Source organism: Theobroma cacao, chromosome 1 (genome assembly GCF_053813885.1).
Source record: "Theobroma cacao isolate CCN51 chromosome 1, ASM5381388v1, whole genome shotgun sequence".
In the NCBI taxonomy this organism is placed as follows: domain Eukaryota; kingdom Viridiplantae; phylum Streptophyta; class Magnoliopsida; order Malvales; family Malvaceae; genus Theobroma; species Theobroma cacao.
In genome coordinates, this window is record NC_142639.1 from 8,992,984 (window position 1) to 9,100,111 (window position 107,128).

The 107,128-nt window shown below is 34.6% G+C and overlaps 5 protein-coding genes and 1 long non-coding RNA gene across 11 annotated transcripts; 3 read left to right on the top strand and 3 right to left on the bottom strand.

Annotated features, from left to right (window-relative positions):
* Positions 1–4,100: 4,100 nt before the first annotated feature.
* Positions 4,101–7,623, top strand: LSH10 (LIGHT-DEPENDENT SHORT HYPOCOTYLS-like protein (DUF640)). Of its 2 annotated transcripts, none has more exons than XM_088802907.1 (2): positions 4,101–4,812; positions 7,304–7,623. In XM_088802907.1, the coding sequence occupies exon 1, from the start codon at positions 4,111–4,113 to the stop codon at positions 4,777–4,779; it is 669 nt and encodes a 222-aa protein (XP_088659033.1). In that variant the 5' UTR covers positions 4,101–4,110; the 3' UTR covers positions 4,780–4,812; positions 7,304–7,623. The 2 variants fall into 2 exon arrangements, with proteins under 2 accessions (XP_088659033.1, XP_007048693.2); XM_007048631.3 differs by having other exon boundaries at positions 4,106–4,812; positions 7,314–7,623.
* A 24,381-nt stretch (positions 7,624–32,004) lies between these two features.
* PYR4 (pyrimidin 4) lies at positions 32,005–37,725 on the bottom strand. Its single transcript, XM_007048633.3, has 7 exons — positions 37,206–37,725; positions 34,902–35,083; positions 34,507–34,643; positions 33,910–34,075; positions 33,655–33,771; positions 33,238–33,398; positions 32,005–32,417 (listed from the first exon to the last, which is right to left on the bottom strand). The coding sequence occupies exons 1-7, from the start codon at positions 37,286–37,288 to the stop codon at positions 32,223–32,225; spliced, it is 1,041 nt and encodes a 346-aa protein (XP_007048695.2). The 5' UTR covers positions 37,289–37,725; the 3' UTR covers positions 32,005–32,222.
* Positions 37,726–41,977: 4,252 nt separating this feature from the next.
* Positions 41,978–44,523, top strand: MAX2 (RNI-like superfamily protein). The gene has a single exon (XM_007048634.3). The coding sequence runs from the start codon at positions 42,246–42,248 to the stop codon at positions 44,379–44,381; it is 2,136 nt and encodes a 711-aa protein (XP_007048696.3). The 5' UTR covers positions 41,978–42,245; the 3' UTR covers positions 44,382–44,523.
* Positions 44,524–44,727: 204 nt separating this feature from the next.
* Positions 44,728–65,034, bottom strand: LOC18612056 (serine/threonine-protein kinase EDR1-like). Of its 5 annotated transcripts, none has more exons than XR_001928578.2 (17): positions 64,633–65,034; positions 63,317–63,715; positions 58,815–59,018; positions 57,799–57,987; positions 57,346–57,608; positions 57,058–57,177; positions 56,839–56,928; positions 52,670–52,765; positions 51,998–52,090; positions 49,793–49,910; positions 48,467–48,767; positions 46,956–47,079; positions 46,827–46,846; positions 46,426–46,582; positions 45,244–45,554; positions 45,038–45,110; positions 44,728–44,925 (listed from the first exon to the last, which is right to left on the bottom strand). XR_001928578.2 is itself a non-coding variant. In XM_007048635.3 (17 exons), the coding sequence occupies exons 2-17, from the start codon at positions 63,563–63,565 to the stop codon at positions 44,843–44,845; spliced, it is 2,463 nt and encodes an 820-aa protein (XP_007048697.2). In that variant the 5' UTR covers positions 63,566–63,715; positions 64,633–65,029; the 3' UTR covers positions 44,728–44,842. The 5 variants fall into 5 exon arrangements, 4 of the variants coding, with proteins under 4 accessions (XP_007048697.2, XP_007048698.2, XP_017979405.1 ...); XM_007048635.3 differs by having other exon boundaries at positions 45,266–45,554; positions 51,998–52,084; positions 64,633–65,029; XM_007048636.3 differs by having other exon boundaries at positions 45,266–45,554; positions 64,633–65,029.
* A 7,581-nt stretch (positions 65,035–72,615) lies between these two features.
* On the top strand, positions 72,616–76,883 carry LOC18612057 (arginine N-methyltransferase, putative (DUF688)). The gene is given in 6 exon segments (XM_007048640.3): positions 72,616–72,771; positions 72,925–73,011; positions 74,125–75,175; positions 75,296–76,393; positions 76,395–76,408; positions 76,509–76,883. Coding segments are annotated over 4 exon segments (2,307 nt in total). The 5' UTR covers positions 72,616–72,771; positions 72,925–73,011; positions 74,125–74,146; the 3' UTR covers positions 76,675–76,883.
* A 646-nt stretch (positions 76,884–77,529) lies between these two features.
* Positions 77,530–79,063, bottom strand: LOC148764512 (uncharacterized). The gene is made up of 2 exons (XR_016028665.1): positions 78,809–79,063; positions 77,530–78,681 (listed from the first exon to the last, which is right to left on the bottom strand). It is a non-coding gene; the product is annotated as an uncharacterized LOC148764512 (long non-coding RNA).
* Positions 79,064–107,128: the final 28,065 nt, after the last annotated feature.

The window sequence follows — 107,128 nt, forward strand, 5'->3', positions numbered from 1 at the left end:
CAAGGATCCTCCTAGGAGTAGTGCATTAATCCTATTAAGCAATGTTATGGGAATTTCATTCCCACATACTATATTGATGTAATTATTCTATTTTTATTTCTTTCTAAAAAAAAGGATAATTTCCTCAACCTTTATATTAAAACTATTGTTTTTACAATATTATAGAAGTTACTACAAATAGTTTTTCTTATAAATATGAAATTCTTATTTTTTATGCTCAATGAATATGAAATTTCTTACTTGTATTAGTTCACGTTTAAAAGGGATAGCGATTGAGGTTATTTTGTTTCACTGGTAAAGAAGGGATGCTCAAATCTCTAGATCTCATATTCAAGTCTAAACATTAGTAGGATTAGTCAACTTTATGCTGAATTTTTCCCTATATGCTAATTTATTTGTTTGGGTTTTTGTCATTATTTATTTTTTAATTAAGATAGGTATAATGCTTGGCAAAAACCTCTAAACTATTTAAAAAAATTCAAACAAGTTCTTATTCTTCTATTATGTTCAATAAAGTTTATGTGCTTTTATTTTGGGTCAAATAGACCCTTATCACTAACAGTTGACTAATTGTTAGTAGTCAAAATATCACTTATCATTTTATATTCATGTGATGCTGACATAGAGAGTGAAAATGTCACCAAACCCATCAACATATCACATCATCATCCATTTTAATATGTGTTGTTGATTTTATCACGCAAGTGTACATATCATAACAAATAATATAATAGTAAGTAAAGTGTCGACTCTCATAGAGAATTGTACTAACTTTTGCTAAATACTAAAATTAGTACAACCTAATTTTATTCCAACAATCGAATTAAAGTAATCAATTAAAAGCAAAACTAAAACTAAATAATAACTACATTAAATCTAAAAGCTAATTGACAAAACTTTACTTAGAAAAATCCAATTAATAAAAACCTAAGATTATTATATCCCTCAACACTTTATCTGAATCCTCTTTTTCTCTCGAAACTTACTTCAATGGATTGAATTGTTAACATAGAGTCTCAATTTATTTATAAGTCTCTATCGAGATTTATAAAAATATCTCTTTCAGTTAGTTTACTATATGTCTATCTAAATTGAATTGATAAAAATATCTAAGTGAATTTGAACACATCTTATTCCATTCATAGCCTAATCTAATAAGTTGTAATTAAATATCCAAATCAAATTAATTAGTGTCGAGCAATTTAAAACATTAAACACAAAATTGGAATAAACAACTCATATTCCATTGGTAATAAACAAAAGAGAGATAAAATATTCAAAATTACATATTGAGTTCAATCATAATCTTAGAAAAAGTAAATTAGTTCATAATATCTACTAAAAACATCATCTAAATAAAATTAACCATTAATCAAAGTCAAAAAAAGTGGGAGAAGAATAAAAGTATAGAGAGAAATAAAGAATTTAAGCTTTCAAATCTCTAATCTTCTTTGATTTCCCTTATTTTCTTGCTTTCATTGATGGCTTCTCTCTAGAAAAGTTGCTTTGAATACCTCAATTGAAACATCTGAAAAAAGCCCTTTAAATACTTCTCAAAAGCCCTAATTTTCAAAAAATCGTAAAAGTAGAATTTTTTAATAACGACACGACACCATGGCTGGCGTTGCCTTACTCTCAGCTACAATATAGGGCTTAAATTCTTCTAGGGCACCACAACGCCGTGCTCCCTGGTCCTTATATGGCAGCTTGGGAATCAAAGGCGACACAGCCTCTTTCTTTCCAAGGCTGCAGCCTTCATTTTCTCATGCTGCCTTGTGCAGAAACTACAGCAATTCAGTCTCTTCCAACGTAATTTTCACCTTAATCTGATCTAAATTAAATGAAGTAGTAAACATAAAAGTTGTAGTCCTGTCTCTTTACTTTCCAATGGCTTAAGAATAATGTCAGTTGGACTTATGAAGTGAGAGTTATGCTCAAAATACTACAACATAAATAAATGAAGCTATCACCATACTTGTACGGATTATCACTAAATAAAGTCTTTTTATCAAATTTCTTACAAAAGCAATAAAATAGGTCAGCAATAACTAAACTTAAAATAATTTAAAGCAATTTAATATTAAATTAAACTAAAATAACTTAAACTAAATTGACTCAACATGATTTAAATTAAATTAAGAAAATTGACTAAAACTAGCAAAATCCGCACCTAACACTCAAAAACTTAGCTATTTTAATATCCAAAATGTGACAAAATAACTTTATGTAATAGAATTATCAATATGTTAATATGTCATATTATCGTCATATGATATAAAATGATAAATGATATTTCGATTAATAATAATTAATCGACTATTAATAATAAAGATTTATTTAACTTAAAATAAAAATATAAACGCTCGTTTAATTGAACCTAATAAAAGATTAAAGTTATGTAAATTTTTGGAATAATTTAAGAATTTTTTCAAGTATTATATTATTAAAATATCGTAATATCAAAAAAAAAAACTGGCTATAATTCGAGTAGTGCTTGGGCAAGTAGAAATTAGTTAGAATATGCAACAGCTTCCAAGGAAAGCAAAAGTTTTTGTTTACCGAATTCAATTCGACATCTGGAGCCCATATTTAATCTAGAGAAATGGAGAAAATCAGAAAATTCATAGATTCAGGAAAATTGTATATGGAGTAGAAGAGGCCACAAGCCATTAGCGTACTCTTAAATGTACACGCGTAGGACCCATAGAGACTGGTCGGCTGTCATCTCCCATCAAAATGACTTGTACCTCGGGTTTCCTCACTTCCAAATCATTACAAGATAGAATTATTTGTTATGACCAAAATCAACCGCATTAGGTTTAATGCCAAAATATAATCACATGCCAACCCAATCTTTCTTAGTTTTTATAGATACAGGCCAAAGGACTACTCTTTCTTTATAATTTTTAATATATTTTAAGAAATAAGAACAAGTATACTCGGTCCAGTGAGTAAATTTTTTGTGCTAATTTACCCCCTGACGCTAATATTTAGTAATATTAGAAGTACAATATGTTCACAAGATGCTTTTTAAAAAAAAAAAAAACTGCGTACACATTACGTTTACTTTTCCTATTTTACAACCACAATTTTGAAATAAAAAAAAATAAACTCAATTACTTTTTTAGCGAAAAGATACCTAGACTTATTACTAAACCAAATATATTTAACAATTCAGATATTGTACAAAATATCCATGAAGTTAACTAAGTATTTAAAAGAGGACGCTCAAAACCCATATCTCTCATCTTATACTGCAGAGGAATTGCATGTTAATAACGTCCTGTCAGTCCCAACGGAAGAGAGAAAAAACAATAATGTATATATTTATGCATTTAGGCTATATTAAGGGACCATTGAATGTGGTAGATGGTGATTATGTTCCCAGAAAGCTAACAAAGCTTTGGTTCTAGCTAGAACCGGATTATATCCTGGGATCGGTATATGTTTTTGTATTTTATGTATTCTTCCAGGGTTTTCTATGCACATAACAAAAATATATATTCCCGTTGCCTTTGAAAATGACAACCAAAACAGCAACAACAAATCTGAATAGTAGATCTCATTCACATCTAATTGCCCACTTAATGAGTCAAATATGAAAGCTAAAACGAGTTTGATGAGTCAAATTGCAACTCATATAAGTAAAACACCAAAAAATTAAAAAGATAAATAGAACTGTTTTCAAATACTGATAACACTCAATTTATAAATAACTAAATGAAAGTTAATTTGGGGCGTTGATTTATTACAAAGAGTTGTAGTTTTTTTTTTTTTAGAATTAGAAAAAGAAGATTAGAATTTTACTTTTTAAATAGAAAAATTATGTACCAATCAATAAATCAAATGTTCAGATACTATAGAGAGTTATAACTTGTTTGCAGTAATTATAGAAAAATCACCAGAGAGGGCTTGTGGGGATTGGGGTTTAATGGTAATTCGGCTTCAATTAAATGATAACGCTTATGTTGACAAAGAACATACAATTATTGTGTGGATTTATAGGAAAAATGTATAGCTAATTTGTAGTACTATTATTAAGTAGTAGAATATACAAATGAAAGATGAAGAAAAAGAGGAATAGAAAGCAACTTCTTATGGCCCAATGGCATGTCTCGCTTGGCCCTTGATGTGAACTTCATGTTCCTCCACTCCCTCCCTTCTCCTATTCCTTTCACCTCCACCTTCAACCCCCCTAATTTATTGCCTTATTTAGCAAAAGAAAGTTTAATCTGCATCGATCAAAACGAGATGTCGAGCGAAAGAGGGAAGGATGTAGCAGAAGGATCATCAAGGATTCCCGGTGATCATCAGCAACAACCTGCAACACCTAGCCGTTATGAGTCACAAAAGAGAAGGGACTGGAATACTTTTGGGCAGTACTTGAAGAACCAGAGGCCCCCAGTTCCTCTTTCACAGTGCAATTGCAACCATGTGCTAGACTTCCTTCGATATCTGGATCAGTTTGGCAAGACCAAGGTTCACCTGCAGGGATGCATGTTCTACGGACAACCCGAGCCGCCTGCTCCTTGCACTTGCCCGCTCAGGCAAGCTTGGGGCAGCCTTGATGCTCTTATCGGGAGGCTCAGAGCTGCCTACGAAGAGAATGGAGGGTCACCTGAGACCAATCCTTTCGCTAGCGGCGCTATTCGAGTTTATCTCAGAGAGGTCAGGGAGTGTCAAGCCAAGGCAAGGGGGATCCCTTATAAGAAGAAAAAGAAGAAGCCGAATCAAGGCAAGGGAACTGATGAATCCAGCTCCACCATGCAGTTCTCTTAGATTCATTTGGCTTCTTCTGGCGTACTATTTATGGTAATTTATCAATCTACCCGCTTCTGAATATGCTTTCATATGTACAATTTCACTTTAAAATGCTAGATCTAGCAGTGCTATTATTCTCAATTTCATGAGATCAATAACTTTATGTAGTTTCTGAATTAAACGACTTGTTTTTAAGTGATTTTTGTTTACATTTAAATTAGTTACTCTTATAGTACTCTAGTAAATGACATTAAGCTGTCTGTAGCTACTGACATACAAAGACAAACCAATAACTTCTTAACTCATTTTCTGGTATACCAAATGCAAATTAATTAATCCTCAATATCGTAAACCATTTTCCTTTGGCTTCCACTGAAATTTAGAACCTTCATATCTGAAAACAAGAACCCTAATTTTCATTTTGACACGCACACACTTGTATATAAACATTGGGTTGATGGAAGTCTCTGAGTGATGTTACTGATGGACTGAGTAGCTTTTACTACTAGGTATCTTGTACTCTTTGGAGACATTTAGTGAGATGGTGACAATGTAGTAACTCTATAAAGTAGATAGAAACAACAGAGCTGCTTGTATTATGGGGAAGATTTCTCTCTCTCTCTCTCTCTCACACACACACACACACACATACTCAGACCCAGACAGACAACAAACTAAAATTATGCAAATAATTAGACACTGTATAAATAGTTGCTAAATTTAATATTTGATACTTCATGATAACTTTTCCTTGATTTAGCTCTTTTAAGATTCTGCAGATTTTGTGCCCCCATGAATGGTCAAGTGAGATATCATACTCTTTTTCATGTTTACAAATATATAATATATAATATACAAATGATTAAAAGCAAACGACTAATCAATGTTTAAGGTTTCTTAACAAATCAACTTAGTTAATAGTTTAGTGTTTATCCATGCTTTTTGTGTAGCTTTTGCTCAATTCAATTAACATAATTAATGCGAATCTTTACGATGAGGGCGAAAACTAATGCCTAATTAATTAATTAACAATTCTTTCGTTTAACGTTAACAATGACAACAATTTTACTAATGCCCCACTGATTTTGCTTTTCTTTAGTGCAGACGATCTTTGCAAGGCTAGTTTTGAGATTTTGCATCTGCATTTGTAGTTGCCCTTTGTACCTTCAATAGATTGCATGTTGTCCAATATCAGATTTTGTGGGACAGTAAGTTTATTCCATTTGCAATATATACTTTAGTTTTCAGATTAAAGATTTGGTTCGAGGTAAAGTTTTGTTGGGTTCATCAAATGGCTGAGCTTTAGGCATCAAAAGAATACATTTTTTTTCTTTAAAACTTTGTATTTTTTTAAGTTTCTATTTTACGCTTAAAAGTTCACGTGTTCTTGTCTCTCTTGTTCATCATCTTCTCTCCATCGATTCTATATAGTATAGTATAGCTCTTCCTTTAGTAATTATTATTTGAAATGTTGGCTAAGGCGATGTATATGGAGAAACATTCTTGGAATGAAGGTAGGGTTCTTTCTTTTCTTTTTCTAGACCAACTTATGTAGAAAGTATGCCAAATTTCTTCTACATTTTCATATAAGAAAAATGTAATTTTGCCTTTTGTCGACCATTTCTATACATAAAATTGCATGACCAACAAGACATTAGAGAAAAATACTTAGAAAAGGTGCAAAACTATCAAAATTCAACCAAGTAGATTAAAATTCCTCAGAGTCAATAACATTAGGGTCATTAGGAGTTCCACAGCCTCGCCTTTTTTTCAACTTGGATATTTCAGTTTACTTTTCGACTAGGACAATTTACATCAATGTTTCTCGTTTAAGGTCCCTATATATGTACCAAAGAGATCGAGTCACTATATGTTTCCTCCTAGCTTTATCAAGCACCAATGAATTTGTGTTATTATGTTATCATTTGAATTTGTAGACAACCTCATTTGCCATCTTTCTTGGAATCACGTACGGTTGGTTTTAAAAAGTTTAAACATTCCTTTCAGGACTTTTAATTAGGACATATCAATGTATGGCATTCATGAGCTTTTACATGTCAGTTCTCATTTATGAACATAATTAAGCCTTTCTTAGATATATTGGTTAGTTACAAAAAATTAAGGAAAAGAAATATCTTTCATCCCTTTTACCCACTCTACTCAAATATTAAGATCTGAATCTAAAACCTCTATCTTTGTTTAGGAGGAAGATACTATTAGGCTAGTCACTTAAATAAACCTAGGCCTTCAACATGCACATAGTAATTGCAATTTTGGAAGTACTGCTTTGATAGAAGGCAAATCCTACTTGTTAATTTGTTTCTTTGGTTTGTTGCTGCACGTATACCTACAACTTAGCATTTTGGTGTTTTGACATTATTGCGATTTTATTTTCATTTTACATACATACACATGTAAGATACGTGTATGTACATGTGTACATATATACACACACGCACGTATAAATGCTTCATGAAAAAAAAAGAGAGATTTGCTATATATCCAGATAAAGCTGTGCAGACATGTTGAACTGATGATGTAGTTTCATGCAGGATTACATGACAAAAGAATCAAATGGAAGGGGATTGTTAAAAGATAAAATCAATTGAAGATTCAGCTCAGTTTGGGGTTTTCAGCATTTTGTACTTGCCAATAGCTATAATTAAAGGGAGTTGGGTGTACATAACTCTCTTCGCGTGCTGGTTAAGAGTCTCCATTTTGTTTGTGTTATGGTTATTTTTGTAAGCTCTTAGTAGATGATCACCAACTCTTTACATGAATATGTCCATTTTATGCCTAAACTTCCTATTCCAAATATTCATAATAATGATCATATCATAATATATATTCTCTGTCCCTTAATATGCACACCTAATTGACATCCATCTGTCGTTATTAGCTTCCGTTAATTTCCTGTACGTTAAACCCTATTGTCCATTCCCATATTCCATGTTATTAATTCAGAATGGTATACGCTCTGGGCTTTCGATTAATGTTGGCTTGCTTTGCCATTAAACTTCTAAGAGCACCCAACAGCGAATGCCTCTCCACCACTTTCAAATGGAATATATATTGCATTTGAGACCAAAAATGATGAGAAAGCATGGCTTCATTCGGTGAGCATACATACTACTTTCAAAGAAAAACAATCGAAAAATGAAGGGCCTGCTTAGATCGGTCATGCAATATTAATATATCTTAGGGTTTATTACTTCGTATCTTACGAAAGGGTGTCTCTTTTTTTGTCCTTAAGTCGAATTTATAGAAGGCTTTTCTGTCGGTTTTTTAGTACTTTCATCCTTTTTTTTATTTATAATTTCACTAAACATCAATAAATACAAACATATTTCATGTAATATATAATATTTTTTTTTTGAAAAGCAAAATGAGAAGTTTCATTACTTGAAAGAATGTAATATATAATATATAATTGTGTCATACAAACAATTACGTAAATGTTAACAACATATCTTAAACTAATGCAAATTTCTTTTACCATTGACAGTTTATAGTAAATTCATTTATAAATAATTCTTCTACAAATATTTATTATCAATTTCTATAAATTTGAATTTTTTTCGATTTTAATTCTTATATAGTATCTTTTTAACTACTCATCCCAAGTACTTTTCAAGAAAAAAAAAAAAAACAACTCATCCTAAGCACCTTGTGAACTAAGCTTTGTCCCAGCTTCCTATATTTGAAAATTCTTTATTTTTGAGTACTTAAAAATATTTGTATGTATGGTTAATAACTGAATTATATTATGCATATTTATTTTGATTGAACTAAGGTATTAGATACTCCAAATTTTGGATACATTAATTTATGAAGTATGTTGCATGTTGATAATTGTTGAGGGAATAATGGGATATCTCTAGTGAAAGAGGAGGATGTCCTCGATAAACGAGCGCTGTTAAAATAAGATTAATTATTGGAACAAATTTTTTATTTGAAAAACCGTGACTAATTCATTACCAAACCAGTGGTCAACAAATCAAGTCATGGACCATCACTTCTTTCCCCGCCCCACCACCACCCCCCCCGCCCCCGGGCCCCATGGGAGCAGTGGCTTCTTTCCATGGAAAAGAGAAGTATCACCTATGAAAAGACATGAGGATGAAAAGAAGAGAAATAAAGACCTTATCACTTCATACACAGAATATAGCTAGAGCTACTACTGTACTACCTTTGTGTGTTGCCTGCATTAATACCTTTATCATGGTAATTTTTTTTGTAATGCAAATCCCATGAATGAAATCAATACAGATGCCTTTGAAATAAAAAAAGAACATAGCCAGTTTTCATGCTTCTAACAAGACTCGATGGGTAAAAACAGATGGAATCGACACCAATTAAATGGTGATCTGGTCATTAATTTTTTAACAGTATAGGAAAAGACAAGACTAAAGTAGCTTTGGCTGAAAAAGCAAATCACAAGAAATTAAGCATTGCTCCGTATCATAGTGAGTGCTAGTATACGTAGGTAGAAAATTTGCAATGGTCCTTCAAGTATTTAATTAATGAACTTTGGGTTGCTACTTAGGGGTTGGGAATTATTATTTCCAAAGCAGTAGCTTTTCTTCTATAAGAAAGGTATTGGAAGATGGGGATTTGGCATATTTAGAGACTGCTATTACCGGTTTATATGTGTTCCTTCGAGGGGGAGCATGCTTAAAAACTCTTTTCTTAATATTGCAGAAACCAAAGTGAAACTGACCTCTTAACAGCTGCCAATGGTTATAAAAATTTAGCCTCTTTCTAATTGAAGCCAAAAGTTTGTCTTTTTCTTCGAGCTTCGAGCCCTTTGGATGGATAGCATTGAATTAAAGGAACAAACCCTTACCCTTTCCTAAATCTAACTTCCTAAATTAAACCTACTTTTGTTAATTACAGGGCCCCATTAACTTGGCTAGTCCATGAAAATAATCAAAACTCAATTAGAATTTATCGTTGTTTTAATATAATATATGTACTAGAAGGAAAAAGAAACTCCTACATAAGATGAAGAATCTAGGAGGAAATGGTATGACTGCATATCATTACATTCAATGAATCCCTGTACTGAGGATTGAACCTTTTGTCTTCGCACATAAATCTCGTCACTTTCATTGGATTAATCAATAAATTTAGTATCCTTAATAACGCGGCAAACTTGACTTATAGGCGCCTAGTGACTTACCCTTTGCATGCGGAGAAGGCCTAGACCCTTTGATAATTGATCTGAAGCCACTATTTCCCTGTTTAAGTTCACGAGTTTGAATGATCCATTCTTCATCTACTAACTGTTTTTCAACAATTTTATGCATTTTTTTTTAATTTTTTACTTTGATGGTTTTGGCTTCTTTAGGCTAATTAAGGGGGGAAAATAACTTAGGGATTTATCTGGTGTTAATTACAATTAAAATTTAGGATATCTTTTATAAGGCTTAAATATGAAAAAAAAACTCTTGAACTATTTCACTTTCTTTTTTTATATTCAAAATACATGTTTTCTTTTATTTTGTACTCACACAAGCCCTTAACTCTATTAAAATCATTGATTATATCAATTGATTTTTTAATCCACATTACATATAACGTGGCTTGATAACGTGACAACATGAGAGTTGGTTGCAGTTGTTGAATTGTTAACAATTGATGAGAGAGGAAGATCAAGGTGCTCGGAACATGAGCAAAAGTGCTTGGAACCATAATGAAGGTGGCCGGAGGTGGCTCGAGAGCCTTCACTCAATGTTTAGAGACAACTTGAGCAAAAGGCTTTCATGGACAACCATTAAGGGAGCATTCGAGGAATATGGAAGAGTGGTTGATGCCTATATTCCTCAAAGGGTTGCTGAAGACAAGTCCAAGGGAGTAAACTTTCCTTTTGTTCATTATTGCAACAAAAACAAAATGGAACAAGCACTCAAGTGAGGGGTCACCAATCGATTGATGGGAGAGTTGTGGTGCGAAAGGTTCAACCGTGGAGAAAGCCGATGGTGGCAAAGGCGAAAAGTGTAACAAACAGAGGTGAAAAGGTTCTTAGAACTAAAAAATATAGAGTTGACGAAATGACGTTTAAAAATGTTGTCACAGGTGGGAAAAAAGACACTAGCAAGACTTTGGGGGGGGTCGATCAAGCCAAGTACAAAAGAGAAGTAAAATAAAATAGTAAAGTGAAATTATGGCAATATCTCGAAACAAACAGCAGGACAGAAACCTTCAGGTCAACTTGATTTTAGGAATGCAACAGTGAGCACCAACATTCCTGATGAGGCAATGGACTAGGTTAAGTTTAGCACAATAGGAAAACTATGTAGAAAACTAGATTACGGGCTAGTGCAAGATAGGTTGATGAAAGAGGGTTTCTCTGTCCAAGTAAGGGACGTGGAAGGACTCGCAATGTTGGTGACCTTTGAAACGTATGATGAAATGGTTGTAATTCTGGAGAATTACTAGAACACTTTTGAGAAATGGTTTGAATCACTCATACTAGTCGATATATCAAGAACAGAAAGTGAAGTGATGATTTAGATTAAGCTTGAAGAGGTCCCAATCAAGCTCTAGCATCCCAATACTTTTAAAGCAGTGATAAACTATTAGGGTGAGCTAGTAAGGGTGGACAGAACTACCTTTAAAAGAGAAAGGTTGGACAGAGCTTTGTTGTTGGTGAAAGTCAATAGTAGGTTTACTATTCCATCAAGCGTAATGCTTAAGGCGAAATGGAGAATTCATAATGTTTACGTGAGCATCGCTAGGGATGAACTTAATGATAACTTAAAGGTTTACTCAATTGACAAAGAGGTCCAACTAGAGGGTAATTATGGTAAGGTTATTTCAGAAGTCCAACAAGAGTTCATTAGAAAAGCTCCAATCATGGAGGTTGACCAATTAACCATAATAAACGAGTTAATTGACGTTGAGATACAAGATTGTACAATATTAGGAAGAGAGCTAGCGAATTTCAAATTAAAGTCATTCTGTAGAAAAGAATGTTCTACCAAGTCAAGGGACAAAAGGTGAGATTTGAGGAATAAAGAAGTAGAATCTCAGAGCTTAAAAAAGGAACCAAGCATTGAAAAGGTGGATAAAGGTTAAAAAAAAAAGAGTATAAGGAAGGAAATATTGGAAGAAAGGAAGTGATAAGCGATGTGAAAATGAAAAGAAAGGCCAGTACTCAAAAAAGATGGTCATGGGTTGGGGCAATAATCGAATTGGAGTATAGGCTATGGCCCACAAAGAAATTTTATGTTGTTGAAGAAAATTCGAACTAATGGGTGACAAATTCAAACTCAATCTTAAAAGAAAAGTGCCCCAAAAGATTATTCTATTAATGGAAGCCAAATGGGAGGCTTAATGTTTAATTGCTTTAGTAGGCCTATGGGTATTGTTAGGCCGAATGGTAAGATAGAGCTAGGGGTCATGGATCAAAACTTGGGGGAAGAATTAGCCAGGCAACTAATGGACCAAAGCAACAATGGTTTTAAAAATTCACTTCACAGCTTGCTCCGTTCATCAAGTCAGAATATGAGAGAACCACAGCACTAAAGTGAGCAGGGAAATGAGCTTGATAATTTGGGCAAAAAGTTTGATTTGTCTAATGGCGTTATGAAGGGTGGCAGTGCTAAGTTGGCAAGTCAACCAATGCTAGATCTGCAGGCAATATGAATATGGAGTTAACATGCTCTATAGAAGGAAACAGGAAGGGCCACCCAAGCGAAGAGTTGAACTTGGAACTAAGTTCAAATAATGAAAGGTGGATCAAAATAACCGTGCGACGAAGCAAAAAAGCGAGAAACTATTTCAAACATTTCTCTTCAGATTTGTTAAAAGAATAAAAAGGGGTCAAGTGAGGGTGGTAGTAGTTATGAGAAAAATAAAGCTAATGGAAAAACTAGAACAACCTCACCAAAATCAAGCAAATCTAGCAGAAAAAAAAAAGAAAGGTTAGAGAAAAAACAGATGAGGAAATAAGAGCTGTTGATGTGGAGGAAGAAGTTCATATTGATAAGTCCATTTCAAACTCCAATATTCGAAGCAGAAATCTAGCAACAAGAAGTGAGGCAGAAAAAATTTAGGATCTAATGAAAAAATTAGGCTTAGCTTTTAAAAAGGATAAAGCATCAGTCATCCAAAGACTAGTGAAACTAAACAAGGCAGATAGAGGGAAAGGCGCGTACCACCTCCAGATACAGCTTAGAAAAGTAAGACGTGCTTTTTAGCTACTTTTTTCTTGTTAAGCTGTTTCACGAATCTTATGAAATTGATTACGTGGAACATTAAAGGGCTAGGGTAGAGAGTAAAGAAAAGAGTTGTAAGGCAGTTGGTGTTGAGAAAAAAACCCGATAAGTTGTTCCTACAAGAAACAAATTAGAGATAGTTGAAGATAAAGTGGTTAGGTCAATTTGGGAGAGTAATCCATATCAGCACAAAATGGTAGTCTCATAGGGTGCATCAGAAGGGTTATTAGCAATGTGGAGTGATGAATTTTTTTATATCTAATAGAGCATTGAGTTCATACTGCTTGTAGGAGTAGTGAAGAAATAGAACTTTAGATGCGGGATAGGCAATATCTATGCTCCGAACATGGATAGTGAGAGACATAGACTTCGGGAGGAAATTCAGGGAATAATAAGCTCTATAAGTGGATCATGGTGTATATGGGGCAATTTCAATGTCATCATTAGTAGGGAGGAGATAGTAGGTAAAAGTTAAAATGGTCATACCATTGACCAGTTTAAGAGATGAATTGAGGTTATGGAGCTAATTGACTTACCGATGAATGAAGGTGAATTCACTTATAGAAATTTTAAGGAAAATGAAACGTTTAGTAGGCTTGATATATTTTCAGTAAGTAAGGGGATTTTGAATGGGTTCGATGAACTTGTGCAAAAAAGATTACCGTCTTCATTGTTAGATCATAATCCGATAACCCTAAGGGAAATAGGAATGGACTGAGGACTGAAACCCTTTAGGTTTTTTAACCATTAGCTTGACGAGCATACCTTTGGGCATATGTTTAAGAGAGCTTAGGAGGAAGCAGAGAGTGATAAAGGTAAATAGTGAGATATTTCGGGGAGATTAAAGGAAATCAAACCAATGTTTAAGGAGTGGCAACAAAAAGAGTTAAGTGATGAGCAAAAGAAGGTGGTGGAAATTGAAAAAATCATTCAAGATGCAAAAGAAGAAATAGTACGGGGAGATAGGCCTCAAGAGTGGAGGGATATTGTGAGGACCAAGAAAGGTGAATTATGAAAACTCCATAAAGATGAGGAAAGATAATAGCATCAGAAGTCAAGGGTCAAATGGTATATTAAAAAAGATATAAACACTATGTTTTTTTCACTCAGTTGCATCATCGAGAAAGAGGTCTAACTTCATTCCATGTCTCAAAATAGAGAATCAAATTATAAAAGAGCCAAAACAGTTAAAGGATAGTATTGCCAACCTTTTTGAGATGATTTATAGAGAAGACCATGTAGCTAAGGTTAAAAAGTTGGGTGACACATTTAAGGTCTTGGAGAGGAATAAAGCATGCAAGTTGGAGAAGGAGTTTACTAAGGAATAAATGTGGTTGCCATTGACTCATGTGATGGGAATAAAGCTCCGAGGCCTGACGGGTTTAACTTGAATTTTTTAAAAGTCAAAGGTAAGTGATTAAAAAAAAGTTAATGAGCTTTATAGGAAAATTTTTTGAGATTGGGAACATTGATGGATATGCTAATGCCACGTTCATCACCCTTATACCCAAATACAATACCCGAAGAGCATCAAGGATTACCGATCAATAAGTCTAGTAGGAAGCATCAAAGGAAAATAATTAGTGGATTGTGCTCTTATAGCAAATGAAGTGGTGGATGTCATGAGGAAAAATAAAGAATGAGGCTATTTTTTAAGATTGATTTTGAATAAGCTTATAATACAGTCAATCGAGACTTTTTTTATTTTATATTAGGAAAGATGAGGTTTGAAGAGAGATAGAGAGGTTAAATTAGAGTGTGCATCTTTATAACTAGAATTTCAGTTCTAGTGAACGAAGTTCCTACTAGGCAGTTTATGATAAGGAAAGAACTAAAACAAGGGTGCCCACTCTCCCCTTTTCTTTTCAATTGTGTAGCCGAAGCGTCGAATGTTCTTATGAGTGAGGCGATTAAATCAAGAGAATGCAAAGGAATTGATATTGGAAATATCTCTCACCTGTAATTTATGGATGATACAATGATTAAGTGCACGCTATAATGGAATTTGATTAGGAATGTGAAGTAGATCTTGAGGAACTTCAAATTAATCTCAGGTTTATGGATTTTGTGTTAGGAAAGATAGGGTTTGAGGAGCAATAGAGAGGTTGGATTAGAGAGTGCATCTTTATGACTAGAATTTCAATTCCAATGAATGGGGTTCCTACTAGGTAGTTTATAATAAGGAGGGGACTAAAGCAAGGATGCCCGCTCTCCCCTTTTCTTTTCAACTATGCAGCTGAAGCGTTTAGTGTTCTTATGAGTGAGGAGGTTAAATCAAGATAATGCATCGAAATTGATATTGGAAATATCTTCCACTTGTAATTTATGGATGATAAAATGATTATGTGCATGCCAAAATGGAAGTTGATTATGAATGTGAAGTAGATTTTGAGGAGCTTCCAATTAATCTCAAGTTTGTGCATTAATTTCCAAAAGAATAGTCTTTTTGGAGTGGGTGTTGAGGATAGGTTGGTAGAGGAATGAGAGAGTAAGATTGGATGTAAAAGGGAGAGATTCTCCTTGAAATACTTAAGCCATTCCATAAGGGTCAAAACTAACTCGAAGGAGATGTGGAGACTGATGGTGAAAAAATTTAAAAGTAGACTAGCCGGATGAAAAGGTAGGCTACTGTCTTTGGGGGGGTCATGTTACACTTATTAAACCGATCCTTACTAGTCTACTAATTTTTTTCATGTCCTTATTTAGAATGCCGATAGGGGTAAGTCAAGAGTTGGAGTATATCCTAAGGAGATTTCTTTAGTGTGGGACATTGAAAACTGGGAGGATTTATTTTGTGGATTAAGGATCAATTTGAACTTATAAGGAATTTAGTGGACTTAGATAGACTGATCTTCAGACAAAAATATGAGATTACTTAATAAATGGATATGAAGATATGAGAATGAGCGGAATAGCTTGTGGAAGCCGGCATTGGCAGACAAAGAAGAGAGTGATCCTCATGGGCTAATCCCAAATCTAGAAAAATTGAATAAGCAATCCTTCATTTGAAATAATATTATTAAACCTATTAGAAAATAAGAAAAGGGTAGCTTGATCATTCGGGAGGGGTTGAGCTTCATTTTAGGTATAGGGGAATGGTCAGATTTGTGGAATAAAGAGTGGATTGAAGGGTATATTTTATGACAGACATTTCTAAGGATTTACTCACTCGCCATTAACAAGAGTGGGAAAATAAAGGCGTTCGATTAGTGGGTGGAAGGGGAATGGAGGTGTAAAGTGGAATTGAAAAGAAATCTATTTGGGTAGGAAGAGGAACAATGGGAGCAACTACTTACGATCATTAATCAAAATCTTGTGGCGAAAAGGTATGAAGATACAGTTGTATGGAAGTGAAGGTCGAGTGGAGAATACTCAGTGAGTTGGTATTGTCGATTTATGGCTAAAAAGAAAAGAGTTCGGAATGAACATTAAAGGAAGGTTTGGTTAAGGATTGCCCAGATGATAGTTGAAATTTTTCACTTGAAAATTCTTAGAGGTAGGGTGACAGTTAAAGTTAAGTTAGTTAAGAGAAGCTTACTTAGAGCAGACTCTACAATGTGTGTCCTTTGTAAGGTTGGTGAGAAAACAGTTGACCATCTATTTTTTTGGATTGGTTGAAAGTTGGAAAGTTTGGTCGCGGTGGACCAATTTGTGGGGCATTAAATGGGTGGCACATTATATAATTATAAACTTCTTCCTTGACTGGAATAAACTAGTCCTAAGGAGAGACAAGAGAGTATGGCACATGGCCTTTTATGCTATCACTTGGTCTATCTGGCTAATGAGGAATGAGGTAACGTTCCGTGGTAAGATATGGGATATTGACCAATGTCTTAATTTAGTTAGAGTACAGGGTAGAATGGTGGGCAAAGGCAAAGTGCCTAAGAGATTTCTATCAATTAAACGATACTATTAGGTATCTTAAATTTAAACTGCTTATTATTAAAGTAGCCAAGACAGGGAGGAATGTGGAGTGGGAACCACCCAACAAGGGATGGCTTAAATACAATGTAGATGAAGCAGCTAGGGGGAGCCTAGGTCAAGCTACCATAGGAAGAGTATTAAGAGATAAGGCAAGAGCCGTGAAACTATTGTTCTCAAAACCTGTGGGAGTCACTGAAGCCAATGTAGCTAAAGTGTTGGCAATTAAGGAAGCCTTCAAATTGTTTCAAGCTTCAAAATGAGTAGGGAGTCACTACCTTAATTGAGAACGATTCAAAGAATGCTATCAATTAGGTCCAACATCTTGAGAAAGGCCCATAATGGATAAAGAGAGAGATTCTAGGCTTTGATGGTATCAAGAATAAAACAAGGGAGTGGCAAGTTAGAAAGGTTTCTAGGGAAGCTAACGGGTTGGTAGATGAGTTTGCTAAGTCGAGGGTTTAGAGATAAAGAGATCTCATTGTAGTCTAGGACTAGTCAACGGAGGAGAATTTTTTATAAAAAAAAGGGGACATGTGGGCTTCGATAGGGATTTTTGATCTTGTATTTCCAGATCGTTATGATTTATTTTCCCTATGCTCCTTTTACATGAAGGTGATGTTTTGATGGCTTTATTAAATGCGTGCAGGTGTCTTCGGAGTTTTATTTTTGATTTTTTGTTATTTATTCATCCATCGATCAAGTCACGATGGCTAGTGAGCTACCAAGATTTTAATATTAAAAAAAAGAGGAAAAAAAAGAAGAAGAAACAAGCAAAAGTGAAGAAAAAGAAACAATCAATAAGAAAAAAAATAGAAAATGGAAAGAAAAGAAAAATAAAAAAAATGACAAGGAATTGTAAGAATGAAGCATGGTATTAATGCCATAATATTCTTGCTTGATTAGTGATTTGCTTGCCTCAATTGGGGGGGTACGGGGCTATGATAAGACTTTGAGGGAGGAATTGTGATCATGCACTCGCTTTTAATTCCTCAATATGCATGTGACACTAGAGGGAGTTTTGGGTGGGTAGCGAGTGGCTAGAAAATTACCTTTCCTCTCGTCTCCTTGTGTGTTGGTCACAAACTCATTATTAACCACTTGATTTCTACTTTGAGGCTCTTCCACAGAGGTTGGTTTTTTTACTTTTTCTTTTTCATAGGAGGATAGAGAAAGAGACAAGAGGGAGGGGTAGGTTAAGTTGTATTTAGATTCTCATTAATTGGGCTTTGTATGGATTTTGAGAGTGGACTATTGAAAGCTGATGAGAGATGCTTTTTGTAGATAGTTATTACCATATGATCTTGATGGCATGGCTTGACCTTGGAGCTCTTGTTTTCGACTCCACTTCATGCATGCTTGTGGCTCATTGGTCCTTAGGAACCATCACAGGGGTTCTGTTTTTGTTCTCAAGGGGCGGTAGGGATATTGATGGGCAGGGGTCTTTGGATGTTATCTAGGGGGTGTGGTTGTTTGTTTTTGCTTTGGGGGCTATTCTTCTCTTTCTGTAGAAAGGGGATAAAAAAGGTTGGGGGGGAAAAGTAGTCGCTGGATTGCAGTGCATGGGGGAGAGGAAAGATGGGAAGTGTCCAACAAGTGTGCCTGAATGGTGAGAAGAGCTAGGGGGTGTTCCACTGGTTGGTTTTCAATGAGGATTTTGGTGGCTTACCTGTTGTTTCAATTATCTTCCTTTTTGTTATGGAGTTGGATGCATTTCTTTGATCTCCTTGATGTTTGGACTCTACTTTTAGCTCAAGAATTGCTATAGGGAGTTGCTGCATTGGTTTGGTGCGGTTGCTTCCATGCTAGTTTGTTGCTAGATCATGTTGTCAAAGAGGCTCAGCGCTTGTCGCTTATGTTATGTGGTGTCGACTAATCGTGGCAGCTCCATTTGATTAACACCTATTTTGAATTTTTTTTTCATCATTAGGATTTGCATGCTTCTCATAAACCAAGGTTGGTCCTCTCTTTTTGTTTGAGGCATTCCTTTTTGTGCACTACTTTGCTAATTTTTTGTATAGGGGCAAACAGTCCTTTTCTTTTTTAGTAAACCAAGGTAGGAGTACGACTCTTGGTCTTTACTGCCAATGACTTTTGCACAGTCTCTTTTGTAAGTGTACAGATTTCCAATGCCCAGACCATTTTAATGTGTCATGAAAAGTCTATTATAATAAGCAAAAGACTTATAATAACATATAGATCACTGAAACTAATAAAATCATCTTTAAAAAAAAACGTGGCAACATGATAATTAATATGATTTTTTTGTATAAAATAAAATAATTTAAATTTTTTTTTAATATTTAAGCCTATGTATATTAACCTTAATTTACAATGTAAATTCAAAGGCCCAAATATCCTAAAGCATTTTTCTCTCATATGAAGTTTGGACACGGGTCCTTATCATGTCCTTTCTCTCATTACACCAAACCCCCTCCCTTACTTGCTTTTCGGATTTCGTTCTTTTTCTTTGACCATATTATCAATTATCAAGAATCGCACTAATTATCTTGCTTTATCATCATCATTCATCAAGTTGCAGCTTTGTAATTTGCACCATCCTTGAGATGACGTCTAGAATCATGTGCATGACAATGTCCCTTGCTGAATGATAACTAGACAAATAAAGCTGACAAGTCTATTCGGTTTCTTTGATAATCAACAATTGTGATGGTTGAATAGGGTCTTTGTTTGTTTTCAGTTACCTTCATATATTCAATGCCAAGAAGTAAAGTTTACGGGCTCATAAACATTACAGAAACTTACAATTAGGTTGTCATTTTTTACTTTATTTTGCTTGGCTTTCATTTTTCCAAGGCATCTAGCAATAATAATTATTAAAACACTCAACATCTAAATATTTAATTTAATGATCATTGTGCGTATATTTCTTTTAAAAATATTGAAAAGTTGAAATCTTTCGTGTAAAAAAATATATTTGATAAAAACTTATATAATTGAATACTAAATTTTAAAGATCACAATCAATCGCAACAATGAAGAAATTAAGTCAAAAAGATCAAGTCACGACGAATTAAATAAATATTTTGGTGGGTATATTATTTAAATGTAAATTATGTAGATGTCATTTGTATATATTTAAATTGTACGTTTGGAATAATAAAACTTGTTTTATGCGACTGGGGTTTTTGTCAAACCACTGTAGGACACGATGTTCAATTATTCTTTTAGTTTGAAATTTATCCACCATTTGTTCTGCATTTGATTGAGGATCATTTTTTATATGCATATGCTCATATGAGGTGATACAGGAAATATAAAATTCGTAGAGATTCCAATTTTAGTGAAATAATTAAATCTCTCTAATTATTGAAATTGACTCTACCATTTCAAGAGTTTAATGAGAGTTTCTTCCTTGGACTAGGAAAGGATTAAAGCCAATTTTGGAGATTGGTAAAACGATTGCATTCAATCAAATAATGAAATGAAATTAAATTCTCGTATGATATAATTTATTTCAAAATGAAATTGCATGTTCAAAATTATTTATCATCCAGCAAAATTTTGTCTTGATATAATATCATTTTAGAGTTTTGATTGATATTAACAAATTTAAAAAGTATATAAATTCGATTTATTTGAATTATTATTATATAGAGATTAAAATACAAAAACTAAAAACATAATTTAGTCTTTCTAAAATAATGTCACGAAGCTGAAGAAATTTTTTATAATTTTATGTCTTCCTCTGCCATGATTGCCCTAATCTAAGATGGTCAAAGATTTCAAGTTACCACAATATTAAAGCTGCGCAAATCATTTAGTTAGATTCTCAGTTAGGCCCTTTGAAATGAGAGAATTTTTCTGCTCAAATTCTCCCTAGAAAAATTATTCTTTCTATTCTACCATTGCCCCTGAGAATTTTTTAGGCCTTTCATTTTTTGGGCCAATCAAGTTAGATTTGGGCCTTTGAGAATTTTTGGGCACATAATTGGAATAAAATGATGTTGTATATTTTGTGTATTTTTTGGGCCCCAACAAATTCTCAAAGGCCCACCTTAATTTGTTTATAAATTGGAGTTGTTAAATTGTGTATTTCTATACTATCATTATTTTGTGTAAATTAATAATTATATATGTTTTATTATTACTACTACTATTTATTATAGTATTTTTTAATTTAAATTTATTATTTTGTTATTATAATATTGTTCTACTAATAATTATTATTTTTGTAAATATTCAAAAAACAAAAGTGACCCATGGGTCAAAGCAGGTCACCTTGTTCTAGTAAATATAAAACTATAATAAATATGGATTCAGTCCAACGAAAAAAGAATATGGATTCTTCACTTTTAAAAAGGATTTGAAATCCACACTATGTTAAACGGACATGTCGCAGTCGCATTTGAAAGAGGGTATGACGTGGCTTTTTAAATGAGAGCAGGTGCTTAAGCTTAAGTGGAGTGGCAAAGGAAAAGGAAAAATATTAGCCATAGGCAGTAGCAAACCTTCGCGTCTCCGTTGACTCCAATAGCCATCAGATCCACTCATTCTGGCTGCAACACTCTCCCATCAACATTGAAATTGGAGCTTCAAGCCACCACTGAAATAATCAAGTAATTTATTCATTTAGTAGGATTTGCCGTAATCCGCATGCATAGATACCAACTTGTAGATGACCTGTTTGAGAAATTGTCCTCAAGAATGTTACTCTCAAATAATCATTTTATCCAATACAATGCACTACACCAATAATCGTTAGGATTCGGTGCATGTTTCCCTTATGCTATGGCTTCTACTTGAACAGACACATTTAAGAGAGGAAGACTCTAGGTTGCCTGAACCTTTTAGAATGATAAATACAGTGGTTCTGCCTAGCAAAGTATGTACTTTCTTTGTTATCCACTTCCATCCTTTCTTTCTTCTCACATTACTTTTCTTTTTTTTCGTAAAATTAAAAAAATAGGAAAACATCTTTGCTCTGAATGTTTTTGCAATATGATGCTACAGCTATTTTGGGTTTTTGAGAGCAAAGGAGCTTGAGCAGATTCTTTTGTACTGCTCTGTTTACTGCTTTAATCAAGTTTACTGATCATTGATAAAATCAACAAAGTAATGATAGAACCAGTAGAAGAATGAAGGAAAGGTCAAGAGACAATTGAGGGAAAAATGATTTCTCATTACTGAATTAGTTAATACAAGGGGTATTTATACAAGCAACTAACTAACATTGAAGATAACTAACAACTAACCTTTAACTAATTACATCAACATGGTAAAAGTAACTAGAAAAATAATAAAATAGTAAAAACACACTCTAAGCCTATAATAAAATTACAAGTGTCCTACTTCTTCCAAGACTTTACAGATGAATAATCTTCTGATACTATGTTTTTCAGTTACGGTTAGTAGCTCAACCTTCTTTAAGTAACAGCTATAGCTTCCAATACTCCCCCTCAAGATGAATTGTGTATGTTATGCACATTCATCTTGTTAAGGAGTCTCTGGAAAACTTTTGGTTGCAAAGCCTTTGTGAGTATACTTGTAACCTGTAATGTTGTCAAGACATGAATAGGGCTAATCAATCTAGATTTTACCTTATCACGAATGAAATAAACATCCATCTCAATATGCTTTGTTCGCTCATGTAAAATTGGATTTTTACATAAATGAATAGCTGATTAGCTGTCTGTATAGAGCATTATGGATGTAGAATGTTCAATGCCAAAATCTGAGAGTAAATATTTCATCCACATTACTTCACAACAAGTTACAGCCATAGAATGATACTCTGCTTCTGCAAAACTCCTAGCAACAACTGATTGCTTTTTAGACTTCCAGCTTACCAGTGACTCACCAATAAAAATGCAAAATCCTATTATTGATCTTCGTGTATTTGGACAACCAGCCCAATCACTATCTGAATATGCAATCAGTTGTAAATCTGATTTTAAGTTCAAAAGAATTCCTTGTCTTGGTGAATGTTTTAAGTACTTTAATATTCTATAGGCTACCATGAGATGAATATGCCTTGGTTTATCCATAAACTGAGAAAGTGTTTGAACAGTATAAGAGATATCTGGCCTTATGAAGGTTAAGTACAATAGCTTCTCAATGAGTTGTCGATAAACAGTAGCATTTGTTAACTTTTCTTCATTAGTTGCCTTTTCTAGTTTATGATTATATTCTATAGGTGTTGACACTAGCTTTGCACCCAGAAAATCATGCTCATCCAACATATTTAAAACATATTTCCTTTGATAAATGAAATCCCTTCTGCTGATCTAGCCACTTCCAATCCTAGGAAATATTTTACTTCTCCAAGGTCCTTCAATTTGAAGTGAGAACTCGGGTATTCTTTAACATTGTTTGCTAATTGAGAAGAGCTAGTGCCAGTGACTATGTCATCAACATAAACAAGAAGGGCTATGAATTCACCATTTTTTGTTTTCATGGTAAACAATGAATAATCTGATAAAGACTGTTTAAAACCATATTGTATCAAGGCTACTGTAAACTTTACATTCCACTATCTTGAAGCTTATTTTAAACCATACAAAGACCTATGTAGTCTGCGCACAAGCTTTGTATCAGGTGGATACTCCCCCTAGAATTGATAACCCTATGGTAAGGACATGTACACGTCTTCATCAAGATCACCATTGAGAAAAGAATTATTGATATATAACTGAGTTAAACACCATCCTTTAGCAGTTGCTAAGGCTAGAAAAACTCTGACAGTAGATTACCTTGCAACAGGACTAAATGTCTCCTGATAATCAAAACCCTCAACTCGACTATAACCTTTGGCAACCAAGTGAGCTTTGAACCTTTCCATAGGACCATCTACTTTCATTTTAGTCTTATAAACCCATTTATGGCCAATGGCATGAGAATTAGTAGGTAAAGGAACTGTGCTCCATGTGCCACTATTCTCTAGAGCTACTAGTTCAACAACCATAGCCTCTCTCCAATAAGCATGTTTAATAGCTTGATGAATAGTACTAGGTTCATGAATATGTGACAATGAGGTAGTAAAAGCTTTATGTGCAAGAGATAAATGAGTAGCAGATAAGAAATGAGTAATTGGATGTGAAATGACAGAATTAGAAGAGCTAGAAATATCAACATCATAAGCTTCAAGATATTTAGATAGTTTTCTATGTTTGTCACTTCTCCTAGGTGGAATAGATGTAACAGGAATGGAATATTGTCAGGAAGGCTTGAATCAAAAAAGTCAACTACAGGGTCAACATTATGCTAGAAACAGACTATTCATTAGAATTTAGAACAAAATCAGTTGAATTGGATGTTCCTGAGCTATCTGAGGAATTAAAAGATTGAAGTGAAGGTGTGGAAACAAATGCAGTTGTAGAGGATGGAAATGAAGTAGGTACAACATAAAAAAAAATCAAAATCTATGTCATGCACATGTTATATTTGATAAAATGCATGATCATAGGAATTGGTACCAAATGATTGAAATGGAAACACATGTTCATGGAAAACGACATTCTTAGATATTCGAACCTTGTTGGTAAGAAGATCATAAACCTTATAACCTTTGACACCATTAGGATAGCCTAAAAATATACATTTACTAGCCCTTGGATCAAATTTCTTTCTATGTTGACTAAAGTAGAAACAAAACATAAGCTGCCAAAAACTCTACGACGAGCATAAGGAGGTTTCCTATAAAGATGCTTATATGCAGTAAAATTATTGAGAATTCTACTTGGCATTCTATTAATAATATGGATGGCAGTAAGAATAGCATGTCCCCAAAAATGAAAGGGAACACGAGATTGATGTATTAAAGCTCTAACTACTACTAAAATATGCTGATACTTCTTTTCAACCCTACCATTTTTTTAAAGAGTCTCAACACAAGTTAGATGATGAACAATACCTATCCTAGCATAGAATTCAATAAGATCAAACTCTTTACCATTGCCTGTCCTTAAAACTTTGATACAAGTATTAAACTAAGTTTTGACAGAAGTTAAAAATGATGGTTGAAAGATTTGACTTACATTTAATCAAAAACACCCATGCAAAACGTGTAAAATCACCCACAAGAGTAAGAAAATACCTTTGATTAGAAATAGTAGGTATCTTATAAGGACCCCATATATCAGCATGTACAATTTCAAAAGGATTAACAATATCTTGTACATAAATAGGAAATGGAATTTTTCTTTGTTTAGCCCTAAGACAAACTTCATAAATCAAGTTTTTTGAAATTTGAACTTCTAAACAGTGCTCATGAATTACATTTATTTTTTCTGAAGGTGCAAGACCTAATCTAAAATGCCACCAATCAAAGTTGGGAGGCGTAACTATGCTACTAAAAACTGAAGACATATTGACAGAATCAATGATTTTATTGAAACTATATTTGGACAGATCTTGCTCATCTTCATTAAGTTGCATGAAGTATAAGCCTGCAATGATTGTAGCTACCTCAGTCACCGTACATGAATTCAGATCCTAAACAACACATATTTCATCAGTAAACCAGACACAATTTGTCTTTGAACTAGTAAGTTTACTCACAAAAAGGAGATTAAACTCAAAGCTAGGAACACATAAGACATTATTCAAGATAAGAGATGAAGTAAGTTTGACAATCTTAATATGAGAAACTAAAGCTCTAGCCTTATTTGGAAGTTGCACAAAACAATTAAACACAGGTTTAGCAAAAACAAAATTGTTCATAAAATAAGAAATATGATCTGTTGCCCCCATATCAACTATCCAAGAATTATGTTTAATCATGAAAGTATTCATATTTCGATATTTGGATAGAAAGTTATTAGAATTACTGAAACAAGTGAGACCAGAAATGATACTTGCAAATGCAGAATTAACTAGAAATGTTTGCTTTGTTGAGTAGTAGTAGGATTTTCCTTACCATCATCAATGTTAATATCATTCTCATTTAAGAGACTCATCAACTTATTAACTTGCTACTTAATGAGTGACATTTGGAACATGGTACTATTTCCAAAAACCTCATCATCCTGTGCAGGCTGTTTCCCCTCCATGACAGATTGTTTACCCTCAATGAGTGAAACATTATTCACCGACTTGTCTCTCATGTATGCATTCTTCCCTTTATGGAACTTGAAATCATTAGAAAAACCTATCAACCTATAACATTTTTCCTTTGAGTGGCCTTTCTTATTACAATGAGAACAAATGACATCTTTCTGGAATCTCTTTTTGTCATCTGTTACAACTGCCATAGCAAAAGAATCTAACATTGGTTGACCTCAAGTACATATGTTATTTGAAAAAGGTTAAGCTACTGACTATAATCGAAGAACAAAATATCAGAAGACTATTCATTTGTAAAGTCTAGGAAGAAGCAGGACACGTGTAATTTTATTTTAAGCTTAGAGTGTGTTTTTACTATCTTACTATTTTACTAGTTCCTTTTACCATGCTAATGTAATTAGTAAAAGTTAATTGTCAGTTATCTTTAATGTTAGTTAGTTGCTTGTATAAATACCCCTTGTAATAACTAATTCAAAAATGAGAAATCATTTTTCTCTCAATTGTCTCTCGACCTTTCCTTCATTCTTTTACTGGTTTTATCATTACTTTGCTGATTTTATCAATGATTCGTAAACCTAATTAAAGCAACAAACATAGCATTACAAAAGAATCTGCTTAAGCTCCTTCGCTCTCAAAAACCCAAAATAGTTGTATCATCAGATTGCAAAAACATTCAAAGCAAATATGTTTTCCTATTTTTCTAATTTTATGGAAAAAAGGAAAAATAATGTGAAAAGAAAGAAATGATGGAAGTGGATAACAAAGAAGGTACATACTTAGCTAAGAAGAACCAACATATTTATCATTCTAGAAGGTTCAAGCAACCTAGAGTCCCCCTCTCTCAGATGTGTCTGTTCAAGTAGAAGCCATAGCATTAGGGAAATATGCATCGAATCCTAACGATTATTTGTGTAGTGCATTGTATTGGATAAAATGATTATTTGAGAGTAACATTCTTATGGACAATTTCTTAAACAGGTCATCTACAAGTTGGTATCTATGCATGCGGATTGCAACAAATCCTACTAAATGAATAAATTACCTGATTATTTCAGTGGTGGCTCGAAGCTCCAAATTCGATGTTGATGGGAGAGTGCTGTAGCCAGAATGAGTAGATCCGATGGCTACTGAAGTCAACGGAGACGCGAAGGTTTGCTACTGCCTACGGCTCATATTTTTCCTTTTCCTTTGCCACTCCACTTAAACTTAAGCACTTGCTCTCGCTTAAAAAGCTATGTCATACCTTCCTTCAAATGCGATTGCGACATGTCCACTCAACATAACGTGGATTTCAAATCCTTTTTAAAAGTGAAGAATCCATATTCTTAAAATTCCACTAGAAATATTCTCTTAAAAAGATTAAATCACCTTTTGTGGGATAAGATTATATGAGTAGAGATTCTTAGTCCAAGCTTTGGTGCTCTACTCTTTTTTTCAATAACAACAAGTAAGTTTTTTCACACTACCTAGGATTGACTTCATAAATCAAATTTCTCAAGAATACTTTACTATGTTATCCAAATAAATAAAAGGAAAAAAGGGTAAAGATAGAATCAAGAAAAGCATGATTGCCATTCAAGTGTTTCACCTACAGACATGGGGATGATATCACCAAACAAAAATGAGAATGACTCCGGAACCTTCCATGAAGTCTTTATCAATTTAATCTTCAAGGCATTCCTTGGTAGACCATAAAAGTCTGGTCCATTGAAGTTTGTAAATGCTTCTAATTTATCAAGTGCACCCACCTACAATAAACAAGAAATGACTTGAGGTAGATAAAATTGAAATGGAAATGTTCAGCTATTTGAGTATTCAATCATCCAGAAGAAAGTCTTGTATAGATTAACACCAAGAAGTAATAATTGAACTGAAAACAACTGCATTATCCACCTGTCTAACTGATTATAAAATACAATTTAGAGAACAAGAAAAGGCTATGTCAATAGGGATCTATGAGCTATTTCAACTTACACTTTTGAAAAATGAAAGCAGCAATATATTATAGTGCCCTACCTGTTGGTCCTAAATAAATGGCTAGAGGGGAGGGTGAATAGTATTTTTTGGCTCTTGGAAAGATGAAAAACTAAATTGAAAAGCAATGAAAATAAAAACAGAGTAGACAATGCACAGGAACTGTGGTTCAGTCCAAGACCTACATCCACTACCTTGATTATCCAACCAAGGATTTTTTAAACTAATCCATTATAAATGGTGAAATTCACAAGCTTTCACTAAGTTTTACAATGGCTTTACCAAGCTTAGCCAAAACCTTTCACAATAGTTTTTACCGGGATAAACTAAAACCCAACACTTAACTTTTCAAGATTAAGTTAGAACCTATACCCAATCAAACAATCCTAGCTTGAATCAATCCCTTAGAGTGACTTACTCACTCTAAGAATACAAAGAGAAAAGTGATGAGAGTGTACCTATGATCACTAGATTGATCTAAGTGGTACCAAGTGAAGTGTAATTCACAATTATAAAGATAGGAGTTGAGTGCAGTAAATGAGCAACAAGTGTTTTCTAGTTTTTCAGCTCTTTTGTGTGTTCTTGAAAGCCTTCAATACATTTCTAGCCATTGGAACCCTCTTTTATACTTGAAAAATCAACTCTGATGTGAGTTAGACAGTTTTTGATCGTTGGGAATAGTTTGGTAGCAATTATGGCTGTTAATCTGTCTTCTAGTGCACAATTCAAAATTTCTGGCAGAATGCTCTTAGTCAACTAAGTTGTCCTTGTCTTCTGATCCCAATTTCTGGCAGTGTGCACTTAGTCGACTAACTCATTCCTTGGTTGACTAAGTTGGTTTGTTTCTCAATACTCTTCAGCCCGACGACTTTTGATTTAAATCTTAGCTGACTAACTCTTCATTAATCAATTAAGGGGCTTCTGTCTTGTTGATCAATTGTGACTTCCTTATTCCTATGCTCTTTGATATGTGCATTTGAATGATTGATTAGTTATTGCATACAATATTTGTCTTGCACACTCAAATGGAGATATTAGACACAAATGAATGAGAATGTTTTATTATCATCAAAAACTAATGGAGCCAACAAACTCACATTTTTTGATGATGACAAAACATTCCTTGATTAACAACACAATGTCCTTTTATTCTTTTTAGTTCTGCACAAAATGGTGGTTTTCCTCCCCCTAAGTGTATGCTCTCCCTTAACGTGTGTATAGTTTTATTATTCATCTCAGCATGTTTTTATTCTTGTCATGCAGAAATGACATGTAAGGGTTCAAATTTTTGACAGAATGTATTTATACAGGCTTATCAAATAATAAGCAATAAGTGACAGGATGACAGAACATTATTACTATGTCACTTTGTTGACTATCATATTGTTTCCAGACTTAATTCATTTCAAAGCTAAATGCCATAAATCATCTAGTCAAAAATATTGAATCATTCCTACATTTGGGTTCTTCATTTTTCTATCTCACGAGAGCGTAGCTACTTAACCCCCTCCTAACTAAGGACAAAACCCGGGTAGAAGGCTTATGCATGAATGCAAGATGTGTTGTGTGTGTGAAGGAATATATCGACTTTGGACCAATAATCTCACATCCATCTATCCTAAATTCCCCGTAATTATTAAATGGCAATAACAATAATCAAAACAATAAATACAACAAATAATAGTAAAAGTAAATGCTTGAGATTAAGGAAAACACTAAATTATTTAAGACCTAGGATAACTTATGATTAGTTATGGCTTGACTCTCTTTACTCCCCAGTGGAGTCGTCATCTGTCGTAACGTGCCTAGTTAGACAGGTAAATTGTATTTTATAATCAGTTAGACAGGTGGATAATACAATTGTTTTCAGTACAATTATTACTTCTTGGTGTTAATCTATACAAGACTTTCTTCTGGGTGATTGAATACTCAGATAGCTGAACATCCATTTCAATTTTATCTACCTCAAGTCATTTCTTGTTTATTGTAGGCAGGTGCACTTGATAAATTAGAAGCATTTACAAGCTTCAATGGACTAGACTTTTACGGTCTACCAAGGAATGGCTCAAAGATTAAATTGATAAAGACTTCATGGAAGGTTTCGGAGTCATTCTCAGTTTCGTTTGGTGATATCATCCCTATGTCTGTAGGTGAAACACTTGAATGGCAATCATGCTTCTCTTGATTCTATCTTTACCCTTTTTTCCTTTTATTTCTTTGGATAAAATAGGAGAGAATTCTTGAGAAATTTGATTTATGAAGTCAATCCCAGGAAGTGGGAAAAGACTTATTTGCTGTTGTTGAATAAAAGAGTAGAGCACCAAAGCTTGGACTAAGAATCTCCACTCATATAACCTCCTCCCACCAGAGGTGATTCAATCTTTTTAAGAGAATATTTCTAGTGGTATTTTAAGAATATGGATTCTTCACTTTTAAGAAAGATTTGAAATCCACGTTATGTTAAACGGACATGTCACAGTTGCATTTGAAGGAAGGTATGACATGGCTTTTTAAACGAGAGTAGGTGCTTAATCTTAAGTGGAATGGCAAACGAAAGGGAAAAATATTAGCCGTAGCCGTAGTTCAAGCTTAAGGTATGTTTGATTTGAAAAATAGAATATGATAAAAATGGAATAACTATTTCGCAAGAATGGAATAAATGAAGAATAGTTCAATTTATAAAAGTAAAATAAGATATTAATTATTATTATTTTAATAAAATTTTTAAAAGAAGTTTGAAGTACAAGAAAGAGGAAATAACTCTTGAGAGTTTGAGTGATCATCTTTGAACTGAAGAGAATTATAGCAAACAATGATAGAATTTTGATTCTGGTGAAATTATTAAAGTGCCTATTGAGGAGGATATGACCATTACATATACCGAAAAGAAGTTCAAATAAATTGTTAATGGGTCGAAATTCAAAAAGACAAAAAAAAAGCACATGCTTTTATCAAGAGGAACAATGTATTCAATTATTTTGATTAGTTTTTTATATTCAAAATTTATAATTAAATTGATAAAAATTAATTATTAATAATATATTTTTTATATAAATATTATTAATATTTTTATAATATACTAGAATCAATCAAGATAAATAAGTTTAATTTTTTTATATTATAATTTGATCAATTTCAATTAATTTAATTTTGAAAACTTTAAAACCGAATTAATGTAATTTTAGAATTGCTACTTGTCCGGATGTACCAAAAATGGAAAAAAAAAATGCTACTGCTTTTTGAGTTGCTTCCTCGTCAACCCTTTATGGGCTTGAGAAGACTTTGGATTTGGCAAACTCAATATGCAACGTCAAAATTATAGTCCAAGAATCCACCACCTGATCTGTAAAAGTAACTCATACATAAAAGAATGCAGCTCTCAACATATAAAACTTAAGGTATGTTTGATTTGCAAAATAAAATACGGTAAGAATGAAATAATTATTTCGTAAAAATAGAATAAAATAAAAATAATTCAGTTTATAAAAATAAAATAAGATATGAATTGTTATTATTTTAATAAAATAATTTTAAAAATAAGCAAATAAAAATACTTTTTATTATAATATATAATTATGTTATTTTTAGTCTTTATTTTTATTTTAAAAATATTAATAATTTATAATTAAAATTTTCAATATTATTTTTATAATTAAAATTTCATTTTAATTATAACAAATAAAGTACTAATTTTTAATTTTTTTAATTTTTTTATTTTAGTATTTTCAATTTTTTTCCTTTTTTTCACCAACCGACCACTAAAGATGTGATTGACATAATGGAGCGTTGATTTGGTGCTCCTTATGGCCGGATCTGACCGCTAAAGCATTAGATTGGTGCTTCTCGCAATTGGATTTAGCCAAAGAGAACTAGATCAACACTGCCTGCGACTGGATATGGTGAGGGAAGGAAAGAGGTAAAAGATGGACAAAGAGGGAAAGAAAATGTGAAAATTAAAGAAAACCTATGTTATGATGATAATTTATTTAAAGATAATTTTGTTCAACAAAAATTTTTGACTTATTTTCCACCCTTGAAATAGCCATTACTGAGGTCCCCAACCAAGCAAGTTGTTAAGGTCCTCTAAAAGCCAAGGAAAAAATTACCACCAAAAAAATTCTCTTAAAAAGATTAAATCACCTCTGGTGGGATGAGATTATATGAGTACAGATTCTTAGTCCAAGCTTTGGTGCTCCACTCCTTTATTCAACAACAAAAAATAAGTCTTTTCCCACTACCTGGGCTTCATAAATCAAATTTCACAAGAATAATCTACTATTTTATACATAGAAATAAAAGAAAAAAAGGATAAAAATAAAATCAAGAGAAGCATGATTGCCATTCAAGCGTTTCACCTGCAGACATAGGGATGATATCACCAAACGAAAACAAGAAGGACTCTGGAACCTTCCATGAAGTCTTTATCAATTTAATCTTCGAGGCATTCCTTGGTAGACCGTAAAAGTCCGGTCCATTGAAGCTTGTAAATGCTTCTAATTTATCAAGTGCACCCGCCTACAATAAACAAGAAGTGACTTAAGGTAGATAATATTGAAATGGCAATGTTCAGCTATCTGAGTATTCAATCATCCAGAAGAACGTCTTGTATAGACTAACACCAAGAAGTAATAATTGAACTGAAAACAACCACATTATCCACCTGTCTAACTGAGTATAAAATACAATTTAGAGAAAAGGAAAAGGCTATATCAATGGGGATCTAGGAGCTATTTCGACTTACTCTTTTTAAAAATAAAAGCAACAATATATTATAGTGCCCTACCAAGAAAAAAAAGAGGTTCTCAACATGTATATTTACAATATTTATCATATATTTTATAGTGTTTGTTTTTTATCAAACGCTATCCTCAAAACTTGATCCCTTCTGGCCAGATGAATTGGATCAGAAGGAGCTGTACAAATAGGTACAAACTACAAACTACATGCTCAGCAAGCATTATTTCCTACAGTCCCCATCAAGTCAATTGTTTTGAAGTTTAATCTAAGCACCCATAGAACTATCTGTAAAATAATCATTTACTACTTCAATGAGAAGCATAATATATCCCTCACAAGTTTTAAGCACAGAACTTTCTGCCACCTATGCTGAATTGTTTTCATAATCTCACAAGAGACAAATGGTCACTTGGACAAGTTAACAACTAGCAACAAATGTATATCTTCCTATTTGGAGCAGTAAATATCAATATTCAGAATGCTTAACCTAACTCCCCTTAATCCCATTAGTAATTGGCTTGTCTCTGTTTCAATATCCTTTGCAACATTCATGAAAATGGTAAGAAGAAACGTATAATATAATAACGAATAAAAGTACCTCTTCAAAGACCTTGGCATATAGTGATAGCGCAACAGGGGCATTGTAAATGCCAGCACAACCACAAGGACATTCTTTTCTTCGTCTCTCATGGGGAGCACTATCAGTTCCAAGGAAAAATCTTTTGCTTCCACTAGTCACAGCTGAAACAATAGCCTGTCCTAGGTAAGAGAAGAACACATAAACAACTGTTAAGACACAAATATTGAAAGAAATTAGGATGAATTAATCATATAACCAATTTCAAAAACTATAAGCAACAAAAATATACTCCCATATAATAATTACATCATGTTATGCACAAAACTAAGAATTAGTAAAATGAAGTCTAATGCATAAAAGAAGGAAGTTCAACAATCTGTTCACAAAAAGCAGTGCATATATGAAGTGCCGTGGAAAATGTTGAATGGAACATACTGTGGGTTTCTCTTTTGAGTACTGGAAGGCAGTAATTATGTGGTTGTAATCCTCCTTGGAAGAGAGCATTTCTATTGAGAAGAAGATGTTGTGGTGTAACAGTTGCTGCCAAAAATCCTAAAAGGCGAAAACAAAAATCTTGTGAGCTACATGAGAAAACAAGAAAGAAATAAAATGACAGGGATGATTTCATGACTAAAACAAGCAAATGAAAAGTAAATAGTAAAATTCTTCCCCAAAAGCGTTTAAGTGTACCTTCTTCACCAGACTCCACAAATCTAACAGCATCCACAGTGGTAATGTGCTCCATCACAACCTTTAATCTTGGAAGCCTTTGAATTAAAGGTTGCAAAACAGTGTCAATGAACACTTTCTCACGATCAAAGACATCGACATTATGATCTGTGACCTCTCCATGAACCTATATATAAAAATTACACATTAAATTATAAAATGAATTTATCATAGCTGTAAGCAACAGAAGTAAAGTAAAACAGAATGTTTTGATGGGTTGACAAGGTACTTTAGGCTGTACTTGGCTTTCTAATATTAACTCAGACATCACATATTTGGAAAAGCAACCTTTAAAACATTTAAATAAAAGAGAGAGAAGGAAGCTGCCCCTTAATAAAAACCTGTTAACATTTTATAGATACAGGAACACTCTTGTATAAAATGTTAAGGTACTATATTCACGAGTTCTTTCTTACTTTGTAAGCATTAAGGATAGTGTTGCTTGTTCAAGCATTCTAGCTCCTACCACATGCTAGTGCCAACTCACTATCTTTCCCACGTACAAGAGTCTTGTCGACAACCAACAGTTAACAGTTCTCTTAATATAGTTGCAATTACCAGTAAAGGCATGTTTTGCTCGACCATCTCTTCAAGAACTGGTAGACATTTGCCAAAAAGATCTGTAACACCATCTTGAGAGTTTGTCGTTGCACCAGCAGGGTATAACTTAACAGCAAAAACAACCCCACTTCTTCCTGTTAACACATTATGTCCATAGTGACATTGAAAATGTAAGATTCAAGTTAGAAGCAAGGAACCAAATAACAAATAAGAAGTCAGTTGTTTATTATAATTTCTCCATCATTCTAAATGAATGACTAAATCAAAACAGACTATAACTGCAAAAGCCTCCAACTGCAAAACAACAATGAGAGAGCGAGAGAGTGCTTTTCCACATGTTAAAACAAATAAAAGGATTCCTCGATACCATATTAAATATAAGCTAGACTTACTAGCACGCTTGATCTCATCAGGACTGGTTGTATCTGTTAAATACAGTGTCATTAGTGGAGTAAAGTTGCTATCAGCAGGCACTGCTTTCAAGATGGATTCTCGATAAGTAATAGCGGCAGTAGTGGTGGTAATTGGAGGCTTCAAATTTGGCATCACTATTGCCCTTCCAAAGTGGCTTGCACTGCAAGTATAATAGTAATTACATGAAAAATGAAAATCAATCATTGAGAATGCGATTAACAAATAACTTCCCCATAAATTGAAGATGTAATTAAACTCTCTAAGGGTGAGCAAATGGTTGCTTTGGTTAATGCGGTTGAAGATTAGTTAAAACCAAATTAATTGAACATGAAATTTTTTGGAACTGAAACCAACCAACTGATAAGCATATTAGCTTAATTGAGAGAGTGAAATATGTCATTCAATTCAGTTGGTAAGTTCAAATACTGAAATATTAATTAGTAGACTCTCTTAAGCCTAAACCTGATATAAAAAACCCATAAGAGTTTCTTTAGACTGACCTTAGATCAAAGCAAGACATTATTAATCTTTTCTCTTTTCTCTTTTGGCTTAAATAATAAAAAAGTCCCTAAATTATGGTCATTTCTTCAATTAAGCACCTTACCTTTCATTATACCCAAACAAGCCCTTAAACTTTCATTTATACCCAAACAAGCCTTTAATTGTACCTCAAATAAGCCCTTAACCCTAAAAGAGAAAAAACAGCCATTAGACCCAATGCCAGTTGGCAACTTCTATCCACATGGCAACTTATGTGGCCTTTTGTCCTTCCTATTTTCCTCTTTTTTTCTCTCACCCCTCCTCAAAATGATGTAGTTTGGAGGAGGCTATACAAGCCTTCCCATTTTCTTCTTCCTCTTCCTCTCACTATCCTCACCTTCCCTCTCCCTCTCTCTCTCTCTCTCTCTAAGATCTACCTAGAATCTGACCATCACCACTGCCTATTGCCAACAGTTGGTGATTGACAATCGACAATTGATGGTTGTAGTTTGTCAGATTCTGGGTTCTACGTTCTGCCATGTGGCCACATCAGCTACACATGTCATATGCCAAGTGGGTATAAATATCAGTTGGCATTGGATCTCATGATGGTTAATTTTTCGTTAGGTTAAAAACATATTTGGGTACAAATCAAAGTTTAAGGGCACATTTGGATATAATAAAAGATGAGGGGTTTAGTTGATGAAATGGCCATAATTCGGGGGCGTTTTTACTATTTAAGCCTTTCTGCTTTAACTATAAGGATAAGGTAACATTTAAAATGGCCAGTAACTTACCTTTTAAAAAAAAATGGCCAGTAATTTTGATGCTTAATAAAGATTCATGAAGCAGAAAAAGGTACGAGGCAGCAAGGAGATTGAAGATTTTCATTGCAAAAAGTGGAATTGAAGATTTTGCACAAACAAAAAGAAGCAAAAATCTAAAATATGGCATTATGAATCTGCAAAAATAGAAAAAATTGGAGAAAATAATGGTTATTGTAATGGAATAGATAACTAGATGCTAAAAAATCTATCAAATTTTTATAATAAATACTGTAATCAAATTTAGATAAGAATTAATACAATATGAAACCACAAAAAAAAAGGGAGTACTTTTTTTGGCTAGAAGGTAGTACTGTTTAAAGGGGAAAAAAAAAGTCTGTTCTTTCTTTTTCTGTTCTAATTGCAGAAGGAATTTATAATGAAGCCTTACAAGAAAGTGGCAAATCCAACCAAACCAAAAGCATCTATGATGATGGACTGAAATAAGAAAACAGAAGAACAAAAATGAAAAAAAAAAGAAAAAGATTTAACTATCAATCTTAAGATAATGGGAGACTCTGAATTCAATAAGAAAGGAAGAACTGAAACTAAGTACAAACATGCCTACAAGCTGTCACTGATTTCAGGAAAGCAGTAGATGTGAGTATATGGAAGGGCTAAAGGATGGGGAGTGGAAAGAGTTGAGAGAGGAACAAAACCATGAAGTTACGACCTGGGGATATGGGAAAATGTAAATACCAATAGTTTCAATTGGCATTCAATAAATAGTATATTTCAAATAATAATATTGAATTTTGAATCGATTACTCGTTTGGTTCAGGTAGAAAAATTTCGAAACACTAACTAACTGGAAAACGCAATAAAACTTTGCTTATTTAAGACATTATCTGAAATACTGGCTTAAACAACCCGTTTAAGCCAAATTGTGAAAGTGATTTTACTCAATTCAGGTATGACCAAAAGTTGCACATCATTAAAGTCAACTATGAAAGAATGTTGCTGTTAAAGTAAAACAACCTGTGAGGGGCAACAGCTTGAAGAAGGTCACCATCACGGAGGTGAAGATGCCAATCATCGGGCCGAGTTAGGGTTAGCTCCATCTTTGCTCCCCTGTACTTTGATTTCGTTGACCCCTCCAATTTTGTAGAGGAGAACTTCAATGCCTACAACAAAAGAAACAGTACAAGTATGAAGGCAAAGCAAAACCTTGAAATAGAATGAGAATGAGAGAAAGAGAGTAATTTTGGGATTTTTTGGTTTGGGTTTCTAGGGGTAGATCTTTATTTTTTGGCTTTGGTTGAAGTTTAGAAGGTAGTGGTTTAGGGAGCAAGTTGCTGCTGGTTTAGAGGAGAAAGAGAGGTTTCGCTGCTGCCGGAGTAAGAGAGAAAAGAGAGGACCGCCGAAGGGAGAGGAGATAGAGGCCGACTAAGGGAGAGAGGCCGGCGAAGGGAGATAAAAGAGAGACCGGTGAGCTGGCGAGGGCAGAAAAATGGAGTTTTTTAAAGAGGTGGTAGAATTGGCGGCGGAAGAGAGAAAAAGAAAGAGGCAGAAGAAAAGAACAAAAAAAAAAAAGGAAAACGTCAGCTTGGGAGGGCCTCTAAACGACACCGTTTAAGGAAGTGGAAGCTGGTTTTTTTTTTTTTTTGAAGCAAATCAGTGGGCTTTTTGCTGGTCCGATCAGTCCTGGACTTGTCTGGTTTTGAGCTTCAGGGTAAGTTTACTCTAAACTTTTAATCTATCGGGCATGTGTATGAGATGGTTTTGTTTTAGGAATTTTTGTTAATATAGAGTATGTTAAGAATAGCAAAATAGTAGAAATAAAATATGTTAATGCTAAAGTAAGAATCTTGGGAGTATAGAGATGCCAAAATCATACAGCTTGGAAGATATGAGAATAGATGTGGATGAGAATAAAATGTGTGAAAAAGTAGGAAATATATAACAAAAAAGGAGGAGTAAATAATTACAATAAACAAAAATGTTTAGAAATGGAAAAGAGATGGGAATGGAAAGGAAATATAGAAAATATAGAAATTATTATAAAGTTAGATAAAAATTTAAAATTTATTTATCGTTTAGTTATGGAAAAGGACAAGAATGAAAATATACACGTAGGGAAGTACATGGACATTAAACAACTAAAGATAATAAGTATATTTAGGTAAATGTTGAATATATAAATCTATACAATAATAAGTATTAGGTAATAGGAATAGGCTTGCTTAGACGGATAATATATACATAAGGGAATATATGGTTAGATCAAGGATATGGTAAAAGGAAATATTTATAGCATAAATATATCTAGATACTTGTAAGTATAATAAATATAATAAAAAAAACATGATACAAATATAAAAATTATAAAAATGAAATGATTATTTTGAATAATTCGATGATAGAATTCCACCTAAAACGAGTAAAGAGTTATCTCTTTCGAATGGATTTCTTAGGTGCAGAGTTTAAGACAGATTTTCATTGAAGTGTCAGGATAAATCCGAATTCTATACTCCAATATTCATTACCTCAAATAATTATTGTTAAAAATAATATATTTTTTAAAAAATAAATTTACATAATGTTGCATTTAAATCTAAATAAATGTAGTTAGTTAATTAGCTTAAACAAACATCATTAAATAAAGTTAATTCAACCATTAAAAATTAAATAATTGTTTATTTGATAAAATATATAGCAAAATAAAACAAAATATTAATCCATAATGTTAATTAAGGAATATAGATTTAAATAGAAAGCTCCAATAAGATAATTAAAAAATAATAATGAATAATAACAAATATATGAACAAGGTAATAAATCACTCTAAATTATTAAGCATATTATTGCATGAATAATGAACCAGCTAAATTAATAAATACGTTCATATAGGTATCATCATTTTATCTTATCATAGCATGTCACGTTCATCTTGTTATTGGGACGGGGGTTTTGATGATGGGATTTTTTTGAAGAGTTCGTATAGATGAGTTCTTTCGGTGATATCTCTAGGTGAGGAAAACTTCAAAACTTCACTAAAACATTAGGATGGTCTACGAACGATTTTCAATAAAAATTATCGACCTCATCATTTAAAATTAAACAAATCATAACATCATTTTACGACTGCATCATATACATTTGTTAAACAAAAAAAAAAGACTCAATCAACTAATTTAATAAAAAATCAATTAATAAGCAAGGATTAAGAAAATATAGGAATAAAATCAATGGTAGGCTACAATAGGATAACTTAAGATTAAATGGTACTGTTCGTGGAACAAGTGCCACGAAGGTACTAACCCTTCGTCGTGCGTAACCGCACTCCTGAACTTATCTTTGAAAATCGTAGACCAGTTCTCGTTCTTTCGACGGATTTAAAATTAATTTAAGACTTCATCGATTAGAATTGAATTGATAGGTGACCAATCGCACCTAGATAAAAAAGATTGGTGACGATTTCTAGTTATTTTATTTTCGTCCATGTCTAGCGGTCCATCAAAATAATATAGAAACAATCTAAGAAGTATTTTAAAAAAGATAAGAAGATTGATTGCAAAAAATTATTTATGTAGATTTTCAAAAGAAGATATGTATGTTTGTACAAATATAATTATTTGATCAAATATAATGAATTGAATAGATATAAATGTTCAAACAAATATATCGATTTAAAGAATTTTATTCACTTCATTTTTTTTTGTCCAATGTAGAATCGTGTCACACCATTATATATTATCCAAATATTCAACTATAGCTAGAAAGGGTGAAAGGGTTATTTGTTACAGTAAATCGGCAATTACATTGATGAAGAGTCAAGTGTTTTATGGTTGCAGCAAACATATTTGATATCAAACATATCAAAATCACTACATTCAACACCTGGTCAAGGACAATGAGATAATGGTTGCGTAATTTTGCTCGTCGCGGGGTACGTTGCACGTCATTGATCGGCATGGTGAAGCTTCAAGACGTGGTTTAAGGGAGGCAATGTTGGAAATAAACCAAATCCATTTGTCTTTTATGTAACTTCCTTTGCTTCTAGTGGTAGCTTGTAATATATAGTAAAGCGTGAGGGTTGAACTTGGTTTTCAATCAAATTTGTATGGTTGGTGAGTTATGTTGCCCACACACTCACTTTGAATACTTGGACCAAATTTAACCACAGCCTGTCTAAAGGCCATGTACTGTACAATTTTCCTAGTTGATGGGTTACATTACCCACTCAGAATTTCCTCTCTGTTTGGTGACACGTTGAAACAAAATTTTGGTTCATTGGGAAGATTTCATCTTCCAAGGAATCCTTATCCTTCACGTGAATGTGATGGTAGGCATGCAAAGGTAGAAACACTTCACACGACTGGATACATATTACTTCACAGGAAACAAAGCAAAGAAAACCCTCTCCAATGCATCATCCCACAGGGAAACTGCCCCATTCTATATTTCTACACTACAAATTCCAAAATTTATAAATTTATGACATGTCTTTATTATTCAATTTCAATCATTCTTACATTTGGGTTCTTCATTTTTCTACGTTCATTGACGTAACGTACGTGCATCGCTATCATGAGAGGACATTTTAAATTATATTCCTTTTTAGGGTAAAATATTTTATTTTTTAAGTTTTAATTAAAATTTTAAATAGATTTATTAATTTTTAAAATAAATATTTTATTTTTAAAAAATATTTTTCACTGAACACATAAATCTAACAATTAATCAATAGCTAATATTTCTGTTAATTTGATAACGTTATAATATTAAAAAAATAATTTTACTCTATTAATTTTAAAAATTATGATTATATAATTTTATTAATTTTTTTATTAATTTTAAAAAAAGAACCCGATCAGAGCAATTGGGCTCCTAAGGGAGCACAAAGTCTGGTATCCTCCAAGGGAGCATAGGATGGAAATGGGTGGTTGACCAGTGCAGGGATGCAGTCTGCTAGCCTAAGAGAAAGAAAACAATGTCAAAAAGGCCAAAAAAAAAAGTATTTTAATTATTTTATATTTAACATTAACACCGTTTAGATATTTAGAGTGGTATGTTTATTTTAAAAATTAATAAATTTTAATATAATATAAATCAAAACTTAACAAGTGAGAGTACTTTATCTTTTTTTTTTTATCTCACATTCAACTTTGTGTTTTTAGTTTTCACATATTTAAAACATGACATAATATTTAAAAAATCTTTTGAATTATTTAAAAAAATCTAAATAAAATTTTAATTTGTATTACATTTAATTAAATTTTTATATTTTTATTTTAAATTAAATAAAATTTTATTATTAATTTTAATAAATTATTATTAATCAAAATATCATTCATCATAAATAAACTGTTATCCGTTATATTCGTGTCACGTCACTAATAAAAAGAAGATGTTGAGCATTTTAATAAAAAGAAACTACTTACTCCGGCAGTGAGAAAGTAACATTTGGATGATTTTTTAAAAGGAGTGCGATAATAAAATTGTGATGTGAACATGACATGACATGAACCAAATAATGTAATATGATTTTATCATTCACACTAGACTAAAATGTTGCATGCCTCCCCGGAATTCGTACTGTATTAAAGGCCGCGTAATCTTTCAAGACAAAAAGAAAAAGAAAAGGGGAAATGAATGGAGGAGAAGGGAAGGGGGGTGGGTAAATCTTTTGTAGTGGGATCCACACGCACGTGGTTAGCAGATGCGGTGTGGGGGTTTGGTTGGGATGCGGGTCCCGCAAGGCACACGAAAACGAGATAAGATGGTCAAAACACGCGACAAAACCATTGGCAATCAACTTCTCTATCTATCTTCTCCCCGTTTGTTTACTGTGATCGGCCATCCCCGTCCCGTCCCGTCCCAATACCAATCGCGTTATCCTTTTAACCAGAAACCTCCTCAAATCAATTCGCTTCTAAAAAATCTCTCTATAATTATCCCACCAATCGTTAGCCTTAACCCTCTCAATAAAATCCACGCTAACACACACATCCCCCGCAAAAATCCAACAGCAGAAAAAGGAAACAAAATACACTCTCCTCTTTTGGCCTACGCCGAATGGCCGCCATTCACGATATCCCCGACGTTATTTTATCCAATATCTTTGCATCCATTTCCGACACCCGCTCCCGGAACTCCCTTTCGCTCGTTTCCCGCAAGTTTATGCTCTTAGAAAGGGCTACGCGCTTCTCCCTCACGCTCCGGGGTAACGCCAAGGACCTGTTCATGATCCCAACCTGTTTCAGATCCGTCACTCGCTTGGACCTCTCCTTGCTGTCCCCCTGGGGCCACTCCCTCCTCTCGTCTTCTCATCTCCCCGATCCTCAGCTTTTGGCCCACCGCCTCCGCGTGGCTTTCCCCGCTGTGAGGTCCTTGACGGTATACGCTCGATCGCCGTCCACGATTCAGATGTTGGTTCACCAATGGCCTGGGTTGAAGCGTGTGAAGCTGGTGAGGTGGCACCGCCGGCTCACCCAGTGGCCAATCGGAGCCGATTTTGTTTGGTTGTTGGAGCAATGCGAGAATCTGTGTTGGCTTGATTTGTCCAGTTTTTATTACTGGACTGAAGATCTCCCCCCGGTTCTTCAAGCTTGCCCAAAGGTATCAGCCTCGTTAGTTCACTTAAATTTGCTAACGACGTCGTTTACTGAAGGGTTTAAGTCTCAGGACATAAAGGACATCACCACGGCTTGTCCTAATTTGAAGAGCTTCTTGGTGGCTTGTAATTTTGATCCTAGGTACATTGGGTTCGTGGGAGACGAGACTTTGTTAGCTGTTGCCAATAATTGTCCTAAACTAACGCTTTTACATTTGGCCGAAACGTCGTCGTTGGCTGACGTGAGAGGTGATCCGGACAATGAAGGATTTACTTCTGAAGATGCTATGATTACCAGGGGAACACTGGTGGAGTTTTTCAGTCGGCTTCCGTTGCTTCAAGAGTTGGTGCTCGATGTCTGTAGGAATGTCAGGGACGTTGGGTTGGCTTTGGAGATGTTGAATTCTAAATGCAAGGATTTGACGGTGCTCAAGTTGGGGCAGTTTCACGGGGTTTGTCTGGCGATAGAGTCTCAGCTTGATGGGATTGCCTTGTGTTCGGGGCTGCGAGAGTTGTCTATTAAGAATTCTGGGGATTTGACGGATATGGGATTGATTGCTATTGGGAGAGGTTGTTGTAAGCTGTCCAGATTTGAGGTTCAAGGGTGTAAAAGGATTACGGAGAAGGGACTAAGGACTATGGCTTGCTTGCTAAGAAATACTTTGGTTCAAGTCAAGATTTCTTGTTGTAAGAATCTTGATGCTGCAGCGTCATTGAGAGCCGTGGAGCCCATCTGTGACCGGATTCAATGGTTGCATATTGATTGTGTCTGGGATGGTTTGGGGGAGACTGGGAATTCAGATTCAGAGCAGGTTGGTCATAGCTTTGGGCGCAATCAAGTGGGGGAATCATCTAATTTATTTAGCTTCTCTGAAACTGAAAATGAGGATGATCAAGACATGAGCAGGAAGAAATGCAAATACTCTGATGACTTTGAATTGAGTAGTGATTCTTACATCATGGAAACAAATGCCGTCAATGGATTTTGGTGCAAGAAATGGGATAAGTTGCGCTACCTTTCTCTTTGGATTGGTGTGGCTGAGCTTCTCAGTCCATTGCCAATGGCAGGACTTGAGAACTGCCCTGAGTTGGAGGAGATTCGAATAAAGGTAGAAGGAGATTGCAGGGGGCGCCCCAAACCACGCGAACGTGCCTTTGGATTGAGCTACCTTGCACGCTACCCTAGGCTGTCAAAGATGCGATTAGATTGTGGTGAAACCATAGGTTATGCACTCACAGCACCGTCAGGCGAAATGGATTTAAGCTTGTGGGAAAGGTTTTACCTCAACGGCATTGGGAATTTGAGGCTAAATGAACTAGATTATTGGCCTCCACAAGACAGGGACGTGAACCAGAGGAGTCTATCGCTGCCTTCAGCGGGGTTGCTAGCAGAATGTCGTGAGCTTAGGAAGCTATTTATCCATGGGACGGCTCATGAACACTTCATGATGTTCCTTCCTAATATTCCTAACCTCAGAGATGTACAGCTGCGAGAAGACTACTATCCGGCACCAGAGAGTGATATGAGCACGGAAATGAGAGCTGACTCATGTAGTCGCTTTGAAGCTGCTCTGAATAGTCGGCACATCCTCGATTGAGATAACCTCAATGATGGGTGAGAACTGAGAACACCGTGGTTTTTCTGTTTTTCTTTTTCTTGTTTTGCACCATCTGGCGCATGTTTGAGGTTTTCTTCAAAAGAATAAAATTGCAAAGGTGCACCCGTACTCCATTATTTCATTCTGTACTCCTGCCCAGCCCAGCCCTCCCCTTCCCTTTGTCTTCTGCCAAACTTAATATTGCTGGAGAAAATTTTTCATGTGATTGCGAGTCATGGACCGGAAACGAACCCTGATGTGATTGCACAAAAAGATAAAAAGGAGGGTTTGCAAATTGAAAACTGCAAAGGGATATTCAATTTAAAAATTTAAATGACAAGGAAGAGGAAAAAACTCTTTGTTTTTACAATGATTGGAAAAATTATTACAGTTATACAACTTGAAAAGCCGACAACACATTGTTAACACCTCTACCGGGTTTTCTATACAAACAGAATGTATCAGCAGAGAGAGTACTCGCAATCCAGCAAGCGAGAAAGTATCTGCTCACAACTTGGCCGCTCTTCCGGTTCTGCCCAACAATCTGTAGCCAACAACACATTATATCACATGGGGTCCGCTATAATGCCATAAATCAACAAGAAAGATCTTACGACTTTCTGGGATTATATATGAAAATTTTTTGCATGGTAGACCTGAAATTAGCCTTCCTAGGGGGCCTTCAGGAATCTCCAACCGTGATCCTTCATTCGCAACAGCATAAACTACCTGAACCAATGTAGAAAAGGGGCATTCATCTTCAATAATGGAAATATTAAAAGCTGGATTCATTCATGAGGTATTATTTAAAGCATCAAGAAAAAGGGCAAAAATTAAGACAAACAAGTGATTTGAGAACGACCAAGTATCAGTACACTGCATACCCTCTCTGGCGGTACACCTTCCCATGGTCTATTTAGAAAACAGAACTCCCACATTATCACCCCAAGGCTAAAAATATCACATTTTTCAGTGAAGGGTTCATTACGAATGAGTTCAGGAGCCATCCATTCTGGTGTTCCTGCAGATGCAGAATCTCTCATGGGTCGGCTCGTCATTATTCTTGAGAGCCCGAAATCACATATCTTCACAGTCCAGTGCTTATTCACAAGGCAATTTGCACTTTTTAGGTCACGATGAACTATTTTCATCCGGTGTATACACATCAACCCCCTATATATCCAAGAGGAAATACTTGTCAGTATGGCACTTTTATTTTACTTAATAACGCACACATACCATTATGCATGTATGCAGACACACAACCAAGTATGCCTATGCTTCTGCCAAACAAACATTGACAATAAATATGACAATGAATTTTCAAAAAAATTGGGCGTTTTACTTTGAAGACAATGCATTTGCAGAGTTTGTAACTTCAGTTATTGATAATGGGCAGAAAAGTCCAAATTTTTCTTAAGAACCAAATCATTAGCCAAAAAAGTTCATATTTCATCTAATTCCTTCAAAACCCCAGACAAGAATCTTTACCACAGATGCCAATAAACTTGTCTAATACAGACATACAAATACTGAGATTTATGAGTTTCTCACAGAAACTAAGGAGTAATGACTTGTAGATACAAACATAACCATCATATTTGACAACTTACAAGTGTAATGTTCATCTGCTCCTACTAAAAACTGCCAAACACCCCATAATTCTTGAAAATTCTATTCCCATAAACTTAATTATTTAAAGTTCAAAGGGGATATTAAAAATAATTTCTTATGGACAGCATGAACAAGCATGAGTACTCGAATGTTATGCATTAAAATAGCCCACATGTTAACAGTTTCCAAAAGAAAAAAGATCAAGAATTAAAAATTTTCAGATGGGAATATAAAACTTGAGGAATGGCAGAAGTTGATATAAAAATAAACAAACTCTACTTTGATTCCCCCTAAAGTACCTACAGATGGACCCTAAGAGTAAATAGTAATTTCTTAAAAGATATTATAAGGTATTGCACTATATTCCTTTTAAATACGAAAGCAAAGAAAGATGAATACACTCTGTAAGTGATGTACAGGCTTAACGAACCTGCAGATATCACGCAACATTTTCAATCTCCTCCGCCAGCTCAGTCTCTTTTTCTGACCACTCAAATGGATTAAAAAGTACAATGATCCCATTTCCATGTATTCAGTAATCATTGACAACTGGGGTGGTTTTGTGCATGCACCCAAAAACAAAATAACTGCAAAAAACAGCACTCCTTGGTTCACTAAAGGATGAAATAAAACAAAATTGGCCAATGTTTCTTATGGAGCTATAGGAAATATGTATAAATGAGATTAACTTATTGCAGGCACAGTGGTCAGCGTTTATTTTATTTATTTTACTTTGTTTTCCTTTTATCTTATTTCTGATTGGGATAACAGGGGAAGAGATCCTAGAAAAACAAAAAAAAAGGGACAATTTTAGAAAAGGTAGGAGAGTACCATTAGGATGTCGAAGGCGGCTGGAAGTACAAACACATAGAAACACACAAAGTTGAAAAGAAGATTAGGTCAGAAAGATATTTAGACAAGAAAATATTAAAAACTTTCAGCATATCAACAAAAAGATACCTAAGAATGGATATCTCATTGCAGAAGTCTTCCATGTTTTCTGCAGTAAGATCTTGCTCCAAAAACACCTTGATTGCAACATCTGTTCCATTCCATAGCCCACGGAAAACTTCTCCAAAAAACCCTGGACAATAAACACACAACTAGATATTGTAAAAACACAACCCGCTCAGTGAAAATTTTCTAGAGTGATAAAATTTCCATGCATAATGAAGTACAAAAAGATTAATGCTATGTCCCTTCTCTTACAAATCGGTAAAAACAGTGCCCGATTGCTTTTCATCCTTGCTGATATAGAAGACTCATAAAAACAAGCCAAGGATGCAATCAATATAAATCAGATTGCCCCTGATAATCACAGTGGGCACCTAGGTAGCATTACATGTTAAACATGTCTTGCATTTTCATTTTCCCCTATTAAGGGATTGGTTTAGGTTCTTTGCAAAGATTAAAAATAGAAAATGAGATCCAGCACCTCAAAAACAGACATCATCTGTTATGGGAATTTCTACTTTGAAGCTATTGGGAAAGATTCGTGTTACCATAGCCTTCTATACACACAGGGTGTGCTATTCTAACACCCATAATCTTCACAACAGAAAAATGAAGGTAAACAAAATGAATGGAAAACATGACATGACATTTTTCTCTATCTTGTCTGTAACAAATTACATATGATATAGAAGCCTAATACATACATACACACGTATAAAAGGAAAGAAAAAGCACCAATTGAAATATCAATGATGTAGGAGACTAGCCTCTTGTAAGCATTCAACTAAAAAACCAACTGACAATAGGTGGAGAGGTCCAACTTGATTATAAAGGCAACAACAAACTCTAAAAAGAACAGATGCAGGATAACACCACATAAGACTTCTCAAGTACAAGTACAATACCAATTATATAACAAGCCTAACATGTGGAAAACAAATTGAATGGCATAACAAACAATAAAGAGGGTGACAAACAACAAGAACTCTAATAACATGTCAAGCATCCAACCTAAAACCAATTGGAGACACCCTATAACTTAATTGATGTACGATAATACCATTTAAAACCTGTTATTAAGAAACATGATTAAACGCATCATTTAAGTGGTTTCTCTAATACTTTGATCCAATTTCAATACCTAGTATCAATAAGTTTATTTGTTGACTCAATTTTTGTGAGATTGATCCTAGTACTCAGTATCTTCTAAACCTAATCTTGCTTACACATCAGATTAACATTACCAAGCATTTCAGAGTTAAACTAAGTCTTGAATTGACATTAGTTTCCATCGTACATGCATCTGCAGCATTTAAAGTGGCATCTAGGGCAGACTGCTTTAGCCTTTTGTTATATACCCAAAAATTAATAAATAATAATAAGAAATAAATAAAAAGGCAGAGGCCTTTAGAAAGATCAAAAGAGAAAAGAGAGCATATACAAGATGAATCTATAGGAAGCAGGCCTAGATAAGTTTCACAGCAATGATAGCATAGAAAATTGAAAACAGTGCTTACCTATCCCAACACGAGTTCCAACAGTTAATTCAGAGAAATCAATATTCCATTCGGGATAAGCTAATAAGGGGTTATTGTTGAACAATGGAGATTCAAGAACTTTATTCCATGTTGCAACCATTTCATCATTTGTGACATATCCCGAAACTCCACTTCTCCCTGAAGTTTGGCTTCTATAGTCATGGGGAGAAGATGGCAACGATATTGCTTTTTGAGAATTTATTTGGTCCCTGGAAAGGTTATACAATACAGACCTCCCACCAGTAATGTCATCATGGCCATCAAGATGGAAATTTGGTACCTAAAAGAATGAGCAGAGAGCTTTAGTGACTTATTAAATTGCATTAGGTAACTAAACCCTCTGAAAGGAAAGCATGCCAGTTTTATGTTTTAAGGCAAAGCCACTATACATAGATTTCGGGAAATTAAAACCACAACGAAGAATATAACAACAAAACATAAATGTAACCATTTGATAGCAATTTGCATATAATTCACATAGCTTAATTGTGCAACTAATGATCGTTCCTATTGCAATCACATTTTTTATGGAATATTTGCACAGTGGAAGTGGCACTAAAACTATCCATAGAGAAGGAAACAAACTGGAGACAATGAGGCAACAAAACAGTCTGAGTGAGTTTTTATTTAAATATCAGAAGGATAAAATTTATGACATTAGGGGGTAAAAATGTGTGCAAGAGGGAACAGTTGCATAAGTTGATCTCTGAACTTTATAAATGATAAAAACGGAAAAGAAACAAACATACATCAGATGGATCATCAAAATGTGATTCTAACAACAAAGATAAAAGGCACATCTTGTTGCTCTCCTTATTTGAAGACAATATTACTTATAACTACGGAATTTTCCAACATTAATACCAGCAAAGGTAACTGCCCCTATCCAAAAGCTTTCCTATGACTCATGACTCCCAAACTGATTATAGGTCTGGGCTATATATAACCAATTTCTCTTTGATAATTAGTCCAAAATGTAATTCCAAAACCCACAACAATCATATAAGACAATAGGGGACAGATGCTACAAAAAAAAACAGATACAACCATCCCAAATATATAAAATAAACGGTTTTTATTTACAACAAAACCAAAATTGCAAGTATCAGTTGACACTCATATGAAATTGTGCCCATTCATCAATATCTCCTCAAATGATTGGCGGTTATGCCAAATAAATATAGCTATGTAGAAGCAAGAAGAGAAAGACATGTTTGCCGGCATGAAGGGCTAGAGAGAAAGACTTCATAAAGTCCAGAACATCCTACACCGAGATAAAAATAAATATTGAAAAAAAAAACATACGTTCTGAAGATCAGGACTTTCATTCCGACTATTTGAAGAATGGGCAAAAGACCTATCTTCCCCACGCTCTTGCAAAAGACGATTTTGCTTCAATGTTTCATTCATAGCTCTGACAGCCCTGAAGTAATTCAAGACATAATCCAAGTCAAGTGACTATATAACAAAATGTACGCCCCAGAAAACAAACAAGATCCTTAAAATTTCAGAAAATACACATCAATATATAAACATGTTGGCATAACACTAAAGCACTAACAAATGAATACAGGCATCACTTGGCATACATGAACCAAATATACTAGTGGACTAACCTGAAAGACTACCAAGATGAACTGCTAGCAACTCCATTTTAACCATTAATAGTCCAGTTCAATAACATGGACAAACGCAAGAAGCCAACTTCATGCAGCCCATATTACAAGACACAAGTTGGGAGGAAAGCAAATGATGATTAATTCCAAAAGCTATTACCCTAAATAATTTTTTTCTTTAAAAATAGAGAACCAGATCTTTTCCATCCATTACATAGGGTTCAAAAAGAATAAATTTGTAGATGTAATCACCAAAACGAATATCTTCTATAAACAGAAAGTGAATGAAGGATACAAAACAGTAAAGCTTAGAGTCTATTTAGTTTTAAAAAATGTTTTCCATTTTCCATCTTCATTTTTACACTACAAATGAAATTAATAACGGTAATACCAAATCTGAAAACCCTTAATTTTCAGTAAAAATAGAAAAATTATTATAATAAGTTGTTTTCCAACTGTTTGACTACATTTCAAAATTTAGATATTTACCTTATCTTATTGATCATATTTAGAGTGCAAATGTAAATAAAAATTAATAGAAAACATTTTCTAAGACTAAACGGGCACCAAGCTTCAAGGTACATGTTCTGTTTAATGAAAGAAATTAGGAAAGCATGAAAAAGGCAAGTCCAAGTTCGAGGCATCAAATTCATTGAATAATTTTAAGGAGTCAAAAGTCGGAGAACAACTTGTTTAACTCCCACAATTTAATAGCACGGTAAATAACAATGCTAGCTGTCGAAAGCAAACATTATGCAAATTAAAAAGTTCATCAGAAAAGATTGGTGACACTAGATCTAACATTTAGAGGACCTTGCAAAAACAGAAACTGAGTAACTTGCATTACAATTATTTGGACCATTGAAATGGAAACACATGTGCCAGATTCATACTGTTACTTTGGCTTGTGCTTATAATGAACTCAATCCATTGCAATAGGCAAGGCACATCTGTTGCAATGAACTGGCTTAAGATTGCAAGTAGATCTGCCATCAAACTGCAGATGTTTGATTCATCAAATTGATATTTTATATTTCGTTTTCCTCTGTTTTGGAGAAAAAAGAAGGGGCATAGGGAGGGTGGCTTGCATTTTAAGATTAATCACCGAGCCATCTCTCACAGCGGAAATAAGGGAATTTGTACTCCCACAAACAAAAGAATTGTATATCCACATCTTTTGTCCCCCCTCCCCCTCTTTTATTTTTGGCTGTTAAGATATCTGTTCAAAAGATTTTACATTCACACAAGCTATGACCTAGGAACATGCTTGACTACTAGGCTACATATTAACTGAACCACAATAATCTAATAGATGCACAAATACTTAATGCAAGTACCCTGAGTCCTGATTTCAATTTATGCACTTCAGATGAAGTTCATTTAAAAATTGTCAACATAAAAACACAGTTAAGCAAGCAGATATTCTTGGTCCCACCTAATTACCACCAAAAAGGAATTATGTTGGTCTAACCAAACTTCTTTCAATCTGTTGATCCCTCTTCTTCGTGAAGGTTGCCTACCTAATAAAAGTTCTTGTTTCTTACAGTTAAGGTACTGACATGGTTGATACCATGCTTCAACTTCCAGGCTGGAAATTCATTTTATAAAAAATCATTATATATATATAATTTATAAACATGAAAACTATTTCACCAGTCAAAAAGAAAATACAAAAGAGAAGAGGAACCAGAATTCTTGAATTTCTACAATAAAAAATTGGGAAGGTACCTAGAAAATAGAAATAAGTAATCTTAAATTACTAGAACCAGAAAAGAAAAAAAAAAAACAATTTGCTAGGGGGAAAACAAGATAAAGAGTAAGAGATATTAGAAAGCTAGACTAGTCTACCATCAGATAAAAGTATGTCATAATTCTTAACAAGACAAAAATCAACCTTACGATATCATCACCAATCTCCGGAGTCATGCTAATGCTTCTTCTTCTTATTCTACGAGCTTCTGATGTTGATGCCCCATCTGATCTGTAGCTAGAATTATTACAGATCAAAGATATCAGTAACAATTAGTGCACAATTTGGCACTTCATTCTGAAGTTAGTTTACAGAATGTGGAAAAAGAGAATGTCAAACAGATTAATAAAGGCCAGTACATTCTTTCTGTTAAGCCAAGGTTAGTATTTTAAACTAAAAACAGATATTCCAGTTCAGAACATCAACAGCTTGAGAAGCAAGAGAACACTAAAGATACACAAACAAATGACCATACACAGAGCGCGATAATTTGTATTACGTGAACAATGGTAAAGATGGTGTGGATTAAAATTTTGGTTACGATAAAGAATATGTTGAAGAAAACTCCAAACACTTTTCCCCACCCTCTCCACACCCAACTCAAAGACCTAAAGAAAGAAAGTTTTGCAGCAACACAAGAAGACTTTGGGGGGAAGGGGGATGCAAACTTGCATGTTTTGACATGAAAGCCACAGGAAAGTGAGAGTAACAATTAACTATGAACAATTAGCAACAACCAAATATTACCAACATTTTTCGTTAAGAAATCATTATTATTGTTCTCGTGTTTACTGAAAAAGGATCAAATGAGAGAACCTTGATGTAGCAACATCATCAGCATAATCTCTAAGGGGATTCCTATCACCACTTAGCATGGACCTTGCACGTGCTCGGAAAGATGGATGCTCTGGACTGCAAAGACATTAAAATCTTAAAAAGAACAAGAAACACTTGAAATGTTCTATTCTTTTAGGAGATGGATACTCTCATGACCAAGCAGACATCTAGACACTACTTAAGGCAAATTATTGGACATATCATGCAAAAAAGGCATTGAAAGAAATTAGTGTAACAAGCATGCATGCATGTATGCATGTGTTTGTCTGTCGTATTAGAGAGAGAGATTAAAATCTTCAATGGCTACAGCAATGCATAATTTCTTTCCTCAAATAATAAGCTATACATCTATTTAACAATCAAAACAAAACGGTTGCCCTTTAAAATTTTCAAAAACAAAATTCACAATCAAATGCTTATAGATGACATTAATATTAAAGTTTATTATATTTAAGCAACATAATTAAGGTGCTACTATAATACATAAAATATAGGTGACTACAACGATTCTAGTACCTTTGTAAAATAATGAACAATAAAAAGCTTTATATGTGAAAAATTTTGGCAACAATAGCTGCATATTTCTTTCAGAAGAGAAAAGCATCAAATTCAGGAATAGTTTAGACCGCATGACCCATAACTAAATTAGCCATCAATCACAACAGAAAACCCGAAAAAAGAAAGTCACTTGTTTCAATCATGCACCTACGTAATGGGACAAGAATTAATTTGCTATTGTTATTCGAAACAGGAAAGTGTTATTGGTGCTTAATTCTATCCAAGGGGTCAAGGAACCCTAGAAAAACCTTACTACCACATGATGACCATCAAGGAGGATTTTGTGGCTGTGTGAACCTAGACAGGTCACAAGGATTTAAAAGTATCAATATGATCCTTGCAAGACTAAGGCACAAACTTTGAACTTTAACTTGGGAATCCAAAGAACATTCTGGGCTTCAACAGGATAAACTGATTAAGTTTGAGTGGATTTTAGTTTGGTTTTGTAATATTTCCAGGTTATCTTTGTGGTTACTTTAAATACTGAGTTTTCTTAGTTTCCTTTCAGTCAAGGTATTTATGTAATTTCCAGATTTTATCAAAAGAAGTCTTATAAATGCGTCATGAGTGCTCTAAAGTTTTGAAATAGTATTGGACTTTAGATGTAGCCCAATAGCATGTTTAGTGTTAGTTTTATATCTTGCAGTCGTAGGTTAGTCTATTTATATATTCTTACATTTCTTATTTTAGCAGACCAGATAAGAGTTTTGCTCAGAGGTCAAACTCCTATGGGATGGGACTGCTTAATGAAACACATGGTTAGAATCCCAAGGTATAACCTCTTCTCCTTAGACAACCTGCTCATAAACCTAGAAGCTGTCATCTTCAGAAAACCCTAATATCCCTTCAAACCATACTGCCAAAGCACCAAAATACCCTATTTTCCTCAACCACACAGCCTCCAATCAAGCTTCTTCACCTACTTCCAATCAAGAACACAAAACCTAACTCAATTATCTTAACTTGAGTTTACAATGTGGTCCACACTATATTCTACCCACTAATAAGATACACGTAAACTTATTCCGATATTACACCCTTTTATAGTTGGTGGGATACTACCCTAAGTACAGAAGTCCAAGAAGTAGGCTGGACTTAAACATCAAATTAACAGCTACTTCTTTTGTCATGACCTGCTGGTGCCTAACTTCATGACCAGGCCTGGCCTTTAAAAGAAAAGCTAGAAATCAAGCCAGCAATCAAACTGCCACAGACTCCTTTGTTATTTTAATAATGCTATAAATAATCATTAAATTCAAATTAATAATAAAACTCAATTATCTCCACAAATGTTGCTAATGTCACCTTTCAATTTATAATCAAGGAACTTTTTTCATCAAACCAATTCAAAGTTGAAGCTTTGCCTTAGAAGTGGATCCCATAACTTCAGCTTTCGAGAAACCAAATGTGTCTCCTCAGAACTTTGTTTCAAAATTGGGAGAAAAAAGAAGTCTTTGGATAAGTAATGCTTTCCATTTAAGTGGATTTGTCAAATTTGGAATTGAATGCTACTGGATGTTCCATTCCAGAGTTTTGTTAGATGTGCACTGATGCAAACAGCTAATTAAGTGGAAAAGTGGTTGAGAATTCACTATGCTGTAAAAATCCGAGCATAATCATTCAGTTTTAGTCAGCATAATGCAGAGCCATAAAGCAAAAGGGAAGAGTAATGGTCCTGATGGATAATGGACAAAAGAAAGCAATGAGAGGGGAAAAAAATAAGTTGACAAAGAAGGCAATAAAGGACGGAAAACCATATTAAAGGCAACTACAGGAACTAGAACAATAAAATCATATGCTTTCAAGCATAATACACTAATAACTACAAAAATTATAGCAGTCCCACCAAATTCTTTCCTCATTCATATGGAATTTCCTTAACCAGTTAAGACAAGTCAAAATTAAAATTTCAAAATTATATTTATATTACATGCATGTGATTGAACATACATAAAGCTTATGATTAAAATTTTCGCTTACCCAGCTCACAAACCACTGTTTTACATATATTATCCAATTCAAGAACCAGTCATAGTACTACATCCATGCTCGTGTACTCAATTAATCAAGGTTCTGCAGAATTGGATCCAATGTACCATCCCACAGATAACAAAATTATTAAACCCAATCAAATTACTGAAACCTTTTGTGCAGCTAGAACCACAAACAAAGATCCAGAATAAAAATATGCTATGAAAGACAAAAGTAATTTCAAATATAATTTCTTTGACTTATGCATCCAACTCAACCAATTGTCAAAAGATGAAGAGCCCCAATCCAAGAATATGGCTACGACAACCTCAAACCAACTGATATGAAATAACACTACTTAATATTCACTCTCAAATGCAAGCTTAACTAAGACAACAGCTGCTAATATAGACTGTTAAAACAGCACAACAAACAACCTAGGCTAATATAACATGTGATGAAGCAAACTATCAGCATCCCCCAAATACAGCTGATCCTAATGTCTTAGCAGGCATAAGTCCAATGATTGAGAAGCTTGGGAGCTTGACTACGCTTCATTTGTTGCTTGGGTCCTAAATTTGACTAAATTTTTCCAATTCTTATTTTGTTCTGTTTTCTCATGTTTTAAGTGTCAAGGGTATTTTTGTAATTCCTAGTTTGCTGAAAATTACAGGTTTTGAGCTGTCTTATTATGTCTTTCCCTTGGTTTTTGGGCTCTTATTTTAGTGTAGCTGTTGCTTTAAGTAAGTTTGTCAGTTTCCCAATTGTAATCTTAAGTATTGATAAGATTCTATCAGTGCCAGTTCTTCTTGGACTACATATAGAGGTCTATATACATGAATGTAATCATTCTATTGAGATATAGCAGAACTTCCAGCATTGTTGCTCTTGTTATTGTGTGATGTGATCAATCTTAGGTGTCACTGGCTAAGCAACGCTAAGCGTGAAGCTTAGGGACTCCTTTATTCAATTTTGTCTATTTTCTCAAGAACTCAAATCTGAAACTACCAAAAGACTTAATCATGTAGCTGCGTAAATGATGGAGAATGGAAAGGAGATGTTTGAACTAAGTTTCTAGCTTGTAATTTTGTTATAACTTTTTAGTTCGATTGTCACCATTATATAGATTTAGGTTATTTTGGCTATTTTATATTAACAAGCTTTGCTTATTTTCCAAGTGTCAGGGTTTTAAGGTTATATTTGGTATTTTCATTTTATTAGGCTTTAGGGTTTAGCTTATAAATATCTATGTTATTATAGTTATCATTAGGTTTTGGATGATTAATCTTTGAGATTGAATATTGAGATTTTCCCCACTATTGATTCTTTCTGGTTTTCTCTTCACTAATTCTTTTATTTATCTCCCCATTCCCTCTGTTTCTTCCTAATTGTTGCAACATATATCTGATTTCCCTCTAAATTTCTAATTTCTATCTCTTTCCCCTACCTGTTCTACATCACTACATCAACATGGCATCCCATCTACAACTATTTAATAATAAGTGCAGTGCCCAAAATGAATATAGGGTCACAAAATACGCAAACTAATCAATAATAGGATTACACTACTCAACTTTTAGCATATATAAATTCAAAACACAAAAGGGCATGAGAGGAACCTGGAACTGGCAGTCCGCTGTTCAGCAATAACCTTTCTTCGGCTACGACGCCAGAATGTAGTTGCGATGTTGGGTTCACTATGTGACAGACTAAGGGAGACAAACAAAAAAATAAAAAAATAAATAAAATTAGAAATTTAATATCAAACATGCTGTAGCATACATATTTTTCAATCAAGCAGGTCTTTTACTTGTGAGAAATGTCCAGGTAAATATTACCTTAACTTCCTGTCAATCGAGGCGGAAGATCGTAGCATCATATTTCGCAACGAAGCACCAGTTATATTGGAAGACCCATCTAATTTCCGATGGAACTGAAGGTTCTCATCTTTTTCAGCACTGCCACAAACCAAAATGAGAATTATAACCATCTACTCATCCAAAAAAAAAGACAATAATAACTTTCTAAACATCTCCCAAGCATTTGTCACCAATTACATAATGTTAAGGGAGCTCAGAAGGCAAGTTATATACAATTTCAGATTGCGTCATATGCCATCTGCTAACCTGTCAGGGTGGTCAACTTTATCAGAAAATCCGTAGAGAGGACTATTTGGCTCCAATGGTGAATCACAAGAGTCATTTTCAGCAGAATCACTCTCCCCTGCAGCTGATATATGGGTCATAAAAATAGCTTTTGTTGATCGTGGTATCAACTGACCCGGAAACCGCATAAGATCAACCAGTAGCTCCACAGAATTTAACACAACTATCACAGACATATGCTTATATGAATCTGCACACTCAACAGCCCCATCATTTGGCAAACCCTGAAAGAATGACGTAGGAAAATTGGGCCACAGCCTTTCAGTTACAATTTGACATAGGCAATCAAAAGTCTCTTGGAAAATCTTCTATTTGATTCAACTTAAAACTGATATACGCTATGTATGAAAGATGAAATAGATCATGTAATCTAACCTAACAACTGAAGAGGGCGGCAACAAAAGAAAAGCTTACCACCATGAGCCTACTTTCAAGCCCTACAGTATCTGCTAAAACTTTAAACAAAATTGCCCGGGGACGACATGAACCATGCTTTATTTGTCCCAGCATCTGGACACTTCTATTCTCAAACATGTCAGAGGTTTCTTCTAGTGCAGCTTTTGCTGGACTTTCCGCAGTTGGACGTTTATAAAAATCAGATACCTAGGTAAATAGCAGGAGTTTAAAAAATAAATAAATAAATAAATAAGCATTTATTAACAACCAAATTAGAAATTTGATTAAAAAGATTAAATAAATGCTTACAATAGACTTCCAACAGGAATATTAGTCTGAAAGAGCAATGAGGAAGAATAAGAAGTTACTGTCTTGTCCCATTGTTCAAGGGTTAAAGTAGCCAGCTTTAGGCTCTTATTTATTTTATTCATGTTAATGCAGAGCACTGAAATTAAACAACATGCAGTCCTAAGAATTTACTCTATCCATGTTTGGGAATTACTAAATTCCAATTTTGGAAATTTTACTCAAGAGATGTAATGTCGTTTCCATGTCCCAAACAAAGAACACCAGCATTTGGATGTGTACCTTCTAGTCTCCAAAATTCTCTTATAAAATCTTTTTATCTCTGTTATAGGGCAGATTTATCTCTCATGCAAGTTTTCTTAAATTGCCCAAACTCTTTGGTAAACAAATACCGCTCAATACTTCAGCAAATATCAGTAGGAAATTGCCTGCACTGAAAGGGAAATAAATACACTTTTTTTTTTTACTATTACCAATATATCACTAGAAGAAGGTGAAATATGTAAGAAGTGGTACAGTAGGAAATTCTTTTCACATGATATGGCAAATAGCATGCACCTAAAATAGCAAGTAACAACATAGACAGATGCATCTAACTGCATGTTGATAATGACAATACAACAAAACTGTTAACAATATGAAATACAAACATGAGAACAGTGAAACAAGGGGGAAAAGAAAGAGAGGAAGAAGGGCTATAGAAAAAACAAATATCAAACTAATCTCACCAATCCGGCAATCTTTTTAATCATTGCAGGTGGATTTGAGTTCAATCCTTTAACCAGTGCCGCAATCAACTGCTTCAGCATAGATAATTTTTTATCTTTCTCAAAATCCACAAGAATGATATCAGCTCTATAACCTTCTCCACCCAAAGCATGAAGCTCTTCCAATGTAGGAATAGTATCAAACATCTCCTTAAGCCTTTTATCCTGTCAATTTCAGGAAAAAAAAAATCTTTAATCCCAGGAGCAGTAATATTTAAACTTAAATAATAAACAAGAATAAATGGAATGATCTGCATGTTAGTGTTAGTTCACTAGCACACATATGAAGCATATATCATCCAAGTACCAGCATTGAAACAGACACAACAATATGATTCTGATTTCACAATTCCAAGAATCTACAGAATGCTTCTTGGAATTTCCTAGCCAATTTTATTTGGCAAGTGTAGAAAGCATTCCCTGAATAAATAGTGATAAGTAATGAAAAATACATCAACAGAATGATAAAGGACAAGGAGGTTGCTTCTGTTTGTCCTTCAATTTGAACAAGACTTTACCCAATAAACACCTGCTAAACTAAAACTTCATACAGTTCTTACAAGTTAGCAACCATCGAGTCTTCCAACTGCAATTAATTCTATCTCTTTACACAAAGAAGTACAATTGTAAAAACCTTCTAATTTTGCTTCAGAGGGTTCTTATGAGTTAGTAACCATCAAGTCTTTGAAAAGCAATAACTTTCTCTTTAAAATGCCATTACATTTCCTCAGCATAGAAGCACAGTGAAGAATCAAATTCTAAAGCAAATTTCCATGCAAAAACTGTCTAGACTCTACTTTAGGTAGCAAACAATCAATCACAAGAGGAATACTGTCAATTACAATAGAAATCTTATAGATAGTAGACCAGATAGAACTGCTTAAAATTCAATTTTAGGTTTGATCAAATATCATTAAGTGCTCTGATTGTCATATAGATATGTGGAGCTAGAGCAAATATGCAGTTGGAAGCTACATAGCCAAGTAAAAAGTTCTCAATCTATACATTGGAATGTATTAAAAAAAATTCAACATTCAATTTGTTAAAATAAAACACATAAGACATGGTCTAAATTTTTTGATGATGTAAATATGCTCTTTCATTCTTGAAAAAAGTAAAACTTTAAAATCTACTATCATCATAAATGATAATTTGAAATTTACAGCATTCCTCAATTGCTTATGACTTCACCGCAATCCCATATTACATCCAGTCAGATTCAATCCTGTGAACAACTTCCTCCTACATCTCTTCCCCATAAATAGAACTTAATTCCTTATAGATGACATATCCTCAGCATCAAAGGTACCATAATAATTTTCCAAAAGCTATAGAAGTTTTCTTCCTTATTTGGAGTTCTTTAGAGATTAATCATCAGACATTAGATGACTCTGAATTAACTTTGTTACAAATTTCACCTCAATCCCCCTTGCCACAAATGATAGATTCCCCCATCCCCACTCTTTTGTTCTTTGGTGGAAACAAGCAGACCAAGCTTCCTCACAGCAGAAAACCATCCAACCAAGTGAGTGAGGCAATTTGCAACGAAAACATTCTTCAGTGAAGAACCTCTGACTAAAACCTTACTTGAGTCACATTCTCTTTTTCATCTTGCTTAACCCAAAATCTTAGGATCATAATTTTGCCGTCATTTTAACAAAGAGCATATTCCTCCTCCAAAACATCAGCAAACAGTATCCGGTAAATAAACCTGTGGCATCTCCATAATCAACTGGAAAAGGCCTTAATGAATCTATCAATAGCAAAAATCAGTTCATTTCTGACTGTATCACTGGTCTCATCCTAATGTCTTTGCAGCAATTTGTTGAATCCCACAACAGATCTCCTCAAACAGCCCATAATATTATGTGTTGCGCAACAAAAATGTCAGGTAAAAGGCATCGAAAGTCCCTCAACCTTCATTTATATGTCAAACAAATTCCCCAACTTCGAATAACTCCAAACAAGTCTATAACTTTAAAGTCTAGCATTAATTTCTTTCCTTATGACATTATTGATCTAAGTAGAATTTATTCTAAACTATGATGGTTTTAAAGTTATCACCTATATGCCTGAAAAGGGAACTCTACTTAAACCAATCAAGAAGCCTATCATTAGTAAACAAAAGTCACTCAAGCCTTAACAGTTCTAACCATTATCCAAGTTAGATATCCCTATATAGCAAAATTACCAACTAACTTCATACATAACTACACGCCAAGCTACATATCTATGCACAAACAAAAATACATAAGTAACTTCCATAACTCATCATATTGCATAAGTTGAACAAATAAATAATATTATATGATTCCTTAAGAACCTATCAAACAAGAGAGGAGATATTAGCAACAACTATGTATGGTAAATTCCATATTACAAGGGCAATAAAAGATGAACTGAAAACTAACCCCACCTGCCCCCCTGCCCCCAAACAAAAAAAGGCACAGAGACTAGAAAACAGAAGGACAAGCAATCTTTAGTAGACTAGTTTCATTCTGGTGGACCAAAATCTCAATGCTATCAAAGGTAAAATTATTCCTTCACACACCATCTGGAAAAATAATAATTTGCTCACACTCAACGCAAAGCCAAACACACTGTCCTTTTGGAGAATTGTAAGGGACGTCAAACTGAGACTTGCTACCAAGCTTTATCTTGTGCTCAAAACCTCTCTCATGTGGTCAATATCTAGCCACAATTTTTGGCATAACTTGAGTCACAATAAAAGTTTTAAAATATAACTCCACAAGCCCTTACCAAAAAACAATCAAGTGGAAAAACTTTCTGCATCATTCATTACCTTTGTGAATTTAGAACCAATAAACAATAACTCTTTCCTATTAAAAAGGTTATTTAGAATATGTTTGGCCCAAAAATGTTATCCCAGTAAATGTCCACCAGAAGAGAGCCATACGAATCCCAGACATTATTTTCAGCCCAAAGTTTTACATGATCTGCCCTTAAGACTAGAGGAGGCTGAAACATGTTCAAAAAAAGCCAATGATTCTCTATCTTAAACCTGTTAAACTAACAATCATCAAACCTTGTCTGATATATTCACACCTCAACTTGGGCACTTACCTTTTGTAAAAAAGAAACTTCACAAGACAATCTCAGCAATGAGGGAGCCATGGTTTTTCTGCAAACTTTCAGGAGGACATTTTGGTATTACCTTAAAAAATCAGAGAGTCAATGCCTACTTTCTTTAACAATCTTCAGATCAAAAACCAAAGCCACAGTCAACTCAACTTTAAGAGCAGAAACAAAGTGCTTTTCAACTCAGTTAACTTTAGGGATTCCAATGGGAAATGAAAATGTAGAAGAAGTATATTCACAACCTAAAGCAGACCCATATCAATTTGACATTTCAACAGTTTTATCCAGAACAAGCATCAGCTGCCATAAGCAAGTTCTCAGACAAAAAGACAAATATTAGCTTCCTAAATTTCCACTAAATAAATACAACCATCCCAGAAATAAATGAAAATTCGTTACCTTCTTTTAATAGTTCTAGTTAAGTTTTGTCACAGCACCGTGATAACTTTACTACTTTCAATATAAACCAGAAGAGAAAAACCACTCGTCACAAGCTTAGCAATGAATTATGGCCTATATATGGTTATAAGCAGCTATGAATGCTCACCAATGAACTTCTACTAATCAAAGGAACTTCAAAGTACAGCAACCTTATTTAAGTCATCTGACAAACAAGCTTAAGTACACTCTGTGGACACCTCAGTTTTCTACCTTTACCCAAGACCATCAGTAACATTGGGGCTTTGAAACAGCTCAGGCATCAGTGTGACAGCTTAGGATATGAGCCAATATAATGAACAAGTTTACCAGATGTACCATAACCTGATATGAGCCAATATACATTATCTCATCATATAGCCACTTTCTCTTCAACAATATGACATATGCAACACCTTCTAAACATCACTCAGATTTATAACCTGATGAAGCAAACCACTATTGCCCTATCACCTTAACGTCAATGAGATCTATAACTTAATCCATATTGGAGTCTTGACCTTCCAAGTATTTTTTGTAGTTTTAAACCACAAAATTATGCAATTGTCATGTGAGTGCAGATTGGACAACCACAACCTGGCTTGCAAAATCAAAGAATTTAACAATTCTAATTTTTTGCTGATAAATTAAGGATGTGGCAATTACTCAGATGAATGGTTTAAAGATGAAATTCTGTTTCAAAATTGATGAAAAGACACAAAATGCTGATAAATATTTATCTTTGAAAAGGAATAGAAAGCACTTGACAACAGTACATTGACTATAACTGCAAAGATATAACAATTAAAATTCAGTACAAATAAGAATAAAATAACAGAGAAAGATGGAGAAGAAAGCAAGGACTTGTTATCTCAAGAAACTCAGGTTCAATACTTAAGCAGCAAGTATGGTAAGATTAGTCAGAAACAACATAATTCAATCCTCACCGGAATCACAGAATAGAAACCATTTGGAATTGGCTCAGAAAGCATTCCAGTGTTCCACAAAATCTGTGATGCTGTCTGAGATGACAATACATCTTGCTCAAAATTTCTAGGTGACTCCCTATTACTCAAACTCTCTTCATGAGAACCCAAAGAAACAGAACCAAATTTTTCAATAAAATCTGAAGACCACCATGTTGCATTAGAAGGCCCTTGCTCTGCTGGCCCTGCATCATCTCGTGTCTCCTCCATGTCCTTAAATGTTTAAAATGCAAAACCATATTCGCCCCTACTTCTCACCCCATAAAAGATCTTTTCAATCTAGGAATAGGTCTCAGGCAACAAAACATTGGATGACAAGCTTCTTTTGTGTTGACTTGTTCGAGCTGGAGGCCATCAGACCTGCAGAGCATAAACTATTAGACCAAATAGGTAAACTGTTTAGTTCTGAATACAACAATCATTGAAGAGTTTAGCACCCATTATCAAGGGGGAAACAACTACAAGCAAATGAGGAAAGCACACGAACCAAGACAGTTAAATGAGAAAGTAATGTACAATGAAAATCTCCTCAAACTTCTTCTAAAAAGCCTATGACCCAATTAAGATCTGAAAATATGCTCACATCCAGAATTTCTGCACATAATCACTTGTTCACAAGCACATCAGCCAGCATATCTAATAACCCATTTTTTCACCCAGATAAAAATCATCACCCATAGAATATTCAATATAAAACTCAATCACGCATATGTAATTAGCAAAATGATTCAGATGATCCATAGGCAGCCTCATATGACAATAGCAAAGTAGCAAACAAAAGGACCCTAAATGAACCCACTCATATCTAGCTAAATTCTTATCCACCAAAAGAAGAAACTTAATGTCTTTAAAATTATATTCCTTCCAATATTGGGAAGTAATTGGAGTACCCTCAAGTGATTAATAATTTAATGGAATACCAAAAAAAAAAGAATAAAGCTGAATAACAAAGAAAAGCAAATTTAGATCAAATTAGAAGATCTACGAATAGAAAACCTAAGTAGACAAATGCTTGCAACGAAGCAAAATCAGCAAGGCATTCTCAAAATTACACTTTAATCCCTCTCTTTTGGCAGTGATTATGCCAAGCAATTAATCTTTCCCTAATCAACGACAATATCCAATCCAAACAAGAAACAAAGATTATTCAATCTTATATAGATTCTTTCTCAATCTTTAAAATTATAAAAAAATAAAAAGAAAAAAAAAAGGAGAATGAGAAAAAGAGAAACGGAAATGATTTAAATGAAAGGAAGAAAGCGAAAAAAGGATTTTACCACCAGCAGATCCGTGCATTAGAATCCCAAACCAATAGCATTTGAATCTCAACTCCTCCCTTGGTGAATTAGCCCCATCTTTTTTCCATCACATTCTTCTACACAAACTCACCAGCCAGAAAGAGAAAGAAAACTAATTTATTTATATTTATAGAAATAGAAAGGTAGATGAAAGTAGGGAAAATGAGAAATGTAAGCAAAAATCCAAATGAAAACCCCGAAGGAGAAGGGAACGAGGAAATGCAAGAGAGAGAAAATGAACGAGAGATTGGATTTTTGGAATTTAATGATAAATAAGTGTGTGTGTGTGTGTATATTTATTTATTTATTTTGATCGATCGATGAAGAAAGCGATGGGCTTTTTCTTCTGAGTTTTCAGGAGAGAGAGAGAAGAGGGGGGAGGGAGAGAGGGGGGTGGTGAGTCACGTGCAGCGGGATCTGGGGACCTCTCCCCGACAGCCAGCTGGCAATAAGGTTGGCTCACCAACATCCACACCTTTATCCGCGTGAATCACCCCTCTCTTTTCTTTTTTTCTTTTTTCTTTTTACTTACATTTGTGTTTCTTGAACAAATTCTCTTGTTCTTTCCCATAAAAAAAAAGACAAATTCTATTGTTTTTACCAAGCAGAGGTTGGTTCCATCTAATTACTAGTACTAGTATCCAATAAGATAAGTAATAAAAGCTGCTACATATTTCATATTTAAACATTTGACTTAACTATTAAACATATAATTATTTTTGTTAACGCATAAAAATTTGAAGTTTCCGGTTCTGTAAATCAAAAAAATTAAAAGTAATTTATTTAATCCCCAAGCAAAACGAAGCGGCAGGAATTGTCGAATGAGCGTACATGCCGAGGACCAAAAGGAGTCAATGGTCACAATCTCAAGGCCTTACGCAAGAGGAACAGGTCATGCACACACGCGTGGGGAAATTACATGGTCCATATATTTCTTTGGAGGCTTATGTCTCTTATGTTTTTGGTCCGCATAATAGGATTTTTTTATCCCAACATTAAAGTGACGTCCCGATTAGATATTTTTCCATGTGTTCTGATTGTTTCTTCGTCATTTCATATGAAAACAAAACCCACTTCGTATTGAAAAAAAAAATAATTTTATTGAACTATAATCTCGGTTATATGTAAAACATAAAATATATCATACTGTACAATGAAGTATATTATGACGCGTTGAACTTTTTAATACCAAAATTTGTTATTTGTATTGATAAAATATTTTAATTCAATTACTTTTTAAAATTTAATAAAATAAATAGAATAATAACAAAGTTAAATAAAATTGAGGTGCAATAATAAAATTTGATATTGTTTCATAGTGTGGTGGCAAATTTTATTCCATTGCTTAAAATTTTTAAAGCATTCAATTTAGAGTCAAAAACATTGTTGAATATGATATAAAAAATTAGATATTGATTTTTTTTTTACTTGACCAAAAAACATTAAATTTGATTGGATATTTCTCTAAATGAAATACATGAATTTTAAAGGTTTTAACTCTAATGATTACAAGAAAATGACATAAAAGAAGATTTGATTAATTAAAATAAATGCTTAATTATTTATATTGTTGTCAATAATGTTGATGTGAATAACTTATGGATTAATATTTGATGCATTTACTTTATATAAATATCAAGTCACTAAATCTTGACACCTTATTAATGAAATAAAAAAATAAAGTCCGTTTTCATTTCTTTCAAAATAATATCAATCTTTTAATTCCTTCAAAATAATACCTTATTAATAAGGTGATAGGATTTAGTGACCTAATAATATATAGAAGTTATATACTATTAAATATAGTATATAAATATTTTCTCATAACTTGCTTTCATATGCATGGTAAAATACAGGAGTAAGGGTGAGATAAGGTGTAATGAGAAGAAAAGAATGACTACAAGGACATTAGATAAAGTTGGTATATTATCTAATTTTATAAAATATTTTACTATTAAAATTTTAATAAAAATTAACAATAATACTTGAAATTGAAAGGTATATTTATTATGTTTTATCTATTTACTAAAGAAATTGATTTCATGGTTATTTTCATCAATTGTTTATTTACTTATATATATTATATATAATATTGAAAGCATTATTATTTATATAAATAATTTTATATATCGATTTTTAATGCATTAAATAAAAAATAAATAAAGTGAAGTAAAGAAGAACTATTATATAAAAAGAAAAAAGGATAAAAAACTACTAAGCAGAGCATTTTATGTCATTAGTGCAAAAAGAAAAGAAGGACAAAATTGAAAAGAGAAAAAAAAGGGAAGAGGTCCAGTGCAAATTGTCCACGGAAACTCCTTCCTGATGCAATTGGGCTGCCAACTGCACTTGCAGTGCGGTTGGATTGACCAATCACGCCGCTGGAATCTTTGGCAAGCGGCAATTTCACGACATGATTGGTGCAATCGGTGCTAACGGCACTGAAGGGTCTACCGAACGGGAGGGTTGCAACCAAAATAAATTTGCAATATCCATCGGTATTCTTTTTCTTTTTTCTTTTGAAATTAAAGGGCCATTTTTTGTCTTTTTCATTTCCTTTTACACTTGTATGAATTTGGCTATATTAAAACTACGGTGACAACATCTTAACTAACAACAGCACTAAAATTAAATAGATTACGTTTCAAATTTGAAGATAGAAGGCGACCTTTTCCTCTAACTAATTTCTGGTTTGAAACGTAGATTCTAATGCGAAGCATCTTTTTCAGGTTGAAAACCGAAAGGAGAGAGTATTTTGGACTTTGTCGGTCAACCCAATCAGGACAAAGTCCAAAATACTTTGTCAGTCAAGGCATGAGGAGGCCATTGAAGTTGGGCTAATTTGAGAAGGTTCAGAATTCAGAATCAAAAGGATGAATTGCCAATCAATGTACAAAGCCAAGCCCACCAAACTCAGGGCATGAGGTTTGACTTGGACTGCTTTTGACTCTGACCAAGACTTTGCACTTACAAGGATTATTAATTCCGGACCAATTTTATATTTTGTTTAAAAGAACTTGAAATCGCATTTTATCAAACGTTTAATGAAAGTCATGTTGGAAGTGCATCTAATGCTCCAAAGTCTTATATTCTGGCCAAGCAAGTCATGTTACTTAAAACGTTATCGTTTTATGCGTGGAGTACAATGCAATGATTCTTAATGTATCTTTGCTTTAAAAGCAGATCTCAGCCTTCTACTGGAATTCAAACAGTGCTGTTGGGCCTCATATTCATTCACCGTGGACAGTGGATACTACTTAAAACAAAAAAAGAAAAACTTAAAATCTCTTAAACAATAGGAAGTAACACTATTTAAGAGAAATTATGATGCAATGATCAGTCTAATTAAAGTCAATTATAAACTTGAAAAATCAAGTTCTGAGAGGTAATTAAAATGATCTAGCCCATTATTCTATTGAACGTGTACGACTCCATTACCTGGTTAAAGCTGCATTTAGCATTTTGGTTGAAAGTGACTTTTGAACAAAAAGGCTACTGATGATTCGAAATAACTACACATTTTGGCGGTGGAGCACAAAAGCCCCATTGAACGTGTTGACCGATGAAGGTGGTTTTTGTGCTCCCTTATCAAAATTTTTTTTTATATATAATATTTTAAAAAACTCTTAAATTAATTAAAAATTTTAAATAAATTTTTATATTTATATTACATTCAATTAACCTCTTATATTTTTATTTTAACATAAATAAATTTTTTTATTTTTATTTTAAATTAAATAAATCTTTATAACTAATTATGGACATAATCAAAAAGTCATTTATCATATTATATCACATGGTACTGACATGACATACTAATATATCATAATTAATAATAATAATGTCGATGTATTATAACTGATAATAATATGATACATTGCATATTGACATATTATAATTGATAATGATATGTCATGTTAATTTGATATGATCATATAGTCAAATGACATTTTTCACATTTCACATCAATATCATATTAGTGTCATGTGAATATAAAATGACAAATAGTATTTTGACTAATGACAATTAGTCAATCAATAGTAACAAGAGCTTATGTAATCTAAAATAAAAATATAAAAGCTTGATTGAATGTAATAAAAAATAAGAATTTGTTTGAATTTTTAAAAATAATTTAAAAATTTTATTGAGCATTATGTTTTTTTTAAAGCATAATTTATATTAATTATTTAGAGGTTACAAAAAAAACTACCTCTCATGATAGTATTACCATTAAAAAAGTTTATGTTTTAATTATGATACAAATAGGTAAGGTATCCACTTTTTTAAAAATATTTGACTCATAATCTGTTTAGTTAAAAAGGTGGCCAAACCTTTTTAAAACTTGAATAAAATCGCAAAACACTTTTCAAAATTGAACTCTAATAATATATAACTACTCATTAATTATTTGAATTTTTTAAATATTCGATTAAATAACTCAAACAACAATTTAAATAACTAAAAATTATATAAAAATAATTTTAGATTTATTAATATATAAAAAAAGGTTGGTTAAGATGATAAAGGTTATATTAAAAAAAAAGTTGGTTGAAATGGTAAACTTTATATTAAAGGTAGGAAGGATAAAAGTTTAAATTTCACAAATTATAAATTTTTTAAACATTATATGTAATATTAATATATATATATATATGTATAATTAGGTTTGAGTTTAAAGTATCTTAAAAGTGATATTTAAAATTTACTTGAACTTAAATTAATTATTGAAAACCTAATTCAAATTCACTCCATAACCGAATATCGAGTATTCAAACCTTATATTATCGGATAATAACAACTTATTTAAATCCTTAATTTTAATTTACATTTTAACTTATTATAACATTTTTTTCACAACAATATCAAATATTTAAAACATCTTTAGATACTTTGCCTCACTAGTTGATGGGACACATTCTCTTCTTTTAGTGAAAGTCATACCTTAATCAATATTTTAATAACCAGACTGATTGTTGAATCGATGAGGGATTAGGTTTTGGTTCAATTGATCTAACTTATCATATTGCATTATTAAATTCACAATTAAAAGTATATGGTTTGGCATTTAATGTGCATTATATACGGTGAATAGTTAACACAGAATTTTAACTAAATGATGAAGACATTAATTGAAGCCTTAAAGGTCAAAAGGATAAGAATCCTGCCACTTGCAAGCATTTTTTTAATTATTAAATAATAATTAAATTGATTAAAATCAGTTCAAATTCAATACTATCCAATTGAATTTGGACTGGTTTAATCAAAAGGTTAATTGGTTCTTGACCGATTTGGTGTCCATCCAATATAATTATTTCTATCGAATGTTATTCAATTTTGATTAAGCAATTCTATCCATCAACTTATTTTATAACTTTGTTTATTTCTACATAATTGACGACTGAGATCTCGAAGTGCTCATGGTAAGTAAATATAAGAATTTCTTTTCGTTAGTTTGTCATATACCCAACTAAAATAGAAATTAATATAGATGCTAATTTTAAAGAAGTTTACTTTAACTTTTAATTAATATAGAAAGTAAAGCATTTCCTTATCCTGTGTTTATTTCCTTGGCTTTGGGTTTGCTAATGCAACTTGGTCTCGACTGTAGAGGCAGAGGGACAGGGGCTACTAGGGTCCCGCCCTTCAAAAATTTTAATTTTTTTTTATTTTTTTCAAGTTTTATAATTTTACTTTTATTTTTATAAATATTAAACCTTTAATATAATTACTTTATAAATATTATTTTCATTCTCTCAAATATAAAATATTGACTGCATCAATGTGTATACCCATCCTATATTTTTCCTTTGTTTCCCAGGTCTTCTTGATCTGCTCTTATCCCTCTGCAGTGTACGGCAGGAAAGAACATCCAGACGTAACATCATAATATCATTTTCATGATAGTGATAATTTAACTAACTATATATCATTAAATTTTCTTGGATGGATAGATAGACGCGCGACATTGAACAGAAAATGCAGCTAAAAATTTTACCGTAGGAGCCACTACACTCACTGTTTATCACATGAAGATATGCGTAATGCCATTGAAAGCCAACAAGACACTTAGGGAAGACTTTTTACATAAACTTGTGACATTTTTTTAATTAAAAGTAATTAAATAAAAACTGAAATTAAAAAATGACAAAATGAAGAGAAATCCAATAATAGAGCCAATTAATTAAAAGTAATACTTTAAACAAAATTTTATTCATACTTATTAAATCGTTAAAACTTTGTCATAATTAATCAAACGGAATTTAATTAAATTTATATATGAAAAAAATTCTTGAGCGAAAGAAAAAAAATGAAAGAGATAAAACTCCGTTGGGAGCATAGTCATAGACGATGGCTTCACTCATTTATGGAAGTTGATCCTGCGCCGGTGGCTGGAAAACGCGTCGCGACATTGGAGAAAGTGATAAGCCAAGTTAGAATGTCATGACTGCTTTTCTTTGTTCAAGGAAATTAACGGAGATTTCCTTAAAAATCAAGCAATTATGGTACGAAAGGCAAGAATTGCACCAAAATGTGTGCTTATTTAAGGCTTGCTGTCTGTTCTAATTAGACATATACTAACTGAGCATAAGCCTGTCTATTTTGAGTGTCTAAAGTTGTGGATAAGAATATGGGCAATTAGGCTGAAAAAGGATTTTTAGGACTTCCTTTGATTCATTGGAAAAAAGGATAATAATCATGAGACTCTATGATAAAAAAATAGTAGGAAGATAAAAGATATATGTGGTCCAAGCTTCAAAAATATAAAGAAAAAAAGGAAAAAAATATTAATATTAATTTTAAGTCATACAACTAATAATATCTATAAGCTAATATCGAACAACCAATACCAAAGTGAGTAGGTGATCTGTAATAAGTCTTGGTCCACGTGCATGGAAGGTGTCCTGACGTGGAGGATCTACAAATAAAAAATTGTTATTGATTTATCGATAATTAAAGAAGGAGAAAAAAAATTATAAAGTATTACTTATTACAACTTCACAGCACTTGATTATTCTATTATAGGCCCCGCTCTCATAATACAAAGAATCTATTCTTTTCCCCCATTGAAGCATTCAAAGCTAGCCCTGACAAAGCTTCTTCGCTGGGGAACGATTTAACTCTCTTCATTATTGCAACTTGTTTGGATCAGTACAAACACGTGATGCAACTTGAGACCAAAATTTTAGCCCCTCCTTCCATCATCTTGATGATACGTACCTTCCTATTGTCATCTTGTGTTTGTTTACAAATTTTTTGCAGAGAATTTGTGTTTAATTATGACCCATTTAAAAATGGATTTTGTGGGACTCTGAATCTCCTTCTTTCCAAATTTCACCTAAAAGAAAGGAGAATATCTGTATTTAGGGGCCATTATTATTAGACTAATGTCATCATCCCTTGAGTTTTAAATTACCATTTATGGATGCAATTTCTTTCTAATTCATGTTCCAGTTCATACATGAAGTTAAAAAATCATTACCTTTTCCGTTGTTCAGTAAGTTTCATAAGAAGAAAAAAATCTAGAAAGAGAGAAAGTCATAGAGCCACGTATTATCCCAAACTATTTAGATCTTGGCATATGGAGGACATGCGAAGAAATTTTACGGTAACTGTAAATTGTCTAGCTTGTTCAAAACAAAAGGACTGCTGGCTGCTAGTGCTACCCAACCAATTCAAGATAGGCCCCCAAACCCAAAAATAAAATGGAAAAATATGGGAGGGGCGTCGGTTCTGACTTTTGCCATGGATTTCACACCTTAACATTCCCAATGAGTAAATGGGGTGTGTATGTGTGACTACGACTTCAACAGTTGCATTCGACACCTCACTCACTCTCTCTTTCCTTCTTGATAGCTTCTTCTCACATGATCCAAAAAACAAGTGACACTTAAACAGCACAAAAAGGTTTTTCTTTTTGATAATTTCGATAAAAATAATAAAAAAAGTACTAGTCGATTATAATTTACTAAAGTTTTTGAATTTAGATTTCAAGTAGAAAGAAGTGGAATTCCGATGGTGAAGTCGAAGATTGTATATGGAAAGAAAAAGAATAGTGGAGTAAATTGAGTTGCCATTATGGGCGGGTGAAGGCTGTTTCTTTCTCCTCCACACCCTCAAGTAAGCACAAGCGTACAAACAAATTTATTCTTCTCTTCTCTTCTTTATTCTTTCTCTCTTTCTTTTCAATATTTTTTCTTGTTATTGCTACTAAGCATTGATTCTTTCTTTCTTTCTCTCTCTCTCTCTCTCTTTTAATTAATCATTGATTAGGCGGCTCTCTCTCTCTCTCTCTCGCAATCTTTTCCAAGAAAGGAGCTGGGTTGTCTTCTGCAATTTTTCCTTCATCATATCATAAAGGTACTTTTCTTAATTGTTTCTTTTTCTCTAGTATTTGTAATCAATTCTGTGTTGGGTGGTTGTTGGAATTTCAATTACTAGAAAGAAAGAAAAGAAGTTTGAAAAAGAAAAACATCTCTATTTATCGTGTTTCATATAGAGATTTTAGTTTCTTGCTCTCTCAAATTTGAGGCGTTGCTCATTTCTTGAACAAATTTAGTTTCAGTAAGAAATCTGAATCTCAAGTTGATAGTTTCTTGTTTTAAATTTTTCTGGCAGATATGGAAATGCAGGGGAAACTTTTCGTTTTGAATTGTTTTTTCTTTGTTTATTTGACAAGATTTATCTTGTTTGAAATAAATTCTTGTTAATGCCGGATTTGCTGATAAGTAGAATGCTGCTGCCCATATACTGTGGTTATGAGCTGCATAGCTGTCGTCTTTTTAGTATATTCAAGTTTTAGATTAAGCTTTAGCATTCCTCTGTTTTTAGCGTTTGTCTATTTGGGGTTATGCCGTTCTGGCAAAACCGGAAAAAATGTGAAAGGAAACTTGGAAAATAGTTACAGTGGCTTCTATTGCATTGAAGTATTTGTCATTTGCGGATTATGATGATCTAGAAATGTAATTTTCATCGGTTTTCTTCCTGCCTTTTCTGAACAGTGAAACTGAGCATAAAACCTTGTTGGTAGGATCAATGGGAGCAAGATATAACTTTTTGGGTTTTGCAATTAGAACAAATTAAGCAGATGTTATTGACTTAGTTGCGCAGAAAGCGAGGAAAAGATCTTTTGCTTCCTTCAGTCTTATTCATAGCTTTGAAATTTCCAGAAGAAGTTTTCCGTTTAGCAGTCAAGTAAAAATCTAGTATTACCCTTATTTCATTGGGTTTCAGTGACAATTAGCAGCTTCATTTGTTGTGAAAATAAAGAATACTGCTTGATTTGCTGATATGTAAATGCTGCTACCCTGCTCATCTAATCTGTGTTATGCCTGTTGTTTGACGTTAGCTGTTCCCATTGTTTGCTACTTTTGAATAAAAATTCAAATCATAGTAATGTTCAGCTTCTTTCTTTCTTCCTGTTATATTCTTCAATATTGTTCGTTTGGATTTGATTTGATGGCACATGAGCAGATCTATTTTGCTAAAGAATTTGATGGAAGACAAACAACTGGATTTTAATCAGCCACTTCTCTCTGTGAGGCGTTTCACATCACCAGGAGCGGCATCTGATTCTGAGTGCAAAAAGAAAACTGATACTTCACTCCCCAAGATACTCCGTCCGCCCATTTACAAATCAGAATTGAAATCAGGACCAGTAAGAAATCCTGGAACAGTTCCATTTGTATGGGAGAAAACCCCAGGACGACCAAAGGAAGAAAGCAATTCACAAGCTCAGGCTCTTGAACAGCCTCTGCTTGCCCCAAGGCTTCCACCTGGGAGGATTTTGAATGATAAGCAGCATTCTTCAAGAAAAGGGTTCAACGGTAAAACATTTACTCCATCTCAAACAGGAACTGTCCCTTCCTGTTCTCAAAAAGTTTCATCTTTGAAGAGGAATGAAACTAAATACGAGAGTTCCAGTGGAGATATGGAGGAGACAGGGAGCTCTGGTTCAAAGGATAGTGATGAGGCATATGTAGATGCGCTTGATACATTTTCACGAACAGAGTCATTCTTCTTGAACTGTAGTATTAGTGGTGTGAGTGGGTTCGATGGTCCTGAGATCAAACCATCTGGGATCTTCACAACAGATCCGCAAACTCGGGATTTCATGATGGGTCGTTTTTTGCCTGCGGCAAAGGCAGTAGCATCAGAAATACCTCCGTACGCTTCTAGGAAGCAACCTGTAGCACGAGAGCCACAGAGACAGGTAAAGAAGGTAGTCATTGTGGATAAGCAGCAACCACTTTATGTGTCCAGCCCAAACAAGTTCCCAAATCACGCACAAGATGATTGGTTGGAAGAAAGTGAAGGTGAAGATGATTATAGCGGGTCTCAAAACTCTTCAGCAAAAGTTTGTGGCTTATTTCCTCAGTTCTTGCTTAAAAGTTCCTTCTGCCTTTTGAACCCGGTACCAGGGATGAAAATTCAGGCTCAGAAACCGGCGAAACCAGCCCACTCTGTTCGTAGAAGACAGGCTAAATCCTCATATTTAAGATCTGGCAATGAAACTGAAAGCGAGGTACCTATTTTCATTTCTCCTCCTGTATAATATGGTTGTCTAAATCGAACCACGGTTTCCTTACCCTTCTTTTGCTTTCCATTTATAAGCTAAATATTGGCTTCTTTTCTGTTTCTGCAGTATGCCAAGGCTGCTACAGAGAAAGGCTTCACACGTATATCTCGAACAGAAGAGCTAATTGAAGATAAGAATAATCTAAAGAGTGGATCTAGCCATATGAGTTATAGGAGTGATTGTCAGAATCCGGATGCAGCATCTCTGTCCAGGCATTTGCAGGGTAATGTTGTATCATCCTATCCTAGTCAAATTTCCCAGTTGGTCCATCAAGAAAAAGGGTTTCTTGGTATTCCGGAAAAAGCTAAAAATTATGGGGTTAGTAGCATTGATCCGCTTAAAAAAGGAAGCAACAATTTTCAAGAATTACTGGCCCTCCAGAGTAAATATCAGGAATCAGGTTTAGACAGCCCTGTGGTTGAGAAAACTCTTTATGTAGATTCTGTACACAAGGTAATATCAACCAATCCATATTTTTCAGCTACCAAGACAGCTCAAGGCATGGAGGATGATTCTGAGATTGTAGTTAAACCTGGGAAAGTGGAGGAGACTCCTTCAGTAGATTCTTTGTTACAGGATATCAAGCACTTGAATTGCGTGGTTGATGATAAGGTGATAGTGCAGCGTAAAAGCTTGGAGTCTGTGGATTCATATTCCCTGTTTCCTTCTGAAAAATATGCTCCTGAGATGGAATTGGATGCAACAAGTGGTTCCAGAAGGGATCAAGATTTGATTAAGGATTCTTGTAAATTGACAAGCCTAAATGTGACCGACAACAAAAAGGATGATATGGAAAGCCAACTGCACGTTAAATTAAGTTATCGAGAAACTTCTCATGGTCTCGTACAGGACTCTATTACATTAACAAAATCAAAAGTAGGCGGCCGTAGAAAGATTGGTTTAGAAAGTCATCTGCAAAAGAAATCAAGTAACCAGGAAAGTTCTCATGGCAGCTACTCAAAACTTCCTCTTGCCCCACCTTTACCAAAAGCTCCATCAGAGTCTTGGTTAAAGCGCACCTTGCCCACTGTTTCCTCGAGGAATTCATCTTCACGGTCTTGTCTCGCTACCTGTAACTACAGTGGAACTCAGGCCTCCCTTGCTCCCTCTAGTGATCCCAAGTGGGAAACCATTGTTCGATCTTCTAATGTACATCATGGCCATTTGCGGTTTTCTGAGGTAAGTTCCGTAGCTTCTTAGTTCATACCTTCTTTGTTTATGTTTACCGTTATTGGATTGAGTGGTTCTTACCTTTATTATCTAATTCCTCATGTATCAGGAGCAACTTCCGGCAATACCCGAAGCTTAGAAGTACAAAGACTTTGAGTCGGCAGGCTCAGCCATTTGCTATGGTTGGATCCATTGTTTTAATGGGTTTATGGATGCAGAAAGATACCTTAAATCCCCTTTCAAAAGTTTTCTCTACAGATGCTCTCGGTATATAATGGAAAGCTGTAAAAGTGTAAATCAACATTTCCATTATCACACTGAAATAAGAAGCTACAGTTGTAATTTCTTGTAAATCACATCAATTAGTTCATTGAGTATATAGATATAGGTCCAATAATCCTGTGTTTTGATTCTTTTGTAAAGGAATTCGGGAGCTTTCTCCTCTTATTTGCAATAATAGGAGAAAAATGGTTTACACTATTAATTATTATTATCTATTCATTCATTATAGTTTTTTGTTATTTAAAAACAGTATTATATGCCCACTTTGCTTAGTTTTTTTGGTTCCAATTTAACCAACTTTTATCATAAATTTCTATGAATTAAAATTTCAAAAGAATAAGATTTAAAAGTTTTAAATTTAAGATAATTCAAAACTTATTTTTAAAGATTTATTTATTCATTAAATTATAATATTTGACGGAAAAAAAGAGAAAGTTAACATTCAATTTAATACAAATGAAATAATACTTAATTTTTTGTAACTTTTTTTTTCAAAAAATTCTTTAATATCGAATTACTTCTTATCTGGCTCATGCAACTGAAATTCTCAAAGAGGCCCCAGTTGCAGCTGGATTCCAGTAGCTCTTCATAAATAACAGTAAAACCAGTCAGTAATAATCCATGAAATGATTTATTTAAGCTAGCTAGCCATGTTCAGAAACATTATATTATGAAAAAAAAAAACGAACAAAAACAAAAATTTTCAAATTAAATTGCGTTTGCAAAACTAAGGTCACAAGAAACTCCTTCAAAAAGACAAAAAAAGGATGATTTTCACTGTTAAGGATTTTGTTGTGTATTGAAGTTTCTTTCCCTTCTGCTTGCTTTCAGATAATTGCACAGAAGAATTGGGTACACCGGCAAATTATAAGTAGCTGATATTGATAACATTAAATTCCCAGAAATACGGAGGCTACAGATTATATAGAATTCCCAGAAACTACAGTTTAACTACAAAATGATGCAGAATGTTTGGTCCTGTCACACAAGCAAAGTACCGCTGTGTTCTACCAATTCTAGCTAATTCAAGATCCAGGCATTGTTCAAGGCTTCAAGTTGAGCAGGACAAATTGGAATCAGGTTGAAAGAACTCAGCTTAAATACAACCCTTGGGACAAAATGACTTGACCATAACTCATCAGAAATCTAAGCTGCAAACTTAAATGCCAGTTCCTAGTCTGCAGAAAGGTGACGCTGAAATAGGAAAAACTTGGTTTTTTTTTTTTGAAGAGTGGTTGATTTATAAACTCGCAGCTAGAATGCAATGGTGAGTCTTGAACCATATAGGTAGAAGACTCATGTTGGCATAGAGCAACTAGCTTTGAAAGCACAACAACGTTCGAGTCAGATACAAAAACGATGATCTGTTTATCAAGCTCAAAGCAGCATCAATCCAAAAAGGGAGCCCTTAACCAACACTTAATGGCGCCAAGGAAAATCAACCAAAACTATACAACAGGTATATCGACTTGAAGTGGTCCAAAAAACATCAACGAAATTCCATTGCAACACCAAAAATCCTCGAAAAGCTTCCTGCTCTCCCCAGCATGAAAGACAACCGCAAAGGACAGCAGAGGATACCAGAAGAAAAACAGCACCAGCAGCACCTAAAGACCACTCAGCACAACGAGGCAGGCAACATCTCGCAAAAGCCGAGAGCAACACAAAGGGTCGAGCATGGACAGACTGCCTAATGAGCCCTCAGGGTCGTGAATCAACTCCCTCCACAATGGCCCTGAGCTCCAGACCGGTAACGGCCAACTAAGCACCATTAGACTCAAAATCCAAGTCCAGCCAAATCAAACACCTACGGATAGAGGACCACAAGCCTTGGTTATTCAGCCAAAACTTGGTCATTAACACTGCCTAAGCAACAGTATACGCCCAATAACGGAATCTGGCATCTGGCATATACACCCAACAAAGTACCTCCAGTGCTTACTCCTTTCTGGAATCTCTGGCGTATACACCCAACAATGGCATAACAAATAGGATTCCTTCTGCAGATAACCAATAGAATACCAATTCAGGTTACTTCTTTCAATGAGTTAATTATGCACAACAAGGAAAATAATCAATTTAATGATGTCAAAGGTGAAGTAAACTTCTAATTCTTGAAAAGCAAACCTTTTTGTGGCAAGAAACAGGACCTTAGATATGAATAAGCTGGAGAAAAGGTCAAGTTGACCAGGTTCATTCCTTAGCAGAGAATTCACTGGTTTTGAACATCACTCACTCTCAAGATAACTTTTCAGCCAAAGGCCATCACAGTTTCAAACGTGTCATTATATGCAAGTGTGGTGTTCCCTGGAGTTCCCTTACTGAGTGATTTATATTTAAAAGGTTTATTGCAGTGCTTCTTCTTGTTCAAAAGATTCAATCTTCCATTTGATTTAATAAAAAACAAAAGACCACAATGATCATCAGAATTTTATTAATGCATCAGAGAATGTTAGGATAGTCTTGAATTGTGATTTAATTAGGATTGTTTAATTCTAATTAAATTAGTATACCTTACAAAATAGTCTTTAAATCTAGTTAGATTAGAATAACAATTCCTAATTCTATTAGGATAAGATTCCTAATTATATTAGGATAAGGTTATTGTATTTGATACTATAAAAGGACCCTATGGGTTAAAGAATAATAATCACCTAGATTTAGAGAGAGTGATTTAGGTGTACGTGGGATAAGGGTTATGAGTTTGAGACTGTTCTTGTAATCTCCTGATTTTTCTCTTAGTGAATTTTTCTCTGTTGTTGTGCCCGTGGACGTAGGTCATCAAAAGACTGAACCACGTAAATTCTTGTGTTCTTGTGGGTGTGCTTGATTTCTTTCTTTCTTTATTCTATTGATTGGGTTAGATCTTGGGCAATTCTTTAGAGATAATTCCGCAATTTCCCAACAAACTGGTACAAGAATTGGTATCAGAGCTTCAAGGTCTTGGGTCAATCTGAATCTCGCTATGACAACTTCGTCGACCAAGTATCAGATTGAAAAGTTTAATGGAAGAAACGATTTCAGCCTGTGGCGTGTTAAGATGCGCGCATTGCTAGTGCAACAAGGACTGTTGAAGGCACTGAAGGAAAAAGAACATCTTCCCTCGAATTTATCTGATGGTGAGAAAGATGACCTTATGGAAAAAGCACATAGTGCTATTCTCCTTGCTTTGTCTGATGAGGTGCTAAGAGAAGTCACGGATGAAGAATCTGCTGCTGCAGTGTGGTTTAAACTCGAAAGTATTTATATGACCAAGTTCTTGACGAATCGACTTTATATGAAGCAACGATTGTATACTCTCAAGATGAGTGAAGGTACGTCCGTTAATACCCACATTGATGAATTTAATAGATTTATTCTTGATTTAAAGAATATTGATGTTAAAATTGAGGATGAAGACTTAGCCCTAATTCTTTTATGTTCTTTGCCTCCATCGTATGAAAATTTCGTGGATACTATACTATACGGCCGAGACACTCTCACTTTCGAGGATGTAAGGGCATCTTTAAATTTCAAGGAATTAAAGAAGAAAGTTGGTGGTATTCGGAATGAAAATCAAGCAGAAGGTTTGGTTGTAAATAGAGGTAGAGGTAAAGAGAAAGGCTTAGACAGAAAAGGTAAATCTAGAGCAAAAGAGAAAACTTGCTGGAATTGTGGTCAGAAAGGGCATTTTCGTCAAGACTGTACCAAATTCAAGGATGATGAAAAGTTCAATAAGTCTGAGAATACTGCAAACGTGGTTGGAGATGACTTTGATACTTTTGAGGAAACTGATAATGTTCTTGCAATTACTAATTGTAACATGATGGATACATGGATCTTGGATTCGGCTTGTTGCTTTCATATATGTCCTAGGCGTGATTGGTTTACAACTTATCAATCTGTTGGTATGGGCACTGTACAATTAGGAGATGATTTCTCTCTCTCAGTTGTTGGGATTGGCACAATTCGAATCAAGATGTTTGATGGTATGGTAAGAACACTTGAGGTAAAACATGTCCCTGACATGAAAAAGAATTTAATATCCTTGAGTTTGTTAGATAAGAAGGGCTACAAATATAGTGGCCAAGATGGTGTCTTGAATGTATCTAAAGGAGCCTTAACTATCATGAAGGGCAAGTTATCCGGTGACCTTTATTGTCTAGTGGGAAACACGGTCATTGAAACTGTTTCTGTGGTCTCATCTAATGATCCTGAAGATGATGTAACACGTTTATGGAATATGAGATTTGGTCATATGAGAGAGAGAGATTAGAAAACTAAGTAAGCGTAGTTTGCTGTGTGGTCAAAAGAGTGGAAAGCTAGATTTCTGTGAGCAACATAGAGTGAAATTTAGCACTAAAACTCATCAAACCAGGAGTACAGTAAACTACATCTATTTAGATTTGTGGGATCCTTCTCCGGTGGCATTAAAAGGTGGATCATTATACATGTGGATCTTTATTGATGATTTTTCAAGAAAGGTGTGGACGTATCTTCTAAAGGCTATGAGTGAAGTGTTTACCACCTTTTTGCAATGGAAGGCATTGATCGAGAAGCAGACAGGGAAAATGATCAAGCGCTTTCGAACAGATAACGATTTGGAATTTTGCAAAGGTGAGTTTGATATATTCTGCAAGAATGAGGGAATCATTAGACATCACACTGTCATCAAAACACCACAACAAAACGGTATTGCAGAACGGATGAATAGAACACTTGTTGAAAGAGCAAGATGCATGCTTTCTAATGCTGGTTTATCTAAAGTATTCTGGACAGAAGCTATCAACATGGCTTGCTACTTGGTAAATCGGTTTCCATCAACTGCAATTGAATTAAAGACTCCCGAGGAAGTTTGGTCAGGTAAACCCGCTGATTACTCTATATTGAGAGTATTTGGTTGTCCTGCTTATGCTCATGTAAATGATGGTAAGCTTGAGCCGAGGGCAAAGAAGTGCATATTCCTAGGCTATGCATCTGGGGTAAAAGGTTATCGACTATGGTGTACTGATCCGAAATCCCCTAAGTTTATGTTAAGTCGGGATGTTACCTTTGACGAGTCTGCATTACTTCATGGGATAAAGTCTAGAATTGCAATCTCATCAGACCAAGAAGTGGACAAGCAGGTGGAGCTTGAAATCAATGCTCTTGGGACAGTGCAAGATGATAGTGAAATCCAAAATGAATCACAAGAGGAACAAGAATCAGTACCTCATATACAACAACGAAGCATTGCTACAGACAGATCTAGAAGGATTTCAAAAGCTCCTCAGAAGTTTGATGATTTTGTTACTTGTGTGGAGCGTGATTTTGATTCTTATGTTTTATCTGTGGCGGAAGAAGTAGAGACTAATGAGCCTTACTCTTATCGTGAGGCAATTACTTGTATCGAGTCTTCTCAATGGCTAACTGCTATGAATGAGGAGATTGAGTCTTTACACCGAAATCAAACATGGGAACTTGTGAAACCACCTAAAGGCCAAAAAGTTGTGGGATGCAAATGGATCTTCAAGAAAAAGGAAGGGATCCTAGGGGTTGAAAATGCTAGATTTAAAGCACGACTTGTGGCAAAAGGGTATGCACAAAGAGAGGGAATTGACTATAATGAAGTATTCTCTCCTGTCGTGAGGCATAGTTCAATCCGCGTGTTGCTTGCTATAGTGGCATATTTTAACTTTGAGTTGGAGCAACTTGATGTCAAAACAGCGTTTTTACATGGTGAGCTTGAAGAGCGGATCTACATGCAACAACCTGAGGGATTCGTTGTTCCAGGTATGGAAGATTGTGTATGTTTACTTAAAAAGTCATTATATGGCTTAAAACAATCTCCTAAGCAATGGTATAAAAGGTTTGATATGTTCATGGAGGCACAAGGGTACACTAAAAGTGTACATGATGGTTGTGTCTACTATAAAAGGCTTCCAGATGATTCGTTTATCTATTTGTTGTTGTATGTGGATGACATGCTTATTGCCGCCAAAAGTATGTCAAACATTGATGTTTTAAAGGAGCAGCTTAGTGGTGAGTTTGAGATGAAAGACTTAGGTGATGCAAAGAAAATATTGGGTATGGAAATTGTCAGAGATAGACGAGCGTCGAGATTATATTTGTCACAAAAGAAATACATTCAAAAGGTACTAGAACGTTTTGGAATGCAAGATGCTAAGTCTGTGACTACTCCATTGGGACTACACCTAAAACTTTCAACTGGTTTATCACCACAAACGGAGGATGAGAAGGAGTACATGACTCGTGTTCCTTATGCTAATGCAGTGGGTAGCATTATGTATGCTATGGTATGTACTAGGCCTGATATTTCACATGCTGTTAGTATGGTTAGTAGATTCATGGATAAACCAGGAAAAGGACATTGGTAAGCTGTGAAGTGGATCTTTCGATATTTAAAAGGCACTATAGATATTGGCTTAGTATATGAAGGAGGTGCAAACACTAGTTGTAATGTGGTTGGCTTCTCCGATTCAGATTTTGCTGGTGATCTAGATAGTAGAAGATCTCAAACGGGGTATGTGTTCACTCTCTCAGGATCTGCAATCAGTTGGAAAGCAGTTCTTCAATCAACCGTTGCTTTGTCTACAACTAAAGCTGAATATATGGCTGTGACCGAAGCAGTGAAGGAGGCTTTGTGGCTTAAAGGCTTGGTTAGTGATCTTGGTTTTGAACAAACACAAACAGTTGTGTTTTGTGATAGTCAAAGTGCTATACATTTGACTAAAAATCAGATGTTTCATGAGAGAACCAAACACATCCAAGTCAAGTGTAACTTCGTTCGAAAGATTATTTCTAAAGGTGAGATTGTAGTAAAGAAAACAGCTACAGATGAAAATCCGGCAGATATGCTAACTAAGTCAGTTTCTGGGATAAAGTTCAAGCATTGCTTGAACTTGATCGGTGTTCGTAGTGCTTGAGGCCCATTGGGGCAGTGGCGGTGTCGACAGAGATTGGTTCGTAAGGTGGAGCTTGGTGAATTCAAGCCTAAGGTGGATATTTGTTAGAATAGTCTTGAATTGTGATTTAATTAGGATTGTTTAATTCTAATTAAATTAGTATACCTTACAAAATAGTCTTTAAATCTAGTTAGATTAGAATAACAATTCCTAATTCTATTAGGATAAGATTCCTAATTATATTAGGATAAGGTTATTGTATTTGATACTATAAAAGGACCCTATGGGTTAAAGAATAATAATCACCTAGATTTAGAGAGAGTGATTTAGGTGTACGTGGGATAAGGGTTATGAGTTTGAGACTGTTCTTGTAATCTCCTGATTTTTCTCTTAGTGAATTTTTCTCTGTTGTTGTACCCGTAGACGTAGGTCATCAAAAGACTGAACCACGTAAATTCTTGTGTTTTTGTGGGTGTGCTTGATTTCTTTCTTTCTTTATTCTATTGATTGGGTTAGATCTTGGGCAATTCTTTAGAGATAATTCCGCAATTTCCCAACAGAGAAGTAAAAGAAATATATAAATAAATAGATCAAAACTAAATAGAACAATTAAAATGACTAAAAAGTAAACACAAAAAACCCATAAAAAAAATATACTTATTTCCACGTACTGCAGACCTCCACCATGTACAGAAACGAATAGATCAAAACTAAGTAGAACAATTAAAATGACTAAAACGTAAACACAAAAAACCCATAAAAAAAATATACTTATTTCCACGTACTGCAGACCTCCACCATGTACAGAAACAAAACACAGTTTTCACCTTAAGTTCTTTCAAACAAATAACATAATTCTCGTCTCCCACACGCCTTCTCTTGACTTTTTCTTCACCCTTTTGATCACAGTTAGCAGCTTACACTCGAACCCTCCTCAGCATCTTCTTGGCTGACGACTCTTTCGCTAACCTCCTCTTCGTCGTACTCTACATGTTCCACAAATGTTCCCGTAACTCAGCATGCGGAGGGATAAATACCAATATTCCTCCTACTCTACGCTTGATAATTAAATTAAATATGAAATCTCTTAAATAGAAATATGGCACGTAACGAAATAATTAATTTACTTTAACCTATTATGTCATCACTAAAATGCCACATCATTCAAGCTAAAAATATAATCTTAATCCTGTTATCAACTGTTTTTAAAATGACTTTTAATAAAAGTGCATGAATTAAATTTACTAAAATTGAAATATAAAGACTAAGACTATCAAATTGAGAGAGCAGCATGGCCAAATACAACCTTTGAAAAGATTGCAAATTGGGGTAATGAAAAACAAAAAAACTAATCGTTACTACCATAAGAATAAATAAGTAATTAATAATTATTAAGAAGGAAAATTAAAAACTTTAATTATTAAAAAAATTCTCAATTACATATTTTATCCTTGAATTCTTTGACTTTCTCAACTTATTCGAGAAAGGAGTAGAAAGCCCTATCATTTTATTTCTCTCTTGAAAATTGAACAAAAAAAAAAAAAACTGGGGTAAAATGTTGTTACGGATTCCTCCTTTGCAGTTATAAAAAAATTAGAATTTAATCTGTGCTTTGTCACGGTTTTTTTTATTTATTTATAAAGGAATTATCGAAAATAGTTTAATAAAATTAATATGAAAATATTTATTCACATATTAAAAGATAATTAGTTTATTCATCACCAATTTAAGTCTATTATAATCATTTAAAATCTCTTCATTGAAAACTCTGCATGATCACTTTTTTAAGTTCACACGAGGAAGCCCTTTGTGACTTCCTTTTTAAATATGCAATGCTTGTTATTTCCTTAGTAGTTATCCATAGTATATATTCTTGGCATTTGCCCACAAAATTTTGCTACAGGGCACTTCAACAAAGTCAATGTCATGCTCAGAAGGGGTAACGTATTTTGTCACTGTAGACACAAAAATTGTAACAAAATGAGAAACAAAAAAAAAACAAATAAGAATAAAAGATTAAAAAAAATGAATGATGAAAAAAGAAAAGGGGAGAGGGTACGACTGTGCGGACGCACCCTGTCAGGCACCTCCCTCACCCTGCCAGACGTGAATCTCTCGCGTTTGGCAGGGTAGTGGAGCGTCCCCCCCCCCAGTGCCCAAGAACCGGGAATAAAAGGGAGGGGGCACTGTAGCATTGGAGGGGGAGAACCTGCAACAAAAAAAATCCTAGCAACCAAGAAACCACAACAAAAAATTCCTAAATTCTCTAGCAGCCTGAGGAATCCACAAAAAAAAAAAACCCAAATATGTGTGTGTAGTGAGAATGAGTGTCGTCGGCTAGGGAGTAAATTAGGGAGAGAAATTTGGGTCTTTGGGTTGGTTTAATCGATGTCGGCGGTAGAGAGGAAAGAGAGAGAGAGAGCTGCCGGTGGCTTGGTAGAGAGGAAGGGCCCGATCGACGGCAAAGGAAAGCTTTAGGTCAGAGAGGGTTTCGGCGTCGACGGAGAGAAGGCAAAGAGAGAGCAGATCTAGGCGCCGACAGAGGTAGATCCGTGGGCTAGGTGGCCGGCGGTAGGAAGGGAGAGGGAGAATCCGATTTGTTTAGAGAGAAGGGAGAGAGTTAGGCGGCTAGAGAGAGAGGCAAAAGAGAGAAAATGGGGAGAGGAGAAAAAAAAGAAGAATTTATAGTTAGGGTTTGGGAGGTTCAAAACGACGTCGTTTTGAGACTCATCAACAAACTTAGCCAATCCTTCTAAACGGTGTCGTTTGGGCGCACAATAGGGCAACTGAAGCAAGGCACTAAACGATGCGTTTTGACTGGAGGAGGAGTGGGCTTCTAGAGCTATTGTGGGCATCCGTGGGTTCAATTTTGAGCTAGTCCAAGCCCGACCTTGGTATGTTCTGGGCTCTACAATTATTGGGCTTGAATCTTTGATGCCTATTGTGAATGTTTTTTTTTTCTTTTTTTTTAATTTTATTTTATATATTTATTTATTTTAGTTATTTTTAGAAAAAATGAAATTAAAACTTTATATACAAGAAATTGGATAAAGTAAAAGTATAAGAATCTATACATTTAATTATGTAATAGATAATAGCAAACTTAGGTAAAAAAAAAAAGAAAAAAAAAGGGTTACTTAGTTATAAAAATAGATCCAAAAATAAAAATGAGTAGGAAAATAAATGAACATTTAAGTAAAGAATAATAATATGGTAAATAGGCTTAGAGGGACATTGTACATGAAAAAAAATATGAAAAAAATATAAAAAAATAGAAATAGAAAATATAGTAGAATAAAATATGTAATTGTCAAAGTATTTAAAAAGATAGTTTCATAAATGAAAAAGAATGAGAATGGGACAAAGTGATGAATTATTCAATAAGTAAACAATACCGATGATGGGATGATTGATCGGGGACGCGAGGAGTCGCAATCCCGAGCCGATATTTCCTAGGTTCGAAATTCGAATCAAGACTCCACCAGTACGATGGGAGGGCCTCAATTTCAAGATTCTGAAATTCTTAATAAATAAAGAGTTTGACTATACCAAAAAAAATTACTTGATTTTTTTTAAAAATAATAAAAAATGATAAAAATATGATAAAAAAAATAATAATTCAAACATATAATGAATAATTAAATTTTAAAAATACAATATACATGACATTAAATAAATAAAAAATAAAATAAATAATAATAAAAAAGTAACTAATTTAAAATTAAGCATTGAATATTAAGTGGCATAAACTATAAAAAATGTGAAGATAAAGATAAAAAAAGAATAAAAAATAATAATAAATGTATATATAAAATAAGATCTTAGGCATTAGGTTTGAATAAAAGATTGCTTATGAAAAATATAATAATAATAAAAATATAAAAATATATAAAATAAAAATAGTATAATAAAAAATATACATATAAAATTTTTTAGAATTATAAACAATTTGTCGAATTATAAATGAAAAACATAAGGACTTAGAACAAAAAATGTAAAGTATGAAAAAAATAATAATAAGAAATAAGAATAGAAAATATGATAATAAAAAAATATAATAAAATAAAAATAATAATTAATTAATAATAACTAAAAAAATATAGATAATTGCATATATATATTGCATCATATATATCATTGCATATAAATATTTCTGTTTTCGAGTTTAAGCCCCGATGATAGGATCTTTTGAGGATCTTGAGAAGGCGGGTATTCCTCGAAAAGTTCCTTAGGTGAAAAGGTGTTCCCAAGTCCCACCAGTATGATGGGAGGGCTCAAGAAACATCTTTAATAAAAGACTTTTGCCCGAATTAGGTTCACTATGCACGAAAACATTATTTTTAAAGAAAAACGTACGATAACTCCGATGATGGGAATTATTCGTCAAATTTGCGAAGGCGAATTTCTCGGATAATTCCCTAGGTGAGAGAATACCCCGAGTCCCACCACTATGATGGGCGGATTCGAGAAAATATCCTCGATAAAAAGTAATTCGTACGACATTTTTTTCACGCCATGCATCTTGCCTCGCATTTGCATTCCATTTTAAGTCAAATAGGAGATAAAAATAAGTGAATAATAACTAAGAAAATATAGCTAATTTAAAAATTAAAACCTAATAGGATAATCTAAGAATGGTACCGTTCATGGAACGGGCGTCTCGGGAGTGCTAATCCTTCCCCGGGCGTAACCGTACTCCTGAGCCTAGATCTAGAAAATTGTAGACCAGTTTAAGGTTCTTTTCGATGGGCTTAAAATTAATTTAAGTTTTCATCGATTAGAATTGAGTCAATAGGTGGCCAATCGCACCTAGTAAAAAAGATTGGTGGCGACTCCTAATTTTAGTTTAATTTTTTTAGTGAGTTTTCACATTCGCGTATGGCAGTCGGGTTCCCGGACCCGCACGTTACAACAGCTGTTGACTCCATTGGGGAATACCGAGAGTCAAACCATTAAATAATAATAGGTTATCCAAGGCTTTAAATAATTCAATATTTTCTTAGTGTTAATGATTTGTTCTACATATTTTGTTTGGTGTATTAGTTTATTTCGCATTTATTACTTTATTGCTTTTAATAATTGTGGGGATTTAGGATAAAGAGATGTGAGATTGTTACTCCAAACTCGATGTTTTCCTTCACACACACAGCACATTTTGTATTCATGCATAAACCCTCCACCCGGGTTATGTTCTTTTTAGGAGGGAGTTTAGTAGCTATGCTTTCGTGAGGTGATAACCTCCGCACGGCTAGTGAAGACTCCCACTTAAATCGAACCTAGTCCGTTTGAAGCCTATAATGGGTGAGGACCGTGGTGCCTTACTAGTCCGCGAGGACGACAGTGAGGAACGATTTGGGAACCTTAGCTTTGTCTACAATCCCAATCCAGCATATAGAATACCGAGAGTAGCTTAATCCTAGGTAGGGCCATGCCCGTGAGAATATACCCTATAAATAAGTACACGTGAAGGAATTTCTTCCACTCCCTCTATTTTAAATTATGCCACGAGATAATAAAGTATCGTTGAGTAGACAATAATACCCATGATATTGCTTATTATTCTCTCATTATTTTTAACATTCCATTCTTTTTTTTTACCATACTAACTTAAGTTTATTTTGCTTGTCATGTGCATGTTACATGCTCATTTGCATGTATCGTAATTGCATATAGGAGAAATATTGGCTACACAACATCCAACCTAAGAGATCCCGTTACATCCATGGCATCGTCATCGGTAGGTCCGCTCAACATATACAGAAATGACTATGAGATAGAGTTACAGATAGGGCAGATCCAACAAGAAAAATGAGACTGTTTGACCCAAGGACATGTCCCAACTTTACTCGAGAGAGTTCACTTGGAACTTCAGCAGAATGACTTCACAGAGATGGTAGCAATTTGGGAACAGTGGAGACGTGCTCACCGAGACAATTTTCAGAACAAGTATGGACACATTGCATGGCTCCTATATGTACCTGTTGATGACCAGATGCTCCGAACCATTGTCCAGTTTTGGGATCCCTCATACCGTTGCTTTGTCTTTAACAAGGTGGACATGACCCCTACCATAGAAGAGTACTCCTCTGTGCTTCGGATAGATCACATGCAGCCTGACAATATCTATTGGAGAGCCCAGAAGACGGGACACCGACGAAAGTTGGCCAAGTTGTTAGGAATGACTACGGTAGAAGTGGATCAGCATTTGAAGAAGAAAAGAGACACAGAATGCCTTTTGTGGAGTTTCTTGAACGGATATATTAAAAGACACATGGAGGATGAACAAGGTCTCCTAGCTTTTACGATGGCAATCTACGGCTTAGTTGTCTTCCCGAAGGTTCTAGGTCATGTGGAGGTGTTAGTCATAGACTTCTTTGATCAGGTGATGAGGAGCATTAACCCGGCCTTATCTATCTTAGCTGAAACCTTCAGATCCTTGAATTTCTGTCGACGCAAAGGCGATGGATGATTCATCGGATGTGCCCAACTCTTAACTATATGGGTCAAAAGCCATTTCGAATGTAAAGAGAGCAAATTTTAGAAGCCTTATCTGGCTGTAAGTTGCCCTATCCTCGAGTTCTGCGAAAGTGTATGGCCCGACTACAAGAGAAAAGAAAAGTTGGTCGCAAATCTCCGGAGGTTAATGAGCGTTGAAGTAACTTGGAGAGCTCTATGGATGCCGCGAATGCAAGTGATGTATAAATGCGGAGACAAGCTGTGGGTACAGCTGATGGGACCATGGTGAGCCATTAGCTATGCACCGATAATGGTACGGAGACAGTTCGGATCTGAGCAATTCATCCCCATGACTCACCAGCTCAACCAGTTAGAGTTTACATATGGAGAGTCGAAAACGCTAAAGAAAATTGAGGAAATTGCACAAGATTGGAAGAAAACTTGCCGAGTGGATCAGGGAAGGGTTACTGATGAAGTCACCACAGGGTATCATACTTGGCACGACCAAAGGGTGAAAGATGTCGTATGCCCTTCGAAAAATCCATCAAAACATCCCATAAACCTAAAACCTCAAGATGTCCTACTGGAGAGTGAGTTGACAAGAAAGAGACTTGAAAAGGAGATGATGAATATGAAGCGGAGACATGAGGATGAGCTAGAAGAAGTGAAGAAAGAGACGGTAAGAAAGGTACGGATGGCTTTGGAAGAGCGGGATGAGTGGCAAAGCAAGTTTGAGGAAGTGAACGTGGCAAATTCTTCTCTGATAGCCAGAATGCAAGAACTCCAAAGTGCCAACAATGCTTTGCAGCACGAGGTACGAAGACAAGAACAAACCATCCAAGAGTTGAAAAATGACTACGGCTTGTTGGAAACTGCCATGGAGGGCTACAAGGCACAGTACGAAGCAGTAAGGCAAGAATATTTTCAAATGAGGGAAAGAAATGATTCGTGCACACAAAGCCTTCAAAGGAAAGAAGCTGAGATGCGATGGATACTGAGACAGATGAGAGAAGTGGCATTTAGAGCTCGAGTGATAGCAGACAAGATCAAAGAACCAGGCGAGAGATTTTTCCCAGGAATGAATTGAGTGAGCGGTTGATCGATCACCTTAGGATGGTTAGGGACCAATATGACAATGTTGGTTTTTCGTTTTGATAGTTATGTAATGGTTTTAGACAATGATGTAATCGGATATTTAAGTTTTTTGGATGCGAATTTTCTTATGGTAAATGTTGGATGGCCAATATTTTTCCTATTTTTTCTTTTCAATACATTTCATTTGCATCATAATGCATGATTTAAGTAAAAGTAATAAATAATAATGCACTCAACATAAATTTCTAACTTATTCCTTGAACTAATAGAACAAAATTCCAGAAAAATAAATTCTCCACAGGTACAATACAAGAGCCCGTTCTAAGATCATAGGGGATGAGCATTCAGAGAGGATGGATAAGATTGAAAAGAAGCAAGAAGAAATCATGGGTCAGTTATCAAAAATTTTAGAGTTAATATCTATAGATAAAGGAAAGAGAGCGGCAGGGAGTTCTGGTACACTAGAAGACGTTCAACAGACAGAAACCAATACAGACCCTGTGTATCCACCAGGATTTACACCACCACCTGCAAGGAATGCATCTATTCCCATGCCATCAATGGGTCAATATCCATTTTTTGGGATGCCAATAGGGCCACCATCGACTTATGCTCAACAAAGGCCAATTGGAAGGGCAAGTCCTTCAGATCCCATCTTTGTACCTGATCTGGATGATCCAAAGGAACAAGAGAAGCTCAAATGTGGATCCGTTGAATAGAAGGATAATCCCGATACCCATAAAAAATTTGACCTTTTTGAGGAAAGACTGCGCATGATAGAAGGAATGGGAATGTATTGTTCTATGGATGCAATTGAACTCTGTCTTGTTCCAGATGTGGTTATACCTCCAAAATTCAAAGTTTCAGACTTTGAGAAGTATGATGGAACCAAGTGCCCGGTCACACACATCACCATGTATTGTAGAAGAATGGCCACATATGCTCATGATGACAAACTCTTGATACATTGTTTCCAAGATAGCCTTACTGGTGCTGCAGCAAAGTGGTACGTCCAGCTGGACCGCAATCGAATCCACACGTGGAAAGACCTTGCTCGGGCAATTGTAGCTCAGTATAAGTATGTTACAGATATGGCTTCGGATCGCCTTTCTTTACAAAACATGGAGAAGAAACCCACTGAAAGCTTCAAAGAATACGCTCAAAGATGGAGGAATGTGGCCTCTCAAGTTCAGCCACCATTGATTGAGAAAGAGACCACTGTAATGTTTGTTAACACCCTGCGAGCCCCTTACTATGAACGATTGGTTGGTAGTGCCATAAAGAACTTTGCTGATATGGTGATTTTAGGAGATATGATAGAAATTGTCATTAAGCAAGGAAAGATAGAAGGAGGTTGTCGTGACGTGTGGGTCCGGGAACCCGTCCGCCAGACGCGGGGCAAAAATTAAAATCGCAAGGTGTGGGAGTCGCCACCAATCTTTTTTATCTAGGTGTGATTGGTCACCTATTAACCCGGTTCTTAATCGACGAAGTCCTAAATTAATTTTAGGTCCGTCGAAAGAACGAGAACTGGTCCACGTTTTTTAAAGATGGGTTCGGGAGTGCGGTTACGCACGGAGAAGGGTTAGCACCTCCGTGACGCCCGTTCTACGAACGGTACGATTTAATCTTAAGTTATCTTAATATTGCCTTTTCTTAGTTTAATCCCTCTTTTATTAATTAAATTTTTATTGAATTGTCAGACTGAGTTTTTCACTTGGTCTTACGTATGCATATGATGCAAGCGTAGAATGATGTCGTGACTTGTTTATTTTAAATGATGGAGTCGGTAATCTTTTATTGGAAAATTATTCGAAGACTATCCCAACGCTTTGGTGAAGTCTCGAAATCCTCCTCACCTAGAGATATCCCGGAAGAACTCGTCTCTACAAGCTCCTCGGGAAAATCTCATCATCGGGATTCCCGTGCCATTTGCAAAATAAGAGTGGCATGCAATGACAGTATAAAACGATGGTATCTACATGCACGCGTTTATTGATTATTTAAAAATTTTGATTATTTATTTATTATTTTTATATATACTTTATTTTTTGGTTATTTAAATCCATGTTTGTTGTTGGTCAATTTTTACTTGTTTACAAAGCTTATCTAAATAATTAATTAATTAACTTTTAAATGATTAATTTAACTTTGTTTAGTAATATTTATTTGAATTAACAAAATCTCTCTACATATATTATTTTCTAATAATGACTATTTGACTTAATGGGTTTTGAAATTAGAGTTCAGATTTATCCCGACGCTTCGGTGAAAATCCGTCTCGAATTTCGTACCCGGAAAACATCCGCCCGAAAGAGGCAACTCTTTGCCCCCTTTTTGGCGGTAATACTCAAATATTTTCTTCCAATTATATTATTTATTATTATTATTTATTTATTTTTTATTTTATTATTATCTTTTAATTTTCATATTTTATATTTTTTTATTTTTTATCTTAATATAATATAATATATATATATATATTTGCATCATAAATTACTATTATTATTATTTATTTTATTTTTAGATTTTTAATATTAAATATAAGTGCCCATATTATATAAATATTTATTCCCTAAGAAAAAAATAAAATAAATGCATTTAAATTAAAAATGGGCTAGACCCAAGCAAAAGAAAAAGGGTTATACCTTGTTGGGCTGCGATTGGCCCAATTCGGCGACCCGTGGGAGCCCAAGTCCAGCACCCCGGCCTGTTTCAGGAAGCCCGCACGGTGAAGTCCAAAACGCACCGTTTTGATGCCTGCGAAGCCGCTCAAAACGATGCCGTTTTGCCTGGTCCTTCCAGCTTCTGCTTGCCTCTCCGAAACGACGCCGTTTTGCCCACGAACCCTAGGTATTTAATCCCCTTTTCTCTCTTTCTCTCTTCAGTTTCACTCCTCACTTTCTCTCTCTAGCCGCGGCGCCCTCTCCCTTCTCTCTAAAAATCTTCTTCTTCTCTCTTCGCCGGGGGTCTCCCCTCTCTTCTCGGGTTTCTCTCTCTTAGCCAGCGAATCACTTCGCCTTCCGTCGGCCGTAACTTCCCTATTCCCGTCGGCCTCTCTCTCTCTTCGTTCAGATCTGAACCTTCCGTCGGTCTCTCTCTCTTCGCTCAGATCTCCCCTTCCGTCGGCCTCTCCCTTTTCTCCCGGATCTCACCTTTTTCTCCTTGTTTCTCTTTGTGTTCTTTCTCTCCCCTTTTTGTGGCTAACTGTTCTTTTTTTTTTGCAGGTTTTGCAGGGTTTTAAAGAGCCGGGTTGTCCAATTTTTTGGACAACCCGGCGAGGGGGTTCTGGCACCCCTGGAGTTGGTGGCCAGAACCCCCCATCCCGCGTAGTGGGTGGGGGATGGGACGGCGATGGGATGGCTAGGCGTACGCCCAGCCATCCCGATTTTTTTTTATTTATATTTATATTTATTTATTTAAGTGTCTATAGAGGTGATACGGCAAACACGAGGAAATGGGGAACTTTTAAGAGGAAAGAGGGAGAAGCCCAAGCCATCACTTCAGGACAACACCAAGGAGGAATATACAACCCTTACCAGCCATACCCAGCATACCCCTATTACCCAGCTGTGAACAACACTTCACAAAGTCCATACCTATACCCACCTATGCCAACTGCCTTTCCTAACTTGTACCCATATACTCCCATCCAACGGACACCTTACCCCACAAATATTCACCCACCTACTTCCACACCTGTTACAGCTTCAACCACACAACAAACAACACTTTTAAACAATCATACTACCGGTGAATCAAGAGAATGACGGAACAAGCAAGAGAAAGTGCAGTTTGACCCAATCCCAATCACATATGCTGAACTCTTCACTCAGTTAGTTGCAAACCATCTGGTGGCACCTTTATACATAGAGCCATTAAAACCTCCATTCTCGAGATGGTATGATATTTTCGCCCACTGTGATTATCATTATGGAATCGAAGGTCACTCGATCGAGAATTGCACGACATTCAAGCATAAGATGCAAGGGTTGATCAAGGCAGGAATCCTGAACTTTGAAAAAAAGCCGAAATAAAATGTTAACAACAACGCACTGCCAAATCATGCTGGCGCAGGGGTAAATGCAATCGAAAAGGAAGTGTATGTTAAAAAGAACATTCGAGAAGTGGAAACCCCCATGGAGAAAGTATTTGAAGCCTTGGTAAAAGCCAATATGCTCGAGGTTTGGCTGGAATGTCCTAATGTGAATGACTCGGGAGATATCCAAAGACTATGTTGCTAGTATCACAAAAGATGTGTGGGGCATTTAATCCAGGATTGTAGTTCTTTCTGGAAGAAAGTGCAAAGAATGATGGACGAATCAAGGATCGAGTTTTATATGGAAGCTTCAAAGTCAGCAGTAAACATGATATCCAATGAGTCCATTCACCCAATGAAGATAAAACCTTTAACCATTTTCTATGAACCAAGAGGAGAGTTTGTGGAGGACAGAACCCATGCCAAGATGATCATCGAAGTCCCTAAACCCTTCCCCTACAAAGATGACAAAGTTGTCCCATGGAACTACAATTGCAGTGTACAAGTTTCAAAAGCGGAGAAATGGATAGCTGAATCTCAAGATGATGCTGCAAATATAACTGATGTTGGAGGTATTACCTGCAGCGGATGTTGCTATTCACCGAAAGCATTGGAGAATCTCAAGAATGAGAAGGGAAAGAAAAAAGAGCAAAGTCCGAGAGAAGAAAAGGTGCAACCTCCGGAATCGACAGATGGCTTAAAAGGACCGATGACGAAAAAAGAAGTTACCGAGTTCCTCAAGTTCATCAAACATAGTGAGTACAATGTGATCGAGCAATTGAACAAGTTGCCCGCTCATATTTCACTACTATCTTTGCTCCTCAGCTCGGAACCACATAGGAACTCTTTGATGAGGATTCTGAACCAAGCATATGTGGATCACGATATCTCAGTTGAAAATTTAGACTACATCGTTGGGAACATTTCGATGGGTAACATAATATCCTTTAGCGATGAAGAAATCTCTTTTGGAGGTAGAGGAAATTATAAAGCCTTGCATATCACTACCAAGTGTAAAGGCTGTACCGTCACAAAGGTACTGCTTGACAACGGATCGTCCTTAAATGTGATGCCCATGAGGACCTTTGCCTGATTACCCATTAACATGTCCTACATGCGAAAGAGTCAGATGATTGTGAGAGCCTTCGACGGAACAAGGAGATAAGTAGTAGGGGACATTGAGATACCGGTAGAAATTGGCCCGTGTACCTTTACCATTGAATTTCAGGTTATGGATATCGCTCATTCATATAATTATTTGTTGGGAAGACCTTGGATCCATATGGTTGGGGCCATACCTTCATCTCTTCATCAGAAGGTCAAGTTTATCGTGGATGGGAAGATTGTCTATGTTAACGGGGAAGAGAACTTACTCATAAGCAAGCCAGCAGATACTCCTTACGTAGAAGTGGCAGAAGAAGTGCCTGAATGTTCTTTCCGATCCTTCAAGTTTTTTAACACCACATATGTTGGAGAAAGAACCACACCGCCTATTTCGAGGCTTTTCAAAACCACCAAGATGGTTGTCAGTTAGATAGTAAGAAAAGGATACCGAGCGGGAGCAGGACTGAGAAGAAAACTACAAGGCATTAGAAGGCCCATATGTGCTACCAAAAATGAAGAAAGATTTGGCCTGGGGTATAAGCCAACTAAGAAAGAAAAAGAAGAAATGATAGCCGAAAGAAAAAAAAAAGGTTGGCTCACTTTAAGGGGCATGAGTTGGAAATCCAAGGAATGACATATCCTCATCTCTATGAGACATTCCGATCTGGAGGTTGCATCTTTCTTGAATCACCCACCGTTGGGAGCCGAGAATCAGTGTCAGCTTTAGGGGAATCCTTTTCTGATTTATCAATATGTGCAACAGAGGAAGCTGAAGGATAGTCAGGAAATATGGATAGGATTCCCACTACATACCTCGGGCCATCGAATCTAAAGTTGAGCAGCTGGACCACCATAAGTTTACCAGTCACTTATGATTCAATTTTAAAGTAATGCAAACTAAACATCCATGTTTATGCCCAAAAGCATTGGAATTTTATGTATCGGGCTTTTTTTTATCATTTATCATTCTAATAAATGGACATGCATAGTGCATTTCTCACATCTCTTCTCATGATTAACCATTTCCATTCGTGTCATTTCATCCCTTTATTTTAACTGTTTATCTATACAATAGCTCTACATATTTCAATCCCCTTTACCTTTCAAGATTTCAAATAATGAATGCGAAGATGATAATGACAGTGGTTTTGAAGTTAATTTCGAAAAAGGTACAAGTGTCAGTAAACTTGACGATATAGAAAACGTGGAAGATTATGATTTAACTCCGGACTTGTTAAGACTAGTAGAATAGGAGGGGAGACAAGTTGTCCCACATCAAGAGATACTTGAAACTATAAATTTGGGAAATGAAGAAAATAAGAAAGAAGTTAGAATTGGTATGACGTTGGTGCCAATGGAAAAAGAAAAACTAATAAAGCTACTCCATGAATATATAGATGTGTTTGCATGGTCCTATCAAGATATGCTAGGACTCAATACAGACATTGTAGCCCATAAACTGCCTTTGAAACCCGAATGCAAACCGATTAAGCAAAAGTTGAGAAGAATGAAACCTAAAATGCTGTTAAAAATTAAAGAAGAGGTGAAAAAGCAGTTCGATGCAGGATTCTTGGAAGTAGCTAAGTACCCTGAATGGGTTGCAAATATTGTCCCAGTACCTAAGAAAGACGAGAAAGTGAGAATGTGTGTGGATTATCGAGACTTGAATAGAGCTAGCCCAAAAGATAATTTTTCTCTTCCCCACATTGACACCCTTGTTGATAATACTGCCCGTCATTCCGTGTTTTCCTTTATGGATGGCTTTTCAGGGTATAATCAAATTAAGATGGCATTAGAGGATAGAGAGAAAACTACCTTCATAACTATGTGGGGGACCTTTTGTTATAAGGTAATGCCATTCGGTTTGAAAAATATCGAGGCAACTTATTAGCGGGCTATGGTGACTCTCTTCCATGATATGATGCACAGAGAGGTTAAGGTGTATGTAGATGATATGATTGTAAAAGCTCACAAAACAGAGGACCATGCGACCAATCTTGAAAGATTATTTAAGAGGTTACGAAAATTTCAGCTCAGATTAAATCCGACAAAGTGCACTTTTGAAGTCACTTCAGGAAAGCTACTGGGTTTCATCGTCAGTGAAAGAGGAATAGAAGTTGACCCGAATAAGGTTCAAGCAATCCGTAATTTGCCTCCTCCCAAAACGCAAAAAAAAGTTAAAAGATTTTTGGGAAGATTAAATTATATAACCCGGTTCATATCACAGCTCACACTCAAATGTGACCCGATCTTCAAACTCCTTTGCAAACATAATCCTGGGGCATGGAATGAGGAATGCCAAGTTACTTTTGACAAGGTTAAAGAATATCTGTTGAGTCCGCCAGTATTGGTACCACCTGTGGTCGGGAAACCCCTCCTCTTATACCTGACGGTAAATGAAGGATCCATGGGATGTGTGTTAGGACAGCATAATGAAACTGGTAAGAAAGAAAAGGCAGTTTACTACTTGAGTAAAAAGTTCACTGAATACGAGTCCAAGTATTCCTCGTTGGAAAAGATGTGTTGTGCTTTAGTATAGACGACGCATCGACTCAGGCAGCACATGCTATATCATACCACTTGGCTCATTGTGAAGTTGGATCTTATTAAATACATCTTCGAGAAACCCTCATTATCAGGTAGAGTGGCAAGATGGCAAGTGTTATTGTCTGAATATGATATTGTGTATGTGTCCCAAAAAGCTATCAAAGGAAGTGCAATCACAGATTTTCTTGCAGAAAGGGTGGAAGAGGATTATGAACCAATGGAGTTTGAGTTTCTGGATAAGGACTTGATGTCATTATGCCAAACAAGTGGGGAGGAATCGGAGAAAGAGAATTGGAAGATGTTTTTTGACAGAGCTTCGAATGCCTTGGGGCATGGCATAGGGGTCGTGTTAGTGTCAGTAGAAGAAGATCATTATCCCTTATAGCTAAACTCAACTTCTATTGCACTAATAATGTGGCTGGATATGAAGCTTGTGTCATGGGTCTTCAGGCAGCAATTGAGAGGAAAATTCACATTTTGGAAGTGTATAGGAACTCTGCTTTGGTTATTTTTCAATTGCGAGGAGAATGGGAGACACGTGACTCGAAGTTAGTCCGATATCACAAGTATGTTTCAAAGCTAATTGAAAATTTTGATAAGATTTACTTCACCCATTTGCCCCGATAGGAGAACCAAATGGCTGATGCATTAGCTACGCTAGCAGTAATGTTCAAAGTTGGTACCGATGTCAAGATTCAACCCATCATGATTAATCTTCGAGAGTGCCCTGCACACTGTTCCAGTGTAGAGAAAGATGTAGACGGGAAACCGTGGTACCATGATATTGTGCATTATCTCAAGTTTCAACAGTACCTGGAACAAAGCTCAGAAAATGACAAGAAAACCATTAGAAGGTTGGCAGTGAATTTCATTTTGGATGAGGACATCTTATACAAGAGAAGTAGAGATCAAGTGCTTTTGAGATGTGTGGATTCAACTGAAGCTCGGAGAATAGTTGAGGAAGTCCACGAAGGAATTTGTGGGGCACATGCAAGTAGGCATATGTTGGCAAGACAGGTCATGAGAGCAGGGTATTACTGGCTCACGTTGGAAACAGATTGTATAGATTTCGCTCAAAAGTGTCACAAGTCTCAGATATACGCAGACAGAATACACACTCTTGCTAATTCACTACATGTATTGACATCACCATGGCCATTCTCAATGTGAGGCATGGATGTGATTGGGTTGATAACCCCGAAGGCATCAAATGGGCATCGATTTATTCTGGTGGCAATTGACTACTTCACTAAGTGGGTAGAAGCAGCATTTTATGCTAATGTGACCTAGAAAGTGGTATGTAAGTTCATCCAAAAAGAAATAATATGCCGCTATGGTCTCCCAAAAAGGATCATCAAAGATAACGCTAGTAACCTTAATGGTTCAATGATGAAAGAGGTTTGTGCCAAGTTCAAGATCAAGCATCACAATTCAACACCTTATCACCCAAAAATGAATGAAGCGGTGGAAGCAGCCAATAAGAACATCAAAAGGATAATTGAAAAGATGACAGATGTATACAAAGATTGGCATGAGAAGTTACTTTTTGCTTTGCATGCTTATCGCACAACAGTCCGAACTTCCACAGGAGCTACACCATTCTCTTTGGTGTATGGGATGGAAGCAGTTTTGCCAATTGAAGTAGAAATCCCTTTCCTTCGGGTCCTTAAAAAAGTACAGTTAAAAGAAGCCGAATGGGTTAATGCTCGATATGAGCAATTGAATCTCATAGAAGAAAAAAGGTTGACGGCACTTTGCCATGGGCAGTTATATCAAAAGAGAATGATGAGGGCATATGGCAAGAAGGCACATCCTCGACAGTTCTGAGAAGGAAAATTGGTATTGAAAAGAATTCTCCCGAACCAGCATGATCCTCGCGGGAAATGGACACCGAATTGGGAAGGACCATTTGTGGTGAAGAAAGCTTTTTCAGAAGGAGCACTAATTTTGGGGGAGATGGACGAAAGGGAGTTTTCCAACCCGGTGAATGCCGATGCTGTCAAGAAATATTTTGCATAAAAAAAAAATTTCAAGTTGAAAACCTGAAAAGGCAGCTTGAATTTGGGAGATGTGTTTAGGGCGAAAACCTGAAAGGGCGGTCTAGACAAGAAGAAGGTCCAAGTACTACAAAAGCTTAACACAGAAAGGGTGAAGATCATGATCCGAGATGTTCATACAAAAGACAAGGGAGCTGACAAATGTGCCTGTTTCGGGATAAAATTTCGAGACTACTGTTAATATCTATCGAAACAGTCATTAAGAAAGAACTGTATTCCTTTTGTATTAATCAATTTTCCCCTGTTCCTTGTCATTATGCTTGATTGTAGAAACTTCCCTTTTTTCTAATGAAAAGTAGCCTTTCTGCTCCCAACAATGCCATCATTTCCATTCTGCCAAGAGAGGAGATATGAGTACATTGCATTGCATTTGTCATAAAATTGGAATGATACTTAATAAAGAGCATGATAAAGTAAGAAATGTTTGCAATATTTTGAAAAAGGATCGTAATTCACAAGGAATGAAATGGAGTCTGGTAATGTAAGAAAAGAAAAGAGAAAAGACTAAGAAAAGAAAGAAAGAAATGGAAATAGCAATAGAATGGAGTACAGTAAAAATATGAAGAATGATTGGACCATGCATATGATAAAGGAAGAAAACAGTTATGAGCAATGAATTGGGGAAGACGAGAGATCGGAAGCGTGATCGATTCATCCCCTATTGATCAAAAAGAAGGCTCTAAAACACCCAAAAAAAGGAAACTGATGAAGATGAATTGCCATGTTCAAAATTTTAAAAACAATTGAAAAAGAGGGAAATTCATTTTTAAAATCATAGAACTTCAGATGAGGAGTTGATTATTTTTCACCATTCCAAAAAAGGAAAAAAGGTTACGTTGCCTCAGTTTTGAGGAGTTCATTTTTAAAGTCTTGTTGCCTCAATTTTGAGGAATTCATTTTAAAGTCTCGTTGCCTCAATTTTGAGGAGTCCATTTTAAAGTCTCGTTGCCTCAATTTTGAGGAGTTTATTTTAGAAGGTTGCGTTGCCTCAGTTTTGAGGAGTTCATTTTTAAAGTCTCGTTGCCTCAATTTTGAGGAGTTCATTTTAAAAGTCTTGTTGCCTCAATTTTGAGGAGTTCATTTTAAAGTCTCGTTGCCTCAGTTTTGAGGAGTTTATTTTAAAAGTCTCGTTGCCTCAATTTTGAGGAGTTCATTTTTAAAAGTCATATTGTCTCACTTTTGAGGAATTCATTTTTAAAAGTTTCGTTGCCTCAGCTTTGAGGAATCTAAAAAAAATATACTAATAATAAAAAAACTTGGTAGGAGAATTAAAGAATTTAGTCAAATACAGTGTCTACGTCTTTGCACTATTTCAGACTTTCGAAATGCACAAAGAGGGGCAGCTGTAGACACTAAAATTGTAACAAAATGAGAAACAAAAAAAAAAAAACAAATAAGAATAAAAGATTAAAAAAAATGAATGATGAAAAAAGAAAAGGGGAGAGGGTACGACTGGCAGGGTGCGGACGCACCCTGCTAGGCACCTCCCTCACCCTGCCAGACGCAAAAAATTTACGACAGGCAGGGTAGTGGAGCGTGCCCCCCTAGTGCCTAGGAACCGGGTATAAAGGGGATGAGGCACTGTAGCATTGAAGGGGGAGAACCTGCAACAAAAAAAATCCTAGCAACTAAGAAACCACAACAAAAAATTCCTAAGTTCTCTAACAGCCTGAGGAATCCATAAAAAAAAAAACCCAAATATGTGTGTGTAGTGAGAATGGGTGTCGCCGGCTAGGGAGTAAATTAGGGAGAGAAATTTGGGTCTTTGAGTTGGTTTAATCGGTGTCGGCGGTAGAAAGGAAAGAGAGAGAGAGCTGCCGGTGGCTTGGTAGAGAGGAAGGGCCCGATCGGTGGCAAAGGAAAGCTTTAGGTGAGGGAGGGTTTCGGCGCCGGCGGAGAGAGGGCAAAGAGAGAGCAGATCTAGGCACCGGCAGAGGTAGATCCATGGGCTAGGTGGCCGGCGGTAGGAAGGGAGAGGGAGAATCCAATTTGTTTAGAGAGAAGGGAGAGAGTTAGGCGGCTAGAGAGAGAGGCAAAAGAGAGAAAATAGGGAGAGGAGAAAAAAAGAAGAATTTATAGTTAGGTTCAAAACGACGTCGTTTTGAGACTCATCAACAAACTTAGCCAATCCTTCTAAACGGTGTCGTTTGGGTGCACAACAGGGCAGCTGAAGCAAGGCATTAAACGGTGCGTTTTGATTGGAGGAGGAGTGGGCTTCTGGAGCTATTGTGGGCATCCGTGGGTTCAGTTTTGGGCTAGTCCAAGCCCGACCTTGGTATGTTCTGGGCTCTACAATTATTGGGCTTGAATCTTTGATGCCTATTGTGAATGTTTTTTTTTCTTTTTTTTTTTAAATTTTGTTTTATATATTTACTTATTTTAGTTATTTTTAGAAAAAATGAAATTAAAACTTTATATACAAGAAATTGGATAAAGTAAAAATATAAGAATCTATACATTTAATTATGTAATAGATAATAGCAAACTTAGGTAAAAAAAAAAGAAAAAAAAAGGGTTACTTAGTTATAAAAATAGATCCAAAAATAAAAATGAGTAGGAAAATAAATGAACATTTAAGTAAAGAATAATAATATGGTAAATAGGCTTAAAGGGACATTGTACATGGAAAAGAATATGAAAAAAATATAAAAAAAATAGAAATAGAAAATATAGTAGAATAAAATATGTAATTGTCAAAGTATTTAAAAAGATCGTTTCATAAATGAAAAAGAATGAGAATGGAACAAAGTGATGAATTATTCAATAAGTAAACAATACCGATGATGGGATGATCGGTCGGGGACGCGAGGAGTCGCAATCTCGGGTCAATATTCTCTAGGTTCGGAATCCGAATCAAGACTCCACCAGTACGATGGGAGGGCCTCGATTTCAAGATTCCGAAATTCTTAATAAATAAAGAGTTTGACTATACCAAAAAAAATTACTTGATAAAAAAAATAAAAAATGATAAAAAAAATAATAATTCAAACATATAATGAATAATTAATTTGTGAAAATACAATATACATGACATTAAATAAATAAAAAATAAAATAAATAATAATAAAAAAACAACTAATTTAAAATTAAGCATTGAATATTAAGTGACATAAACTATAAAAAATGTGAAGATAAAGATAAAAAAAAGAATAAAAAAAAATAAATGTATATATAAAATAAGATCTTAGGCATTAGGTTTGAATAAAAGATTGCTTATGAAAAATATAATAATAATAAAAATATAAAAATATATAAAATAAAAATAGTATAATAAAAAATATACATATAAAATTTTTTAGAATTATAAATAATTTGTCTAATTATAAATGAAAAATGTAAATTAAGAAAAAAATAATAATAAGAAATAAGAATAGAAAATATGATAATAAAAAAATAGAATAAAATAAAAATAATAATTAATTAATAATAACTAAAAATATATAGATAATTGCATATATATATTGCATCATACATATCATTGCATATAAATATTTTTGTTTTCGAGTTTAAGCCCTGATGATAGGATCTTTCGAGGATCTTGCGAAGGCGGGTATTCCTCGAAAAGTTTCTTAGGTGAAAAGGTATTCCCGGGTCTCACCAGTATGATGGGAGGGCTCGAGAAACATCTTTAATAAAAGGCTTTTGACCGAATTAGGTTCACTATGCACGAAAACATTATTTTTAAAGAAAAACGTACGATAACTCCGATGATAAGAATTATTCGTCAAATTTACGAAGGTGAATTTCTCGGATAATTCCCTAGGTGAGAGAATACCCCGAGTCCCACTAGTATGATAGGCGGATTCGAGAAAATATCCTCGATAAAAAGTTATTCGTCCGGCATTTTTTTCACGCCATGCATCTTGCATCGCATTTGCATTTCATTCTAGGTCAAATAGGAGATAAAAATAAGTGAATAATAACTAAGGAAATATAGCTAATTTAAAAATTAAAGTCTAATAAGATAATCTAATAATGGTACCGTTCATGGAACGGGCGGCCCGGAGGTGCTAATCTTTCTCCGGGTGTAACCGTACTCTCGAGCCTAGATCTAGAAAATCGTAGACCAGTTTAAAGTTCTTTTCGGTGGGCTTAAAATTAATTTAAGTTTTCATCGATTAGAATCGAGTCAATAGGTGGCCAATCGCACCTAGCAAAAAAGATTGGTGGCGACTCCTAATTTTAGTTTAATTTTTTTAGTGAGTTTTCACATTCGCGTCTGGCGGTCGGGTTTTCGGACCCGCACGTTACGATAGTCACATGGCAATTAATTCACGTACCATTATTCCGAAGGATAGCTTGAGTAGGGTCTCATAGTAGGGTTTCGACTATGAATATGATTATATCATATGTGCACATTCTTTTGTCTTTTCTCTTCAACAATATTCTTTTTTTTTTTTACAAACGATGTAATTGTAACATATATTTTTCTTTTATATATATATATTCCATTCTGTCAAATATTTTGATAAATTGAAAAAATCAAATCATTTGTTTCATTAAAACTCATAACTCATCTTTGTATGTGTTTTAAAAATTCTCACTTTATTTTATTTTTTTGATTTAAAATATAATTTATTAACTTCAGCTCTACTGCATCAACCGGTTTCCAGGTAAACCCTTCCTGAGCACGTGAGCTTGTAAGTTGTGGTCTGAAGGCCATCATTCAAGCTCCGAAATCCGAACAAAATCCAGCATCTTTGGTATTGTAGGCTTGTAGCCTATTTAAAAATGATCGTACTAGAGTGATAGAGTGCTTAAGGATCAAGTTCGCAATTCTATCAAAATTAGAACTGTTAGGATGTGCTGATCTGACTCAGTCCAGTCCAAGTTCTTATAGGTTAAGAAAATATGGATTGGGCTAAGTCAGTCCATTTTTATATGAATCATCAAAATTTCAACTCAACTCACTCTTTATTAGTCTATGGGTTAAGTTGGGTCAATCTATTTCTTTTTCTATAAAAAAATTATTTATATAATTTTACTTAATAAATTTTTTATTAATAAAATTATTTTATGATTTAATTTATAAATTAAAATTATTAACTTGATAAGTAAAGATTAAATATATTGAAATATATAAAATAAATAATATTATTGATAACTAAATTATTAATTTTATATAATTAAATATATAAAATTATTAAAATAATTAAAATAATTAATTTTTTGATTCATAGGGTTGACCCACCTCAGCCCACTGATTTGGTGGGCTGACTCATTTAAGCTTGGTTTTAATATGGATCTAAATTTTCATGCTCAACCCACCTCTTATTTAATAAAAAATGAACCAACCTAATAGGTCAGGCCCATTTTGACAAGTATAATCAAAATACTTTTTTAAATAAAATTTTACATCATGTAAAAGTAATTAAGTCTGCTCCCATTTGTTCTCTCCTCTATCATACATGTGTTACATTTTTAGCATGAAACGATAATCTACTATCTTTACAAGTGAAATACCTATCACATGATAAATTTGTAAAAATATTCTTTGTGATAAGAGAGAGGAAGCATTATAAATAAAGACGGTGAAGAGGAAAATAGGAAAATAAGAACAGTTCTTGAAATATTAAGTATTGTAATGGATAGAAGAGAATAAGTGAATAATATAATAATTATTGAAAATATAAATAATAAGAAGATGGTAAAATAATTGTACTGCAAAAATTATTGGGTATGATTGAGAATAGGTAAAGAATGAATGAATGGTAGAGTATAATTGAAAATAATTAAGACAAATGAAATAGAAAAGAGTTAGAGAGAAAATATTTAGAGAAAAAAGCTCTGAGCGAAAATATATCTTATTCTTATAGCCCCTTATGACTCCACTTATTTTTGGAGGGACATGTTGTCTCTGAATCTTCCCTAAGCACTATGTTGTTTATTTTCACTTAATGGTGCTACGTAAGGTGCTTCTAAGTGAATATTTTTTTACCAGTTCAATAACTTGAATTCTGAAACTTTTTTAGCCATCTCCTTATTACATATAATGGACTTTCTTTGAGGAAAAAAAAAATTAATGCCACATAGCAAGCAATTCAACCTCCATTTAATTGTCTGATTGATTTGTCAAATCTTTTGGAGTCATTATTTCTTAGTCAGGCCGGCTTAAATGTAACTCTTCTGAATAAGATAAAAGAACATTCCTTGAAACTTCATTTTTTTTATTAAAAAAAAGTATATCTCTATGGTTACTGGTTTGAATAAAATCTAGGGTCGGAAAGACTAAAACTGGTATAAATTGATTGTCCCACAGGTGTAC

Bases quoted from the DNA above. Each gene is read 5' to 3' on its own strand.
- LSH10 (XM_088802907.1), top strand. From the start codon at position 4,111: ATGTCTCGCTTGGCCCTTGATGTGAACTTCATGTTCCTCCACTCCCTC.
- PYR4 (XM_007048633.3), bottom strand. From the start codon at position 37,288: ATGGAGCTAACCCTAACTCGGCCCGATGATTGGCATCTTCACCTCCGT. The intron at 35,084-37,205 runs GTTGTTTTACTT...TTATACTTGCAG, and splicing joins CAAGCTGTTGCCCCTCACAG to TGCAAGCCACTTTGGAAGGG. The intron at 34,076-34,506 runs GTAATTGCAACT...TTTTATATATAG, and splicing joins AGCAAAACATGCCTTTACTG to GTTCATGGAGAGGTCACAGA.
- MAX2 (XM_007048634.3), top strand. From the start codon at position 42,246: ATGGCCGCCATTCACGATATCCCCGACGTTATTTTATCCAATATCTTT.
- LOC18612056 (XM_007048636.3), bottom strand. From the start codon at position 63,565: ATGGAGGAGACACGAGATGATGCAGGGCCAGCAGAGCAAGGGCCTTCT. The intron at 52,766-56,838 runs GTTCCTCTCATG...ATGTCTTTGCAG, and splicing joins CAGCGGACTGCCAGTTCCAG to TCCAGAGCATCCATCTTTCC. The intron at 52,091-52,669 runs GTTCTCTCATTT...TAATAATTCTAG, and splicing joins GATGATGTTGCTACATCAAG to CTACAGATCAGATGGGGCAT.